We start from the raw sequence: 144179 nt of genomic DNA, 5'->3' as shown, positions 1-144179 counted from the left end.
CTTTTCAAAGAAGGAGACAAAGTCGTCAGGTGTGAGTGATGTGGGAGGTGTTGCAATGATAACACTAACCGTTATCATTGCAATACCTCAGTCAGCTCTTCTGACCGGCTCTTGATTGGCTGAGAGGATCTATGACCACATACATTGTTTGATGCAGCACTTGCTGGGTGGATTATGATGTCACACAGAGAGAGAGACAAATGCCAATAGAATTAGTAGGGGTATGATACATCAATTGATCAGTTATCCATGACCTAATTATAAATTAATTTTTCTTTTGTTGTGTTTTTAGTTCATGTGTCCATAATAAAGGATTTTAGAATTTCTTAAACATCATGAATACATTCTTCAGCATACATTAACATATAAAAACATGCATTAACTGTTTTAACAGGAGTGCTTGTATCATCCAGCTGCTTCCATCTGTTTGTAGAACTGCATCAAATGTTGTTTTGTGGAAAGCAATAGGGCTATTACATACAACCTGGACACTACAACTACAACCACCAGAGTGAAATGTACAATACAACAGGCAGTTGGCTGTTTGTTGGAACACTGGGAACGGGGATGAACACTGTATTTTACGTCTTTCGAACTGAAATACGTCAGGCAACAGTTGTATTTGCAGTTTGGAAAATTTGGAACAGATGTAATTGTTAAAATACTACTACTACTACTACTACTACTACTACTACTACTAATAATAATAATAATAATAATAATAATAACAATAAACTTTATTTATATAGCACCTTTCATACATGAAATGTAGCTCAAAGTGTTTTACATTAAACCAATTACAAAGAATTACAGAGACAACACAAACCGATAATAATATAACACATAAAAAACAAACAAGACACACACTTTGGGGCCTTTCCCATGTGCATCCCTCAAGTGAGACGACACTGATTGTGTGAATATATACTGTCATTCCACACAACAGCCAACCAAAAAAGACATTCATTTGACTCTAAAGACCACCGAAAGTTCTAAAGACAATACAATAAGACCAGCAAACTTTCTTAACTAAGTCCCACTTTAAAACAAATAATTTAGCTATTATGTATTATCTGTTTCAAGAGGTGACCAAAAAGACTTTGGGTCCTTTCCCCTGTGCCACCCTCGAGTGGGACAACAGTGATTGTGGGAATATGCCATTCTAACAACCAACAAATAACAGAACATTGTATACAAAATAAAAATGAAGAAAATAATAAAAAACAGTGCTAAAAACAGTGCTGCTAGACAAAGCAAAAAGTTAAGAGCAAGAAATAAAAATAAGCTGCTAGATAAATCGAAAATAAAATAATAAGAATAAAAATATAATAAAAATAAGGAGAGAATAATAAAAGCAGTGCTGCTCGATAAAAGCTAGATTAAAAAGTTTAAAAATGTCCACTGAGCTTGCTGTTCTGATATTAATTGGCAGGGTGTTCCATAATTTAGGGGCGTAATGATTAAAAGCAGCATCACCAATTTCCTTTTGTGAACTACAGGGAACAATTAATAAACCAGCTGCAGATGACCTGAGGGCTCATGAAGGGACATGAAACAACAATGAATCTGAAATGTAAGGAGGAGCTAAACCATTAAGAACTTTGTAGTACATCCCCCCCCCAGTCCTTGGATATCTGACACCCTCCGTACCTCCAGGACCAGCCTCCGCGCAGCGGAGAGGAAGTGGGGGAAATCCAGAGACGCTTCAGACCTCACGACTTACCAGTCTCTCCTGGCGGCATTCTCTTCCGCTGTCACTGCTGCCAAAGCGAAATACTATCAAACACAAATTCAGAACTCCGGTTCAAACCCCCAGAAACTTTTCTCTATTTTCTCCTCAACGCACCGCCTCCTCCTCCTCAGTCCTCCTTCGCTGCTGATGACTTTGCTGATTTCTTTGATGAGAAGGTCACAGTCATCCGCAGATCCTTTACAACCACTGCCCCCCTCACTGTGCCCTTCCCCCCCTCTAGGCCCATCCCCTCCTTTTCCACTTTCTCCCCCCTTACAGACTCTGATGTTTCTCAACTCCTGCTCTGCCACCGCCCTACAACCTGTGCCCTTGACCATATCCCCTCTTCTCTTCTCCAAACTATCACACCTGACATTCTCCCATTTGTCACCTCCCTTGTCAACTCCTCCCTGTCTTCCGGCTGTTTTCCGGCATCCTCCAAGAGGGCCCACATCACTCTGCTGCTAAAAAAGCCTACTCTGGATCCCTCCATCATCCAGAACGAGCCGCTTCTACTCAACTTTCTTCTTTCTTTTCTAACAACAACCTGCTAGACCCCCATCAGTCTGGCTTCAGATCGGGCCACTCGACAGAGACTGCGCTCCTCTCCGTCAGTGAGTCGCTCCATGCCGCACGAGCAGCCTCCCTCTCCTCTGTCCTCATTCTTCTAGATCTCTCTGCTGCCTGCGACACTGTGGATCACTCCATCCCCCTGTCTGCCCTGTCAGCAAGGGGCATCTGTGGCACAGCCCTCGACTGGATTGAGTCCTACCTCTCTGGTCGCTCCTTCCAGGTTGCCTAGGCTGGTTCGGTATCGACACCTCGGCCCCTCGCCACAGGAGTTCCCCAGGGCTCAGTCCTTGGCCCGCTTCTTTTTTCTCTTTACACTCGCTCCCTTGGCCCTGTGATCACTGCACATGGGCTATCCTACCACTGCTACGCGGACAATACCTAACTCTTTGTCTCGTTCCCGCCGTCTGATACGCAGGTCTCAGCCCGTATCTCTGCTTGCCTGAGGGACATCCAGAGCTGGATGGACAACCACCATCTAAAGCTCAACCCAGGCAAGACTGAAATGATATTCATCCCTGCTAATACCTCTCCCCATCTGGATCTCTCCATTTCCCTCGGGGATACCACACTCACGCCGTCACCCAGTGCAAGGAACCTCGGCATGGTGATGGACAGCAGACTGTCCCTTTCCGAGAACATTGCGGTGGTGACCCGGTCTTGCAGGTTCTTCCTATACAACATACGGAGAATCCGCCCCTTTCTCACCCCCTACTCGACCCAGCTCCTGGTCCAAGCGATGGTTCTGTCCCGCCTGGACTACTGCAATTCCCTCTTGGCTGGCCTCCCAGCGTCCACCATCAGACCCCTCCAACTCATCCAGAATGCAGCAGCTCGTCTGGTCTTCAACCTTCCCAAATACTCACACGTCACCCCCCTGCTTACTTCTCTCCACTGCTGCCTGTCATGGCTCGCATCAAATTCAAAACATTGGTGCTAGCCTTCCAAGCAGTTAAGGGGTCTTCCCCAGCTTATCTACAAAAAATCATCAGACCCTACACCCCTGCCAGACCTCTTCGTTCAGCCTCCACAGGCCGCTTGGCACCTCCCCCTCTCCGAACCTCCACCTCACGCTCACGACTACTGTCTGTTCTGGCTCCACGGTGGTGGAACGAACTCCCCGTTGAGGTCAGAACTGTAGAATCTCTCCCCACCTTCAAGTGCAAGCTGAAGACACACCTCTTCAAGCAGCACCTCTCCCCATCCCTCCCTACCTCCCTGTGAACCTTAATTGTTGTCTCTGTGACTTGCTTTGTGTATCGGTATTTTTAGTTCGCTAGGTAAGCAGTGTTTGGATAGTTAACTTTGGTCATTTTTGCTGTGTTTGTTTCTTTCTTTGTTCAAAAAAAAAAAGAAATTGGCCTTCGTCCTTAACTTTGTTGTACAGGTAGCAGTTGAAATTGTACTTCCCTCTAGGGTCTTTCAGCGAACTTATCCCTGGTTATGGGTATGCACTTTGTTGTACGTCGCTCTGGATAAGAGCGTCTGCCAAATGCCAATAATGTAATGTAATGTAATGTTTCTCAGGTGGAAGAAAGCAGTCTTGGTCACCTTGTTAATGTGTGGTTTTAAACTTAGGCTTGTTACTTCTGATTTAACCTGGGGAGTAAAATTGCTAACCTGTTATAAAGTGCATCCCTTTTGGCTTTGGGGCCAACTAGAAGTATTTCTGTCTTCATTTAACTTCATTTAACTTTAAACAATTTTTGTTCATCCATTGATTCATTCCAGACAGACAGGTAGTCAGGGAAGATAATGCATTTGGATCATTTGGCTCAAATGATCTCTGATGACATGACCTAAGGGAAGCATCTACAATGAAAAAAGAAGGGGATCAAGGCAGCTCCCTTGTGCAATACCAGAAGATGTGTCATGTTTTCCAAGATTCATGTAAAATGGTCTCCCTGTTATATATATTAGGAACCAGTTAAGAGTGCATCCAGAAAGACCAACCCAGTATTCAAGGTGATTGATTAGAATATTGTGGTCAATTGTGTCAAAAGCTGCACTCAAATCTAAACAAATTTGAAATGAAATGAGACGGGTGCATGGGGGTTAGACCCAAAATGCACGACTCAGAAACAATAGTAAAATAAAGACCCGTCAGGGCTTTATTCGGGACGAATCCCAGGAGCGTAGTCAAAACAAGCAAAGTCCATACACGTAGATCCAGCCAATAAAACAATAAATAATCAGAAAACACGGAGCCCAGGGAAGAGGCAAACTCGTAGTCGGTAGACGTGCAGGGAGGTCTGGTAGCAGGAGAGCTGTCAGCGGGGCAGAAGTACAGGCGGGCGGCAGGCAGGGTCGTAGTCGAGGGCGATGCAGAAGTCGAAACCATAAAACAAACAGCGAGGCAAAGGTACAAAAGCAGTAGGCGAGGACGTGGTCAAAAACAAACGATGGTCAACGAAACAGAAATCAATAACAGTGGTCGAAAAAACAGGCTTGGATCGTAACATGAAATCAATGGTAATAATGCTCAAGAGTTGCTTTGACGGACAAGAGGCAGACAATTTTGTAACAAACTGAAGTGCAACTGGGCTATAAATGCAGGTGTAGACAGGTGTAGACAATTAGTTAGAGAGCAGCAAGGGAATGGAAAACAGGTGCGATGGATGACAAGTTTAACAAGGTAATTAGTAATCGTTAGTAATAAACCTATCCTGCCCTAGCATTAGTAAATTAGTAAATGACATGCACGAGAAACGTAAGGTAACATCAACACATGATTAGTCTGTTAGTATCACCCAATCGTGATCGAGCATTAGTAGTTTTAGTAACTACACAAAATAGAAACAATTAGGACAGAAAGTGAGTGACAGAAAGGGAGAGAGAGAAAGCCGGAATGCAAGGTTTGCGGAAAAGACATGTAAAAGAGTATGTTTAAACAACGACCAGTAAGCGTAACAATAAACATAAATCAAAACATAACACTAAACGAACTAAGACGATAACAACTCAACATAACAAGGTAAAATAATCGTAACGAAAACATAACTAGACATGACAAGAAAATTTTTCGTAACAAGAAATAAACTAAACAACATGATGAACCTAGACAAACATAATACATGATATGACAATACGTGACTAAGACAAAATGAATAAACATAAAATATGGCAGGACAGACCTGAAACGTGACATGAAACCTTGTTAGCATCAGCACCGAGTATAAGATCATTAACTATCTTAGTTAGAGCAGTCTCTGTACTGTGATTAGATATAAAAACTGCCTGTTGTACTGTTTTCATTCAGAAAGTTGGTAAGTTGATTAAAAACGACCTTTTCAAGTATCTTGCCCATGAACGGTAAGTTGAATATAGGTCTGTGCTTGGTAAAAACTCCAGAGATGTGTTGACTATCTTAAGATCAGTTGTGGAGATGGCCAAACCTCTAGCAAGACATTAATCTCCAGAAGTTTTGACTTGAGGTTGTCAGCCAGCTGACGGACAGGAGAGATGGGGTGGGTCTGGGTGCGTGGGGTCCGTGGGGCAGACAGGGAGGTATCTCCAGGCTTGTGGTCAGGCCTAGGACGGGATTGGATGAGCGGGAGGTGGGCGATGGGGAGAGGTGAGACTGGGGGGCCGAGGAGTCTGGAGGTTTTTGTTGATCCCACTCTGGGCATGGTTGCTGGAGAGAGGAAAACACGGGTGGTGGATGCTGCAAGATATGTTGGCCAAGCAGTCGTGCTCCAACTCTATTTGGGTGAAGGCCATCTGGTCTGAAATAGTCTCTGTGCTCTCAGAAACAAAGTTCAGCTTGTGACCAGCACATGCAGAGGAGAGCCAGGTGTCTGCTGAAACGACCTATCCCCTGACCTAGTGAGAGGATCAGCCCCGATATGTGCACCTGAATATGTGCTTTGCTGAGAGAACTGAGTAGGCGGCTAAAGTCTCATTTTAACAGAGACATTGTTTCAAATTATTGTTAAGGAATGTCATTAGCCCCTACATGTACAATGACTGTGTTGATGGTTTGGTGTTTTGATAAAACTCCAGGACTTTTTTTATATTATACCATTAACTGTGGCGCCTGGGAAATAGTGAGTAATTGTTCTCTTACCTCTTACATCCCTGATTATAGGGTCTCCCAAAAGTAGAGTTTTTGGCTGAGCTGACTGTTGGACCGCGGGCCAGCTCCATGACAAACCCGCCTGTCGGTGTGTAGACGGCGAGGTGTTGTTGAAAGTTGGGGAGGCTGCAGCACGGCAGTGTTATCTGACTCCACTCGTGCTTCAAATTTATTATTCAGCTGGAGAGGCTGTGCTGGTGGGCTTCTGGGAGGAGGCGGATGCTGATTCTTCCCATTTTTCCCCAGGACAGCAGTCCATGGTTCCATGTTGGAGGTCCTGGGAGTGGAGCAGACCATGGTCTTGGGTTTAGCTCCAGGTTTGAGCCATGGGTCTGCTGGAGCTGATGGAACAGTAGCATTGGCCAACTGTGTGGAGGAGGCTACCTCAGTGTTTGTAACAAAGAGTCAATATGCTGTTCAAGTGTTGAGATCCTGCATTCCAGTTCTTCAATTCTCCGAGCCATGCAGAGGCAGTCAGTGCAGCCTGTAGAAGGTGTGTGGGGGGCATCTTGTTCTGATAAATATAAAAAAATCAACTAAAGTATTCTGCAATCCAAAGTGTGGCAACCCGAAAATGTGGCAGAAAAAGGGAGAAAACAGAAATAAAATAGAGAAACATAACATAATAAAAAGAACTGCAAAAGATGTTTTGCAAGCAAAAAATAGATAAAACTGCAAACTGCTTGTTTGACAAAAATACATAAAACTAACTAACCAAATAAATGAATAGAAAAAATAAACATTGTTTCTAGTTGATGTATTTTGACTAATGTCCAGGAGATGATGCTAAAATGAAACACATGAAATCTACTTCACACATGCACACCCACCCACACACACACACACACACACACACACACACACACACACACAGTTGTTTCACATCTATTCAGAATGCCCTTGTATATAACACATTTTGACAGGCACTTTGAATGGAATATAGTAAATGACCAAACAACACTTTAAGATATTAGAGATATTTGTGGCAGGAACCACTTATCCCGAGTTGCTGTATACTATAGTGCACCCTTCAATTACTGCCATATCAATTGCTTCTTGATTGATATTGTTTGATGCTGAACTACTACTACTTGTTTGATTGTTTGAACTGATTGATGCTGAACTACTTTTGAACTATGAAATAGCAGTTTATGAGTTGGATGCATTCAGGAACGTCATGCAACTAAAAAGAAACTAGTGAAATTTTGTTCTCATTGGCTAATTTAGTAGTTGTTTTCTGTTACAAACAAAAATTAATCTGTAGAATTATAAAACAATGCATTTAAAACATTATGAATCATGTTTTGTAAAAACTACATACATCCAAAAATCAATACTCGACATGTGAAGGTGCGTGAACTATGATTCTATATGGAAAATTGAGTGGGAAAATGAATGTTCTTTTTGTGTGAATATTTTCATTCCCAAGTGAAAATGGCCATGTTCACATGCGAAAAGGCCAATTTCACGTGATTTTATTTCGTAAGGGTCGGTAACAGGCCTGGGTCAATTACTTAATTGTTTTGGATTCAAATATTTTTCTTGAATGAATGATCTTGCCTGGTGTAATTGAGCCAACCATGTGGTCCAGAATGTGGGGATTCCCCTTTTTTGACAATATTTCATAGGTTCCAATACACCAGACAAGCTCAGTCGATGCTTGTCTTAATCCCAAATGATGACGCAGTGACGGTCTTTTTTCACACATTAAACATAGCTTTACCGTGCACAAAGCCTGCACAGGAAACAGCACTGGAAGTGGAGGTAAGAAATGCAACATTGGTCCTGGGATTTGGCGGCGTGTTGCCATGCCGATGTTTGCCTGGTATGGCATCGTCGCTCAAACGAAAGGAGCGTGCTCGGCCGCAAACGGGAGCTGTGAAATTCTATTTCGACGAAAGTCTGCTTTTGAAACGGGAGACGGAGGAGAGAGACAGCACGTCTTAATGAATCGTGCACATCTTCTTTACCTGACAGGCCTCAAGAAGACACCTCAGCTCTACCTGAATGAATGAGACCTGCTCACTCTAAGAAGGTCCTAACAGAAATGATAGCAATCAATTATGTGCACAATACGGCATTGGAGACCAGGTAGATATGTTAAATTCAATTCAGTTTTATTTGTATATCTTGTTTTACAGAAGACTGTCACAAAAACATTTTACAGAGTAGGGCGGCCTGAAGTGTTGTGTTTAAGGTACATGACTGGGACCAGCAAGGTTGGTGGTTGCCCTGGTGTAGCCACAATAAGGTTAGGTTACATGACTGGGACCAGCAAGGCTGGTGGTTCGATCCCCAGTGTAGCCACAATAAGGTCCGCACAGCCCTTGAACAAGGCCCTTAATCCTGCATTGCTCTAATCAACTGTAAGTCAGTTTGGATAAAAGTGTCAGCCAGTTGACAGTTACGTGTAATGTAATGTAATGAGTAGCAGAAGCAGAGTAACAGAAGAGCAAACAACTCTCTACCCCCACACCAGATACGTGTACATAACAGGAACACCTAAGCCTGCTATGACCATGCGAACAGAGCAACACCAGAGTAACACACACCCTGTAATACTGTGCAACCGAACAGCATATGCCTCAAAAGATTTCATTCTTAGTACTATATTCATAGAAGTGTAGTGCAACTGATTGCACTACACTACTGTTGAAAGAAAATGTATTCGTAAATTACAGCATAATATTTTAATAGTTTTATTAGCATAAAACGCATCATAATACATATAAAGCTGTTCTTGTTTCAAACAGTGCTTTTAATTAAATACAGTAATTATGCAAGTACTTATGAAAGTGTTCTGTTCCTGAAATCACGGTCCTCAAAGCCAAGGAATGCTGGCTTTCCACCCTCCCTTTACCTGGGAGTCAGTCTGACTAATTAGTGGCACAAACTGTTTCCGTATTTACCTGGGTGGAAAGCAAACCAGGACTGGATTTGGATTTGACTATCCATGTTATCGTGCATTCATCTGCCCATAGTCTGGTTCCTGAATCTGGACCAGGGATGGTCGACTCCAGTCCTGTGTATGCAGAATTTTGCTGCCACCAGTTAGAGCCCAGTGCCAGAGCTGGCCGTGGCGTGTAGCTCCACAGGGTGGCGCTAGAGCCAACCGTATGAACCCTCGTTGGTGTTTTGAGCCCTCAGCATTGACTTCCAGGCAGCTGCTGCCTGTGAGAGCCTAACTAAACTGTGGTGAGCATTCTGGCACAGAATGGCCCAGGTGGGTGCTGCACGTGGTGGTGGTTGAGGTGAGTTTCCCTCTCATCACTGTAAAGCGCTTTGGGTATGAGAAAAGCGCTATATAAATGCAACTATCTATCTGAAGAAAGAAATGGCTACTTTATGGGCTGGTTCGTAAAAATGTCGAGACCTGTCAAATACACATTCTAGCACAGCCAAGTGGACCACAGCTATGAATACATGTCCAAAGACATGCCGGTTAGGGACTACAGATGAAAATGAGCTCATTAACTCTAGCACATTGATGTGGAAAAAGAAAATGTTGATTTATGTGCAATGTCCCTCGTAAAACATATGGTATTTGCAATGCAGGTATAGCCTTGACATTGTTCCACAGCTACAATATATTGCGCACCATTCAGTGAAACACACAGGGAGGAATGTCTGACAGAATAACCTGCTGGACCCCACCAGTCCGGCTTCAGACCTGGCCACTCCATGGAGACCGCACTCCTCTCCGTCAATGAGTCCCTTCAGGCTGCACAAGCAACCTCCGTCTCCTCTGTCCTGATCCTTCTTGACCTCTCTGCGGCGTTGGACACGGTCAACCACTCCATCCTCTTAGCCTCCCTGGCATCTACAGGGATCTGTGGCACTGCCTTAGAGTGGAATCAATTTTATCTCTCTGGCCAGTCCTCCCAGGTGTCCTGGGCTGGAAGAGTGTCAACCCCTTGCCCCCTTTTTACAGGAGTCCCCCAGGGCTCAGTCCTCGGACCCCTCCTCTTCTCCATTTACACAAGATCCCTTGGCCCCGTTATCTCTGCTCATGGAATCTCATATCATTGTTATGCCGATGACACCCAACTCTTTCTCTCCTTTCCCCCATCAGACACACAGGTCTCTACCCGGATCTCTGCCTGCCTGAGAGACATCCAGAGCTGGATGGGCAACCACCATCTAAAGCTCAACCCAGGTAAGACGGAGGTAAACTTCATCCCTGCTCTAACCTCTCCCTTCTCCGATTTTTCCATCTCACTAGGGGATACCACAGTGACCTCATCCCCTAGTGCAAGAAGCCTTGGAGTGGTGATGGACAACAGGCTGTCCTTCTCTAAGAACATCACTACAGTAACCCGGGCGTGCAGGTTCTTCTTGTACAACATCCAGAGAATCCGACCCATTCTCACCACCTACTCCACTCAGCTCCTTGTCCAAGCAATGGTCCTGTCCCGCCTGGACTATTGCAATTCTGGCCTTCCAGCATCTGCCATCAGACCCCTACAACTGATCCAGAATGCTGCAGCCCATCTGGTATTCAATGTTCCCAGACATTCACATGTCACCCCCCTACTCAGCAACCTCCACTGGCTGCCTGTTATGGCTCGCATCAAATTTAAAACTTTGGTGCTCGCGTATGTAAGCCAGTCATAAGTAACATTTGGTCTCATGCGCTGGTCAGCTTGCTGACTTCCCCCTCCTGGAGCATACATTGTTAGACCCCACCGTTGGCACACATGCCTGTGGGGGAGAGCTAGAGAAGGATTCTTAGAAGCGCCTTCTTGGGCCCAGGGGGCCCCCCTTTTTCACACACTCCTGACAGGTTAGAGCACAGGAATATTGGAGATGGCATAAAGATGTTTCATGATAATCCCAGGTCAGAATATAGTAATGTTTGGTGTTATTCTGATTGGTTCAGTGCGACTGGTGTAATGGTCTAGTTTTTGTAACAGTCTACCTTTGATAGCATAACCACTCAGGAGCCGAGGGGAAACTGGGCAAAAGCTGTCTCTGTAGAAGCCATGTGTTTTAGCCCCCTGCCTGGTGGGCCTGGCTGTAAATTATAGATGGGTGACTCACTTTTAGGGTCAAGAACTAAGGCCTGGATTTTGGAGATAAGGAGAAGAAACCAAACAGTCTGGGGTGTCTCCTTTCCTTTCATTCACCCAAATCAGGTTTATTCAAAAGGTATATTACCATGAGAGGCACAAATACATATTTACAGCATAATGCAGTTATCATGAAAACTCCCAACTACAGCATTCATAGATATGATGGGGCAGCCTGTAGCGTAGTGGTTAAGGTCAGGAAGGGCTGCCATTTGTGAGGGGCCTGAGAGCTGGGGTTTCAATGTTGGTTAGACTACCTTAAGATGTATGAGTGGTCCAAGGGCAGTTGGGTCATGGGAAAAGAATCCTCCAGAACATTGGTGACCTCCCTGTGACCCCATACCTGGTCATTTCCAAGGGGGAAGACTCCGGACAATGTGGAATTATTTTAAAATGTCTTGACTCAGGCCTGAACTTGACCCAGACCTGAACTTCCTTCGAGCTATGAATCAAAAGTGCTTGCAACTGCACAAACGCTGCATGCAGGAAGTTTCAACCAGATGGTGTTAACCACAACCTTAAAAAATAGAGAACTGTTTGGGAGAACAGGAACACCCAGATCGCTCTTAACAGTCAAAAATAACTGTCTTGAAGTCACAAGAAAATACTGTGGCTTCTTGGAATTAAGGATAAGGATGCCTTCTGATTGGAGGAGAAGCAGGTGTTGTCAGTCCATCACAGACGCCGACCAATCAGCATAGGCTCATGAGGGAATAAAGAGTGGTTTGAAGTTGGAAGAAGGGTGTGCGCTCCTGGATGTCAGCTGAGCAAATTGGTTGAGAGTCTGCTCAGTTGTTTTCTGTATTCCTTGCTTACTAAGTTGTCTCATTAAATCGTTTATCATTGAATTTGGTCTCAAGTGTCCTGTCTTCCACCTAAACGAACACGCGGAAGAGGAAAAGAAATTCCCCAACAACAATGCCACAGTGCCCTCATTTTGGCACTGCTGCCATTACACCGGTGACTGTTCTCCTAGATTAAATATTCAAAACTGCTATTAAGATAGTAAATAGACCCGGTAACACCTTGAAAACATTGCCCATGTGATCCTTGTATTATTGCATTAAGTCTTATGTAACGGTAACAGGAATTGCATGTAAAATGGATAATCAGGAGGGAAGTTTCATGATAACTGCAACATAATAAAACATAAGGGTAATCTGTTTGGTACGGATGTGATCTGGTAAAATCAAGGAATCGGATGAGATACATTTCATACCGAATGGAGTTTAATAAACCATAGTTTCAGTAACACAAGGGAAAACCTACACGTCCTCTCTTGGTAATCATCTCATTTTCCCTACTTAACAACCCCCAAGGGTGGGGGTCTAAATTCCAGATTTGACCACCCCTCCAGGTTGATTCATGGCACTGCCGCCTGGTTTCAAACGTATGATTTGGCATAAAAGCAAGGGAGACAGACCAATCTGGGAAGAACGTATTCGACTTCCCACACAGCATGTTGTACGTGTATGTAAGTATCAGGAAGATCGTATTCAACTTCCCACACAACATGTCTTATGTATGTATGTATGTATGTGTAGCAGCGGAAGATCTTATTCGACTTTCCACACGGCATATTCTATACTCTGTGTTTGTGTGTAGTCCAAGCAGGCTAGGTATGATTATTTGCTCTATCTCGATTCTTAATTTGTGTATTTTGTAATTGATTGTGATATTCTAAAGCTAATTACCTACCTGTCTGCGAATAAACTATTTTGTCTGTGATCTCCATGACTCAAATTAATCTTGTACCTTTTCAGCCTAAATTACAACTGAATACTCAGGAGGAAATGGTGGCTAAAAGACCGACCGATCGGCGATTTGGTGCATCCGTGGTAGTTCTAAGCTGTGAGGCCAGCAAGTTTCTGCCAATTAAAGGGTCGGTGACGCACGGCTCTTGTGAGGGAAACCTTGGGCGTTACGGCGCTGGTTCCTACCAAATTAGCTCTAAGGAGCCCAGTTAATGCTACGCCGACCTGGGCTCGCAACTATCATGGCAGGTTTGCATGTATTGTGTTGACTGGACCCTCAGCCTCTGAGTTCTCCACCGAACTGAGATTTCAGCAGTAATGCTAATCCCGGGAGCATATATTGAGTAATGGTGGCGCAGGTACAAGTCGAATGTAATCACTCCAGAGTTCCGCGTAAGTTGCAAACCCATCCATCCATCCATCCATTATCTGAACCCGCTTATTCTGAACAGGGTCGCAGGGGGGCCAGAGCCTATCCCAGCATACATTGGGCAAAAGGCAGGAATACACCCTGGACAGGTCGCCAGTCCATCGCAGGGCACACACACCATTCACTCACACTCTCACACACTCATACACTCATACACTCATACCTACGGGCAATTTAGACTCTCCAATCAGCCTAACCTGCATGTCTTTGGACTGTGGGAGGAAACCCACGCAGACACAGGGAGAACATGCAAACTCCACACAGAGAGGCCCCGGCCGACGGGGATTCGAACCCAGGACCTCCTTGCTGTGAGGCGGCAGTGCTACCCACTGCACCATCCGTGCCACCAAGTTGCAAACCCAAATTTCTAAATTATATTTTAAATGGAGTCAAATAAACAAGTAAAACTAACCACTAAGTGTACAATACGGCCCCGTTTGAGAACGGAGAATATTAAGAATTGTACTGATCTGTTTCTGGCCAGCTGTAAGCGGGATATGGGGCAGGTCAATCCAAATCTGACCCATGGCAACGGACCCAGTATATTCTTAAACATAATTGTGCTCTGTTCTTGTACGGAGGATAATAATTAACCCTACTAATGTTCTCCCAGCAACGCCAGAAGGACAAGCACGCAAAACCCCCTTCGGCCCCCGCTAAATTCCATCATTGGGTTAGCGTGGGGTTTTACACGTACTAGGCAGTTAAGGGATCAGCCCCTGTATATATTCAATCACTTATCAAGACCTATACACCAACAAGACCCCTCCGTTCAGCCACTTCGTGCAGTCTGGCGCCTCCCCCTCGCCACACCTGCAGTTCTCGCTCATGACTGCTGTCTGTCCTGGTCCCACGGTGGTGGAATGACCTCCGGTGGATGTCAGAACGGCAGAGTCTCTGACCTCTTTCAAGCGCAGACTAAAGACTCATCTCTTCAGGCTACACCTTTCCCTCCCTAACTCACCACCATGATTAGCCTTATATATGGCATAGACTGTAATTGCACTTATATAGTTGTATAGATATTGTTGTTTTTTGTATTAGCTATTGTATTGTTGTACTCAGGGTATTCTAGCTGCCAAGTGTGGTATGCTAGTTTGGAAGTTGATGTATTCTTCAAGGGTTCCGATTATATCTGTTTGTTTACACTAGGACTCGGAACTGTACTGTCCTCTCAGGTCCTCTTCGCACTTGCGCTTGTGTTTGATCTGCACTTCTAAGAAGACCATAACAGAAATGATCCCAAAAACACACACATAAATCACAATCGATGACATGCACCACTGGAGACTAGGTACATATATTTAATCAAATTCTGTTTTATTTGTATAGCTCTTTTTACGGAAGACTGGCACAAAGACACACACACACCCTAGAGACTCGTACATATTAGGTAACTTCGAAGACCTGTTATGCTTGTTATGACCATGCTAACAGAGGAAGGACAATAACTGTTATCCAATAATCACTGTCTAATGACTCACACCCTGTAATGCTGGGCAACTGACCAGAATCTCCCTCTAAGGATTTCATTCTTAGTACTATATTCATAAAAGTGTAGTCCAATCAAATCAATAGAACGATGGAATTCGGTTTTTTTTGTCTTCCTAAATTACGGCTGTTTTATGAGCATAATACGAGGAAGCAAAGCATTTCTTGTTTCTAACATTGCTTTTAATAGAATACAGTAGTTATGCTAGCACTTGTTTGAGTTGCTGAAATGTTCGAGTGCTCTGCTCCTCAAATCACGGTCCTTGAACAGTCCTGGAGGGCTGGTGTCTGCGCAGAATTTTGCTGCCACCAGTTACAAAGGCTCAATCAGCTAATTAGCCATATGCACCATGAGCGATTAATTCGTAAATTATAAATAAAAAGAAAAGAAATCCGACAAGGTAAGAACATTTATCAGCTTCTGTTATACAACGGAATATGGCTAAAAATTACAGATAACGTAAATGATTTGGCTAATTAAATAATTTAGTGGCCTGAAATCCAGAATCCAGATACTGCCCTCCTTGCCCATCCCTGATCTGGCAGCTGTGCCAGAGCTAGCCGTGGCGTGTAGCTCCACAGGGTGGTGCTAGAGCCAACCGCGTGAACCCTCGTGGGTGTTTTGAGCCCTCAGCATTGACTTCCAGGCAGCTGCTGCCTGTGAGAGCCTAACTAAACTGTGGTGAGCATTCTGGCACAGAATGGTCTAGGTGGGTGCTGCACATGGTGGTGGTTGAGGTGAGTTTCCCTCTCATCACTGTAAAGTGCTTTGGGTATGAGAAAAGAGCTATATAAATGCAACTATCTATCTGAAGAAAGAAATAGCTACTTCATGGGCTGTAGCACTGGTTCGTAAAAATGTCGAGACCTGTCATATACACATTCTAGCACGGCCAAGTGGACCACGGCTATGAAGACAAGTCCAAAGACATGCAGGGTAGGGACTACAGATGAAAATGGGCTCATTAACTCTGTATTGATGTGGAAACTGAAAATGTTGATTAATGTGCACTGTCCCTCGTAAAACGTATGGTATTTGCAATACAGGTCCTCTATAGCCTTGACATTGTTCCACAGCTACAATATAATGCACACCATTCAGTGAAACAGACAGGGAGGAATGTCTCAAGATGAAGATGGTGATGATTACATTATTTTTATTTTCACCAGTGTTATCTGTCTGCCTTCAGACCCAGATGCCTGTCCACAAGCCACTACTGCATAAAACCTGTCTGTTGTCAGTGAAAGATTTTCAGGAGTGCTTAATGACTGAAAACAGCTTTATCTCTTGGTATTGGTGATACACGTCACACAACCTCAAGCCTCTTTAGTACAGGGAAAAATACCTGCAATATGCAGGATGCAGGATGGATGATGCAGGATGTAGGATGCAGGAACGAGGAAACCAGATAATCTGTAACCAAACATAAGGAAAGAGATATATACACTATATACACAATACATAGAGACTATATACACAATAAAGAAGAAAATCAGGATCAGGTGAGTGCAATGAAACATGAGGGAACACATATCAGGTACGGAAAATACATAAAACCAGGAAATCAGGAAATGACTAGGATGGGGCACGGGACGTGACAGGTTTAATCTGAGAAGCGGCAGTCAGATGAGAGCCACACAGAACTGCACTTGCACTGCTCCCACACAATTGGCTGATCAGATAATGGCATGAATAAGTATGAAAAAGTGAGTGTACATAGGTGGAAAGTACATACTGCATTTCCCTATGCATGCTTTTAATATTGTATCGACTTTTGTGTGCAAAAATATGTTTTCTTTGAAATCCATTCACTGACACTGGCTTTTTTGGTTAAAACAGAAGCGTGGAAAAATTCTTATGATGCACCACTAAATTTTCAGTATCCCACAGGACACTCAATTTCTGAGATTACCAGGTAAGAAATATCAACTGTTTATCTTACATCAATAGAATGTGCTCAAGTGATTTAAAACATGAAAAATTAGTAATACCCAGTCACGATTTATTGTTTGTGCATTATTTCTAGCCAACATCACAATCGTTATTGTAAGCCAGTCATAAGTAACATTTGGTCTCATGCGCTGGTCAGCTTGCTGACTTCCCTCTCCTGGAGCATACATTGTTAGCCCCCACCGTTGGCACACATGCCTGTGGGGGAGAGCTAGAGAAGGATTCTTAGAGGCACCTTCTTAGGCCCTGGGGGCCCCCCTTTTCTCACATTCCTACAGGATTTGAGTACAGGAGTACTGGAGAGGGTATAAAGATGTTTCATGATAATCCCAGGTCAGAATATAGTGATGTTTGGTGTTATTCTGATTGGTTCAGTGCGACTGGTGTAATGGTCTAGTTTTTGTAACAGTCTACCTTTGATATCACAACCATTCAGGAGCCGAGGGGAAACTGGGCAAAAGTTGTCTCTGTAGAAGCCATGTGTTTTAGCCCCCTGCCTGGTGGGCCTGGCTGTAAATTATAGATGGGTGACTCACTTTTACGGTCAAGAACTCTAAGGCCTGGATTTCGGAGATAAGGAGAAGAAACCAAACAGTCTGGAATGTCTCCTTTCCTTTCATTCACCCAAATCAGGTTTATCCATAATGCAGTTATCATGAAAACTCCCAACTACAGCATTCATAGATATGATGGGGCGGCCTGTAGCACAGTGGTTAAGGTCAGGAAGGGCTGCCATGTGTGAGGGGCCTGAGAGCTGGGGTTCCAATGTTGTTTAGACTACCTGTTGGGGAGTTAAGATGTATGAGTGGTCCAAGGCCAGTTGGGTCATGGGAAAAGAATCCTCCCGAACATTGGTGACCTCCCTGTGACCCCATACCTGGTCACTTCCAAGGGGGAAGACTCCGGACAATGCCACAGTGCCCTCATTTGGGCACTGCTGTCATTATACCGGTGACTGCTCTCTTAGATTAAATATTCAAAACTGCTATTAAGATAGTAAATAGACCCGGTAACACCTTGAAAACATTGCCCATGTGATCCTTGTATTATTGCATTAAGTCTTATGTAATGGTAACTGGAATTGCATGTAAAATGGATAATCAGGAGGGAAGTTTCATGATAACTGCAACATAAGAAAACATAAGGGTAATCTGTTTGGTATGGATGTGATCTGATAAAATCAAGGAATCGGATGAGATACATTTCATACCAAATGGAATTTAATAAACTATAGTTTCAGTATCCCAAGGGAAAACCTACACGTCCTCTCCTGGTAATCATCTCATTTTCCCTACTCAACAACCCCCAAGGGTGGGGGTCTAAATTCCAGATTTGACCACCCCTCCGGGTTGATTTATGGCACTGCCGCCTGGTTTCAAACGTATGATTTGGCATAAAAGCAAGGGAGACAGACCAATCTGGGAAGATCGTATTCGACTTCCCACACAACATGTCTTGTGTATGTATGTATGTATGTATGTATGTATGTATGTATGTATGTAAGTATCAGGAAGATCGTATTCGACTTTCCATACGGCATATTCTATACTCTGTGTTTGTGTGTAGTCCAAGCAGGCTAGGTATGATTATTTACTCTATCTCTATTCTTAATTTGTGTATTTTATACTTGATTGTGATATTCTAAAGCTAATAACCTACCTGTCTGCGAATAAACTATTTTGTTTGTAACTTGCGTGATCTCCATGACTCTAATTCATCTTGTACCTTTTCAGCCTAAATTACAACTGAAATACTCAGGGGGAAATGGTGGCCAAAAGACCGACCGATCGGCGGGGCGGTACACCTGTGATAGTTCTAAGTTGTGAGGCCAGCAATTTCTGTCCCTTAAAGGGTCGGGCGACGCAAGGCTCTTGTAATCTGGTGCGAAGGGAACCCATGGGCGTTACGGCTGGTTCCTGCCAAATTAGCTCTAAGGAGCCCAGACAATGCTACGCCGACCTGGGCTCGCAAATATCATGGCAGGTTTGCATGTATTGTGTTGATTGGACCCTCAGCCTCTGAGTTCTCCACCGAACTGAGATTTCAGCAGTAATGCTAATCCCGGGAGCATCTATTGAGTAATGGTGGCGCAGGTACAAGTCGAATGTAATCACTCCCGAGGTCCGCGTAAGTTGCAAACCCAAATTTCTAAATTATATTTTAAATGGAGTCAGATAAACGAGTAAAACTATAGTAACCACTAAGCGTACAATACGACCCCGTTTGAGAACGGAGAATATTAAGAATTGTACTGATCCGTTTCTGGCCAGCTATAAGCGGGATATGGGGCAGGTCAATCCATATCCGACCCATGGCAACGGACCCAGTATATTCTTAAATATAACTGTGCTCTGTTCTTGTACGGAGGATAATAATTAACCCAACTAATGTTCTCCCAGCAACGCCAGAAGGACAATCACGCAAAACCCCCCTTCGGCCCCCGCTAAATTCCGTCATTGGGTTAGCTGTGGGGTTTTACATTATGAAGATCGCCGCTGGGATTTAAGGTGCAAGAGAAGTCCTCCCTCCACTTCGTGTTTCTGGACTGGTTATGTCAATGGATTTGATCAAGCATTCCACTACAGCTGTCCAGATAATCACATTATTTCAGGAATGTCAAGCTATCATCAAAACCGGCAAGAAGATCGAAGGTTTATATTACAGTTTTCCAATTCTTTTTTATTGATTTTTTTAGCTCACGTTTTAAAACAAAGATACTTGCATATGGTCAGGGAAGTCCTAATGTATTTGAACCCAGTGAAAAACAAGATACAGATTTGTTTGAAGGGCAGCAGAGAAACTTTGATGGAAAAAACCCCAGCCAATGCAATTCATTGTATGTGATGGGTGAATACAATTGTCAATATGACAAATGCAATTTTAACACGGTGGACCTTTGTAGGTCACATGGTTTACGGTATAGGTAAAGCCACCTTTTTATTGCTGTTTTCCACCACAGATGGAAATTCTACTGCTGCAGAATAAACAACTACTGCAACCATTACTGCTACTGGACACCCTACGTGAACACCTTTGATGAGCGATTCACTTGGTATGTTCCTCACCATAACGACCTGGTTGGAGTTGGAAGCTACCATAACAATAGGGCTGAGTAAGTACTTTGTCACTTTTCTTTGTTTTTTCCAGCCAGTGTATCAATGCAAGGTGTAATGTTTCTGATTTTAGTCTGTTAGTTTATTTGTTCTTCTTGCTATTTATTCTTATTCATATCCGGTTATCTGTCATCCATTACAGTTCATTGCATTTGTCTTCCCCTTTTATGTCTGTGCCTGTATGTTTCTGAGCCCTAGTCATTCCCCTGTCTGCGTGTTGCACTATCCGGGCGGTTTCGGAATTTTCCAGGTTTCAACAATTCCTTCTCAGCCTCGCTTTTTCTTACTTCCTGCTTTTTTGCTAGTTCATGTTGTCGATAGCACTAATTTACTAATAACACCAAACATAGATATTACAGAGTACTAATTACATTAACACACTAACTGTCTGTCTTACTAATTAACTAACAGTGATTAGGTTTTGATAATTAGATTTAATCACAAAACTAACATACTAACGATATCTCCAGTTTCGATTCTGCTCTGTAACTCCTCTCTGTTCTATCCCTATTTACTTGCTTCGATTCAGCCAAGTGTTTCGTTGATTGTATTTCACTTGCTGATTCCTTGTAAAACTGATTCATTGAGATTCCTGAAGACACCCCTTTGCCTAAGTTTCGAGTTTGCCTTGCCCCTTTGATTTGTTTGGACATCTGATTATTTGTTTTTTGATATACATTTAAGACTTGACTATGTAAGTAAAAAGCAACAGTAGAACTTTTTCTCAATCACCATTCAAATACCATCTCTGCTTTCTAAGTACCTTCATAATTATGTTTAATTCTCCTTTTATTGTTTATAATTTGACTGCCTGTCTTGTTTGGTAACTTTGGGTCTCATGTCTGGCCCCTCTTGCAAAAGAGATTTCGATCTCAATGGGGTATTCCTGGTTAAATTAAAATATGTCTCAACTCAAAATTAAGAATGAAGGCCATTTTAATTGATGAAGATTGATGAGTGGAAAAGTGGAAAATATGAAATAGATTTTGGCCTTTTTGTGTAGAACCTCGAAAAGATGTGCAGCTGATCTGACCATACTATTGCGTGTAAATCTGAACATTGTTCTGTTCTTTTGCAGAGATCGTCGCTGGCGGTTTAGGTACTGTGCAAGAACTTGTTGAATCCTTTTGATTAAAGGGATCGAACGAAAAGAAGAAATTACACGAATCATAGAAAAATATATAGTTTCAATTGTACCATATATGGTCTTAATTCAAAAATAAATGAATAAACATAGAGTAGTATGCATTAAAATATGGTTCCGTGTCTTTTCTTAAAACAGACTTTGTGGTTTCATTAAAGCAGAATGTGGGCAGTCTTAAAAAACTAAAAATAACGGCATACAATTCCACTGAACATTCAGCAGAATGCATTATGGGATGTTTGTGTAAGAATGCAAATATATTGAAATGCATTAATAGCTAGCATTGGTTTACATTATTGGCATTTGGCAGACACTCTTATCCAGAGTGACATACAGTTGATTAGACTAAGCAGGAGACAATCCTCCCCTGGAGCAATGCAGGGTTAGGGGCCTTGCTCAAGGGCCCAACGGCTGTGTGGGTCTTATTGTGGCTACCCCGGGATTAGAGCCACCGACCTCACGTGTCCCAGTCATTTACCTTAACCACCACGCTACAGGCCGCCCGCCTAATAATACCGGACTGTGGATCTCAACCACACACTAAAACATACGTGTGTGTAGAACGGTATTTCAGGGTTTATAATGGACACTGAATTTAATAGAAATCCATTAGTGTAACATTTTACATTGACATTTTCTTTTTTGTCATTTAGCAGACACCTTTAATCCAAAGCGACTTACAAGTGCATAGGTTCTTCCACAAGTTAAAGCATCACATCCATAACTAGTAAAATACACATGAAGTGTTGTTCTATACATACAGTCATCATAAGTGCATTTTTTTTTTTTTTGGGGAGGTTAGACAAGAGGGATAGAGATATCAGAAAGAGGGGCGGGGGAAATCAGGAGGGAGGACTAAGGTACAATTTGAAAAGGTGTGTTTTTAGTCTGCGTCGAAATAGGGGGAGGGATTCTGCTGTCCTGACAGTGGTAGGCAAGTCATTCCACCACTGAGGAACCAGAGCAGAAAACAGGCGTGAACATGCAGCTCGACCGCCAGGTGCTCGTAGAGAGGGAACCAAAAGGCGACCAGAGCTGGCAGACCGGAGTGGTCTAGTTGGGAAGTAGGGAGTGATTAAGGATTGTATGTAAGGTGGGGCAGTCCCCTTAGCAGCCTGAAATGCCAACACTAGGGCCTTGAATCAGATGCATGCGGCAATAGGAAGCCAGTGGAGGCCAATGAGGAGCGGGGTGACATGACCTGGGCTGACTGGTGATCAGATGGGCTGCAGCATTCTGGACCAGCTGGAGGGGCTTGATGACACAAGCTGGGAGACCAGCTAGGAGGGAGTTGCAGTAATCCAGGCGGGAAATGACGAGCGCTTGGACTAGGAGCTGGATGGCTTTCTCCATCAGGAGATGACGGATACGGAGTATATTGTAGAGAAAGAACCTCCAGGTTCTGGCAGTGGAGGATACTTGTGGAGCCAGGATGAGGCAGTTATCAAGAGTCACACCAAGATTCTATGCCGTCCGGTAGGAGGAAAGTCAACAGTCAGTGAGAGGTCAATTGTCGGAGAGGACTTAGCAGGGATGTAGAGAAGCTCAGTTTTGGCAAGGTTAAGCTTCAGGTGGTGGGAAGCCATCCACGCAGAGATATCAGCCAAGCAGGCAGAGATCTGTGTGGTGACCTGGGTATCGGGGGGGAAGGAAATAAAGAGTTGGGTGTCATCGGCGTAAGAATGATAAGAAAAGCCACGAGAAGAGATAACAGAACCAAGAGACATGGTGTATAGCGTGAAGAGGAGAGGACCAAGAACTGAGCCCTGCGGGACTCCAGTTTGTAGGGGGTGAGGGTCAGAGACTGAGCCCCTCCAAGTCACCTGGTAGGAACGACCAGAGAGGTAGGAGGAAAACCAAGCAAGCGCAGATACTGTGACGCCCATCCCAGACAGCGATGAGAGCAGAATCTCATGGTTGACTGTATCGAAGGCGGCCGACAGGTCGATGAAGATGAGGACAGAGGAGAGGGATTTGTCTTTAGCAGAGTGGAGTGCCTCAGTGACCGCGAGCAGGGCGGTCTCAGTGGAGTGGCCACTCTTGAAGCCGGACTGGTTGGGATTGTGGAGATTGTTGTGAAGAAGATAAGTGGACAGTTGGGAGCAGACCGCCCGTTCCAGAGTTTTAGCGAGAAAGGGAAGAAGAGAGACAAGCCGGTAGTTGTTCAGAGCAGAGGGGTCAAGAGTAGGTTTTTTGAGCAGGGGAGTGACTCTTCAGGGAAGAGGGCATGGTGCCGGAAAAGAGGGAGGTGTTGATTAGAGAGGAGAGAAAAGGGAGAATGTCATTAGAGATTGATTGTAGAAGGGGAGAGGGGATGGGGTCAAGAGGACAGGTGGTCGGGCGGTGGGATGTAAGGAGTTTCAAAGTGTCGGAGTCAGAGAGGGGAGAAAAGGAGGCTAGGGAGTTGGGGAAGGTAGGAGGGTCAGCAGGGGGAGAGGGTTGGGAGAAGGAATTGCATATGGCATCAACCTTCTTTTCAAAGAAGGAGACAAAGTCGTCAGGTGTGAGTGATGAGGGAGGTGTTGCAATGATAACACTAACCGTTATCATTGCAATACCTCAGTCAGCTCTTCTGACCGGCTCTTGATTGGCTGAGAGGATCTATGACCACATACATTGTTTGATGCAGCAATGCTGGGTGGATTATGATGTCACACAGAGAGAGACAAATGTCAATAGAATGAGTAGGGGTATGATAAATCAATTGATCAGTTATCCATGACCTAATTATTAATTCATTTTTCTTTTGTTGTGGTCTATGTTTTTAGTTCATGTATCCATAATAAAAGATTTTCGAATCTCTTAAACATCATGAATACATTCTTCAGCATACACTAACATATAAAAACATGCATTAACTGTTTTATCAGGAGTGCTGGTATCATCCAGCTGCTTCCATCTGTTTGTAGAACTGCATCAAATGTTGTTTTGTGGAAAGCAATAGCTAAGGCTATTACATACAACCTGGACACTACAACTACAACCACCAGAGCGGAATGTACAATACAACAGGCAGTTGGCTGTTTGTTGGAACACTGTGAATGGAGATGAACACTGTATTTTATGTCTTTCTAACTGAAATACGTCAGGCAACAGTTGTATTTGCAGTTTGGAAAATTTTGAACAGATGTAATAACTGTTAAAATACTACTACTACTAGTACTACTACTACTACTACTACTACTACTACTACTAATAATAATAATAATAATAATAATAATAACAATAAACTTTATTTATATAGCACCTTTCATACATGAAATGTAGCTCAAAGTGTTTTACATTAAACCAATTACTGTCATGGTTTTCATTGTCATCTAGAGGGCTTGCCGGCTTAGCTCAGCAGGAGAGATTGCTTCCCACATGTGGAATGTGGTTGTAATCATGGCCGATTGCAGTCAGCTGCTTGGAGAACTATTGAAGTATCTTCCTGGCGAGTTTTGGTGTTTCAGTTTGACACATGCACAAAGCCGGTATTGAGGTCTAAAGGTAGACAGAGAGAGAGTGTTCCAAGACTTAGTTTAATTCAGTTAGAAATTAGAAATAGATAAGTTTAGGGTCCCATTTTTTGTTTTCCTTTGGGTTGGTAAGATCCTGAGAACCTTCCGGAGTTTTGTTTCTTGGTTCCGCCTCTGTTTTGAAGGCTGTTTTCTTGACCATTTTAGTTCTAGTCATATTTTCGGTTGGCAGATCGCCGGGGAGTTATTGTTGGTAACTTTGTGATCCCTTCCCGGTCACTCTTGGTCTCCCACCCCTGCTCCCTCACAATTACAAAGAATTACAGAGACAACACAAACTGATAATAATATAACATAGAAAAAAAAAACCAAGACGCACACCTTTCCCCTGTCCATCCCTCAAGTGAGACGACACTGATTGTGTGAATATATACCTTAATTCCACACAACAACCAACCAAAAAGACATTCATTTGACTCTAAAGACCACTGAAAGTAAAGATAAAATAAGACCAGCAAACTTTCTTATACTAAGTCCCACTTTAAAACAAATAATTTAGCTATTATGTATTATCTGTTTCAAGAGGTGACCAAAACGACTTTGGGTCCTTTCCCCTGTGCCTCCCTCGAGTGGGACAACACTGATTGTGGGAATATGCCATTTTAACAACCAACTGTAGCGTTGGAAGCTAAGCGGAGAGCCAGGGGCGACCAAAGGTAGAACCCTTTTTTAACCGACACGCGAACGTGTCAGTCACTAAATCCCAGGGAGAACCGAAATAGGGATACCCAGCTAGGAACAGGACTTCTCCCGGAACAATGGGAGGAAAGGAAACCCCGATGTGACTCCATGGGCGCTTCGGGATGGGTAACGGACGTAGCCACCCTGATGGTGGTCGATGGGAGCCCTTGCTGCGTGCGCAAACTGGACACGCGGCTACGAATTCCCGGACATCCTTTTCCATCCCGGGCCACCAGAACCGTCGAGACACCAAATCTTTGGTGCGGTGGACCCCGGGATGCCCCGCCAGCCGTGAGGCATGTCCCCATTGTAGTACTTGGGAACGGACCCCCGCAGGCACAAAAAGGCTACTAGGTGGACCCCCCCCTGGACCCGGATCTTGGCGCAGTGCTCTCCGCACTGCCGACTCCACCTTCCAAACCACAGGCGCCACAATTTGAGCCCCGGACAGAATGGGTTCAGGCTCGTGCTCCCTATCCGCCTTGTCAAAAACCCGTGAGAGGGCATCTGGCTTGGTGTTCTTGGATCCGGGGCGGTACGTCATAGTAAAAGAAAAACGCGCAAAAAACAGCGCCCAGCGGGCCTGGCGCGAGTTGCGAGTCTTAGCCGATTGAATATACTCCAAGTTTTTATGGTCCGTCCACACTATGAACGGATGCTCCGCCCCCTCCAGCCAATGCCGCCACTCCTCCAAAGCTAGTTTGACCGCTAGCAGCTCCCTGTCTCCCACATCGTAGTTTCTCTCGGGTTGGGACAGCGACCGCGAGAAAAACGCACAAGGGTGCACCTTTTGGTCTTGGGGGGACCGTTGAGACAAAATAGCCCCTACCCCCAGCTCAGAGGCGTCAACCTCTACAATGAATGGTAGGGAGGGATTCGGAGTTATTAAAATAGGTTCCGAACAGAACCTATTCTTTAACTCACTGAACGCAGCTTCCGCACGAGCTGTCCATTCTGCCGGCTCTCTCTCGCTCACGTTCCCGAACCCGGTTATCAATGCGAATCGCTGTCGATATTAGTGAGCCTAAATTCCCCGGTGGCTCCACTGTGGCCAGCGCGTCCCTGACCGAGTCTGACAGTGCACATGTAAAGAGTGTCATTAGCGGTTCGTCCGCCCACCCCGTCTCCCCTGCCAGAGCCTGGAACGCCACTGAAAACTCTGCCACACTCTGAGTTCCCTGCCTCATCCACGTTAATCGGGCCGCCGCCTCTTTACCCGTGACATTGTGGTCGAATACTCTTGTCATCTCCTGCATTAGGAGCTGGGAGCTGCTCATTAGGGGGGATTGTGCCCGAATCAGCGGATCTGCCCAGGCCAGAGCGGTCCCGGTCAACAGGGATAAAATAAACGCTACTTGGGAATCCTCGGTTGAGAATTGTGAGGGTTGGGTTTTAAAAAAAATTAAGCACTGGGAAAGAAACCCCCTACATCTACCCGCCTCTCCCCCGTACCGCAACGGCAACTGTAACTTAGGTTCCCGTATTAGTGGTGAACTGGGCTGGGATGCGGATCCCGTAGATGGGGAGGAAGTGAGTGGCTGAGGGTTGTAGGGATGTGGTGCCTGAGCCTGTGGGGAATGGAACTCGCTTGCCAGTAATCGTAAACTATCGGCAAGCTCCATCAACACATCTTGCTGCCTGCCCAGCCTAGACAGGATCTCGTCCTGCCTCTGAAAAACCATGGTCTGCTGCTCGGTGGTAGCTGTCTGCTGGGTGTGCAATTCCTGCAACGCCTGCCCCTGCCTAGCTAGCATAGCCTGCTGAGCGGCTACCACCGCTTCTAATGGGGAGTCTCCCATCTCCCTTCCAGTACTGGTCGCTGGTCTCTCCATGGTGGCTTTTGTGTTCTGTAGCGTTGGAAGCTAAGCGGAGAGCCCGGGGCGACCAAAGGTAGAACCCTTTTTTAACCGACACGCGAACGTGTCAGTCACTAAATCCCAGGGAGAACCGAAATAGGGATACCCAGCTAGGAACAGGACTTCTCCCGGAACAATGGGAGGAAAGGAAATTAAACAAACCAAACTTAGAAATCGTAAACAGAGAAGTAGCTCAAAAACGGCTAGAGAACGTAAAACAACCCTTAAATAACTAGGGCGAACCAATACTTTGGTACCGTGCCAAATAGCTGGGCACTGAGTGAAAACCAAAAGAAAATACAACCTAGCGAGAAAAGCTAGGCACGAAAATAAAAACCTCGAGGCGCAGCTCGGGACAAAAATGCAAAACGAAATACAACACTGGGGACAACGTCCCTCTACCATCGACTCACACAAGTCCAAAAGAAAAACAAAACCCTTGAGGAAGGCGCCAGCACCCACAACACTTCCAGCTGTACGCCTTCCTTACCTTTTAGATATTTCTCCTTTTTAGCAATGAGAGAATTATCCACCAGCACCGTACCTGACTCGTATAGGTTTAGAGTCTACCGGGCGCTTTACCGGCTTTGTGCCAAGGGCGAACGGTTGAACACAAAAGCACAGAAACTAGTCCATGCTGGTCTTTAATACTCTCCCGGGAGGTAATTCCCCTGGCGAAAACGAGGAACAGGTGGAAACAATTATCCTCGGCCAACTAGTGGCACCCGTGAGAATTACCTCCCACCATGACACCAACAAATAACAGAACATTTTATACAAAATAGAAATGAAGAAAGGAATAAAAAACTGTGCTAAAAACAGTGCTGCTAGACATAGCACAAAGTTAAGAGCAAGAAATAAAAATAAGCTGCTAAATAAATCTAAAATAAAATAAGAAGAATAAAAATATAATAAAAATAAGGAGAGAATAATAAAAGCAGTGCTGCTAGATAAAAGCTAGATAAAAAAGTTTAAAAATGTCCACTGAGCTTGCTGTTCTGATATTAATTGGCAGGGATGTTCCATAATTTAGGGGCGTAATGATTAAAAGCAGCATCACCAATTTTCTTTTGTGAACTACAGGGAACAATTAATAAACCAGCTGCAGATGACCTGAGGGCTCGTGAAGGGACATAAAACAACAATGAATCTGAAATGTAAGGAGGAGCTAAACCATTAAGAACTTTGCAGTAAAATAATCTTAGAGTAAATTCTAAAAGATACAGTGAGCCAATGCAGTGCAGCTAAAACAGGAGCAATATGTTCTCGCTTCCTTGTTTTTGATAAAAGTCTCACAGCAATTGTTTTAATTGTAGTCATTAATTGCAGTCTTTCTATTGATTTTTTAGGAAGACCAGTAAAAAGGGCATTGTGATACTTGAAATAAAAGCATGGACTAGGTTCGCAGAATCCTGACTTGATTAAAATGGCCGTACCTTGGCAATGTTTCTCAGGTGGAAGAAAGCAGTCTTGATCACCTTCTAATGTGTGGTTTTAAACGTAGATCAGAGTCTAAAATTAAAACCAGGCTTGTTACTTCTGATTTAACCTGGGGAGTAAAATTGCTAACCTGTTATAAAGTGCATCCCTTTTGGCTTTGGGGCCAACTAGACGTATTTCTGTCTTCATTTAACTTTATTTAACTTTAAACAATTTTTGTTCATCCATTGATTCATTGCAGGCAGACAGGTAGTCAGGGAAGATAATGCATTTGGAGCATTTGGCTCACATGATCTCTGATGACATGACCTAAGGGAAGCATCTACAATGAAAAAAGAAGGGGATCAAGGCAGCTCCGTTGTGCAACACAAGAAGATGTGTCATATTTTTCTGACATGTGATTTCCAAGATTCATGGTCTCCCTGTAATATATATTTGGAACCAGTTGAGAGTGCATCCAGAAAGACCAACCCAGTATTCAAGGTGATTGACTAGAGTATTGTGGTCAATTGTGTCCAAAGCTGCACTCAAATCTAAACAAATTTGAACTGAACCTTGTTAGCATCAGCACTGAGTATAAGATCATTAACTATCTTAGTTAGAGCAGTCTCTGTGCTGTGATTAGATCTAAAAACTGCCTGTTGTATTGTTTTCATTCAGAAAGTTGGTAAGTTGATTAAAAACGACCCTTTCAAGTATCTTGCCCATGAACGGTAAGTTGAATATAGGTCTGTGCTTGGTAAAAATTCCAGAGTTGACTATCTTAACAGCAGTTGCGGAGATGGCCAAACCTCTAGCAAGACATTAATCTCCAGAAGTTTTGACTTGAGGTTGTCAGCCAGCTGACGGACAGGAGAGATGGGGTGGGTCTGGGTGCGTGGGGCCCGCGGGGCAGACAGGGAGGTCTCTCCAGGCTTGAGGTCAGACCTAGGACAGGATCGGATGAGCGGGAGGTGGGCGATGGGGAGAGGGGAGACTGGGGGGGTCGAGGAGTCTGAAGGTTTTTGTTGATCCCACTCTGGGCATGGTTGCTGGAGAGGGGAAAAGACGGGTGGTGGATATGTTGGCCAAGCAGTGGGACCTAGTGAGAGGATCGGCCCTGATATGTGCACCTGAATATGTTCTTTGCTGAGAGAACCGAGTAGGTTTAGTAGTCTTGTTTTAACAGAGACATTATTTCAAATTATTGTTTAGGAATGTCATTAGCCCCTACATGTACAATGATTGTGTTGATGGTTTGGTGTTTTGATAAAACTCCAGGAATTGTTTTATATTATGCCATTAACTGTGGCGCCTGGTAAATAGTGAGTAATTGTTCTCTTACCTCTTACATCCCTGATTATAGGGTCTCCCAAAAGTAGAGTTTTTGGCTGGGCTGACTGTTGGACCGCGGGGCCAGCTCCATGACGAACCCGCCTGTCGGTGTATAGACGACGAGGTGTTGTTGAAAGTTGGGGAGGCTGCAGCACGACAGTGTTATCTGACTCCACTCGTGCTTCAAATTTATTATTCAGCTGGAGAGGCTGTGCTGGTGGGGTTCTGGGAGGAGGCGGATGCTGATTCTTCCCATTTTTCCCCAGGACAGCAGTCCATGGTTCCATGTTGGAGGTCCTGGGAGTGGAGCAGACCATGGTCTTGGGTTTAGCACCGAGTTTGAGCTATGGGTCTGCTGGAGCTGATGGAACAGTAGCATTGGCCAACTGTGTGGAGGAGGCTACCTCAGTGTTTGTAACAAAGAGTCAATATGCTGTTCAAGTGTTGAGATCCTGCATTCCAGTTCTTCAATTCTCCGAGCCATGCAGAGGCAGTCAGTGCAGCCTGTAGAAGGTGTGTGGGGGGCATCTTGTTCTGATATATATTTTTTTTAAATCAACTGAAGTGTTGTGCAATCCAAAGTGTGGCAATCCGAAAATGTGGCAGACCGTAAAAATTGAGAAAAATAGAAATAAAATAGAGAAACATAAAATAATAAAAAGAACTGCAAAAGATGTTTTGCAAGCAGAAAATAGATAAAACTGCAAACTGCTTGTTTGACAAAAATACATAAAGCTAACTAACCAAATAAATGAATAGAAAAAATAAACATTGTTTCTAGTTGATGTATTTTGACTAATGTCCAGGAGATGGTGCTAAAATTAAACACATGAAATCTACTTCACACATGCACACCCACACATCCCGAGTTGCTGTATACTATAGTGCACCCTTCAATTACTGCCATATCAATTGCTTCTTGATTGATATTGTTTCATGCTGAACTACTACTACTCGTTTGATTGTTTGAACTGATTGATGCTGAACTCCTTTTGAACTGTAAAATAGCAGTTTATGAGTTGGATGCATTCAGGAACGTCATGCAACTAAAAAGAAACTTGTGAAATTTTGTTCTCATTGGCTAATTTAGTAGTTATTTTCTGTTACAAACAAAAATTAATCTGTAGAATTATAAAACAATGCATTTAAAACATTATGAATCATGTTTTGTAAAAACCACATACATCCAAAAATCAACACTTGACATGTGAAGGTGCGTGAACTATGATTCTATATGGAAAATTGAGTGGGAAAATGAATGTTCTTTTTGTGTGAATATCTTCATTCCCAAGTGAAAATGGCCATGTTCACATGCGAAAAGGCAAATTTCACGTTATTTTATTTCGTAAGGGTCAGTAACAGGCCTGGGTCAATTACGTAATTGTTTTGGATTCAAATATTTTTCTTGAATGAATGATCTTGCCTGGTGTAATTGAGCCAACCATGTGGTCCAGAATGTGGGGATTCCCCTTTTTTGACAATATTTCATAGGTTCCAATACACCAGACAAGCTCAGTCGATGCTTGTCTTAATCCAAAATTATGACGCAATGACGGTCTTTTTTCACACATTAAACATAGCTTTACCTTGCATAAAGCCTGCACAGGAAACAGCACTGGAAGCGGAGGTAAGAAATGCAACATTGGTCCTGGGATTTGGCGGCGTGTTGCCACGCCGATGTGCGCCAGGTACGGCCACGCCGCTCAAATGAAAGGAGCGTGCTCGGCCGCAAACGGGAGCTGTGAAATTCTATTTTGGCGAAAGTCTGCTTTTGAAACGGGAGACGGAGGAGAGAGACAGCACGTCTTCATGAAGCGTGCACATCTTCTTTACCCGATAGGCCTCATGAAGTCACCTCAGCTCTACCTGAATGAATAAGACTTGCTCACTCTAAGAAGGCCATAACAGAAACGATAGCAATCAATTATGTGCACAATACGGCATTGGAGACCAGGTAGATATGTTCAATTCAATTCAGTTTTATTTGTATATCTTGTTTTACAGAAGACTGTCACAAAAACATTTTACAGAGTAGGGCGGCCTGAAGTGTTGTGTTTAAGGTACATGACTGGGACCAGCAAGGTTGGTGGTTGCCCTGGTGTAGCCACAGTAAGGTTAGGTTACATGACTGGGACCAGCAAGGCTGGTGGTTCGATCCCCAGTGTAGCCACAATAAGGTCCGCACAGCCCTTGAACAAGGCCCTTAATCCTGCATTGCTCTAATCAACTGTAAGTCAGTTTGGATAAAAGTGTCAGCCAGTTGACAGTTACGTGTAATGTAATGCAATGAGTAGCAGAAGCAGAGTAACAGGAGAGCAAACAACTCTCTAACCCCCACACCAGATACGTGTACATAACAGGAACACCTAAGCCTGCTATGACCCGAACAGAGCAACACCAGAGTAACACACACCCTGTAATACTGAGCAACTGAACAGCATATGGCTCTTTAAGTCTTATGTCTCTTTAAGTACAGCACTAAGATTTCATTCTTAGTACTATATTCATAGAAGTGTGCAACACCAGAGTAACGCACACCCTCTAATAATGTGCAACCGAACAGCATATGCCTCTAAAGATTTCATTCTTTGTACTATATTCATAGAAGTGTAGTGCAACAGATTTGATTGCACTACACTACTGTTCAAAGAAAATGTATTCATAAATTACAGTATAATATTTGAATAGTTTTATTAGCATAATACTCATCATAATACATATAAAGCTGTTCTTGTTTCAAACAGTGCTTTTAATTAAATACAGAAATTATGCAAGTACTTATGAAAGTGTTCCTGAAATCACGGTCCTCAAAGGCCAAGGAATGCTGGCTTTCCACCCTCCCTTTACCTGGGAGTCAGTCTGGCCAATTAGTGGCACAAACTGTTTCGGTATTTACCTGGGTGGAAAGCAAACCAGGACTGGATTTGGATTTGACTATCCCTGTTATCGTGCATTCATCGGCCCATAGTCTGGTTCCTGAATCTGGACCAGGGATGGACGACTCCAGTCCTGGAGGGCCGGTGTGTATGCAGAGTTTTGCTGCCACCAGTTAGAGCCCAGTGCCAGAGCTGGCCGTGGCGTGTAGCTCCACAGGGTGGCGCTAGAGCCAACCGTATGAACCCTCGTTGGTGTTTTGAGCCCTCAGCATTGACTTCCAGGCAGCTGCTGCCTGTGAGAGCCTAACTAAACTGTGGTGAGCATTCTGGCACAGAATGGCCCAGGTGGGTGCTGCACATGGTGGTGGTTGAGGTGAGTTTCCCTCTCATCACTGTAAAGCACTTTGGGTATGAGAAAAGTGTTATATAAATGCAAATATCTATCTGAAGAAAGAAATAGCTACTTTATGGGCTGTAGCACTGGTTCTTAAACTTTGTAATGATCAACTTGTACCAATACACAACTTGTGTCAAATACACATTCTAGCACAGCCAAGTGGACCACAGCTATGAAGACATGTCCAAAGACATGCAGGTTAGGCACTACAGATTAAAATGAGCTCATTAGCTAACTCTGGCACATTGATGTGGAAATTGAGAATGGAACAAAAATGAATAAAACTAAAGAAGCAAATAAATACAACTATACAATATAGGAAACATCGTTTCTAGATTTTTACTAATGTCCAGGAGATGGTGTTAAAAATGAAGCCCAGAAAAACTGCTTCACACACACACACACACACACACACACACACACTAATCAGAATGTCCTTGTATGTAATTAATTTGGACAGGCTCTTACAATATAGTAAACGACCAAACAAACACTTTTAAGAAATTAGAGATATTTGTAGCAGGAACCGCTTATGCCGAGTTGCTGTGTATGATAGTGCAGCCTTAAATTGCTGTCCATCCGTATCCAGTAAAGTGAGGAAAAGTATTTACATCCAGAAATATGACATATTTGACCCAGGTCTGGTTGGTATTTTTCACAAATTAAACATAGCTTTACCTTGCACAAAGCCTGCACATGAAACAGCGCTGGAAGCAGAGAAGTCTGCTTCTTTTGAAACGGGAGACGGAGGAGAGAGACAGCAGACTTAATGAAGCGTGCACATCTTCTTAACCTGACAGGCCTCATGAACACACCTCAGCTCTACCTGAATGAATAAGACCTGCTCACTCTAACAAGGCCATAACAGAAATGATCCCAAAAACACACACAGAAATCACAATCGATTGCATGCACAATACGCCACTAGAGACTAGGTACATATATTCAATCAAATTCTGTTTTATTTGTACAGCTCTTTTTACGGAAGACTGGCAGAAAGACACACACACACACACACACACACACCCTAGAGACTCGTACATACTAGGTAACTTGGAAGACCTGTTATGCTTGTTATGACCATGCTAACAGAGGAAGGACAATAACTGGTATCCAATAATAACTGTCTAATGACTCACACCCTGTGCTAGAGCCAACCGTATGAACCCTCGGTGGTGTTTTGAGCCCTCAGCATTGACTTCCAGGCAGCTGCTGCCTGTGAGAGCCTAACTAAACTGTGGTGAGCATTCTGGCACAGAATGGCCCAGGTGGGTGCTACACATGGTGGTGGTTGAGGTGAGTTTCCCTCTCATCACTGTAAAGTGCTTTGGGTATGAGAAAAGCGCTATATAAATGCAACTATCTATCTGAAGAAAGAAATAGCTACTTTATGGGCTGTAGCACTGGTTCGTAAAAATGTTGAGACCTGTCAAATACACATTCTAGCACAGCCAAGTGGACCACAGCTATGAAGACATGTCCAAAGACATGCAGGGTAGGGACTACAGATGAAAATGGGCTCATTAACTCTGCATTGATGTGGAAACTGAAAATGTTGATTAATGCGCACTGTCCCTCGTAAAACGTATGGTATTTGCAATGCAGGTCCTCTATAGCCTTGACATTGTTCCACAGCTACAATATATTGCACACCAATCAGTGAAACAGACAGGGAGGAATGTCTCAAGATGAAGATGGTGATGATTACATTATTTTTATTTTCACCAGTGTTATCTGTCTGCCTTCAGACCCAGATGCCTGTTCACTAGCCACTACTGCATAAAACCTGTCTGTTGTCAGTGAAAGATTTTCAGGAGTGCTTAATGACTGAAAACAGCTTCACCTCTTGGTATTGGTGATACACGTCACACAACCCCAAGCCTCTTTTGTACGGGGAAAAATACCTGCAATATGCAGGATGCAGGATGGATGATGCAGGATGTAGGATGCAGGAACGAGGAAACCAGATAATCTGTAACCAAACATAAGGAAAGAGATATATACACTATATACACAATACATAGAGACTATATACACAATAAAGAAGAAAATCAGGATCAGGTGAGTGCAATGAAACATGAGGGAACGCATACCAGGTACGGAAAATACATAAAACCAGGCAATCAGGAAATGACTAGGATGGGGCACGGGACGTGACAGGTTTAATCTGAGAAGCGGCAGTCAGATGAGAGCCACACAGAACTGCACTTGCACCGCTACCACACAATTGGCTGATCAGTTAATGGCATGAATAAGTATGAAAAAGTGAGTGTACATAGGTGGAAAGTACATACTGCATTTCCCTATGCATGCTTTTAATATTGTATCGACTTTTGTGTGCAAAAATATGTTTTCTTTGAAATCCATTCACTGACACTGGCTTTTTTGGTTAAAACAGAAGCGTGGAAAAATTCTTATGATGCACCACTAAATTTTCAGTATCCCACAGGACACTCAATTTCTGAGATTACCAGGTAAGAAATATCAACTGTTTATCTTACATCAATAGAATGTGTTCAAGTGATTTAAAACATGAAAAATTAGTAATACCCAGTCACGATTTATTGTTTGTGCATTATTTCTAGCCAACATCACAATCGTTATGAAGATCGCCGCTGGGATTTAAGGTGCAAGAGAAGTCCTGCCTCCACTTCGTGTTTCTGGACTGGTTATGTCAATGGATTTGATCAAGCATTCCACTACAGCTGTCCAGATAATCACATTATTTCAGGAATGTCAAGCTATCATCAAAACCGGCAAGAAGATCGAAGGTTTATATTACAGTTTTCCAATTCTTTTTTATTGATTTTTTTAGCTCACGTTTTAAAACAAAGATACTTGCATATGGTCAGGGAAGTCCTAATGTATTTGAACCCAGTGAAAAAACAAGATACAGATTTGTTTGAAGGGCAGCAGAGAAACTTTGATGGAAAAAACCCCAGCCAATGCAATTCATTGTATGTGATGGGTGAATACAATTGTCAATATGACAAATGCAATTTTAACACGGTGGACCTTTGTAGGTCACATGGTTTGCGGTATAGGTAAAGCCACCTTCTTATTGCAATTCCACAGATGGAAATTCTACTGCTGCAGAATAAACAACTACTGCAACCATTACTGCTACTGGACACCCTACGTGAACACCTTTGATGAGCGATTCACTTGGTATGTTCCACACCATAACGACCTGGTTGGAGTTGGAAGCTACCATAACAATAGGGCTGAGTAAGTACTTTGTCACTTTTCTTTGTTTTTTCCAGCCAGTGTATCAATGCAAGGTGTAATGTTCCTGATTTTAGTTTATTTGTTCTTCTTGCTATTTATTCTTATTCATATCCGGTTATCTGTCATCCATTACAGTTCATTGCATTTGTCTTCCCCTGTTATGTCTGTGCCTGTATGTTTCTGAGCCCTAGTCATTCCCCTGTCTGCGTGTTGCACTATTTTCCAGGTTTCAACAATTCCTTCTCAGCCTCGCTTATTCTTACGTCCTGCTTTTTTACTAGTTCATGTTGTCGATAGCACTAATTTACTAATAACACCAAACATAGATATTACACAGTACTAATTACATTAACACACTAACTGTCTGTCTTACTAATTAACTAACAGTGATTAGGTTTTGATAAATTAGATTTAATCACAAAACTAACATACTAACGATATCTCCAGTTTCGATTCTGCTCTGTAACTCCTCCTCTCTGTTCTATCCCTATTTACTTGCTTTGATTCAGCCAAGTGTTTCGTTGATTGTATTTCACTTGCTGATTCCTTGTAAAACTGATTCATTGAGATTCCTGAAGACACCCCTTTGCCTAAGTTTCGAGTTTGCCTTGCCCCTTTGATTTGTTTGGACATCTGATTATTTGTTTTTTGATATTCATTTAAGACTTGACTATGTTAGTAAAAAGCAACAGTAGAACTTTTTCTCAATCACCATTCAAATACCTTCTCTGCTTTCTAAGTACCTTCATAATTATGTTTAATTCTCCTTTTATTGTTTATAATTTGACTGCCTGTCTTGTTTGGTAACTTTGGGTCTCATGTCTGGCCCCTCTTGCAAAAGAGATTTCGATCTCAATGGGGTATTCCTGGTTAAATTAAAATATGTCTCAACTCAAAATTAAGAATGAAGGCCATTTTAATTGATGAAGATTGATGAGTGGAAAAGTGGAAAATATGAAATAGATTTTGGCCTTTTTGTGTAGAACCTCGAAAAGATGTGCAGCTGATCTGACCATACTATTGCGTGTAAATCTGAACATTGTTCTGTTCTTTTGCAGAGATCGTCGCTGGCGGTTTAGGTACTGTGCAAGAACTTGTTGAATCCTTTTGATTAAAGGGATCGAACCAAAAGAAGAAATTACACGAATCATAGAAAAATATATAGTTTCAATTGTACCATATATGGTCTTAATTCAAAAATAAATGAATAAACATAGAGTAGTATGCATTAAAATATGGTTCCGTGTCTTTTCTTAAAACAGACTTTGTGGTTTCATTAAAGCAGAATGTGGGCAGTCTTAAAAAACTAAAAATAACGGCATACAATTCCACTGAACATTCAGCAGAATGCATTATGGGATGTTTGTGTTAGAATGCAAATATATTGAAATGCATTAATAGCTAGCATTGGTTTACATTATTGGCATTTGGCAGACACTCTTATCCAGAGTGACATACAGTTGATTAGACTAAGCAGGAGACAATCCTCCCCTGGAGCAATGCAGGGTTAGGGGCCTTGCTCAAGGGCCCAACGGCTGTGTGGGTCTTATTGTGGCTACCCCGGGATTAGAGCCACCGACCTCACGTGTCCCAGTCATTTACCTTAACCACCACGCTACAGGCCGCCCGCCTAATAATACCGGACTGTGGATCTCAACCACACACTAAAACATACGTGTGTGTAGAACGGTATTTCAGGGTTTATAATGGACACTGAATTTAATAGAAATCCATTAGTGTAACATTTTACATTGACATTTTCTTTTTTGTAATTTAGCAGACACCTTTAATCCAAAGCGACTTACAAGTGCATAGGTTCTTCCACAAGTTAAAGCATCACATCCATAACTAGTAAAATACACATGAAGTGTTGTTCTATACATACAGTCATCATAAGTGCATTTTTTTTTTTTTTTTGGGGAGGTTAGACAAGAGGGATAGAGATATCAGAAAGAGGGGCGGGGGAAATCAGGAGGGAGGACTAAGGTACAATTTGAAAAGGTGTGTTTTTAGTCTGCGTCGAAATAGGGGGAGGGATTCTGCTGTCCTGACAGTGGTAGGCAAGTCATTCCACCACTGAGGAACCAGAGCAGAAAACAGGCGTGAACATGCAGCTCGACCGCCAGGTGCTCGTAGAGAGGGAACCAAAAGGCGACCAGAGCTGGCAGACCGGAGTGGTCTAGTTGGGAAGTAGGGAGTGATTAAGGATTGTATGTAAGGTGGGGCAGTCCCCTTAGCAGCCTGAAATGCCAACACTAGGGCCTTGAATCAGATGCATGCGGCAATAGGAAGCCAGTGGAGGCCAATGAGGAGCGGGGTGACATGACCTGGGCTGACTGGTGATCAGATGGGCTACAGCATTCTGGACCAGCTGGAGGGGCTTGATGACACAAGCTGGGAGACGAGCTAGGAGGGAGTTGCAGTAATCCAGGCGGGAAATGACGAGCGCCTGGACTAGGAGCTGGATGGCTTTCTCCATCAGGAGATGACGGATACGGCGTATATTGTAGAGAAAGAACCTCCAGGTTCTGGCAGTGGAGGATACTTGTGGAGCCAGGGTGAGGCAGTTATCAAGAGTCACCCCAAGATTCTTTGCCGTACGGTAGGAGGAAACTACAAAGTCCTCAACAGTCAGTAAGAGGTCAATTGTCGGAGAGGACTTAGCAGGGATGTAGAGAAGCTCAGTTTTGGCAAGGTTAAGCTTCAGGTGGTGGGAAGTCATCCACACAGAGATATCAGCCATGCAGGCAGAGATCTGTGTGGTGACCTGGGTATCGGGGGGGAAGGAAATAAAGAGTTGGGTGTCATCGGCGTAAGAATGATAAGAAAAGCCATGAGAAGAGATAACAGAACCAAGAGACATGGTGTATAGCGAGAAGAGGAGAGGACCAAGAACTGAGCCCTGCGGGACTCCAGTTTGTAGGGGGTGAGGGTCAGAGACTGAGCCCCTCCAAGTCACCTGGTAGGAACGACCAGAGAGGTAGGAGGAAAACCAAGCAAGCGCAGATACTGTGACGCCCATCCCAGACAGCGATGAGAGCAGAATCTCATGGTTGACTGTATCGAAGGCGGCCGACAGGTCGATGAAGATGAGGACAGAGGAGAGGGATTTGTCTTTAGCAGAGTGGAGTGCCTCAGTGACCGCGAGCAGGGCGGTCTCAGTGGAGTGGCCACTCTTGAAGCCGGACTGGTTGGGATTGTGGAGATTGTTGTGAAGAAGATAAGTGGACAGTTGGGAGCAGACCGCCCGTTCCAGAGTTTTAGCGAGAAAGGGAAGAAGAGAGACAAGCCGGTAGTTGTTCAGAGCAGAGGGGTCAAGAGTAGGTTTTTTGAGCAGGGGAGTGACTCTTCAGGGAAGAGGGCATGGTGCCGGAAAAGAGGGAGGTGTTGATTAGAGAGGAGAGAAAAGGGAGAATGTCATTAGAGATAGATTGTAGAAGGGGAGAGGGGATGGGGTCAAGACGACAGGTGGTCTGGGACAGGATCCTAGGGTGGCCGAGGACAGGATCGGATGAGCGGGAGGTGGGCAATGGGGAGAGGGGATGTAAGGAGTTTCAAAGTGTCGGAGTCAGAGAGGGGAGAAAAGGAGGCTAGGGAGTTGGGGAAGGTAGGAGGGTCAGCAGGGGGAGAGGGTTGGGAGAAGGAATTGCATATGGCATCAACCTTCTTTTCAAAGAAGGAGACAAAGTCGTCAGGTGTGACTGATGAGGGAGGTGTTGCAATGATAACACTAACCGTTGTCATTGCAATACCTCAGTCAGCTCTTCTGACCGGCTCTTGATTGGCTGAGAGGATCTATGACCACATACATTGTTTGATGCAGCAATGCTGGGTGGATTATGATGTCACACAGAGAGAGACAAATGTCAATAGAATGAGTAGGGGTATGATAAATCAATTGATCAGTTATCCATGACCTAATTATTAATTCATTTTTCTTTTGTTGTGGTCTATGTTTTTAGTTCATGTATCCATAATAAAAGTTAAAAAAAAAAAAAAACATCATGAATACATTCTAGAGGGCTTGCCGGCTTAGCTCCGCAGGAGAGATTGCTTCCCACATGTGGAATGTGGTTGTAATCATGGCCGATTGCAGTCAGCTGCTTGGAGAACTATTGAAGTATCTTCCTGGCGAGTTTTGGTGTTTCAGTTTGACACATGCACAAAGCCGGTATTGAGGTCTAAAGACAGACAGACAGACAGTGTTCTAAGACTGAATTTAATTCAGTTAGAAATTAGAAATAGATAAGTTTAAGGTCCTATTTTTTGTTTTCCTTTGGGTTGGTTAGATTCTGAGAACCTTCCGGAGTTTTGTTTCTTGGTTCCGCCTCTGTTTTGAAGGCTGTTTTCTTGACCATTTTAGTTCTAGTCATATTTTCGGTTGGCAGATCGCCGGGGAGTTTTGTTCCCTTTTTCTTTTATTTTCCTCATCTATTTTAGTGGTTATCCAACTTATTGTTGGTAACTTTGTGATCCCTTCCCGGTCGCTCTTGGTCTCCCGCCCCTGCTCCCTCACAATTACAAAGAATTACAGAGACAACACAAACTGATAATAATATAACACATAACAAAAAACCAAGACGCACACTTTGGGGCCTTTCCCCTGTCCATCCCTCAAGTGAGACGACACTGATTGTGTGAATATATACTGTAATTCCACACAACAACCAACCAAAAAGACATTCATTTGACTCTAAAGACCACTGAAAGTAAAAATAAAATAAGACCAGCAAACTTTCTTTTACTAAGTCCCACTTTAAAACAAATAATTTAGCTATTATCTGTTTCAAGAGGTGACCACTTTGGATCCTTTCCCCTGTGCCTCCCTCGAGTGGGACAACACTGATTGTGGGAATATGCTATTTTAACAACCAACAAATAACAGAACATTTTATACAAAATAGAAATGAAGAAAGGAATAAAAAACAGTGCTAAAAACAGTGCTGCTAGACATAGCACAAAGTTAAGAGCAAGAAATAAAAATAAGCTGCTAGATAAATCTAAAATAAAATAAGAAGAATAAAAATAGAATAAAAATAAGGAGAGAATAATAAAAGCAGTGCTGCTAGATAAAAAAGTTTAAAAATGTCCACTGAGCTTGCTGTTCTGATATTAATTGGCAGGGATGTTCCATAATTTAGGGGCGTAATGATTAAAAGCAGCATCACCAATTTTCTTTTGTGAACTACAGGGAACAATTAATAAACCAGCTGCAGATGACCTGAGGGCTCGTGAAGGGACATAAAACAACAATGAATCTGAAATGTAAGGAGGAGCTAAACCATTAAGAACTTTGCAGTAAAACAATCTTAGAGTAAATTCTAAAAGATACAGTGAGCCAATGCAGTGCAGCTAAAACAGGAGCAATATGTTCTCGCTTCCTTGTTTTTGATAAAAGTCTCACAGCAATTGTTTTAATTGTAGTCATTAATTGCAGTCTTTCTATTGACCAGTAAAAAGGGCATTGCAATACTTGAAATAAAAGCATGGACTCGGTTCGCAGAATCCTGACTTGATTAAAATGGCCGTACCTTGGCAATGTTTCTCAGGTGGAAGAAAGCAGTCTTGGTCACCTTGTTAATGTGTGGTTTTCAGAGTCTAAAATTAAACCCAGGCTTGTTACTTCTGATTTAACCTGGGGAGTAAAATTGCTAACCTGCTATAAAGTGCATCCCTTTTGGCTTTGGGGCCAACTAGACGTATTTCTGTCTTCATTTAACTTTATTTAACTTTAAACAATTTTTGTTCATCCATTGATTCATTGCAGGCAGACAGATAGTCAGGGAATACACAATACTCTAGTCAATCACCTTGAATACTGGGTTGGTCTTTCTGGATGCACTCTCAACTGGTTCCAAATATATATTACAGGGAGACCATGAATCTTGGAAATCACATGTGCGTGGGGTCCGCGGGGCAGACAGGGAGGTCTCTCCAGGCTTGAGGTCAGGCCTAGGACAGGATCGGATGAGCGGGAGGTGGGCGATGGGGAGAGGGGAGACTGGGGGGGCTGAGGAGTCTGAAGGTTTTTGTTGATCCCACTCTGGGCATGGTTGCTGGAGAGGGGAAAAGACGGGTGGTGGATACTGTAAGATATGTTGGCCAAGCAGTGGGACCTAGTGAGAGGATCGGCCCTGATATGTGCACCTGAATATGTTCTTTGCTGAGAGAACCGAGTAGGCGGCTAAAGTCTTGTTTTAACAGAGACATTATTTCAAATTATTGTTTAGGAATATCATTAGCCCCTACATGTACAATGATTGTGTTGATGGTTTGGTGTTTTGATAAAACTCCAGGAATTGTTTTATATTATGCCATTAACTGTGGCGCCTGGTAAATAGTGAGTAATTGTTCTCTTACCTCTTACATCCCTGATTATAGGGTCTCCCAAAAGTAGAGTTTTTGGCTGGACTGTTGGACCGCGGGCCAGCTCCATGACAAACCCGCCTGTCGGTGTATAGACGACGAGGTGTTGTTGAAAGTTGGGGAGGCTGCAGCACGGCAGTGTTATCTGACTCCACTCGTGCTTCAAATTTATTATTCAGCTGGAGAGGCTGTGCTGGTGGGGTTCTAGGAGGAGGCGGATGCTGATTCTTCCCATTTTTCCCCAGGACAGCAGTCCATGGTTCCATGTTGGAGGTCCTGGGAGTGGAGCAGACCATGGTCTTGGGTTTAGCACCGAGTTTGAGCCATGGGTCTGCTGGAGCTGATGGAACAGTAGCATTGGCCAACTGTGTGGAGGAGGCTACCTCAGTGTTTGTAACAAAGAGTGAATATGCTGTTCAAGTGTTGAGATCCTGCATTCCAGTTCTTCAATTCTCCGAGCCATGCAGAGGCAGTCAGTGCAGCCTGTAGAAGGTGTGTGGGGGGCATCTTGTTCTGATATATTTTTTTTAAAAATCAACTGAAGTGTTGTGCAATCCAAAGTGTGGCAATCCAAAAATGTGGCAGACCGTAAAAATTGAGAAAAATAGAAATAAAATAGAGAAACATAAAATAATAAACTGCAAAAGATGTTTTGCAAGCAAAAAATAGATAAAACTGCAAACTGCTTGTTTGACAAAATACATAAAACTAACTAACCAAATAAATGAATAGAAAAAATAAACATTGTTTCTAGTTGATGTATTTTGACTAATGTCCAGGAGATGGTGCTAAAATTAAACACATGAAATCTACTTCACACATGCACACCCACACATCCCGAGTTGCTGTATACTATAGTGCACCCTTCAATTACTGCCATATCAATTGCTTCTTGATTGATATTGTTTCATGCTGAACTACTACTACTCGTTTGATTGTTTGAACTGATTGATGTTGAACTATAAAATAGCAGTTTATGAGTTGGATGCATTCAGGAACGTCATGCAACTAAAAAGAAACTAGTGAAATTTTGTTCTCATTGGCTAATTTAGTAGTTATTTTCTGTTACAAACAAAAATTAATCTGTAGAATTATAAAACAATGCATTTAAAACATTATGAATCATGTTTTGTAAAAACCACATACATCCAAAAATCAACACTCGACATGTGACATGCGTGAACTATGATTCTATATGGAAAATTGAGTGGGAAAATGAATGTTCTTTTTGTGTGAATATCTTCATTCCCAAGTGAAAATGGCCATGTTCACATGAGAAAATTTCACGTTATTTTATTTCGTAAGGGTCGGTAACAGGCCCTGGTCAATTACGTAATTGTTTTGGATTCAAATATAACAGAAACGATAGCAATCAATTATGTGCACAATACGGCATTGGAGACCAGGTAGATATGTTCAATTCAATTCAGTTTTATTTGTATATCTTGTTTTACAGAAGACTGTCACATTTTACAGAGTAGGGCGGCCTGAAGTGTAGTGTTTAAGGTACATGACTGGGACCAGCAAAGTCGGTGGTTGCCCTGGTGTAGCCACAATAAGGTTAAGTTACATGACTGGGACCAGCAAGGCTGGTGGTTCGATCCCCGGTGTAGCCACAATAAGGTCCGCACAGCCCTTGAACAAGGCCCTTAATCCTGCATTGCTCTAATCAACTGTAAGTCAGTTTGGATAAAAGTGTCAGCCAGTTGACAGTTACGTGTAATGTAATGTAATGAGTAGCAGAAGCAGAGTAACAGAAGAGCAAACAACTCTCTAACCCCCACACCAGATACGTGTACATAACAGGAACACCTAAGCCTGCTATGACCATGCGAACAGAGCAACACCAGAGTAACACACACCCTGTAATACTGAGCAACTGAACAGCATATGCCTCTAAGTCTTATGTCTCTTTAAGTACAGCACTAAGATTTCATTCTTAGTACTATATTCATAGAAGTGTGCAACACCAGAGTAACACACACCCTCTAATACTGTGCAACCGAACAGCATATGCCTCTAAAGATTTCATTCTTAGTACTATATTCATAGAAGTGTAGTGCAACAGATTTGATTGCACTACACTACTGTTCAAAGAAAATGTATTCATAAATTACAGTATAATATTTTAATAGTTTTATTAGCATAATACTCGTCATAATACATATAAAGCTGTTCTTGTTTCAAACAGTGCTTTTAATAAAATACAGAAATTATGCAAGTACTTATGAAAGTGTTCTGTTCCTGAAATCACGGTCCTCAAAGGCCAAGGAATGTTGGCTTTCCACCCTCCCTTTACCTGGGAGTCAGTCTGGCCAATTAGTGGCACAAACTGTTTCGGTATTTACCTGGGTGGAAAGCAAACCAGGACTGGATTTGGATTTGACTATCCCTGTTATCGTGCATTCATCGGCCCATAGTCTGGTTCCTGAATCTGGACCAGGGATGGACGACTCCAGTCCTGGAGGGCCGGTGTGTATGCAGAGTTTTGCTGCCACCAGTTAGAGCCCAGTGCCAGAGCTGGGCGTGGCGTGTAGCTCCACAGGGTGGCGCTAGAGCCAACCGTATGAACCCTCGTTGGTGTTTTGAGCCCTCAGCATTGACTTCCAGGCAGCTGCTGCCTGTGAGAGCCTAACTAAACTGTGGTGAGCATTCTGGCACAGAATGGCCCAGGTGGGTGCTGCACATGGTGGTGGTTGAGGTGAGTTTCCCTCTCATCACTGTAAAGTGCTTTGGGTATGAGAAAAGCGCTATATAAATGCAAATATCTATCTGAAGAAAGAAATAGCTACTTTATGGGCTGTAGCACTGGTTCTTAAACTTTGTAATGATCAACTTGTACCAATACACAACTTGTGTCAAATACACATTCTAGCACAGCTATGAAGACATGTCCAAAGACATGCAGGTTAGGGACTACAGATGAAAATGAGCTCATTAGCTAACTCTGGCACATTGATGTGGAAATTGAGAATGTAACAAAAATGAATAAAACTAAGGAAGTAAATAAATACAACTATAAAATATAGGAAACATCGTTTCTAGATTTTTACTAATGTCCAGGAGATGGTGTTAAAAATGAAGCCCAGAAAAACTGCTTCACACACACACACACACACACACACACACACACACACACACACACACACACTAATCAGAATGTCCTTGTATGTAATTAATTTGGACAGGCTCTTACAATATAGTAAACGACCAAACAAACACTTTTAAGAAATTAGAGATATTTGTAGCAGGAACCGCTTATGCCGAGTTGCTGTGTACGGTAGTGCAGCCTTAAATTGCTGTCCATCCGTATCCAGTAAAGTGAGGAAAAGTATTTACATCCAGAAATATGACATATTTGACCCAGGTCTGGTTGGTATTTTTCACACATTAAACATAGCTTTACCTTGCACAAAGCCTGCACATGAAACAGCGCTGGAAGCGGAGAAGTCTGCTTGTCTTGAAACAGGAGACGGAGGAGAGAGACAGCAGACTTAATGAAGCATGCACATCTTCTTTACCTGACAGGCCTCATGAACACACCTCAGCTCTACCTGAATGAATAAGACCTGCTCACTCTAACAAGGCCATAACAGAAATGATCCCAAAAACACACACAGAAATCACAATCGATTACATGCACAATACGCCACTGGAGACTAGGTACATATATTCAATCAAATTCTGTTTTATTTGTATAGCTCTTTTTACGGAAGACTGGCACAAAGACACAGACACACACCCTAGAGACTCGTACATATTAGGTAACTTGGAAGACCTGTTATGACCATGCTAACAGAGGAAGGACAATAACTGTTATTCAATAATAACTGTCTAATGACTCACACCCTGTAATGCTGGGCAACTGACCAGAATCTCCCTCTAAGGATTTCATTCTTAGTACTATATTCATAAAAGTGTAGTCCAATCAAATCAATACAACGATGGAATTCGTTTTTTTTTTCATGTCTTCCTAAATTACAGCTGTTTTATGAGCATAATACGAGTAAGCAAAGCATTTCTTGTTTGTAACATTGCTTTTAATAAAATACAATAGTTATGCTAGCACTTGTTTGAGTTGCTGAAATGTTCGAGTGTTCTGCTCCTCAAATCACGGTCCTTGAACAGTCCTGGAGGGCTGGTGTCTGCGCAGAATTTTGCTGCCACCAGTTACCCAGGCTCAATCAGCTAATTAGCCATATGCACCATGAGCGATTAATTCGTAAATTATAAATAACAAGAAAAAAAATCCGACAAGGTAAGAACATTTATCAGCTTCTGTTATAGGATGGAATATGGCTAAAAATTACGGATGATGTAAATGATTCGGCTAATTAAATAATTTAGTGGCCTGAAATCCAGAATCCAGATACCGCCCTCCTTGCCCATCCCTGATCTGGCAGCCGTGCCAGAGCTGGCCGTGGCGTGTAGCTCCACAGGGTGGTGCTAGAGCCAACCTTATGAACCCTCGTTGGTGTTTTGAGCCCTCAACATTGACTTCCAGGCAGCTGCTGCCTGTGAGAGCCTAACTAAACTGTGGTGAGCATTCTGGCACAGAATGGCCCAGGTGGGTGCTACACATGGTGGTGGTTGAGGTGAGTTTCCCTCTCATCACTGTAAAGTGCTTTGGGTATGAGAAAAGCGCTATATAAATGCAACTATCTATCTGAATAAAGAAATAGCTACTTTATGGGCTGTAGCACTGGTTTGTAAAAATGTTGAGACCTGTCAAATACACATTCTAGCACGGCCAAGTGGACCACAGCTATGAAGACATGTCCAAAGACGTGCAGGGTAGGGACTACAGATGAAAATGAGCTCATTAACTCTGCATTGATGTGGAAACTGAAAATGTTGATTAATGCGCACTGTCCCTCGTAAAACGTGTGGTATTTGCAATGCAGGTCCTCTATAGCCTTGACATTGTTCCACAGCTACAATATATTGCACACCATTCAGTGAAACAGACAGGGAGGAATGTCTCAAGATGAAGATGGTGATGATTACATTATTTTTATTTTCACCTGTGTTATCTGTCTGCCTTTAGACCCAGATGCCTGTCCACAAGTCACTACTGCATAAAACCTGTCTGTTGTCAGTGAAAGATTTTCAGGAGTGCTTAATGACTGAAAACAGCTTCACCTCTTGGTATTTGCATATACCTCACACAACCCCAAGCCTCTTTTGTACGGGGAAAAATACCTGCAATATGCAGGATGCAGGATGGATGATGCAGGATGTAGGATGCAGGAACGAGGAAACCAGATAATCTGTAACCAAACATAAGGAAAAAGATATATACACTATATACACAATACATAGAGACTATATACACAATAAAGAAGAAAATCAGGATCAGGTGAGTGCAATGAAACATGAGGGAACGCATACCAGGTACGGAAAATCCATAAAACCAGGAAATCAGGAAATGACTAGGATAGGGCACGGGACGTGACACGTTTCATCTGAGAAGCGGCAGTCAGATGAGAGCCACACAGAACTGCACTTGCACCGCTACCACACAATTGGCTGATCAGATAATTGCATGAATAAGTATGAAAAAGTGAGTGTACATAGGTGGAAAGTACACCATTTGTAAACAAATACGCCCAAACTATTGCATTGCATAAAAGGAGGTGATTTTATCATTGAGGCCACAGTGGCTCACCTTGACGCTCCAACCATGAATAACATATATTTTGTGGTTTTCCTGATTGCTGGCATCCAAGTCACAGGCAATGGTAAGCAGGATCATCTGAAATTCACAGATATTTCATACGACATACTGCATTTCCCTAGGCATGCTTTTAATATTGTATAGACTTTTGTGTGCAAAAATATGTTTTCTTTGAAATCCATTCACTGACACTGGCTTTTTTGGTTAAAACAGAAGCGTGGAAAAATTCTTATGATGCACCACTAAATTTTAAGTGTCCCACAGGACACTCAATTTCTGAGATTACCAGGTAAGAAGTATCAACTGTTTATCTTACATCAATAGAATGTGTTCAAGTGATTTAAAACATGAAAAATTAGTAATACCCAGTCACGATTTATTGTTTGTGCATTATTTCTAGCCAACATCACAATGGTTATGAAGATCGCCGCTGGGATTTAAGGTGCAAGAGAAGTCCTCCCTCCACTTCGTGTTTCTGGACTGGTTATGTCAATGGATTTGATCATCCATTCCACTACAGCTGTCCAGATAATTACATTATTTCAGGAATGTCAAGCTATCATCAAAACCGGCAAGAAGATCGAAGGTTTATATTACAGTTTTCCAATTCTTTTTTATTGATTTTTTTAGCTCACGTTTTAAAACAAAGATACTTGCATATGGTCAGGGAAGTCCTAATGTATTTGAACCCAGTGAAAAAACAAGATACAGATTTGTTTGAAGGGCAGCAGAGAAACTTTGATGGAAAAAACCCCAACCAATGCAATTCATTGTATGTGATGGGTGAATACAATTGTCAATATGACAAATGCAATTTTAACACGGTGGACCTTTGTAGGTCACATGGTTTGCGGTATAGGTAAAGCCACCTTCTTATTGCTGTTTTCCACCACAGATGGAAATTCTACTGCTGCAGAGTAAACAACTACTGCAGCCATTACTGCTACTGGACACCCTACGTGAACACCTTTGATGAGCGATTCACTTGGCATGTTCCACACAATCACAACCTGGTTGGAGTTGGAAGCTACCATAACAATAGGGCTGAGTAAGTACTTTGTCACTTTTCTTTGTTTTTTCCAGCCAGTGTATCAATGCAAGGTGTAATGTTTCTGATTTTAGTTTATTTGTTCTTCTTGCTATTTATTCTTATTCATATCCGGTTATCTGTCATCCATTACAGTTCATTGCATTTGTCTTCCCCTGTTATGTCTGTGCCTGTATGTTTCTGAGCCCTAGTCATTCCCCTGTCTGCGTGTTGCACTATTCGGGCGGTTTCGGAATTTTCCAGGTTTCAACAATTCCTTCTCAGCCTCGCTTATTCTTACATCCTGCTTTTTTACTAGTTCATGTTGTCGATAGCACTAATTTACTAATAACACCAAACATAGATATTACACAGTACTAATTACATTAACACACTAACTGTCTGTCTTACTAATTAACTAACAGTGATTAGGTTTTGATAAATTAGATTTAATCACAAAACTAACATACTAACGATATCTCCAGTTTCGATTCTGCTCTGTAACTCCTCCTCTCTGTTCTATCCCTATTTACTTGCTTTGATTCAGCCAAGTGTTTCGTTGATTGTATTTCACTTGCTGATTCCTTGTAAAACTGATTCATTGAGATTCCTGAAGACACCCCTTTGCCTAAGTTTCGAGTTTGCCTTGCCCCTTTGATTTGTTTGGACATTGGATTATTTGTTTTTTGATATTCATTTAAGACTTGACTATGTTAGTAAAAAGCAACAGTAGAACTTTTTCTCAATCACCATTCAAATACCTTCTCTGCTTTCTAAGTACCTTCATAATTATGTTTAATTCTCCTTTTATTGTTTATAATTTGACTGCCTGTCTTGTTTGGTAACTTTGGGTCTCATGTCTGGCCCCTCTTGCAAAAGAGATTTCAATCTCAATGGGGTATTCCTGGTTAAATTAAAATATGTCTCAACTCAAAATTAAGAATGAAGGCCATTTTAATTGATGAAGATTGATGAGTGGAAAAGTGGAAAATATGAAATAGATTTTGGCCTTTTTGTGTAGAACCTCGAAAAGATGTGCAGCTGATCTGACCATACTATTGCGTGTAAATCTGAACATTGTTCTGTTCTTTTGCAGAGATCGTCGCTGGCGGTTTAGGTACTGTGCAAGAACTTGTTGAATCCTTTTGATTAAAGGGATCGAACCAAAAGAAGAAATTACACGAATCATAGAAAAATATATAGTTTCAATTGTACCATATATGGTCTTAATTCAAAAATAAATGAATAAACATAGAGTAGTATGCATTAAAATATGGTTCCGTGTCTTTTCTTAAAACAGACTTTGTGGTTTCATTAAAGCAGAATGTGGGCAGTCTTAAAAAACTAAAAATAACGGCATACAATTCCACTGAACATTCAGCAGAATGCATTATGGGATGTTTGTGTTAGAATGCAAATATATTGAAATGCATTAATAGCTAGCATTGGTTTACATTATTGGCATTTGGCAGACACTCTTATCCAGAGTGACGTACAGTTGATTAGACTAAGTAGGAGACAATCCTCCCCTGGAGCAATGCAGGGTTAGGGGCCTTGCTCAAGGGCCCAACGGCTGTGTGGGTCTTATTGTGGCTACCCCGGGATTAGAGCCACCGACCTCGCGTGTCCCAGTCATTTACCTTAACCACTACGCTACAGGCCGCCCGCCTAATAATACCGGACTGTGGATCTCAAGCACACACTAAAACATACGTGTGTAGAACGGTATTCCCGGGTTTATAATGGACACTGAATTTAATAGAAATCCATTAGTGTAACATTTTACATTGACATTTTCTTTTTTGTCATTTAGCAGACACTTTTAATCCAAAGCGACTTACAAGTGCATAGGTTCTTCCACAAGTTAAAGCATCACATCCATAACTAGTAAAATACACATGAAGTGTTGTTCTATACATACAGTCATCATAAGTGCATTTTTTTTTTGGGGGGGGGGGGGTTAGTATCATGGCCCCCCTCATTGGGCCATGACAAATAAAGGGGAGATGCACAACCAAGTCACTTTTGACTTATTTATTATAACAAAAGCAAACAGAACCTAATCAACATAATAAAACAATGGGGTGTGGAGATCAGCAAATCAGTAATGTGAGTGAGTGCATGAGTGGAAAGTATAGGAGTGGAATGTTGTAAGGTGTACAACATAACAAAAGGCACAAACCTCACGGGTGTCTCTGTGGGGGAAGAGCTCACCAACTACCTGAGCTCTCCTGAATTCTTTTATCCAATACTGAAACAATTAGCTTCACTGGTCACAGGTGTCACCAGTGAAGCCAATTTCCCTCCCTGCCACGCCCCCCTCCAGCCCCTGCCAGAACACAGACACACACAATGTCATACCTACAGGCAGGGGCGAGAGACAAACAGGCAGGGAGGCAGGGGGTCGTAACAGTTAGACAAGAGGGATAGAGATATCAGAAAGAGGGGCGGGGGAAATCAGGAGGGAGGACTAAGGTACAATTTGAAAAGGTGTGTTTTTAGTCTGCATCGAAATAGGGGGAGGGATTCTGCTGTCCTGACAGTGGTAGGCAAGTCATTCCACCACTGAGGAACCAGAGCAGAAAACAGGCGTGAACATGCAGCTCGACCGCCAGGTGCTCGTAGAGAGGAAACCATAAGGCGACCAGAGCTGGCAGACCGGAATGGTCTAGTGGGGAAGTAGGGAGTGATTTAGGATTGTATGTAAGGTGGGGCAGTCCCCTTAGCATTGAATCGGATGCATGCGGCAATAGGAAGCCAGTGGAGGCCAATGAGGAGCGGGGTGACATGACCTGGGCTGACTGGTGATCAGATGGGCTGCAGCATTCTGGACCAGCTGGAGGGGCTTGATGACACAAGCTGGGAGACGAGCTAGGAGGGAGTTGCAGTAATCCAGGCGGGAAATGACGAGCGCCTGGACTAGGAGCTGGATGGCTTTCTCCATCAGGAGATGACGGATACGGCGTATATTGTAGAGAAAGAACCTCCAGGTTCTGGCAGTGGAGGATACTTGTGGAGCCAGGGTGAGGCAGTTATCAAGAGTCACCCCAAGATTCTTTGCCGTACGGTAGGAGGAAACTACAAAGTCCTTAACAGTCAGTAAGAGGTCAATTGTCGGAGAGGACTTAGCAGGGATGTAGAGAAGCTCAGTTTTGGCAAGGTTAAGCTTCAGGTGGTGGGAAGTCATCCACGCAGAGATATCAGCCATGCAGGCAGAGATCTGTGTGGTGACCTGGGTATCGGGGGGGAAGGAAATAAAGAGTTGGGTGTCATCGGCGTAAGAATGATAAGAAAAGCCATGAGAAGAGATAACAGAACCAAGAGACATGGTGTATAGCGAGAAGAGGAGAGGACCAAGAACTGAGCCCTGCGGGACTCCAGTTTGTAGGGGGTGAGGGTCAGAGACTGAGCCCCTCCAAGTCACCTGGTAGGAACGACCAGAGAGGTAGGAGGAAAACCAAGCAAGCGCAGATACTGTGACGCCCATCCCAGACAGCGATGAGAGCAGAATCTCATGGTTGACTGTATCGAAGGCGGCCGACAGGTCGATGAAGATGAGGACAGAGGAGAGGGATTTGTCTTTAGCAGAGTGGAGTGCCTCAGTGACCGCGAGCAGGGCGGTCTCAGTGGAGTGGCCACTCTTGAAGCCGGACTGGTTGGGATTGTGGAGATTGTTGTGAAGAAGATAAGTGGACAGTTGGGAGCAGACCGCCCGTTCCAGAGTTTTAGCGAGAAAGGGAAGAAGAGAGACAAGCCGGTAGTTGTTCAGAGCAGAGGGGTCAAGAGTAGGTTTTTTGAGCAGGGGAGTGACTCTTCAGGGAAGAGGGCATGGTGCCGGAAAAGAGGGAGGTGTTGATTAGAGAGGAGAGAAAAGGGAGAATGTCATTAGAGATAGATTGTAGAAGGGGAGAGGGGATGGGGTCAAGACGACAGGTGGTCTGGGACAGGATCCTAGGGTGGCCGAGGACAGGATCGGATGAGCGGGAGGTGGGCAATGGGGAGAGGGGATGTAAGGAGTTTCAAAGTGTCGGAGTCAGAGAGGGGAGAAAAGGAGGCTAGGGAGTTGGGGAAGGTAGGAGGGTCAGCAGGGGGAGAGGGTTGGGAGAAGGAATTGCATATGGCATCAACCTTCTTTTCAAAGAAGGAGACAAAGTCGTCAGGTGTGACTGATGAGGGAGGTGTTGCAATGATAACACTAACCGTTGTCATTGCAATACCTCAGTCAGCTCTTCTGACCGGCTCTTGATTGGCTGAGAGGATCTATGACCACATACATTGTTTGATGCAGCAATGCTGGGTGGATTATGATGTCACACAGAGAGAGACAAATGTCAATAGAATGAGTAGGGGTATGATAAATCAATTGATCAGTTATCCATGACCTAATTATTAATTCATTTTTCTTTTGTTGTGGTCTATGTTTTTAGTTCATGTATCCATAATAAAAGTTAAAAAAAAAAAAAAACATCATGAATACATTCTAGAGGGCTTGCCGGCTTAGCTCCGCAGGAGAGATTGCTTCCCACATGTGGAATGTGGTTGTAATCATGGCCGATTGCAGTCAGCTGCTTGGAGAACTATTGAAGTATCTTCCTGGCGAGTTTTGGTGTTTCAGTTTGACACATGCACAAAGCCGGTATTGAGGTCTAAAGACAGACAGACAGACAGTGTTCTAAGACTGAATTTAATTCAGTTAGAAATTAGAAATAGATAAGTTTAAGGTCCTATTTTTTGTTTTCCTTTGGGTTGGTTAGATTCTGAGAACCTTCCGGAGTTTTGTTTCTTGGTTCCGCCTCTGTTTTGAAGGCTGTTTTCTTGACCATTTTAGTTCTAGTCATATTTTCGGTTGGCAGATCGCCGGGGAGTTTTGTTCCCTTTTTCTTTTATTTTCCTCATCTATTTTAGTGGTTATCCAACTTATTGTTGGTAACTTTGTGATCCCTTCCCGGTCGCTCTTGGTCTCCCGCCCCTGCTCCCTCACAATTACAAAGAATTACAGAGACAACACAAACTGATAATAATATAACACATAACAAAAAACCAAGACGCACACTTTGGGGCCTTTCCCCTGTCCATCCCTCAAGTGAGACGACACTGATTGTGTGAATATATACTGTAATTCCACACAACAACCAACCAAAAAGACATTCATTTGACTCTAAAGACCACTGAAAGTAAAAATAAAATAAGACCAGCAAACTTTCTTTTACTAAGTCCCACTTTAAAACAAATAATTTAGCTATTATCTGTTTCAAGAGGTGACCACTTTGGATCCTTTCCCCTGTGCCTCCCTCGAGTGGGACAACACTGATTGTGGGAATATGCTATTTTAACAACCAACAAATAACAGAACATTTTATACAAAATAGAAATGAAGAAAGGAATAAAAAACAGTGCTAAAAACAGTGCTGCTAGACATAGCACAAAGTTAAGAGCAAGAAATAAAAATAAGCTGCTAGATAAATCTAAAATAAAATAAGAAGAATAAAAATAGAATAAAAATAAGGAGAGAATAATAAAAGCAGTGCTGCTAGATAAAAAAGTTTAAAAATGTCCACTGAGCTTGCTGTTCTGATATTAATTGGCAGGGATGTTCCATAATTTAGGGGCGTAATGATTAAAAGCAGCATCACCAATTTTCTTTTGTGAACTACAGGGAACAATTAATAAACCAGCTGCAGATGACCTGAGGGCTCGTGAAGGGACATAAAACAACAATGAATCTGAAATGTAAGGAGGAGCTAAACCATTAAGAACTTTGCAGTAAAACAATCTTAGAGTAAATTCTAAAAGATACAGTGAGCCAATGCAGTGCAGCTAAAACAGGAGCAATATGTTCTCGCTTCCTTGTTTTTGATAAAAGTCTCACAGCAATTGTTTTAATTGTAGTCATTAATTGCAGTCTTTCTATTGACCAGTAAAAAGGGCATTGCAATACTTGAAATAAAAGCATGGACTCGGTTCGCAGAATCCTGACTTGATTAAAATGGCCGTACCTTGGCAATGTTTCTCAGGTGGAAGAAAGCAGTCTTGGTCACCTTGTTAATGTGTGGTTTTCAGAGTCTAAAATTAAACCCAGGCTTGTTACTTCTGATTTAACCTGGGGAGTAAAATTGCTAACCTGCTATAAAGTGCATCCCTTTTGGCTTTGGGGCCAACTAGACGTATTTCTGTCTTCATTTAACTTTATTTAACTTTAAACAATTTTTGTTCATCCATTGATTCATTGCAGGCAGACAGATAGTCAGGGAATACACAATACTCTAGTCAATCACCTTGAATACTGGGTTGGTCTTTCTGGATGCACTCTCAACTGGTTCCAAATATATATTACAGGGAGACCATGAATCTTGGAAATCACATGTGCGTGGGGTCCGCGGGGCAGACAGGGAGGTCTCTCCAGGCTTGAGGTCAGGCCTAGGACAGGATCGGATGAGCGGGAGGTGGGCGATGGGGAGAGGGGAGACTGGGGGGGCTGAGGAGTCTGAAGGTTTTTGTTGATCCCACTCTGGGCATGGTTGCTGGAGAGGGGAAAAGACGGGTGGTGGATACTGTAAGATATGTTGGCCAAGCAGTGGGACCTAGTGAGAGGATCGGCCCTGATATGTGCACCTGAATATGTTCTTTGCTGAGAGAACCGAGTAGGCGGCTAAAGTCTTGTTTTAACAGAGACATTATTTCAAATTATTGTTTAGGAATGTCATTAGCCCCTACATGTACAATGATTGTGTTGATGGTTTGGTGTTTTGATAAAACTCCAGGAATTGTTTTATATTATGCCATTAACTGTGGCGCCTGGTAAATAGTGAGTAATTGTTCTCTTACCTCTTACATCCCTGATTATAGGGTCTCCCAAAAGTAGAGTTTTTGGCTGGACTGTTGGACCGCGGGCCAGCTCCATGACAAACCCGCCTGTCGGTGTATAGACGACGAGGTGTTGTTGAAAGTTGGGGAGGCTGCAGCACGGCAGTGTTATCTGACTCCACTCGTGCTTCAAATTTATTATTCAGCTGGAGAGGCTGTGCTGGTGGGGTTCTAGGAGGAGGCGGATGCTGATTCTTCCCATTTTTCCCCAGGACAGCAGTCCATGGTTCCATGTTGGAGGTCCTGGGAGTGGAGCAGACCATGGTCTTGGGTTTAGCACCGAGTTTGAGCCATGGGTCTGCTGGAGCTGATGGAACAGTAGCATTGGCCAACTGTGTGGAGGAGGCTACCTCAGTGTTTGTAACAAAGAGTGAATATGCTGTTCAAGTGTTGAGATCCTGCATTCCAGTTCTTCAATTCTCCGAGCCATGCAGAGGCAGTCAGTGCAGCCTGTAGAAGGTGTGTGGGGGGCATCTTGTTCTGATATATTTTTTTTAAAAATCAACTGAAGTGTTGTGCAATCCAAAGTGTGGCAATCCAAAAATGTGGCAGACCGTAAAAATTGAGAAAAATAGAAATAAAATAGAGAAACATAAAATAATAAACTGCAAAAGATGTTTTGCAAGCAAAAAATAGATAAAACTGCAAACTGCTTGTTTGACAAAATACATAAAACTAACTAACCAAATAAATGAATAGAAAAAATAAACATTGTTTCTAGTTGATGTATTTTGACTAATGTCCAGGAGATGGTGCTAAAATTAAACACATGAAATCTACTTCACACATGCACACCCACACATCCCGAGTTGCTGTATACTATAGTGCACCCTTCAATTACTGCCATATCAATTGCTTCTTGATTGATATTGTTTCATGCTGAACTACTACTACTCGTTTGATTGTTTGAACTGATTGATGCTGAACTCCTTTTGAACTATAAAATAGCAGTTTATGAGTTGGATGCATTCAGGAACGTCATGCAACTAAAAAGAAACTAGTGAAATTTTGTTCTCATTGGCTAATTTAGTAGTTATTTTCTGTTACAAACAAAAATTAATCTGTAGAATTATAAAACAATGCATTTAAAACATTATGAATCATGTTTTGTAAAAACCACATACATCCAAAAATCAACACTCGACATGTGACATGCGTGAACTATGATTCTATATGGAAAATTGAGTGGGAAAATGAATGTTCTTTTTGTGTGAATATCTTCATTCCCAAGTGAAAATGGCCATGTTCACATGAGAAAATTTCACGTTATTTTATTTCGTAAGGGTCGGTAACAGGCCCTGGTCAATTACGTAATTGTTTTGGATTCAAATATAACAGAAACGATAGCAATCAATTATGTGCACAATACGGCATTGGAGACCAGGTAGATATGTTCAATTCAATTCAGTTTTATTTGTATATCTTGTTTTACAGAAGACTGTCACAAAAACATTTTACAGAGTAGGGCGGCCTGAAGTGTAGTGTTTAAGGTACATGACTGGGACCAGCAAAGTCGGTGGTTGCCCTGGTGTAGCCACAATAAGGTTAAGTTACATGACTGGGACCAGCAAGGCTGGTGGTTCGATCCCCGGTGTAGCCACAATTAGGTCCGCACAGCCCTTGAACAAGGCCCTTAATCCTGCATTGCTCTAATCAACTGTAAGTCAGTTTGGATAAAAGTGTCAGCCAGTTGACAGTTACGTGTAATGTAATGTAATGAGTAGCAGAAGCAGAGTAACAGAAGAGCAAACAACTCTCTAACCCCCACACCAGATACGTGTACATAACAGGAACACCTAAGCCTGCTATGACCATGCGAACAGAGCAACACCAGAGTAACACACACCCTGTAATACTGAGCAACTGAACAGCATATGCCTCTAAGTCTTATGTCTCTTTAAGTACAGCACTAAGATTTCATTCTTAGTACTATATTCATAGAAGTGTGCAACACCAGAGTAACACACACCCTCTAATACTGTGCAACCGAACAGCATATGCCTCTAAAGATTTCATTCTTAGTACTATATTCATAGAAGTGTAGTGCAACAGATTTGATTGCACTACACTACTGTTCAAAGAAAATGTATTCATAAATTACAGTATAATATTTTAATAGTTTTATTAGCATAATACTCGTCATAATACATATAAAGCTGTTCTTGTTTCAAACAGTGCTTTTAATAAAATACAGAAATTATGCAAGTACTTATGAAAGTGTTCTGTTCCTGAAATCACGGTCCTCAAAGGCCAAGGAATGTTGGCTTTCCACCCTCCCTTTACCTGGGAGTCAGTCTGGCCAATTAGTGGCACAAACTGTTTCGGTATTTACCTGGGTGGAAAGCAAACCAGGACTGGATTTGGATTTGACTATCCCTGTTATCGTGCATTCATCGGCCCATAGTCTGGTTCCTGAATCTGGACCAGGGATGGACGACTCCAGTCCTGGAGGGCCGGTGTGTATGCAGAGTTTTGCTGCCACCAGTTAGAGCCCAGTGCCAGAGCTGGGCGTGGCGTGTAGCTCCACAGGGTGGCGCTAGAGCCAACCGTATGAACCCTCGTTGGTGTTTTGAGCCCTCAGCATTGACTTCCAGGCAGCTGCTGCCTGTGAGAGCCTAACTAAACTGTGGTGAGCATTCTGGCACAGAATGGCCCAGGTGGGTGCTGCACATGGTGGTGGTTGAGGTGAGTTTCCCTCTCATCACTGTAAAGTGCTTTGGGTATGAGAAAAGCGCTATATAAATGCAAATATCTATCTGAAGAAAGAAATAGCTACTTTATGGGCTGTAGCACTGGTTCTTAAACTTTGTAATGATCAACTTGTACCAATACACAACTTGTGTCAAATACACATTCTAGCACAGCTATGAAGACATGTCCAAAGACATGCAGGTTAGGGACTACAGATGAAAATGAGCTCATTAGCTAACTCTGGCACATTGATGTGGAAATTGAGAATGTAACAAAAATGAATAAAACTAAGGAAGTAAATAAATACAACTATAAAATATAGGAAACATCGTTTCTAGATTTTTACTAATGTCCAGGAGATGGTGTTAAAAATGAAGCCCAGAAAAACTGCTTCACACACACACACACACACACACACACACACACACACACACACACACACACACACACTAATCAGAATGTCCTTGTATGTAATTAATTTGGACAGGCTCTTACAATATAGTAAACGACCAAACAAACACTTTTAAGAAATTAGAGATATTTGTAGCAGGAACCGCTTATGCCGAGTTGCTGTGTACGGTAGTGCAGCCTTAAATTGCTGTCCATCCGTATCCAGTAAAGTGAGGAAAAGTATTTACATCCAGAAATATGACATATTTGACCCAGGTCTGGTTGGTATTTTTCACACATTAAACATAGCTTTACCTTGCACAAAGCCTGCACATGAAACAGCGCTGGAAGCGGAGAAGTCTGCTTGTCTTGAAACAGGAGACGGAGGAGAGAGACAGCAGACTTAATGAAGCATGCACATCTTCTTTACCTGACAGGCCTCATGAACACACCTCAGCTCTACCTGAATGAATAAGACCTGCTCACTCTAACAAGGCCATAACAGAAATGATCCCAAAAACACACACAGAAATCACAATCGATTACATGCACAATACGCCACTGGAGACTAGGTACATATATTCAATCAAATTCTGTTTTATTTGTATAGCTCTTTTTACGGAAGACTGGCACAAAGACACAGACACACACCCTAGAGACTCGTACATATTAGGTAACTTGGAAGACCTGTTATGACCATGCTAACAGAGGAAGGACAATAACTGTTATTCAATAATAACTGTCTAATGACTCACACCCTGTAATGCTGGGCAACTGACCAGAATCTCCCTCTAAGGATTTCATTCTTAGTACTATATTCATAAAAGTGTAGTCCAATCAAATCAATACAACGATGGAATTCGTTTTTTTTTTCATGTCTTCCTAAATTACAGCTGTTTTATGAGCATAATACGAGTAAGCAAAGCATTTCTTGTTTGTAACATTGCTTTTAATAAAATACAATAGTTATGCTAGCACTTGTTTGAGTTGCTGAAATGTTCGAGTGTTCTGCTCCTCAAATCACGGTCCTTGAACAGTCCTGGAGGGCTGGTGTCTGCGCAGAATTTTGCTGCCACCAGTTACCCAGGCTCAATCAGCTAATTAGCCATATGCACCATGAGCGATTAATTCGTAAATTATAAATAACAAGAAAAAAAATCCGACAAGGTAAGAACATTTATCAGCTTCTGTTATAGGATGGAATATGGCTAAAAATTACGGATGATGTAAATGATTCGGCTAATTAAATAATTTAGTGGCCTGAAATCCAGAATCCAGATACCGCCCTCCTTGCCCATCCCTGATCTGGCAGCCGTGCCAGAGCTGGCCGTGGCGTGTAGCTCCACAGGGTGGTGCTAGAGCCAACCTTATGAACCCTCGTTGGTGTTTTGAGCCCTCAACATTGACTTCCAGGCAGCTGCTGCCTGTGAGAGCCTAACTAAACTGTGGTGAGCATTCTGGCACAGAATGGCCCAGGTGGGTGCTACACATGGTGGTGGTTGAGGTGAGTTTCCCTCTCATCACTGTAAAGTGCTTTGGGTATGAGAAAAGCGCTATATAAATGCAACTATCTATCTGAATAAAGAAATAGCTACTTTATGGGCTGTAGCACTGGTTTGTAAAAATGTTGAGACCTGTCAAATACACATTCTAGCACGGCCAAGTGGACCACAGCTATGAAGACATGTCCAAAGACGTGCAGGGTAGGGACTACAGATGAAAATGAGCTCATTAACTCTGCATTGATGTGGAAACTGAAAATGTTGATTAATGCGCACTGTCCCTCGTAAAACGTGTGGTATTTGCAATGCAGGTCCTCTATAGCCTTGACATTGTTCCACAGCTACAATATATTGCACACCATTCAGTGAAACAGACAGGGAGGAATGTCTCAAGATGAAGATGGTGATGATTACATTATTTTTATTTTCACCTGTGTTATCTGTCTGCCTTTAGACCCAGATGCCTGTCCACAAGTCACTACTGCATAAAACCTGTCTGTTGTCAGTGAAAGATTTTCAGGAGTGCTTAATGACTGAAAACAGCTTCACCTCTTGGTATTTGCATATACCTCACACAACCCCAAGCCTCTTTTGTACGGGGAAAAATACCTGCAATATGCAGGATGCAGGATGGATGATGCAGGATGTAGGATGCAGGAACGAGGAAACCAGATAATCTGTAACCAAACATAAGGAAAAAGATATATACACTATATACACAATACATAGAGACTATATACACAATAAAGAAGAAAATCAGGATCAGGTGAGTGCAATGAAACATGAGGGAACGCATACCAGGTACGGAAAATCCATAAAACCAGGAAATCAGGAAATGACTAGGATAGGGCACGGGACGTGACACGTTTCATCTGAGAAGCGGCAGTCAGATGAGAGCCACACAGAACTGCACTTGCACCGCTACCACACAATTGGCTGATCAGATAATTGCATGAATAAGTATGAAAAAGTGAGTGTACATAGGTGGAAAGTACACCATTTGTAAACAAATACGCCCAAACTATTGCATTGCATAAAAGGAGGTGATTTTATCATTGAGGCCACAGTGGCTCACCTTGACGCTCCAACCATGAATAACATATATTTTGTGGTTTTCCTGATTGCTGGCATCCAAGTCACAGGCAATGGTAAGCAGGATCATCTGAAATTCACAGATATTTCATACGACATACTGCATTTCCCTAGGCATGCTTTTAATATTGTATAGACTTTTGTGTGCAAAAATATGTTTTCTTTGAAATCCATTCACTGACACTGGCTTTTTTGGTTAAAACAGAAGCGTGGAAAAATTCTTATGATGCACCACTAAATTTTAAGTGTCCCACAGGACACTCAATTTCTGAGATTACCAGGTAAGAAGTATCAACTGTTTATCTTACATCAATAGAATGTGTTCAAGTGATTTAAAACATGAAAAATTAGTAATACCCAGTCACGATTTATTGTTTGTGCATTATTTCTAGCCAACATCACAATGGTTATGAAGATCGCCGCTGGGATTTAAGGTGCAAGAGAAGTCCTCCCTCCACTTCGTGTTTCTGGACTGGTTATGTCAATGGATTTGATCATCCATTCCACTACAGCTGTCCAGATAATTACATTATTTCAGGAATGTCAAGCTATCATCAAAACCGGCAAGAAGATCGAAGGTTTATATTACAGTTTTCCAATTCTTTTTTATTGATTTTTTTAGCTCACGTTTTAAAACAAAGATACTTGCATATGGTCAGGGAAGTCCTAATGTATTTGAACCCAGTGAAAAAACAAGATACAGATTTGTTTGAAGGGCAGCAGAGAAACTTTGATGGAAAAAACCCCAACCAATGCAATTCATTGTATGTGATGGGTGAATACAATTGTCAATATGACAAATGCAATTTTAACACGGTGGACCTTTGTAGGTCACATGGTTTGCGGTATAGGTAAAGCCACCTTCTTATTGCTGTTTTCCACCACAGATGGAAATTCTACTGCTGCAGAGTAAACAACTACTGCAGCCATTACTGCTACTGGACACCCTACGTGAACACCTTTGATGAGCGATTCACTTGGCATGTTCCACACAATCACAACCTGGTTGGAGTTGGAAGCTACCATAACAATAGGGCTGAGTAAGTACTTTGTCACTTTTCTTTGTTTTTTCCAGCCAGTGTATCAATGCAAGGTGTAATGTTTCTGATTTTAGTTTATTTGTTCTTCTTGCTATTTATTCTTATTCATATCCGGTTATCTGTCATCCATTACAGTTCATTGCATTTGTCTTCCCCTGTTATGTCTGTGCCTGTATGTTTCTGAGCCCTAGTCATTCCCCTGTCTGCGTGTTGCACTATTCGGGCGGTTTCGGAATTTTCCAGGTTTCAACAATTCCTTCTCAGCCTCGCTTATTCTTACATCCTGCTTTTTTACTAGTTCATGTTGTCGATAGCACTAATTTACTAATAACACCAAACATAGATATTACACAGTACTAATTACATTAACACACTAACTGTCTGTCTTACTAATTAACTAACAGTGATTAGGTTTTGATAAATTAGATTTAATCACAAAACTAACATACTAACGATATCTCCAGTTTCGATTCTGCTCTGTAACTCCTCCTCTCTGTTCTATCCCTATTTACTTGCTTTGATTCAGCCAAGTGTTTCGTTGATTGTATTTCACTTGCTGATTCCTTGTAAAACTGATTCATTGAGATTCCTGAAGACACCCCTTTGCCTAAGTTTCGAGTTTGCCTTGCCCCTTTGATTTGTTTGGACATTGGATTATTTGTTTTTTGATATTCATTTAAGACTTGACTATGTTAGTAAAAAGCAACAGTAGAACTTTTTCTCAATCACCATTCAAATACCTTCTCTGCTTTCTAAGTACCTTCATAATTATGTTTAATTCTCCTTTTATTGTTTATAATTTGACTGCCTGTCTTGTTTGGTAACTTTGGGTCTCATGTCTGGCCCCTCTTGCAAAAGAGATTTCAATCTCAATGGGGTATTCCTGGTTAAATTAAAATATGTCTCAACTCAAAATTAAGAATGAAGGCCATTTTAATTGATGAAGATTGATGAGTGGAAAAGTGGAAAATATGAAATAGATTTTGGCCTTTTTGTGTAGAACCTCGAAAAGATGTGCAGCTGATCTGACCATACTATTGCGTGTAAATCTGAACATTGTTCTGTTCTTTTGCAGAGATCGTCGCTGGCGGTTTAGGTACTGTGCAAGAACTTGTTGAATCCTTTTGATTAAAGGGATCGAACCAAAAGAAGAAATTACACGAATCATAGAAAAATATATAGTTTCAATTGTACCATATATGGTCTTAATTCAAAAATAAATGAATAAACATAGAGTAGTATGCATTAAAATATGGTTCCGTGTCTTTTCTTAAAACAGACTTTGTGGTTTCATTAAAGCAGAATGTGGGCAGTCTTAAAAAACTAAAAATAACGGCATACAATTCCACTGAACATTCAGCAGAATGCATTATGGGATGTTTGTGTTAGAATGCAAATATATTGAAATGCATTAATAGCTAGCATTGGTTTACATTATTGGCATTTGGCAGACACTCTTATCCAGAGTGACGTACAGTTGATTAGACTAAGCAGGAGACAATCCTCCCCTGGAGCAATGCAGGGTTAGGGGCCTTGCTCAAGGGCCCAACGGCTGTGTGGGTCTTATTGTGGCTACCCCGGGATTAGAGCCACCGACCTCGCGTGTCCCAGTCATTTACCTTAACCACTACGCTACAGGCCGCCCGCCTAATAATACCGGACTGTGGATCTCAAGCACACACTAAAACATACGTGTGTAGAACGGTATTCCCGGGTTTATAATGGACACTGAATTTAATAGAAATCCATTAGTGTAACATTTTACATTGACATTTTCTTTTTTGTCATTTAGCAGACACTTTTAATCCAAAGCGACTTACAAGTGCATAGGTTCTTCCACAAGTTAAAGCATCACATCCATAACTAGTAAAATACACATGAAGTGTTGTTCTATACATACAGTCATCATAAGTGCATTTTTTTTTTGGGGGGGGGGGGGGTTAGTATCATGGCCCCCCTCATTGGGCCATGACAAATAAAGGGGAGATGCACAACCAAGTCACTTTTGACTTATTTATTATAACAAAAGCAAACAGAACCTAATCAACATAATAAAACAATGGGGTGTGGAGATCAGCAAATCAGTAATGTGAGTGAGTGCATGAGTGGAAAGTATAGGAGTGGAATGTTGTAAGGTGTACAACATAACAAAAGGCACAAACCTCACGGGTGTCTCTGTGGGGGAAGAGCTCACCAACTACCTGAGCTCTCCTGAATTCTTTTATCCAATACTGAAACAATTAGCTTCACTGGTCACAGGTGTCACCAGTGAAGCCAATTTCCCTCCCTGCCACGCCCCCCTCCAGCCCCTGCCAGAACACAGACACACACAATGTCATACCTACAGGCAGGGGCGAGAGACAAACAGGCAGGGAGGCAGGGGGTCGTAACAGTTAGACAAGAGGGATAGAGATATCAGAAAGAGGGGCGGGGGAAATCAGGAGGGAGGACTAAGGTACAATTTGAAAAGGTGTGTTTTTAGTCTGCATCGAAATAGGGGGAGGGATTCTGCTGTCCTGACAGTGGTAGGCAAGTCATTCCACCACTGAGGAACCAGAGCAGAAAACAGGCGTGAACATGCAGCTCGACCGCCAGGTGCTCGTAGAGAGGAAACCATAAGGCGACCAGAGCTGGCAGACCGGAATGGTCTAGTGGGGAAGTAGGGAGTGATTTAGGATTGTATGTAAGGTGGGGCAGTCCCCTTAGCATTGAATCGGATGCATGCGGCAATAGGAAGCCAGTGGAGGCCAATGAGGAGCGGGGTGACATGACCTGGGCTGACTGGTGATCAGATGGGCTGCAGCATTCTGGACCAGCTGGAGGGGCTTGATGACACAAGCTGGGAGACGAGCTAGGAGGGAGTTGCAGTAATCCAGGCGGGAAATGACGAGCGCCTGGACTAGGAGCTGGATGGCTTTCTCCATCAGGAGATGACGGATACGGCGTATATTGTAGAGAAAGAACCTCCAGGTTCTGGCAGTGGAGGATACTTGTGGAGCCAGGGTGAGGCAGTTATCAAGAGTCACCCCAAGATTCTTTGCCGTACGGTAGGAGGAAACTACAAAGTCCTCAACAGTCAGTAAGAGGTCAATTGTCGGAGAGGACTTAGCAGGGATGTAGAGAAGCTCAGTTTTGGCAAGGTTAAGCTTCAGGTGGTGGGAAGTCATCCACGCAGAGATATCAGCCATGCAGGCAGAGATCTGTGTGGTGACCTGGGTATCGGGGGGGAAGGAAATAAAGAGTTGGGTGTCATCGGCGTAAGAATGATAAGAAAAGCCATGAGAAGAGATAACAGAACCAAGAGACATGGTGTATAGCGAGAAGAGGAGAGGACCAAGAACTGAGCCCTGCGGGACTCCAGTTTGTAGGGGGTGAGGGTCAGAGACTGAGCCCCTCCAAGTCACCTGGTAGGAACGACCAGAGAGGTAGGAGGAAAACCAAGCAAGCGCAGATACTGTGACGCCCATCCCAGACAGCGATGAGAGCAGAATCTCATGGTTGACTGTATCGAAGGCGGCCGACAGGTCGAGGAAGATGAGGACAGAGGAGAGGGATTTGTCTTTAGCAGAGTGGAGTGCCTCAGTGACCGCGAACAGGGCGGTCTCAGTGGAGTGGCCACTCTTGAAGCCGGACTGGTTGGGATTGTGGAGATTGTTGTGAAGAAGATAAGTGGACAGTTGGGAGCATACCGCCCGTTCCAGAGTTTTAGCGAGAAAGGGAAGAAGAGAGACAAGCCGGTAGTTGTTCAGAGCAGAGGGGTCAAGAGTAGGTTTTTTGAGCAGGGGAGTGACTCTTCAGGGAAGAGGGCATGGTGCCGGAAAAGAGGGAGGTGTTGATTAGAGAGGAGAGAAAAGGGAGAATGTCATTAGAGATAGATTGTAGAAGGGGAGAGGGGATGGGGTCAAGACGACAGGTGGTCGGGCGGTGGGATGTAAGGAGTTTCAAAGTGTCGGAGTCAGAGAGGGGAGAAAAGGAGGCTAGGGAGTTGGGGAAGGTAGGAGGGTCAGCAGGGGGAGAGGGTTGGGAGAAGGAATTGCATATGGCATCAACCTTCTTTTCAAAGAAGGAGACAAAGTCGTCAGGTGTGACTGATGAGGGAGGTGTTGCAATGATAACACTAACCGTTGTCATTGCAATACCTCAGTCAGCTCTTCTGACCGGCTCTTGATTGGCTGAGAGGATCTATGACCACATACATTGTTTGATGCAGCAATGCTGGGTGGATTATGATGTCACACAGAGAGAGACAAATGTCAATAGAATGAGTAGGGGTATGATAAATCAATTGATCAGTTATCCATGACCTAATTATTAATTCATTTTTCTTTTGTTGTGGTCTATGTTTTTAGTTCATGTATCCATAATAAAAGTTAAAAAAAAATAAAACATCATGAATACATTCTTCAGCATAAAAACTTGCATTAACTGTTTTAACAGGAGTGCTGGTATCATCCAGCTGCTTCCATCTGTTTGTTGAACTGCATCAAATGTTGTTTTGTGGAAAGCAATAGCTAAGGCTATTACATACAACCTGGACACTACAACTACAACCACCAGAGCGGAATGTACAATACAACAGGCAGTTGGCTGTTTGTTGGAACACTGTGAACGGAGATGAACACTGTATTTTATGTCTTTCTAACTGAAATAAGTCAGGCAACAGTTGTAACAGATGTAATAACTGTTAAAATACTACTACTACTACTACTACTACTACTACTACTACTACTACTACTAATAATAATAATAATTATTATAATTATATAGCACCTTTCATACATGAAATGTAGCTCAAAGTGTTTTACCTTAAACCAATTACTGTCATGGTTTTCATTGTCATCTAGAGGGCTTGCCGGCTTAGCTCAGCAGGAGAGATTGCTTCCCACATGTGGAATGTGGTTGTAATCATGGCCGATTTCAGTCAGCTGCTTGGAGAACTATTTAAGTATCTTCCTGGCACTGCTCTGAGTTTTGGTGTTTCAGTTTGACACATGCACAAAGCTGGTATTGAGGTCTAAAGGGAGAGGGAGAGGGAGAGAGAGAGGGAGAGAGAGAGGGAGAGGGAGAGGGAGAGGGAGAGGGAGAGAGAGAGAGAGAGAGAGAGAGAGAGAGAGAGAAAGAGAGAGAGAGAGAGAGAGTTTTCCTTTGGGTTGGTTAGATTCTGAGAACCTTCCGGAGTTTTGTTTCTTGGTTCCGCCTCTGTTTTGAAGGCTATTTTCTTGACCATTTTAGTTCTAGTCATATTTTCGGTTGGCAGATCGCCGGGGAGTTTTGTTCCCTTTTTCTGTTATTTTCCTCATCTATTTTAGTGGTTATCCAACTTATTGTTGGTAACTTTGTGATCCCTTCCCGGTCGCTCTTGGTCTCCCGCCCCTGCTCCCTCACAATTACAAAGAATTACAGAGGCAACACAAACTGATAATAATATAACACATAACAAAAAAACAAGACACACACTTTGGGGCCTTTCCCCTGTCCATCCCTCAAGTGAGACGACACTGATTGTGTGAATATATACGGTAATTCCACACAACAACCAACCAAAAAGACATTCATTTGACTCTAAAGACCACTGAAAGTAAAAATAAAATAAGACCAGCAAACTTTCTTATACTAAGTCCCACTTTAAAACAAATAATTGAGCTATTATGTATTATCTGTTTCAAGAGGTGACCAAAAAGACTTTGGGTCCTTTCCCCTGTGCCTCCCTCGAGTGGCACAACACTGATTGTGGGAATATGCTATTTTAACAACCAACAAATAACAGAACATTTTATACAAAATAGAAATGAAGAAAGGAATAAAAAACAGTGCTAAAAACAGTGCTGCTAGCACAAAGTTAAGAGCAAGAAATAAAAATAAGCTGCTAGATAAATCTAAAATAAAATAAGAAGAATAAAAATAGAATAAAAATAAGGAGAGAATAATAAAAGCAGTGCTGCTAGATAAAAGCTAGATAAAAAAGTCCACTGAGCTTGCTGTTCTGATATTAATTGGCAGGGATGTTCCATAATTTAGGGGCGTAATGATTAAAAGCAGCATCACCAATTTTCTTTTGTGAACTACAGGGAACAATTAATAAACCAGCTGCAGATGACCTGAGGGCTCGTGAAGGGACATAAAACAACAATGAATCTGAAATGTAAGGAGGAGCTAAACCATTAAGAACTTTGCAGTAAAACAATCTTAGAGTAAATTCTAAAAGATACAGTGAGCCAATGCAGTGCAGCTAAAACAGGAGCAATATGTTCTCGCTTCCTTGTTCTTGATAAAAGTCTCACAGCAATTGTTTTAATTGCAATCATTAATTGCAGTCTTTCTATTGATTTTTTTGGAAGACCAGTAAAAAGGGCATTGCGATACTTGAAATAAAAGTATGGACTCGGTTCACAGAATCCTGACTTGATTAAAATGGCCATACCTTGGCAATGTTTCTCAGGTGGAAGAAAGCAGTCTTGGTCACCTTGTTAATGTGTGGTTTTAAACGTAGATCAGAGTCCAAAATTAAACCCAGGCTTGTTACTTCTGATTTAACCTGGGGAGTAAAATTGCTAACCTGTTATAAAGTGCATCCCTAGACGTATTTCTGTCTTCATTTAACTTTATTTAACTTTCATTTGGCTCAAATGATCTCTGATGACATGACCTAAGGGAAGCATCTACAATGAAAAAAGAAGGGGATCAAGGCAGCTCCCTTGTGCAACACCAGAAGATTGTCATATTTTTCTGACGTGATTTCCAAGATTCATGGTCTCCCTGTAATATATATTTGGAACCAGTTGAGAGTGCATCCAGAAAGACCAACCCAGTATTCAAGGTGATTGACTAGAGTATTGTGGTCAATTGTGTCCAAAGCTGCACTCAAATCTAAACAAATTTGAACTGAAACCTTGTTAGCATCAGCACTGAGTATAAGATCATTAACTATCTTAGTTAGAGCAGTCTCTGTACTGTGATTAGATCTAAAAACTGCCTGTTGTATTGTTTTCATTCTGAAAGTTGGTAAGTTGATTAAAAACGACCCTTTCAAGTATCTTGCCCATGGTAAGTAGAATATAGGTCTGTGCTTGGTAAAAATTCCAGAGTTGATTATCTTAACAGCAGTTGTGGAGATGGCCAAACCTCTAGCAAGACATTAATCTCCAGAAGTTTTGACTTGAGGTTGTCAGCCAGCTGACGGACAGGAGAGATGGGGTGGGTCTGGGTGCGTGGGGCCCGCGGGGCAGACAGGGAGGTCTCTCCAGGCTTGAGGTCAGGCCTAGGACAGGATCAGATGAGCGGGAGGTGGGCGATGGGGAGAGGGGAGACTGGGGGGCCGAGGAGTCTGAAGGTTTCTGTTGATCCCACTCTGGGCATGGTTGCTGGAGAGGGGAAAAGACGGGTGGTGGATACTGTAAGATATGTTGGCCAAGCAGTGAGACCTAGTGAGAGGATCGGCCCTGATATGTGCACCTGAATATGTTCTTTGCTGAGAGAACTGAGTAGGCGGCTAAAGTCTTGTTTTAACAGAGACATTATTTCAAATTTTTGTTTAGGCATGTCATTAGCCCCTACATGTACAATGATTGTGTTGATGGTTTGGTGTTTTGATAAAACTCCAGGAATTGTTTTATATTATGCCATTAACTGTGGCGCCTGGTAAATAGTGAGTAATTGTTCTCTTACCTCTTACATCCCTGATTATAGGGTCTCCCAAAAGTAGAGTTTTTGGCTGGGCTGACTGTTGGACCGCAGGGCCAGCTCCATGACGAACCCACCTGTCGGTGTATAGACGACGAGGTGTTGTTGAAAGTTGGGGAGGCTGCAGCACGGCAGTGTTATCTGACTCCACTCGTGCTTCAAATTTATTATTCAGCTGGCTGGGCTGTGCTGGTGGGGTTCTGGGAGGAGGCGGATGCTGATTCTTCCCATTTTTCCCCAGGACAGCAGTCCATGGTTCCATGTTGGAGGTCCTGGGAGTGGAGCAGACCATGGTCTTGGGTTTAGCACCGAGTTTGAGCTATGGGTCTGCTGGAGCTGATGGAACAGTAGCATTGGCCAACTGTGTGGAGGAGGCTACCTCAGTGTTTGTAACAAAGAGTCAATATGCTGTTCAAGTGTTGAGATCCTGCATTCCAGTTCTTCAATTCTCCGAGCCATGCAGAGGCAGTCAGTGCAGCCTGTAGAAGGTGTGTGGGGGGCATCTTGTTCTGATATATATATTTTTTTAAATCAACTGAAGTGTTGTGCAATCCAAAGTGTGGCAATCCGAAAATGTGGCAGACCGTAAAAATTGAGAAAAATAGAAATAAAATAGAGAAACATAAAATAATAAAAAGAACTGCAAAAGATGTTTTGCAAGCAGAAAATAGATAAAACTGCAAACTGCTTGTTTGACAAAAATACATAAAACTAACTAACCAAATAAATGAATAGAAAAAATAAACATTGTTTCTAGTTGATGTATTTTGACTAATGTCCAGGAGATGGTGCTAAAATTAAACACATGAAATCTACTTCACACATGCACACCCACACATCCCGAGTTGCTGTATACTATAGTGCACCCTTCAATTACTGCCATATCAATTGCTTCTTGATTGATATTGTTTCATGCTGAACTACTACTACTCGTTTGATTGTTTGAACTGATTGATGTTGAACTCCTTTTGAACTGTAAAATAGCAGTTTATGAGTTGGATGCATTCAGTAAAAAGAAACTTGTGAAATTTTGTTGGCTAATTTAGTAGTTATTTTCTGTTACAAACAAAAATTAATCTGTAGAATTATAAAACAATGCTTTTAAAACATTATGAATCATGTTTTGTAAAAACCACATACATCCAAAAATCAACACTTGACATGTGACATGCGTGAACTATGATTCTATATGGAAAATTGAGTGGGAAAATGAATGTTCTTTTTGTGTGAATATCTTCATTCCCAAGTGAAAATGGCCATGTTCACATGCGAAAAGGCAAATTTCACGTTATTTTATTTCGTAAGGGTCGGTAACAGGCCTTTGTCAATTACGTAATTGTTTTGGATTCAAATATTTTTCTTGAATGAATGATCTTGCCTGGTGTAATTGAGCCAACCATGTGGTTCAGAATGTGGGGATTCCCCTTTTTTGACAATATTTCATAGGTTCCAATACACCAGACAAGCTCAGTCGATGCTTGTCTTAATCCAAAATTATGATGCAATGACGGTCTTTTTTCACACATTAAACATAGCTTTACCTTGCATAAAGCCTGCACAGGAAACAGCACTTGAAGCGGAGGTAAGAAATGCAACATTGGTCCTGGGATTTGGCGGCGTGTTGCCACGCCGATGTGCGCCAGGTACGGCCACGCCGCTCAAATGAAAGGAGCGTGCTCGGCCGCAAACGGGAGCTGTGAAATTCTATTTTGGCGAAAGTCTGCTTTTGAAATGGGAGACGGAGGAGAGAGACAGCACGTCTTCATGAAGCGTGCACATCTTCTTTACCCGACAGGCCTCATGAAGTCACCTCAGCTCTACCTGAATGAATAAGACTTGCTCACTCTAAGAAGGCCATAACAGAAATGATAGCAATCAATTATGTGCACAATACGGCATTGGAGACCAGGTAGATATGTTCAATTCAATTCAGTTTTATTTGTATATCTTGTTTTACAGAAGACTGTCACAAAAACATTTACAGAGTAGGGCGGCCTGAAGTGTAGTGTTTAAGGTACATGACTGGGACCAGCAAGGTCGGTGGTTGCCCTGGTGTAGCCACAATAAGGTTAAGTTACATGACTGGGACCAGCAAGGCTGGTGGTTCGATCCCCGGTGTAGCCACAATAAGGTCCGCACAGCCCTTGAACAAGGCCCTTAATCCTGCATTGCTCTAATCAACTGTAAGTCAGTTTGGATAAAAGTGTCAGCCAGTTGACAGTTACGTGTAATGTAATGTCATGAGTAGCAGAAGCAGAGTAACAGAAGAGCAAACAACTCTCTAACCTCCACACCAGATACGTGTACATAACAGGAACACCTAAGCCTGCTATGACCATGCGAACAGAACAACACCAGAATAACACACACCCTGTAATACTGAGCAACTGAACAGCATATGCCTCTTTAAGTCTTATGTCTCTTTAAGTACAGCACTAAGATTTCATTCTTAGTACTATATTCATAGAAGTGTGCAACACCAGAGTAACGCACACCCTCTAATACTGTGCAACCGAACAGCATATGCCTCTAAAGATTTCATTCTTAGTACTATATTCATAGAAGTGTAGTGCAACAGATTTGATTGCACTACACTACTATTCAAAGAAAATGTATTCATAAATTACAGTATAATATTTTAATAGTTTTATTAGCATAATACTCGTCATAATACATATAAAGCTGTTCTTGTTTCAAACAGTGCTTTTAATTAAATACAGAAATTATGCAAGTACTTATGAAAGTGTTCTGTTCCTGAAATCACGGTCCTCAAAGGCCAAGGAGTGCTGGCTTTCCACCCTCCCTTTACCTGGGAGTCAGTCTGGCCAATTAGTGGCACAAACTGTTTCGGTATTTACCTGGGTGGAAAGCAAACCAGGACTGGATTTGGATTTGACTATCCCTGTTATCGTGCATTCATCGGCCCATAGTCTGGTTCCTGAATCTGGACCAGGGATGGACGACTCCAGTCCTGGAGGGCCGGTGTGTATGCAGAATTTTGCTGCCACCAGTTAGAGCCCAGTGCCAGAGCTGGCCGTGGCGTGTAGCTCCACAGGGTGGCGCTAGAGCCAACCGTATGAACCCTCATTGGTGTTTTGAGCCCTCAGCATTGACTTCCAGGCAGCTGCTGCCTGTGAGAGCCTAACTAAACTGTGGTGAGCATTCTGGCACAGAATGGCCCAGGTGGGTGCTGCACATGGTGGTGGTTGAGGTGAGTTTCCCTCTCATCACTGTAAAGTGCTTTGGGTATGAGATAAGCGCTATATAAATGCAACTATCTATCTGAAGAAAGAAATAGCTACTTTATGGGTTGTAGCACTGGTTCTTAAACTTTATTATGTTGAGACCTGTCAAATACACATTCTAGCACGGCCAAGTGGACCACAGATTCATTTCTGGACAATGAAATTCATAGGACCATCAAATACACATACTAGCATAGCCTAGCATACCAGCCTAGCCAAGTGGACTACAGGCTCATTTCAGGGACAGTGGTTCGTTTCCAGAGTCTGCCAACATGACCTGTAATCATTCCACAATCCACATCAGTCACATGAAGCGAACAAGCTTTGCATTTATCACAAATAATAGCTGTAATAGCTGCCAGAGCAGGTTCTGCCCAAAAGTACAAGACAATTTGCCTGTAAAAATCATGAAAAGCATACGTCATTCTCCAGCTAGAGTACACATTCAGCTGCTGATTATTTAAGGCAGGCTTGCCAAATCGGCATTGAAGTGAAAACCTGAAGGGCGGGAGATCTCCAGGAACAGGGTTGGGCAGCCCAGCTCTGGCTGTTGAATCAGGTGTGCTTTGTTAGGGTTGGAGTTAACGCCTACAGGACGATAGATCTCCAGGAACAGGGGTGGGCAGCCCTGCTCTAAACCCTCTCTGTCTGACATTGCAGTGGTAGAAATAGAAATAAATGAGTGGCGTTACTCTGAGCAAAACATGGAGGTCCCAGTAGGCTATGGCGTACCGGTCTGTTTTTTTACTTCAAGCACTGGTTACATTGGTTACTACCGACAACAGTCTTTTAGTGGGGAGAGAATAAGTTGGACGAAGAGAGAATCGAGTGCCTGGAGTTTAAAATAAGTGCCGTTATTTAACAAAAAGTGACGGTGCTCCAAAGTGCAAGTGCCTGTGAGCACTGCCCCACATCAAGCACTGATTTTAGTCCCATAGCATGGCCACCAAAATTCCATGCCTTGATAACAAGCTACAGTACCTGCCTAGACCATAACTGTGTCTCTTTACTGTGGCTGGGCCATTGAGGGATCTTAAGGGCCGAGAGCCCAGTCACCCGACAGGTGCGGTGGAAAATCACCAGGCGCAGACATGCGCTAGCTTGCCCAACACTCGCAGCTGTGGCAGCACAGCTAATTACCAGAGCACCACCCTGCAGGTTCCCTCTGAGCACAACACCAAACATGTGAGACTATGGCAAATCCCTTGTTTCCTCTATGATACAAAAATGTAAAGCTGATATTAAGTACTGTCTAGACCAGTGGTCCTCACTCCTGGTACCGGAGAGCCACAGGGTGTACTTGTGTTACTCAGCACTTAATTACACAGTTAACTCACCTCACCTGGTTTCTTGGGTTTTAATTGGTTGCTGATATGAAGGTAAAAACAGAAACCAGCGCACCTTGCGGCTCTCCAGTACCAGGAGTGAGGACCCCAGCACACCTTGTGGCTCTCCAGGACCAGGAATGAGGACCCCAGCACACCTTGCGGCTCTCCAGGACCAGGAGTGAGGACCCCACCTTGTGGCTCTCCAGTACCAGGAGTGAGGACCCCAGCACAACTTGCGGCTCTCCAGGACCAGGAGTGAGGACCCCAGCACACCTTGCGGCTCTCCAGAACCAGAAGTGAGGACCCCAGCACACCTTGCGGCTCTCCAGGACCAGGAGTGAGGACCCCAGCACACCTTGCGGCTCTCCAGTACCAGGAGTGAGGACCCCAGCACACCTTGCGGCTCTCCAGGACCAGGAGTGAGGACCCCAGCACACCCTGTGGCTCCCTAGGACCAGGAGAGAGAAACACTGCTCTGGACTCATTGTAAGTACTTATAATAGTACTTACATACTACCACATAAGCAAAACTATGAGAACATTGGTTGTGAAACATGAAGAACACATTTATCCCCAAGACAGATACAAGCCATGAAATGCACCGAGATCCAAAAACAAAATGGATGAACACTTCACACTGCAGTTCGTTCTTCTGCAGATATTACATGGGAGGCATTATGGTCTTATGTATGGTCTCATGAGTGCACTGCATATCTACCTTTTTCGTTTGAAAAGGCATCTTGGGAAATGTAAAGACAAGCACAGTGTCCTCAAAAAAAAAAAAAAAAAAAATTCTGTATTAAGCTCTTGCTTCACTTTAGTTGAATTGTGACTGTAAAACTATAAGTTGCTCCTGGATTTCATAAAGAATGGTCTATACACAGCAAATGTGCTAAATCACCTCAGAATATTTTATTTTGCTCATATTCATAATCATTTTGGACCAATATAACCTCCACATTTCTGTAAATATCTATAATAAACATTTTTTTAAAAACATATTCTCAAAATTAATTGTCAAACAGATCACTTCACCAAGTGGCAGAACTTGCAACAGAAACTGCAACTGTGAAGCGATATCTTAAGTAGACATAACTGAACGTAAAATAAAATTAAAACTACAAGCATCTGACAAGAATCAAAGAACAATCATACCTTTAGATATGCATAAATTGAACTTCTCGTAACGGAGTGTTTGATTAAGTGCTATATTTCTCAACTTTTTCCTCCGGCACTGTTTGTGTGCACATTGTAGACACACATGGAGGATTCTTTCTGCTTTGATGAAATCATTAACCATATACCACAACAAATATAAATGTAGAGGAACCTACTTTGGTAACGGCAGAACAGCCTCTTAAAGCATATAAGCTTGATTAAAGTAGCCGAGAGAGTATGCTACTTACGTTTGTAATACAACGCAAGAATAAACAACCTAGGAAAAACCCTATAACTGGGGCAATCGCTTTATTTGCCTCATTACAGTGGAGTGAGCTTCGGGACAAAAACGGATCCTATTCTGTTATTATTGGTTATGACTACGATCCACAACAAATATAGCCTATTGTTATTTATGCTGCGTCCTCCACGAAGTTTTCCTGTTTTCACGTGACACAAATATACAAGCGCTGGTCCTGAAGGACAGGTCCCACCGGGCAGAGTGGTAACGCGCACAACTGAAAACTATTTATACGTTTTTAATTAAATAGCAATTCCTTCAGATAACGCGGAAACCGCTATTCGATCTGACGTATATTTAAAATATTATGTTTCCAGGACACTGACAATACACATATTCTTGATAAACATATCTGCAGTTGCCAGACCTGTTGAGAGTACTGGCGCGTGTAAGTGCAAACACACGGACACCTCGGTGCCATCGAGCTGTCAACAGTTGTGATACCACGATAGAGGCACTGAATTAAAATACCATTAACAGCCGATTACAAAACAACATCTGCGACCTTGAGGAGTTAAATGGCGTTGACAGAAAGACGCTCTCTCATTTCACCGAGCGTCTGAAGAACCAACGCATGCCAGTGAGCAAGGAGAGAGAGAATGAAGGGTGTGCCCTTGACGCTTTTTCTGGGAAATAATAAGCACATTTCGAGAAACAGAATGAATCAGATTAGTTTTATATTCAAAGGCTGGTGATGTTGAAAGCCCAAGGGTACGAAGTCGAAAGTGTTTGAACAGAGATGTCATTCCATTCGCGTTCACCTGCCTGGATGGTCAGTGCTGAAGCAAACGGACTCATGAATGAAACCAGCGCTGCACGTTGACAAGGAGCATAACACTGGGATCACCGGCTGTAGGTGAAATAAGACGAAGCACGACAATCGGCAAGCTTTTGTTAGTATAATTTTTTATAACCTTCAGCGATGCATTGGCCAAGCAATAGCAACACGCCGAGAGAACGAGGCTTCCCGTTTCAAGTGATCCTCCCTTCTCGGTTTCTAAAGGCTTTTTTGGATTGGTAGGCTAACCTTGCCGAGCTGAGTGGGCATCGCGCTTGTCCTTAATTTTAAAATATAAAATAATCTCTTTTTTTAGCGAGTCATGTCTTACCCAGAGCGATGGGCAAGATCGATGACAATGAGAGGATAATCCTCAACGTTGGAGGAACCAGGCACGAGACGTACCGGACCACACTGAAGACCTTGCCGGGCACACGGTTAGCTCTCCTGGCCTCCGAGGCTGACACGGAGTCCGTGCTGGATCAACTGCAACAAGTCCCTGGCTTTCTCGAATACAACCCTAAGAACAACGAATACTTTTTCGACCGCCACCCCGGTGTTTTCGCTTATGTTCTCAACTACTACCGGACCGGGAAACTTCACTGCCCGGCAGATGTCTGTGGTCCGCTCTTCGAAGAAGAGTTGTCGTTCTGGGGCATCGATGAGACGGACGTGGAGCCCTGCTGCTGGATGACCTACCGGCAGCACCGGGACGCGGAAGAAGCGCTCGATGTGTTCGAATTGAATGTGGACAATGGAGACGAAGAAGAGGAGATAAATAAAAGGTTGGGCATTGAGGACGTGGTGTCAGCCAACGGCAATGTCAGCCGCTGGAAAAAGTGGCAACCGGTGATTTGGAATCTGTTTGAGGATCCCTATTCATCCAGAGCCGCAAGGGTAAGACGAGCTGGTGTAGTTTAAACACGTCAGAAATATATTTATCTTTTGGTTTCGGCACTAAAAAGTTCACAAATAGAAATGATAGCTACACTTCAGTATTTATTCAATATTTGCAGGACTTAGGCGTGGATGTCCCAATGTATCGGAAATTATGTGATGGTGTCATGGACGCGCCTATCAAGGGGTTAGACTTATTTTCGGTAATAAAACATTTATTTGGGAAAAGACATACTCGTGAATCTTTCTATAGAATTAATTGACGATTCTTCTCACTAAATGTAGTCCGAAGCAATGCCTATACATAGTTCGTTATATAAACTATAAATAAATAGTTTAGACATTCAAACCGAGGTTGTTATGGAAACCTGCGTTAGAGATAGCGGAAGAGGTTGGGTTCTTTGAATGAGATGTAGGTGGTACCTATTTCAAAATAAACCAAGCGAAGAAAAAAAAGGTAAATATTAATTCAGAATTTTGAGTATGCAATTATCTCTGGATCTGTTGATGCGGAAGTTTTTACGCCTTATGTCGAGATCTGCTGCTTAGTTGGGCTATACCTTTTGTTTATTGTTGTTATCCTATCAGAATGTCACAGATTAAAGCCTACCTGTTTATTTATTTATTTATTTATTTATTTATTTATTTATTTATCTATCAAGAGTTAACATTCATACAGTGCTGTAATTTCGACTTGGTGAAACCGGTAAATAAAAGCAGAGAATCTGATTAACCAATTGTTTGATTACAAATCTAAAATTAGAAGGGCTAGTGTCATGGCTTAGTCATGTATAGCTGCTCCTGGAACAGACTTACTCATCTTTTTTGATGATTGAACAGAGGATGACCGCAATTGGATTCCTTCAACAATGACCCCAAACACACTGCAACTAGAACATTAATTATGGATTCGAAATAAAAGAATGAATATATTAAAGTGCAGACTGTCAGCTTTACTTTAAGGGTATTTACATCCGTATCGGGGTAACCTATGTAGGAATTACAGCACTTTTTATCTATAGACCCCCATTCTAGGGGAGGTGAAATATACAGTATGGATAAAAGTGAAAGACGCCCATCTCAAACATTCATATACCCGAAGACCAATGAAGGTATAAAATGACATGGCTTATTTACATAGTGCCCTGACCTCCCACTGTACACAGAGAAACAAAGCATCTCTGCCCCTGCATGCGTCTCAATAATAGGCCCAGAATAGCATGTCTTTCACTGCTCTGATCTGCACAGCTTCAATTTCCAGTATCCACCTTTCTCTCTGCCACAAAACCAAAGCTGCTCTGCTAATTGGTCTTCCATTAACCCTTTCAGCCCCAAGCCCAATATGAAGTGGCTCCACCCACATCCCAAAGGGGCTTTGATTTTGGTTTGTTGATTTACTACGGCAGGGGTGTCAAACTCCAGTCCTGGATGGCCGCGCTGTCTGCTGGTTTTTGGTGTGGTTCAGCACAAAAGTCTTTCATTGGCTAAAGAGTCCACACACCTTGTTCTCAAGCCTTAATTGGCTGCTGATTGAAAGGAAACCACAAATACCAGCAGACATTGCGGCCCTCCAGGACTAGAGTTTGACACCCCTGTACTACGGTTTTCATAGGACTGGTTAAAAAGGTATACAGATTTTGAAGTAGTTACACTTCAGTGCCATATGAAAGGGTTAAGAACAGCCTATAGTGGCTACGGAGCTTGCCTGGGACCTTGAATGTTGATGGTTGATGGTTCAAGCCCCAAGCAGCAGTTGGGCCCTAGAGCAAGGCCCTTGACCCCACATTCCTCCAGTTGCTTTGGATAAAAAGTGTCAGCTAAATAACTGTAATGTAAATGTAATGCATTGAAAATCAAGTGAAGGGAGCTGCTCCGGGTTATTTTGCACGCATCCGATCTGTCCTTCAGACTGCAAAGTCAGCTTACTCCAACCTCTCCATTTCTACACTCAGTTATTTATACACACTCTATATAAACCTCATTCTCCAGGGCAGGGACCGTAACGATTTCTTCTGGGTGCATTGCCTGTTTAGATCTGAGCCCAGAACTGATGAGTCCCTCCCTGGCTGGCTGTAGAGATCTGCCTAAAGAAAATCTCTGCTACCTTTGCTGTGGAGCAGTACTGTCAGACCCGGGACCTGAGGGCTTCAGAGATACTGTTCAGTTATTATTACTGACACCGGGACTGACTGGGGATTCTGTTTCACATCTAATTAGTGGCTCCATTGATGTAATTAAGACATTGGGTGGAAGTGATGACATAAGACTACAGGATACCAACCGAAAATCACTGGAATATAATTACCACCTCCCGCCCCCCACTGGCCCTTGCATACATTTGGTGGCTTTTTCAAATATTAAATACTTACCGTCAATAGGCGGTCTCTGACACTGAGAAATTGTCCCTTGTAAGATTTCTAACTGGTTCCTCGTGAGAAATTTCAATGTGATGTCACGTCTTTGCCACGTTGTCTCAGTTTGCAGATTGACTGGGAATGGAAGATCCATCCTCTAAGAAATGTAACCTATAAGAGCATAGTCTCACGGGCCATTGGGGTGTGTTCGGGAAGGAAACACAAATGTCCTCCCACGCAATCTGATTGGCTCGCTGCATGCCTATATGTCAATGCTGGTGCCATACATTTTTTTGTGTGTGGGGGATTCAAAGAGAAATTAAGCAGTGTAGCGGTTGTCCTTCACCTGAATGATGCCTTTGTATCTTCATGGGATGCTTGGCTTGCTGTGACTCCTCAGCCAGGCATGGCGATCCAGGTGAGGGTTGTGTGCTGACCAGTGTGCTCAATCGTAAGCCCTCTCAGGATATTTTTGGCTGCACCTTTGAGTGGTTGAGTGCCTCCCCAGACAGCACTATGCTCCTGTATCCTCACCTGCAGCCAATCCAAAACCCTGTGCTCCTGTATCCCCACCTGCAGCCAATCCAAAACCCTGTGCTCCTGCATCCCCACCTGCCAGCCTGTCCAAAACCCTGTGCTCCTCTACCCCCACCTGCAGCCAATCCAAAAGCCTGTGCTCCTGTATCCCCTACCTGACAGCAGTTTAATGTGGCATTATTCATAGTTAAGACATGTCAATTTTACTGTATTTGTTTTGCACTTTGTGGAGGAAACCGTTGCAAAGACACTGTACAGGGCAACTGAAGGGCAAAAAAGGGAAAAAACCAGGCCTGAAACCCCCAATAGCATGCACTTAGGCATACTAAGTTTCCCCTTCTTGATAACTGGCACAAGGGGGGTGGGGTGGAGGGGGGGAACCAATCAGAACCAATCACAGACTGAGGGATGTAGTAATTGGCAGGCTTTAATCAGAGTAGGCAGAAAATGGTCAAAGCACGGCAGGCAGGGCAACACAGGTAGGTAGTATTGTAGTCGGTAACAGGCAACTTCAGGATATGTGTGTGTTCATTCACATCTACAGCTCTCGGTTTGTGTGTTTCTCACAACCGGCACCATTATGTCTGGACAGAAAAAAAGAGGCGGTCGCTTATTTCCAGAATGAGCTGGCACCCATTTTGAGAAGCCAACCAATGACCTTGTTAGCAGTGGCTGAAATGTGCACCGGCTCAGTCTGTGTAATAGCGGTACTGAAACCGGGACAGCGTTGCTGCATTGTAGATTTAGCTCTGGAACCCAGGGAGAAAACTCTTTGAACAAAATTAAGCCTTTGGAGCAGGTAAATGAACATGAAAACACGAACATAAAAATATTCATTATTCTAAAGCCAAATGCAACATCACAGCCATAACACCTCCCTAAATATACCCCCTCAATAAACAGAGAACTGTGAATATTTAGAGTTCTCTTTTGTCCATTAAAACGTGCTTGTAAATACCAGTCATAAAAACATGTTGTAAAAACGAACTACACTGCACTGCATTATCACATATTGCATAGTTTAGTCTTCAGCTGTTAATGGACAATGGACGAGGACCAGGGTAGGATTACCTGGAGTTAGCTGGATAACTGCACTGAGCAAAACCCACAGAGGAGGATTACTGAGTTAGCTGGATAACTGCACTGAGCAAAGCCCACAGAGGAGGATTACTGAGTTAGCTGGATAACTGCACTGAGCAAAAGCCACAGAGGAGGATTATTGAGTTAGCTGGATAACTGCACTGAGCAAAGCCCACAGAGGAGGATTACTGAGTTAGCTGGATAACTGCACTGAGCAAAACCCACAGATGAGGATTACTGAGTTAGCTGGATAACTGCACTGAGAAAAACCCACAGAGGAGGATTACTGAGTTAGCTGGATTACTGCACTGAGCAAAACCCACAAAACACGATTACTGAGTTAGCTGGATATCAGTGCAGTTATCCAGCTAACTCAGTAATCGTGTTTTGTGGGTTTTGCTCAGTGCAGTTATCCAGCTAACTCAATAATCCTGCTTTGTGAAATACCCCCCTGCTCTCTCTTGCTCTCTCCTGATCTCAGGCAATGTTATTCTATCATCTGTCACATGGTTGTTTGCATGCTAAGGATTTCGTTGGCATGATGACATTGTTCCCCTGCAAAAATAAATGTGATCATTTAAGTTAAGTGATTGTGACATCATTGTTGCTTGTAAACCAATTACCTATGTAATTATTTTTACTTTTATATTTTACTATTCTCTTATTTTGGTGTTATGCATGGTCAATACATGGAGCAATATCTTCTAATATGCCTTATATTGTGGGGGGGGGGGGGGGGGGTATGATATGGGAAGGAAATAATTATCACTGACGTTATAATGATAAAGCAGTTACTTGAACGTCTGCAGACAAATGGCACATTTGCTGACTCTCTCCAAAACCATTTCTGATTCTAAAGAAGCTGTTCAATCATACTACTCATTACTACATGGCATAGCAGCCAAACATTTTAGGAGCTTGGCTCTCTAACAGGGTTGAACACACGTGATAGGTTCAAAATTAATGTAGATCTGCAAGGTGGCCTTCAGGAGGCAAATTTCTTGCCTTGACCTAAAGCCCCAGCCTGCAATAGGACTGTTCTGGGAAAGACGTAAGATGTTACAGTGAGTGGGTTTTATTCAGAATCTTGCCTAACTATGCATCAGGGGATCCTACATTGATGTATGCGCTGCCTTTCTACAATGCCAAATTCCATGCACGTCCACTGATGCAAACGTACACCTCCCATCTGTCCGACGTCCAAGTCACTGTGAGTCGCTGTGGTTGGGCCAAAATGATACACCTGCGATGCTGATGCATCCTTTATTTTCCCAGCCTGTTATTTATTTTCATTTTCACAGGGAACGGAGCCTGCCGTCTCCACTTAAGAGGTTAAACCGGTCTCTGGCTGTCTGGGCGCCTCGATGCGCGTTCAGTGCTACCTCGTCAGGCTATGCTTGTTGCCGTGGCAACGCCTTTGGCTCGTGACTTCCTTGTCTTGCTGGAGCTGCACGGTTGATGAAACCCACCGCTCTCGGGAACTTAATTCGGCCGTGGACTTCGCTTCACGCACACTTGGACTTAGAGTCTTTTACATGGACACCATTAGGTTTAAATGCTCTCCATCTGGTCAGACATTTCCATTTTAGCGCGAATGTTTCCGTTTTCGCTGGAACATCACTGGCGCGGCTCGGCCATTGATTTCAGTTCTCTCTGTTCGTAATTAACATCTGGACGTATGACTTGTGCATAGAAACAAGTAACGTAGTCGCTATTTAGAAAAAAAGACGAGTGAAAATGTCACTGAATTAACAGTATTAAAGAAAATGAAAAACAAAAATGCTGAGTGGTATGGCTTTGCCCAGTCATCCACCACTGGACTCCTGCAACCATTGCCAGTCATTTGCATGCACTGCCAATCAATCAATGCTTACTTTACCATCAGCAAAGTTATAATTACCAAGGCATTTAATAAGCATTTGCATTTCAATTTTGCAAACAGCTGTTCAGTGCCTTAGTGTACAGATTCAGGTGTGGTGAAAATGCGTTTGGAGTATTTAACTTGAGAGAATCTGGTTGTGTAAAGCTGCTTAATAAAGCACATGTAGCAAGCAACATTTGCTACAGTAACTCCACTGCTTAATCAGAAATCATGCCGTATCGAGTCAATTTCACCATCTTTATGTTGACAGGTTTCTCATTGTCTATATAGGGGGAGAGATTTAGGTGCATATCTATTTTATTCTATATTATTCTATATATATATATCTATTCTATATTTCTCAGTGCCATGTTGACATACTGTACCTACTTAGCATTTCCTAAAGGAAATGTTACAGAGCTGTTAAGGATGTTTTGTCCACTGATCGTTATTTTTCAAGAACATTGCAATGTAAGCTATTGTAAATACTTCAATTCAAAGGCTTTGCAAAACTATACATTTTGATTCATGTCAAACACCAGAATCATGGATGTCCTGCCCACTCCATGGGTTAAATAATGCACTCAATCACATTCAAAGATTGTTGGTGAAGATGAGCACAATTCGCAGAAGCAAATCCCGCTCTTTTTTGAAAGAGCTGTAGGTGTGTGTACATGGGGCTGTAGATTTTACCGCTGGTGTGTGTACACGGAGTTGTAGATTTCACCGCTGGTGTGTGTACACGGAGTTGTAGATTTCACCGCTGGTGTGTGTACACGGAGCTGTAGATTTCACCGCTGGTGTGTGTACATGGAGCTGTAGATTTCACCGCTGGTGTGTGCACATGGAGCTGTAGATTTTACCGCTGGTGTGTGTACACGGAGTTGTAGATTTCACCGCTGGTGTGTGTACATGGAGTTGTAGATTTCACCGCTGGTGTGTGTACATGGAGCTGTAGATTTTACCGCTGGTGTGTGTACACGGAGTTGTAGATTTCACCGCTGGTGTGTGTACATGGAGCTGTAGATTTCACCGCTGGTGTGTGTACATGGAGCTGTAGATTTTACCGCTGGTGTGTGTACACGGAGTTGTAGATTTCACCGCTGGTGTGTGTACACGGAGCTGTAGATTTCACCGCTGGTGTGTACATGTAGCTGTAGATTTCACTAACCTTGCTGGACTGAAGCTGGAGCAGTGTAATGAACACAGAAGCCATTCTGGTGAAGGATAGAGATCTGATAGATTAAACTGTGCCACACCACGGCTCCAGACACAAGGTGTCCTTGAGAAAGTCAGACTCTGGGAAGTATAAATTGTCTCGGTGGTTTCGCAGCATGCGTAATGGTCCCTAAGCACCGAAATTAAGGGGCAAAGCCTTCAGCCGTGTCTGACAGAGGAACCTTATCTTCATTCAAGGACATTTCCTGTTAATAATCAGGAGAATCTAATAATTATTGACAAAACAATCATTTAATTGTGTTCATTTCGTTACTTTTAGGCCAGTCAATTGCATTAAAAATGAGATTCAGATACAAAAATGTAACTCTGAATTCAAGATAAGTAGAGAAAGTATTGGTCAGTCAAAAAAAAAAAAACAAATACAAGTGGTACTTCCAGTAACATACCCTGTTCAGTTGAAGGTGTGTAACTCTGTATCTTTGATGTTCCATTAAAAAGGACTCGCTGGTTTCGCATTAATACAGATGATATTGAATTTTAAAGCCGATCACTATCATAGGAAGATGTGTATTAATGTGATACTTTTATGATATAACTTGATTCTGCTTTCATGTGGACGGTGTTCTTTGATGACCAGTTGGATTGTGGGATGAATGTGAAGGTCACCACACCCTTTCTGTTTGTCACTGTGCGTAGCCGTAAAAATCTGCAGTACACGGGGATTACATCTGGGGCTGTGTAGCTGTTGACACCATGTGATGGCAGCAGTATTTGCTTATCTAAAAACTCCATTCGTGACCTCTATCAGATCGGGGGAAGCCAAACAACTGAGAAAAGTCCATAGCAAAGATGTATGGGTTTTCCTATTAGATCAGTGCAAAATGATGTAGGTGGACACCTTCTGTATTAGTCCTGGAGTGATATATTATCCCATACATTGCTATGGGTGGTGGTACATGTGAAGGACATGCACCCAGAACTTGCTCACAGTAAAAAGTAACGCCATAGGACTACCAAGCAGGCACTCGTACGCACAGGATGCATTAGCATTAATGGTAATGCCATTTGTCTCAAAGGAGAACTACATTATTGATGCCGCACCGATCACTCTGAAAGATGGGGCACTTCCCAAGGACAAAGGGCTTATTAAAAATGCCATATTTCAACTTGAGGATTATTCAACTGCCACACTACAATACAACTTGGATAACACCAGATATTGTAAATGAATGTTCATTCTTAAACTTTAATCAGATGGAGATGAATATTGGAGAAGGTATAATTTATCTCACTGCTTCTCTTTCCTATTTAACTGGAGGGGTTTTGTTGAATTTTTTTGTTGCCATTGAAATATCTCATAAAGAGATACTTAGTTGAGAGCTGTAATCATCTTTAAAAACCTCAGAATATAAATTATTAATCCTTGATTTCACCTCTTTCAATTCAAATATGATTGGGCTCTGGTAAAAAAAAAAAAAAAATTATATTAGATTATTCATTTCATTTTGTTCATTTATTCACAATTTTACTCATTTATTATGAAAATTCAGTGTATTTGTTTATAAACATATCTCTGTGTAGGTTTTGTGATATCTAGAAGATAATGGGGCATAGAGTGTACTGTTCTTTTAAACAAATTCATCATCTTACCACAGGATAGCAGTTTGGTTGTAGTTTCATTCATTCATTCATTCATTATCCTAACCCGCTTATCCTGAACAGGGTCGCAGGGGGCTGGAGCCTATCCCAGCATACATTGGGCGAAAGGCAGAAATACAGACCCGGACAGGTCGCCAGTCCATCGCAGGGCACACACACCACTCACTCACACACTCTTACCTATGGGCAATTTAGACTCTCCAATCAGCCTAACCTGCATGTCTTTGGACTGTGGGAGGAAACCGGAGTACCCACGCAGAACATGCAAACTCCGCACAGAGAGGCCCCAGCCGACGGGGATTCTAACCCAGGACCTCCTTGCTGTGAGGCGGCTTGTAGTTTCAGGTAACTTAAAATAACTCAAGAAAATAAACAAATTTTAAAAAATCCTTTTTTATTCAATAGTAAATCAAGTTTATGTATCTGACACCTACCAAGCTACCAAAATTACACATTTAACTTGTGACTTATCTTATAGTATCTTAATCTTTCTCAGAATCATGGTTAAAAAGTTTCTTCCCACATACGGCAAACCCATAGGACTAACAGGCAAATGTCTTGATATAAAGAATTTTCATTGCCTCCAGTGAGTGGAATAAGCTTGGACTGTAAGTGTCCTTTGAATTCCCTTTTCTCTGGTTTCCTATATTGGTGTCAAGTGTCCATCATCCGCCTATTAACATCCAATAGTAGCTCAGTTTTGGCATCCAGAATATAATCAATCAGATGAACTCAAAAGGCTTGTTCCATGGGTCAATATCTCCTGCTTTTTGAGAAATGCTGCAAATGTAGCATTTGGGCAAGAGGTTCAAGAAAAAGAGATAGTCTACTTCAGTCTCAGATAACTCAGATTATGCTACTATACCTGTCTTAGAAATTTTAAGTTTCAGTCCAGTCGACAAATTGCACTCATTACTGGGTCATTCGTGCCAAATGTGATTAACTTGAATGCATCTTGACTGCATCTCTGTCTCAACTGAACGACAGCTTCAACTACAACTCATGTTGGCATCTCTCACCCTAGACATTGTTATTCACTGTCTAGTAAATAATTGGATTTACTAACAAATTATTGTTGCATGCAATATTGTTAAGTAAATGTGACTTCAGCTAATTAAGTACTTGGTACTCAGCACTTAATCAGTTGAAGTCCCACATATTAATAATATCACTGTCCATAATGTCATTAAGTAATCATTTTTTTGGAGTGAGGACTGGTGACTTTCGGTGGTGTGCCATCAGAAGGTGTGAGGAGATACATATTGTACTGGAGAATGTGCAAGGTTCCCTGTTTTGAAAATGTGTAATGCTGCTATGTGTTCTCAACAGGGGTTTCTTCAGCTCTCCCATTTTTTGAGAGGCAAACTAATATCCCTTCCTAACATCCGGTGATTTCAGAATAAAGAATTCAGAATCCATTCTAAGGAAAAGAGCACAATTAGTTATGCTTTAGTGCTTCGAGGAGCTTGACCTATGTGGTGTCTGTTCATGGTAAATGGTCTGCATTTATGTAGCGCCTTTATCCAAAGCATTTTATAATTGATGCCTCTCATTCGCACACTCACAGGCCAATGGTACAGTGCAAGGTTCTAGTCAGCTCGTCAGGAGCTATTGGGGGTTGGGTGTCTTCTCAAGGGCACTCAGGGTGGGGGATCAAACCGACAACCCTCCTTTCCTGAGCTAATGTCACCCGCCCCAACTGGCCCAACCACAGGGTTCTCTTCTAGAATACCCCAGTCTGGCCAATCAAAGATTTAGAAAAAGGCCCTTGGCCATGGGGATGTGTGAATTACATATGTAAATGTTTTGGATTCAAATACGTTTCTACACTTTATTGAGCTTGAAATAAGAAAAGTATTTTAATCCAAAACAGAAAAGAAATGGAATGCAAAACAGTTACGTATTTGACACTGCTCTGACCCAAAGGCAAATGAAGATAAAGTCTCAGGTGAAGCCAGGCACACAGTCATGGAGAGAGCAGGAACTGGACACTCATGCATTAGGTGTTCAAACCCAATACAGGGGTCCAGGGCAGGCAGGCCTTTCATGGCTGCCAGGCCTGGCTGGAGCATTAACCCACCGCGGAAGGTCTGTTTTTATTTTCCAAATGGAAATATGTACTGTGGACATAGTGTGGGCACTTTCTTTTTCTAAATTCACCCTTTGAATGTTTTTTTATCAAACTTCTTACTCAATATTCCAGAACTCCATTGCTTTCAGTTGCCAGCAGTGATTGTTTTACAACAGCTTTCCAATGTTCAGTTAAACACATTTGAATCACGCATTTGTGATCTGACACCCCTAAAGATCAGCCACTCACAGTCCTCGAGGGCCAAGAACTACTGGTTTTCCCACCCTCCCTTTACCTGGGAGTCAGGTGTGAAGAAGATCTGGCCAATAAGTAGTACTAATTACCCGGGTGAAAAGAAAACCAGGGCTGGATTTGGATTTGAGGGCCGGAGTTGGAATGGCCAGTCATGTTTATTGGTGCGCACGGCTGCCACCTCCTCTGCCGATTTGTGAGAGAGCACAAACACCATGTCGGCTGCAGCTTCTTATCACGCCGCGGTCTGTAAGCCACGCTCACACAAACATGAGTAATCCTGTGTGTGCTGGGCACGGGCGTGGGTGTGTGCTTGGGTCGAAGTCTGCATCTCAGAAGAGCAAGGTGACATTATTTCTGTAAATTGCAGACAACAGCGATTCTGCCACTGAGTATGGCGACCGTGTAAGTGTGAGATTCCACACCCCCGAGTCATAAATAGTTGTCTGAATGTTTCAGCAGACAATTCTGTTATTATCCCATTATTATTGTTATTACTATTAACAGCCTTCCAATACCAACCCTGACCAGGCTCTGCCAGCAAGCATAGCAAGCAAGAGAAAGCATATCCATTAAGTCGTCATGGTAATGAAAACTCATCAAAGCACAGTAAATTCCAAATTATTCTTACAGTAGCTACAATTCATATATCTGTATACTCAATTATTTTTTAAATAATCTGCTTATCTGAAAATGTCTTTGCCAAGTTACTGTAGGCATAAATGTGTGCTCACGTCGAATGACTACTTTGGTTACACCAAATGACAGCCAATCTCTGTTGGGTCATAATATTGAATTAGAATGTGTACAATAAACAACAGTACAGTAAATTATTTTAAACTGTTACATCAGCACTGCTTTTACACTGAAGGTTACACTGAATGACATTTAATTTGATTATGTCATGGTTTCACCAGGAGTAGAGTTATGTAATATAATATGTTTATTATTTTTGGGGAATATTGCATTGACACAAAATTAACGTCTCGTTATTGACCTGTAGATTGTAGGCACAGCATATTCTTTAAATCCTGTACCAGTATCAGTAAGTGATCATTGTTTATAAAGTAGTCATATTTGTACCTTCTAAGACTTTCATCAACTGAAGGTGTTTACGTAGCAGAAAAGCTATTCTTATTTCTGCAACCACAGACAACATATTTGCAGATTGTGGTCATGAACCACAACCCATGTGGGTAGCTACTTTCCGTGTGAATGTAGGCACATCTCACCATTGAGGATATCGCTTGACCCACTCGATAACAATACAAGCTGCTACTGAAAGAAAAATAAACAGTCTTTATTTCTTTAAAGGGGGGTGGCTTAAGATTGCAGACTGGGTGGAGTGGGCATGAATATACAAACTACCGGTAACTTGTCTTCAATCAGTTACTGAGACCAAATATGTCTAACGGGGACCACAAACTGCACCTGTACAAATAGCTTGGAAAAAAGGTGACATTCTAGTCGAGAAACGGACACAGGGTTAACGACAGAGCGCTCCAGCAGTCAGGCTCCGTCGTCCTTTCCTCCGCGGTCGTGTCCTCGTTTACTTGGCGGACGCGGATGCGTGCGAAGCGTCTCCGGGGAAACGGGCCGACGGGGCGAAGAGGAGCCACCAGGGGTTCGCGTCTGGCAGTCGCATCTGTCGTTTTCCGCTTCGTTGGGAGCTGATCTGTTTCATCGCGGGGAAAGGGACAGTTCCAGAGATTCCCTTTGGCTTGATGTGAGGGCAGCTGCTCAACTTTTCTGTCTTTTAAACTCCTTGCCCAAGGCTGAAAATGGAGTTAAATTTCTTTGTGTGGACTTTTTAGATGTACTACCCAACAACAGAGGTAGAAGTCCAGGGATCGGAAAGTAAAGGTTTCTTGTACCCATGAACTCCAGCTGATTTCACTAATTAGGTCTACCTCTTGGCTGAAGTGCTTATTAGCAAATCCAGGTGGTTGGAACAAAACACTGTGTCTGACTTTTACTTTCTGAACCTGGATTTTACACATTTTTCCCAACAAGCCTTTATCTTTCCTCACACATGCACTAGCATTTATTACTGTACTCTTTAATAACCATCAATCGTGTGCATTTACTCATGTACAATACAGTTGCTAAAACTTGCACTAGCATTTATTACTGTACTCTTTAATAACCATCAATCGTGTGCATTTACTCATGTACAATACAGTTGCTAAAACTTGCACTAGCATTTATTACTGTACTCTTGAATAACCATCAATCATGTGTATTTACTCACTACAGTTGATAAAACTTATTAAACATTCACAACTGCCTTGTCTTGAAGTCTTGTAAAAACTGACATGGCACGAACAAAACGTCATGAAAGTTTTCCCCACCAAAGGAAGACTTCTTTCTGAATGAAATACCTTTTTTTAGCAGGCAGCTGAATCTCCGATCCAGATTTGTTTTAGAGGAGCACCCTCGTGAGGCTGGTGCCCAGTGAAGAACTGTACTGCTGTTGACTGGCAGGATAGGACATGATTTTCTCCTCCGAAGCATACAGTGCCGCCAGCTGCTTCTCTTCACACTACAGACTACAGCTAAGCTTGCACAGAGTGGAGTCAGAGGAAGACCTTTCACTTTGGCTCCTTTGGAGCTTAACCCTCCCATTCCCTGGGTGACACACTTGCCAACTGACCATCGTCCTATCGAACCTTATCGAACCTTAAGCTGTGGTTCCCTAGAATCATAACCACCTGTGACCCCATTATTGATGGCCCTGTATAGAGCTTCTGGCCACAGTTGTTATAAGCACGGTTTGGGTTTGATCTGACCATCGACGCACCACTGTGTCCCTTAACCAGATGAGCCATCCGGCAGCCTATTTCTCGTCTTTTAATCCCCTGTTTCATTGCGTTCAGTATGCCAGTCACATTCTATTCAGCAGGTAGAGACTAATGGAATTGCATTTCCCAAAGCTAGTTAGGCAGGGCAAATTAGATTTCTCAAATCACCGCTTACATGAATAATAACACAGGGGATGTTCAATCTTCGTCCAAGCACCATTAATCAGCCAGGACCCAAACTCTTTGTAGCAGGAGATCTTCTGTCTGACTTTTTGTTGGAAGAGCTGTCCCATTGCCTAGAGCAGTTAAATGGTTTCAGAAGTCAATCTGTTCACCATTAGGCAACTGCTTAAAAACACAAAGATATCCGGAGAGCTTGGCAAAGTCCAATCTTTATTACTCTATTACACAATAGAGGGATCTCCAGTGAAGAAATTTTTTTAAGCAACAGTAAGAGATTTTTTCCAATGTGCGTATTAGACAGCAGGCATTTCATTCTAGAGCATGGACATTTAGGGAGGGCGTGGTTCATAACTGCAAAAAGAAAGTTCTGCGTGTTCAGGCCCACTTGATGTAGAAAGGCACAGTATATATACGTATGAAGTAAAACATAATGTTTCTTCCTTATCTCCATAAAGAATTGGGAAAGTCTTATTCTTTTTCCTACACTCTAAATGGATCCATTACATTAATGGCATTTGGCAGACTCTCTTATCCAGAGCGATGTAAAGTTGATTAGACTAAGAAGGAGACAATCCTCCCCTGGAGCAATGCAGGGTTAGGGGCCTTGCTCAAGGGCCCAACAGCTGTGCGGATCTTATTGTGGCTACACCGGGATTAGAACCACCGACCATGCGTGTCCCAGTCATTTACCTTAACCACTACATTACAGGCCGCCCTGTAGGAAGCCCAAGATTCCATTGAAGAACCCTATCCAGTGAAAGGGTTCTTTGTCGGCCCAAAATAGTTACTTGTAAGCGAGTTCACACTTCACACCTACAGTATAAAGAACTAAAAAGGGTTCCTCTATGGACTGAAGCTGAAGAACCCTTTCAGAACCCTGAGTGTTGTCCACAAATTCTGCTGTGATGCGACTGGTTATTTTTTATACGTGCTATGATGGGACTGGTTAGGCCAATCAGGGATGGGTGCTTGCTCGGTTGGAAAAGCGAAACATGAAAAGACACCCTTCTCTGTGCTGAGTGGCCAGGAGTGGCCCCCAAATACATCACACTGCATTGTAGGCTTCTGCCCTCCTGGTCCTGTCCCTGTGTTCTCAAAGGTTAGATAGGCTTCACTGCTGGCACGTTCTTTGGAGGCCATTTTGTGTCCCAGCATGGATTGACCTTTCAGCTTAGACCTCTGGATGAGACTGTGGAGTTAATGTTAATGAAGTCAGGTTGTGGGATGGCACGGTGGCCCACGTAGGCAGCACCCGTTGCCTCACAGCAAGAAGGTCCTGGGTTAGAGTCCTGGCCGGGGCATTTCTGCGTGCCTGATTCTGATTGACTTCTGGCCTTTCCCGTTCATCCCGTGTCCATGTGGGTTTCCTCCAGGTACTTCAAAGATATGCAGGTTAGGTTAATTGGAGTGTAAATTGCCCCTGTGTGTGAGTGAATGGCGTGTGTTTGTGTGCCCTGCGATGGATTGGTGGCCTATCCAGGGTGTGTTTCTGCCTCTTGCCCAATGCATGCTGGGATATGGTCCAGCAACCCCCCCCCCCCCCCCCCCCCCCCGACCCTGACCAGGAATAAGCGGGTTGGTTGAATGGATGGATGAAGACCAGTTGAGAACAATAAAGGAAACGATAATACATAAGAATATTAAATCTTGGGCTGAGCATTATTATTCAAAAAGCAATATTTAATATGGTGTTTCATTTCCAGATATAATTGGATTATTTTATGATTGGCAGACCCACCCACTGCTGGGCAGTCACGCCTTGTGTATTACTGTAAAGTGCATTAAGAAATACAGCCGTTTGTTGTGGGAAACGACAGAAAAAAAAGGTTTGGAGCATTATTTTGTTGCCAGTGTAATGACGATAGCGCTGGACTAATGTGTTCTTACTTCTTATGAGTGCCTGCATTCTGTACCAGTCCAGTGTAAGACAAGGCAGATAGCGGGGTGACTGTACTCTAGCCTTGAAATGACAAAAGGCATGCGTCTCTGCCTCATCCATCCAAGGATAATACGTACGGAACATTCTGCAAGAGAAAGAGAGTCAATCTGGAGATATTTTTAATTTGGGCATGAAAGGTGAGACCAAGATCACTGGTTACACAAAGGTCTTTCACAAATCCATTTGGTACAACTAAGCAATTATCAAGGTTTAAAGAAGGTTAGATCAATTATCTTGGTTGTTTGGGACCTAAAACGAAATTTACCTTTATTTAGACATATTACCTTCATTCAGGAGCAGAACGTTAGGGGCCACATGGCTCAGGCAGTAAGAGCAGTCGTCTGGCAGTCGGAGGGTTGCCGGTTCGATCCCCTGCCCGGGCTGTGTCGAAGTGTCACTGAGCAAGACACCTAACCCCCAAATGCTCCTGACGAGCTGGTCGGCGCCTTGCATGGCAGCCAATCGCCGTTGGTGTGTGAGTGTGTGTATGAATGGGTGAATGAGAAGCATCAATTGTACAGCGCTTTGGATAAAGGCGCTATATAAATGCCAACCATTTACCATTTACCAAGTGCTTTTGTCTTAATATCCTTCCTCCAACCTGAGACAGTATCTTCTAGGTTCATTGTGATGTGTGTCACCAGGCCAGCAATGAAACTCTGCATTATGTTTCTAAATGATATTAACAAAGCGCAGCATGTATAATGAAAGTAAAATTGGTCCTAGCACTGAAGTATTCAGGTTGTAAACTACTGCCAAACATACTTGACAATTTGTGTGAAGGAGACCTACGGATTTCTGAGAGACAACTTGGACCTCTCAAAGCTCAATGCTGTCCTGCTGTTTGAAATACTGTGATGCCCTGCTAAAAAATAAAACAGCTCAAGCTAGGTTTTGAAACTGCTGGCAGCTGGTTGGCCAGTTCAGACCAGCTCCATGCTCAACATTGACCAGCTCATGCTATGTTTTGAAATAGCTTGTAGTTGGTCATTTCAAGCTGGTCATAGCTGGCTTTTACACCAGGGCATACATACGAGTGAAAAAACTGTTGTTCATTTTAGCATGGAGTCACTTTACAGGAATTTATTTCTTTTTTCACTGTTCACATATTCTGCATGTCTGGTAGGACTTCCATATTTAACTTTGCGTTTAAGGACTATTGTGGCTGAGTCACTGTCTGGCAGTTGTGCCTGATGGTCTACTATTGCCAAAAAATGACTTAGACTTGATTCTAACAGAGATTGTGCAAACATTCTCCGTAGGCAGCAGTCAACATATTTGTTCAGTTCAGAAGCTATATTCGATATGTCCAGAAATACTATGGAAATGTTGGTGTAATGTTCACAATATCTGTTGCATTCCCCATAGCCCTCTCAGACTAAAGTAATCAATCACACATTACCAGGAAGAGAGACAGATTCATTTTTAGATGATCTTCAGGAACTGGGCAAACTATCAACAGGATTAAATTCAACCGAACATCCCAAAAATATCTCCTGCCTCTTGCACCGGTAACATTATAAGCCCTGAAAGATCACTTTTTTTTGCCAGAAGAAAACCGCAAAGTCATGATCTGACCCTGACTTGTGTTGTTGGAGTGACCAAAGATATCATGTAATGCTGATGCAGAGTCAGGCAGAAGCAGATTGGGGTTGAGGTCTCCCCTTCAGGGGAGTGAGAGAAGGGCTGAAGTGGAACATACATACAGCCTTCATTTCATAGTCAAACATTGTCCTACAAAATAACACCTTGATTTTTTGCATTTGAAAGACCACAAGGAAGCTTGAGTAATCATTTCACAAAGATAAGGAACACAGGGCAGATGGCATGTGCTGTACAGTGCAGTCTGGATGTATTTGGACAGTGGTATAATTTTGGTTCTTTTGGCTCTGTACTCCAGCACATTTGAAATGTAATTATCCATATACGGTTAAAATGCAGACGGTCACCTTTGATTTGGGAGGATTTTCATCCATCTCAAGTGATCGGCATAGGAATGACATCCCTTTTCATACATACCCCCCCATTTTATGGGACCAAAAGTAATCGGACAGTTGGCTTCTCAGCTATTTTTGATGAGTCATCCGTAGTGCAGGTATAAGAAAGCTTTCAGTATCTAGTTCTGATTCTAGGCATTTGATTCCGTTTGGCGGCTGTTATTAGTATTCGTCAACGTGAGGACCAGAGTTATGCCAATGACAGTCAAGGAAGCCATATAACATGTGCTGTACAACTTGTGGAACCACATAATTAGTCATTTGGAAACGACAGTCAACGCAGGGCCGCAACTTTCTCATAAGATGTCACTTGAGCTTGATGGTTGTCGAGGACCACAGTCGGTAGATTTGTGCTGAAGTGTTAATGAATGGCTGTCGAGATGTGAGAGCGGACCTGGGGCCAGGAGATACGCCGGTGCCTTTGTGTAGCGCACCACGTCTGCGTGGCCACACATTAATCAAGATACTGTCTTAGTTGTGACTATAATAAAATGAAAAAAAAAAAAAAAACGACACTATGATACACAGACCTGTTGGCTTGGAGCTTGTTAAAGGCATATTATGCATGATTTTTACCTTCAAAATATTATACAATAACCAGGTCACACTTCACAATAAGGTCCATAAATTGGCATTAACTAATGTACTTGTTAACATGAATTAATGAGGTACAAATACATTCAAGCAATGTATGTATTCAAGCACATTCAAACAAAATCAAGCATGAAATTTGCTTTTCATTAGTTAGTGCATTTGTTAACAACTAACATATTTGTTACATATTTACATATGTGTAACATGATACATTACATTAGCATATGACCTAATTAGTTAACCTATAACAAATACAAAAACGGACCTTTTCATTCCAATATGAATTGACAATAACTAATATAGTTGTTAACATTAATTAATGGTGTACAAATACAGTAACAGAGCTGTACAGATTAACTTCTCAGTAGTAGTTAGTTAACAACTACATTAGTTAATACCAATTGCATGCTCAGTCATATCTATGATGCACTGGTGATCCCAATCTGCAGATTTGCAGAATCCGTGCTCCTCTACCTATATTTCTGTTTGAAATGTGTTAGGGTCATTTCTGTGCGTGATGCTCTTTTCTGAGTGTGGAAGACTCTGGTCATGGCGAGGCCCAGCAGAAGCCCTGTACGGACACCATCTGTGCCCCTGCCTGGCACCCAGGCCACGGATCACATGAGGCAGATCTGTGCCAATGTGCCACCCCGCCCTCCCGAGACCAGGGAAAACTGGAGCTCTGGCCAGGGTTGCCAGGTTTGCACTTCTCATGCCAAATTGGGATACTTTTTTAGACTTCATTGCGGGTAGAAAATTGCGTGCCACAGAGGTGGGTCGCAGATTTTTAGGCAATTATTTCGCAAATGTACGGTCATGTAGAAGGTACAGTAAGCTCTATTTGACTGACAGCCTGAGAGCTTGGTTAAGAGGGGCATGCAATAGGTTATGCTATTGCACCATCAACATGTTCATCCCCATAGTTTTTACTGAATTGTTCCAGGCACGTTTAATAATAGAAGAAATGGTCATGCTTGTTACTATAAACTCACCATAAACATCTCCATGGGTTGCTTGCTTCTATATAGTACAGTATACAAGCTACTGTATGTGGGAATGCATGCAAGATGTCTCTACATTGCTAAACTGCGAATTTTCCAATTAGCTGTAACTGTTGTCTTTCCGTTCTGGTGATTAGCCAAGAGGGCTGCTGTCTATTACTCAAGAGAAACCATTTGTGCTGTGTCGAGTGGTGTCGGCGCTTTGCAATGCTAACGTGAGAGAATAGCTCTTGAACCCCAGTATCCTACCTGATTAACCATGTCTACAGAAGTATGACTGCACACGGTTTTCCTGCATAGCCACAAACCACTCTGGTGTGATGCTGTCTACTCCCACTAAAGGATGAGCATCTCCATTTCAATAAATGCCACTCAACACCTCTCAAATCTACTGACTTGACAACATGATTACATTTTTTCGCAATTTAGGGCACAGCTGCCCAACTGTATTCCTGGAGATCTATCGGTAGGTTCACACACCAACCCTAACAAAGCCAGGGTTCGGCAGCCCTGCTCTAGCTGTTGAATGAGGTGTGCTTTGTTAGGGCTAGGCTAGCAAGGCTAGCATGACAACACAGAATTGTCGATAAAGCAAAGCCTGGAACACTCAACTTGAATGACAGGCTGGCCATAAAACTGAATTCCTCACCTCCCTGCCCCCACATGTAAAAAATAAAAACTTATTTATTGGATATTTTTGGCAGAAGGTTGAAATAAGAGCCCTAAAACTCTTCCCCAGGGCTTAAGCTAGAGCAAGTGCCTGAACAGAAATGTCCGATTCCACCTTCCTCATTTGGGACTTAATATCTATAACAGGAAGGTCAGGATTCATTTATGAAGGCGTTTTATTTTTGCGAGAAAGAGATGCAGGCTGATTGTCCCTAGGAAGTGTATTTGGGGGAGGGGGGGAGGGTAGCAGACACACTCCCGCAGGAGCGATGCTGCTACTGCTCACTGAGGCTCAGGGAGTTTTGGGTTTCAGCGCAGACACATTACCTGTCAGATGGGAAATGGGAAAGCGCTTGCCCAGGGTTGCCAGGTCTGGAAAAAGAGTCAGTATCCCTACAGGCACTGAAAACCAGCAGAAAAAGGGGACACAGGCAGCCCAAAGCCGGTGGCAGACCGGGAGGGTGCGTGGGTGGGGATGTGTTGAGAGTGTGATGGTGGGGGGCAATTGTGCAAGTACCATTACCGATGGCATACAACTGTGCTGTCTGGCTGACAGTCCAAGTGAGCTCACCTTTTCTGTGATTTAGCAAATTTGCTAAACAATAGACCAAGAAATACCTACCCGCAGCAAGTCATTTTCTCCCCACAACCGAGTCTTAAAAGTATCCCAATTTGGCATGATAATGGCAAACCTGGCAACTCTGGCCAAGCTGTGTGGGGCTTGATAGTGCTCTCTGAAGATGCCATTGATTGCCTAATCCTTTGACCCCTCCAAACAGCGGTGGTAACCGGCCCAAGACGCCCATGACACTGTGCCGTATTCTGCTGCTGAAACCAATGATAATTCTATTCCAGTGAGGCAGTATGGTGGTAGTCTTCACCCCAATTAAATATGCTGTTAGGTTATTATGTGCAGCATTTACCAGTTGCTTATATAATATGTTCAGCCAGTAGTTGTGAATAATTAGCATTTTGTTATGTTTTTAATGCCTCGATATACGACATGATGATGGGGTGACATGGCTCAGTTAGGGCAGTCGTCTGGCAGTTGGAGGTTTGCCGGTTCGATCCCCCGCCCGGGCTGTGTCGAAGTGTCCCTGAGCAAGACACCTAGGTCCCCAAATGCTCCTGACGAGCTGGTCGGCGCTTTGAATGGCAGCCATTCGCCGTTGGTGTGTGAGTGTATGTATGAATGGGTGAATGAGAAGCATCGATTGTACAGCGCTTTGGATAAAGGCACTATATAAATGCCAACCATTTACCATCCATTTATATACAGTTAAAAGCTTTAAATCAGGGTTTTGATCTTCTCTGATCTTCTCTGATCCAAGGACCCCACCAACCAGGCTCAAAGGTATTCAGGGCACACATCATAAGTTTAATGAAAAAAAAGAAAAAAAAAGTTTATATTTTTAAATATTTCCCCAAATCTACACATAGTCATTGCCTATCAAGTCTGGCCGGGGACTCCCTGTAGTACCTTCAAGAACCCCCAGGGGTCCTGGAACCCCGATGAAAACACATCAAGCTTTTCAGCAGGGATGGGCGAGTATCTGTTTCTGGATATCAGACCAACTTCTCCTCTTAGTTATTTAATTAGCCCAATCATATGCATGATCTCTCATTTATGGCCACATTCCGTGAAAAAAACAGCGGCTGATAAATGTTCTTGTCTTGTAGCCTTTTATTTATTTTATTGTGGTCTAATTTGCGAGTGAATCGGTGATGGTTCATATGGCTAATTAGCTGATTGAGCCAGGGCAACTGGCCCTCCAGAACTGGAGTTGCCCATCCCTGCTTTAGATGGTCTGATGGCCAAAATACTGCACAGCCAGGCGATCCTAGCCTTACTTTCAAACAAATATTATTTATCTGCATGCAATAATGCCGAGAGCCCGGGAAGAGCGCCTGAAACATTCTCACAATGTTGCTGCAATGTCGTGGGAAGGTTATAACATTGACAGAACGTTCCAGCAGCATTGCGGGAATGTTTAGTGCTTCGCTGGCAGGCATGCAGCGGTTTCACATTCATGCATTTAGGACTCACACTCGGAGCGAGATGCTAGCATGCAGATGGACCCGGCCGTGTTTTCCCTGCTCTCTCACACACCCACGGGGAAATGAGCCTTGGACTGTCCCTGTCACCTTACCCGTGACGTGAATTAAGCGCCGTCTCCGAGAGACACTTATTACTCGTGATATTATGCTGCGGCCTTACCTTTCGCCAGTAAAATTAACACTTTCACTGCAGGTGTGAGATCTAAAATATGTGATTGGTTCTCAACTGAACAATCGAATGCTGACGTAACAGCCAATCACTACTGGTGGTAATTGGAGGCAATGAATGTTGATGTTGTCAAACAAATAGAAGGAACATGCTTTCATGAGTCTTTGTTAAGAATGAAGTTTATTAGATTGTCATTAGATTGCAGTTAAGTTGTGGACAGTCAGACGTAAACATAATATTTATGGACTTAAAACCAGACCTTAAAATAGTACATTTCTGTAGATGAGTTATCAAAATAAAAACACGCTTGCAACCAAATGCTAGTTTTTCTTTCCACAGAAAACCCCCTACATGTAGTTGTTGAATAGAGATCCCCACCATTCCCACCTGTCACATATTAAAGACGACCAGGTCAGCAAACAGCTTTGCTTTCAGGTTACCACAGAGACTCCTCTCGGTCTGCTTCATTCGCACCTGTCACACGCGTCCTTAGACCAGGGATGTATGGGAAGCACCCTGGAATCTCCTGGGATCACACTAAATGTTTCACTTTCGCCATTCACAAATAGCCAACCGCTTCCCAGAAATACATCTTTCTAGACTTGTGGTTCCCAGCCCTGTTCCTGAAGATCTGCAGTCGTGTGGGTTTTCTCCCCGACCGTAACAAAGCACATCTCATTAAACAGGGCTCATTCAGCAGGGTTGCCCAACCCTGTTTCTTGAGATCTGCTGTCCTGTAGGTTTTCTCTCCTACCCTAACAAAGCACACCTCAGTCAACAGCTAGAGCAGGGCTGCCCAAAACTGTTCTGTCAGATGTCTAGAGGTGGCAGAATGGAGAGGGTTGGTAGGTGTGTTGAGGTCTTTTGAAGATAACAGAGCTTTGCTTGGGGCTTGCACCATTGTTTTGAATTTGATGTGAGCTGATCAGGCAGCCAGAGGAGGGACAGTAGATGGAAATGAAGTGAGGCTGTATATCAGCCAAGCAGCACTGTTCTGTATGAGAGACAGAGGTCCTAACAGATGATGAGGGCAACACTGGAGCCAACCAGGGTCACTGATCGGTCCATAAAAGGGGGGGCGGGGCGCTGTAGAAGCAGTTTTGAGGAGTATATCAAATATCCTGTTAAGTGTCCTGATTTTCAGCCACAAGCCAAAGCAGTATATTTTTGTTTGGCATAATGCCAACTTTTGGTGCAGTGGGTAGCATTGCCGCCTCTCTGTGTGGAGTTTGCATGTTCTCCCCGTGTCTGCGTGGGTTTCCTCCGGGTACTCTGGTTTCCTCCCACAGTCCAAAGACATGCAGGTTAGGCTGATTGGAGAGTCTAAATTGCCCATAGGTATGAGTGTGTGAGTGAATGGTGTGTGTGCCCTGTGATGGACTGGCGACCTGTCCAGGGTGTATTCCTGCCATTCGCCCATTGTATGCTGGGATTGGCTCCAGCCCCCTGCGACCCTGTTCAGATAATGGATGGATAATGCCAACTTTTCCACACTGTAATAATTTTGCAGTTTTGATGACATATCAGGGCACAACAATAAGGAGTACCTTCTGGGACACGGCTACTATGAGATTAGCTCAGGTGTGAGTTTGTGAATAGCATTCTGCTATAGCAAAATATGTTAAGTTATAGCAAATCAACTCTAAATTCATTTATGAATTGCTTTCTATATTGGTGAAATGGACTGTGAATTTGTAAATCTTGCTTTACCTTTGTAAGCTATATTCTACATTAAGAAAACGTATTTGAAAAATGTTTTCCTCATTTGTAAATTGGATTGTGTGTTTGTTAATTGTGTACTACTTATTTACGAAGCATTGACAGTGATTCCCCTCCGCTCTGTGTGCACACCAGCATTTGTGCACGGGCACTCATGCATTTGGGTGTATGTGACTGTCCATGGAAGTATCAGGAGAGGCAGGAAGTATGGCATAGCTCATATTACCAGAAACGCAGTGGAGACTTTAGGCGATGGATCCAGCCTGCTGTGTGCCCTTGTGTTTATCTGTAACCCAATCAGATGTGACCGTCTCTGTGAAATCCCCAATGAGTGCTGAACGCTTCCCCTGAATAAACAGGGGAAATGAATCTGCTAAAACGCTTCATCAATGGCAGCCCCCCTAGACTGGTGATTCCTCCTGTCCTTCCCGCTCAAGGTCACAGTCGAGAGAGAGAGTGTGTGTGAGAGAGTACGTGTGTGTGAGAGAGTGTGTGTGAGAGAGAGTGTTTGTGTGTGTGAGAGAGTGAGAGTATGTGTGTGTGACAGAGAGAGAGAAAGAGAGCGAACATTTCCATTCAGAAAAAAATGGATGGTGAAATTTTTGTATATTACTCATTTAAAAATAAGAAAATAGTGAAGTGAGTGAGTTAATTTGATTTAGTCATGGTCTGTCGACTAAAATAAAACACAAAATGTACTCAATCATTGTGAATATAGCCAGTGAAAAAACCCCACAATGGATCATGGAATTTCTATTTGAACATTATAGAGATATCTTAAATTATGTATTATCTAGCCATATGCGTGCCATTAAGTTAATCGACAGAGACACCCAATACAATTTCCTTTCTCATGAAGATACACAGCATCCATGGGGATCTTGGTTTCAGTAGATATCCTTTCTTACATTAGGACATTAAAGACCGTTTTACTGAGAGGCTCTGCTGTCTGCTGCCTTCTGAAGGTCCTGTGCTTATATCCGTATAGTTTGCCATTTATACAGTCTTAGGAAAAGGACCTTGAAATCTATACCCCTTAACACCAAATACCTGATAGTCAGGAAGTACAGTCAATCAGAAGTTCAGTGTAAGTAGGACATAAGAGCACCTTTCCTCATCTGGAACTAAATGGTAAATGGTTGGCATTTATATAGCGCCTTTATCCAAAGCGCTGTACGATTGATGCTTCTCATTCACTCATTCATACACACACCGACCGTGATTGGCTGCCATGCAAGGCACCAGCCAGCTTGTCAGGAGCATTTAGGGGTTAGGTGTCTTGCTCAGGGACACTTTGATACACCCTGGGCGGGGAATTAAACCAGCAACCCTCCGACTGCCAGACGACCGCTCTTACCTCCTGTCACTTAAGGTAGTTTAGCTCAGAAACCAATTTTTATTATTTTTTACACTTAGAAAACATGGCAGGGTAAATTCATCAGTGTGATCTCATTCATTTATTATTATATCCATTCCTAACAGTGCCCCTACTCCCTTGAGCATTAGCATATTAAAATTGCTTATGTAAATTAATAATGAGCTGGTGGAACGAGTGCACATGGGTTGTTGTGGTCCAGCTGAAAATGGTCTGTTTTCATCAGTGTGGAAGTCTGGTTTGGGAAGGAAAGGGTAGAGGCTTAGGCCTGTACTCTTCTCTGTGCTGTCTGTCAACGGCATTCCCTGCACATCTGTGGAAAGAAATCTCCAGTCCAGATCCTCCAGAAATTCTACTTTGCTGACAAACGTTGCAAAGGTCAGTCAGGTGTTGCTAAGGTTATTCAGGGGCTACTCAAAAGGAAACTCGTTCCATTCATAGACTGTGCATGCTTGTTTTTATATCCAGGGCCTTACAGCCCAAACAATAATGATGTCCTTAAATGTTGTGTCTATATTTGTTTTATATTTGGACTGTGAATTCCACACATTGGCCAGAATAATACTCGAACGAGAGGCTTCATGCGTTTGCCAGGATAGCTTTAACGTGGGCTGAGTGCAAATCCCCATCTAATACACTATTGTGTTAATGTAAGTATTTCGGTCCGTGTGAAATGAGTGTGATTTGCTTTGGTGTACTTAATCACGTTCAGCCTGTGCCTGCTATGGGGAAGTTGTGTGATTCTCGTGTTCACCCATCACTTTACATGGTAGTGTGGGAGCCCAATCACTGCGAGCAGACTGACCACAGTCGACACAACTACTGTCCCAAGCAGACTACTAACAGAGCCTGTGTCCCAGTAGGATAAGTGTTCTGCCCTCCAAAACTTCACACAAAAGAATGTCCTTTTAATCGTCTTTACTTTGTATTACATTAAAAGCTCCTGTGAACTGCAGCTAGGGAACACATGATTTTAGTAAATTAACTTATCATTAACTTCAATCAGATGATTAATGATATTAACATTAACCCTCATCATAGAGAAATTATTAGAAATGAGAGCCTTTTAAAAGTAAGATTAATGAAAGTAACCATTCAAACTTTAAGCTATAAAAATTCAAAAAGGGCGTGCAGAATAGAGTGGCTAAAGGATGGGTCTGCTGCAGACACGTGCACATAAACACACACACAGACACACACACACACACACACACACACACAGACACACACAAACATAAACACACACACATACACACACACACACAAACATAAACACACACCCAGACACACACACACACACAGAAAGACACACACACACACAAACATAAACACACACACAGACACACACACACAAACATAAACACACACACACACAGACACACATACACACACAGACACAAACACACACACACAGACACACACACACACACGCACACACACAAACATACACATACACACACACACAGACACACACACACATACACGCACACACAAACATACACATACACACACACACACACACACACACAGACACACACACACATAAACACACACACAAACATACACACACACAGACACACAGACACACACACATACACACACACACACAAACATACACATACACACACACACAAACACACACACACACATGCAAACATACACACACACACACACACGCACACACTTACGCACAGTCAGAGGGATAGAGATACGTAAGACTGCCAGCCAAGTTACCCTGATACCTGCATGTATTTTAATTGCTAACGATAATAAGCAATTAACAGCCTACAGCTTGAAGCATATCTACATCTAGCATAAAAATAATTGGGAAATGCACAGATAAAGCCTTGAATAACTAGATAGTTCCCCCAAATGAAGATGATATTAGTGGAAAAGATGAACAAGTCAAACAGCAGGTATTTGTTGTGCAGAACAGAACACCCTTGTCAGTGCATTTCTCAACACCCTGACAGGTGCATTCATATAACTGCGCTAGACAGACAAATATTCCCTTCCTCCATGCCAGCAGGGACTGAACTAACCAGAGTATTCTGTATGCTAGCAATGGACTGGCCCATGAAATGTGCATGACACAAAGCACAAATGCACTTATTTTGGCTGCTGCCTGACCAACAAGATGTCACTGAAAAAGATTTTCATTGACAAAAACCCCTTACTTCTGGCATCGAATTGAGAATCAAAATGCATTTGTTTGAATCCTTTTTTAGCCTTTATTTTGGTGAGTTTTCACATCTCTGTTAATGAATGCATTCTTTTTGCATAGCAGAATGTTTCATTTGCTAATAGATGAAGTCAGAATTGGGTTAATTGCATTTACAATCTCCTTCTATCACCACTGAAGTTAGAGAAATGCTATATATTTGTGAGTAGTAATTAAAAACACAATAAATGCCCGTTTTTGGAGTTTATCTTATCTTCCATATTCATTGCGCGAATTTTACTCATTTGAGAAAATAGAATAAATGATTAAAGCACACATTAAATACAGACAAAGTCAAAACGGGCGAGATATTTCACACTTGCAGTGTTAATGCTTTGATTTAATTTGAACAAAGCCTGAGATTCTGGCGTCTTAAAAACAGACAGAAATACACGGATGGGTGTCCTCAGTCTGGCTTCAGTTTCTGTTTTTAAATCCAGGACAATAACAGATGATTTATTTACTGCGGGAAGTCCCAAGCAACTTTCTCACCAAAGGCAAATGACAAAACCTGGGGTGACTCATAGACTGTCACATGTACTAAGCCATAATTTTTTATGACCTATTTTTTTAAGAAATCCCTCCTGCTGCACTTGCGCATCTCAGATGAAAACGATGACATTTTATGCATGGCTGAGACATGGAATCCTGCAGTTTACAGTCTCCTCAGTCATATGTCCCCACCGGCCTACAGATACAGTCAAATGTCCCCACCTGCCTACAGCTACAGTCAAATGCCAAATAATTCAGATGGGGACTGTTTTTGTTGTAGTTTTAGCTCTGTACTGCAATGCTTTGGTTTAGAAAATGACTGAATATGAGGTTAAAGTGCCCTCACTCTCAGCTTTATTTTGGGGGTATTTACATCCATATCAGGTTATCCCTGGAGGAGTGACAGCCTCTGTGTCGATAGGCTTTCTGCAAGGGCTTCCAGACCGAAGCCTCAGTCGAGGGCGATCGATATCACGCGTCTGGAGTTTACTAAATGGTACTGGAACTTTGATTGGAATTTGGATGGGAAGTTTTGTGGTCAGGCCTTCTGGGCACTCTCAGCTGCGGTGTAGTTTGGCATGGGAAGAAGGGTACTTACGAAACTTACGGTCTGTTGCAATATCTATCGCCATGTCTACAGTGAAGTATGGGGGTCGATCTCTGATCAGTTTTTAAGGTGAATGGAGTCTCTAGCAAATACCAAGATATTTTGCCCAAAATATGGCATCCCCCAACCTCCATCCATCAACCTGGAAGCTGAAACTTTGCCACAAATACATCTAAAATAATTTGATGTTTAGCTGACACTTTTATCCTAACTAATTTACGGTTTATTAAACTAAGCAGTGTTTGAGTGTTACATCTCTCAGTCGGACAAAGATTCTGATCTCGCTTGAAAATCACCTGCCCACAAACTGACAATGTTTTAAAATGGTCGTCTTGGTCTGCATACTTGTGAAGTTTTATAGTGAAAGGGGAAGGGATGCAGCTAATTAAAAGTACATTTATGCAATTTATCATCTGGTTGGGAGGTATTTAGGGGATTTATTATGAAGAATTGGATAATACCCAAATTTAATGAACATTATTATAAAGTGTAAGATGAAGAACAGTTCTAAAGTTATAAAGCATGATGATCATTCATAATTCATCTTGTAGATGATAAAGGCATTAGCAACTCATCGCAAATACCCGCTAACTGCCTGCTATGAGAATTTGTTCCAATTTAAAGACTTCCAAATCAGAGTTGAACAACTTTAAATGTTCATGACTAGGCCTAACATGGGTGCTATGCTTGCACAGGTGCAAAATATACCAGTTGTATACCATTAGTGAGTTACCTGGAGGCAACTTGTGAAATACCTTCCTCCCTGAAACGCTTTTCATCCATTTCTGTAGAGCATGAACATGTTCATGAATTTCATAATATTCTGCACCTTACTTACTGCTATACATTGGAAGTTCAATTCGCCCAATGCTGCATGAAAAGTTGACCAAGTTGCTGCATCAAGTAACCAAAACCAGTTTTATATGCAATTAAAATGCTGAGGATTAATACACCCTCATGTTTCCTTCCTAACAAACATAAACCATATTCCGGTTTCCCAGACATGCAGAAGATTAAGCCTATGAATGGCGTCCCAGACATCGATTAAGCCTAGTCCTAGCCTAAAAGAAAAAAAAAATTCAGTGATCGCCATTGCAAAATGCTTTTAGTTTAGGACAAGGCTTAAACTATGGGAAACCAGCCTTAAGAGATACGAGCCAACAATGTGAATGACAGGGCTCTTCCAGCTGATTTTTCCAACCCTTTTCATTTGTAATTGCTACAATATACGTATGCTAATAAATCTTTACTGCAGCATGTCTATGACTTGTGCCTGTTCCATATACTGTGATTGCCATTCTAGTTTGTAATGCAAAAAACAACATTGTTCTTTTGGTGATAGTGTAAGCAATGTAGTTCTACAATTAATCACAAAATATCTGGGCATCTACTGTACTGCCACTGGTTCTCTTTATCTTAGAGTGTTTAGGTCATTGTGCTATGATTGACATAGTCTTGAAAAAGTTTGAAACTCGATATTGACAAATGCTTGTTAGCAATCGTAAAAAACTGTAATGTGGTTGAGTACTGTATCCCATGGGAAAAATACCTTGTTTTCATTGCACTACCAGGGAAATAAGTAGTTTGTGTTTTGCTTACCTGTCCCATCAATCAGGAGAACCTTTAGTGCTTGGATCCAACAGGGACTGCGTATCTCTGAGGTCACATGCCCGACAGTAAAGGACGATCAATCAAGCTCTGCTGGGAACTGTAGACATGCTTACATGTGTAATGTATGTGTGTGTGTGTGTGTGTGTGTGAGTATGTGTGTGTGTGTGTGAGTTTGTGTGTGTGTGTGTGTGTGAGTGTGTGAGTGTGTGTGTGAGAGAGTGTAATGTATGCATCTGTGTTTGTGTGTATATCTGTGCATGTGTGTATGTGTGTAATGTATGAATCAGTGTGTGTGTGTAATCTATGAATCAGTTTGTGTTGTATGTGCGTGTATATGTGTGCGTAATGTATGAATGTGTGTGTGTGTGTATATATATGTATGTGTGCCTGTACATGTATAAATCAGTGTGTGGGTTTATGTGTTCCATGTGTGTGTCTGAAGCAGGTTGAGTGTGTATGTGTATGAATCAGTGAGTGTGTGTGCATGTGCGTGTGTGTGGGTTTGAGTGAAGAGGAAGAAAACATATTTCCAGCCATATTTTTTCCACCTATCTTCCGAGCCTCAGAAGCCGGGTTTATTTTAAGTTTAATTGAGGCGTTATGATATGGCAAATGAACTGCTCCCCAGTCTGAAAGCTCTGGGATATCAATCTGCCTCTGTCCTGGAGTTTAAACCTCAGCGGAGAGTATGCTGCAATGTCATTAGCGCTGAATTAGACGGCACGCTCTGTGAGGAATTACAGCACCGCCCCTCTGCTTGTTTTTATGGCTGTGTGTTGCGTTACAATTTCAGCACCCAGTCCATGTTCTTTTTTTTAAAGTTTTTTTTTAGATATATATTTCATTTTTTTATTGAGTTCAGCAAAGGATATTCAATACATTTTACTAGAGTGTAAACTGTACTTAATTGTAGTTGTAAGGATTATTTTTGCAGTATTATATATTTGTAATTGCAGTATTACTGCAATTATAATGCAGTTCCACTTCTTCATGTAGTAGAATAGAAGTAGTGGAATTTTGTAATCTATTTCATTGCGCATAGAAAACTGTCTGGACCAATTTAAAACCTGCATTAAACTGAAATAGTATCAAAAGAACCACATAAACACTATGCAAATCATCCCAGTAGGACCCAGTGGGTAAAATGTACAATCTGGCTATTAATAATAAACAGACATAATAGACAGCGTTCTTTTATTTTCACATGCATAATTCCAACGTGAAATTGCATAATGGTTTAGAAGTGTGGCTACAGAAAAGGGAGGGGACTGAAATTTAAGGTGTGACATAAGTAAGTGATTAGAAATTGTTCTAGAACATTGACATAGTGTAGAATTTAGAAAACGCATTGCAGAACACTGACTCTTCAAAGGGGTTAACGCCTATTGTACCTGCTCATACACGGATGCTGCTGCTTGGAAATCATTGCTTGAGTGAGCAGCCAGGCCCTGTAGACAAACCCTCCCCCCAAGGGCCCTGTGAACAAATGCTCCCCAAGGAACACTGTGAACAAACGTTCCCCCCAAAGGACTCACGGTCGACAGACCATAGGGACGGCCTGTAGCGTAGTGGTTAAGGTAAATGACTGGGACACGCAAGGTCAGTGGCTCTAATCCCATTGTAGCCACAATAAGATCCCTAACTCACCACCATGATTAGCCTTAGACTGTAATGGCACCTATGTATAGATTGTATCGATATTGTTACTTGTATAGATATTGTTGTTTTTTTATTGGCTGTTGTATTGTTGTACTCAGGGTATTCTATCTACCAAATGTGGCATGCTAGTTTGGAAGTTGATTGTACTCTTCAAGGGTTCTGATTATCTGTATGTTTACACTAGGACTCAGAACTGTACTGTCCTCTCAGGTCGTCTTTGCACCTATACTTGTGTTTGATTTGCACTTCATTTTACGTTGCTCTGCTAAATGCCATGTAATGTAATGTAATGTAAAAAAGATCCGCACAGCCGTTGGGCCCTTGAGCAAGGCCCTTAACCCTGCATTGCTCCAGGGGAGGATTGTCTCCTGCTTAGTCTAATCAACTGTACGTCGCTCTGGATAAGAGCGTCTGCCAAATGCAAATAATGTAATGTAATGTAATGTAATGCTTACTTACAAACCAAAAATCACTGGGCTCATCTTTTGGTAGTTTTAGAGAAAACTGATGTATGCCAGTGTTATTTATGTAGCTATAGCTATTTCTGTTCCTCTGTGGTGACAGATGTAGATGATTGACTCCCCCAGCCCCCACAGTCTGCTGTCTCTGATATTCATTGAAAAAAATCCATACTTTTTAATAAGAACCGAGAGAATATGGAGTATTGCTACTCATACGTTTGTTGACAGATTCATATCGCACACATTCATATTTTTATCCAACTCTCTGCTACATCCAGTCCCAACAGAACGGAAGTGAAGACCACAGAACTGGGGTTATATTTCAGGGGAAAAACAAAATTAAACATGATTTGAGATTTGAGACACGCGTCATCAGGTTTACATTGCTTTCTGAAGTGAACTGGTGGAGGAAAAAGCAGGTTTTCATTCGTTCATTCCCTTTAAAATTAATTTTAGTGTAGTAAAGGTGACACAACTCTTGTGACTCTTATGTGCCTACTGAAGGAGTGCTCTTGATGCAGTGTCAGTACAGTGCATCAGACAGCACACGTGAACGTACAATAATAGGTTACATTAGAGTCATAATCTAACAGTGAGACTAGGACCTGATTATATCCCACACTTAGCCTGCACTACCCCTTTTAATCCTTGTGTAGTCGTAACATTCTGTATACTCCCCTTGTCCTATAGGTAAAAAATTACCTGCCTTCACTAATCCACTAAAATGAAGCAGCTTAATTGAATTTTAAACCCCAAATCGTTTTGCATGAAGAAACAACCTGAAACTTTGTCATCTAATTTCAAGTTGAAAAAAATCTTTTTTTTCTTTTTTTTTCTGCTGTTAAACATAGTGGCGGGTCATCGTTGACCCTTAACACAAGGGTTAAAACTCCAAAATGAACTCACAAGAACTCACAAGCACCTAACAGAGGCACCAATCTCAGGGGCCTTGTCAGGGGTTGGCTCTCGTTGCTGACAACGAGGGTTGGATTTTTTGGTTTTAATTGCTACTGTATACATGTTGTTATTTACATTACATTTACATTATTGGCGTTTGGCAGATGCTCTTATCCAGAGTGATGTACAGTTGATTAGACTAAGCAGGAGACAATCCTCCCCTAGAGCAATGCAGGGTTAAGGGCCTTGCTCAAGGGCCCAATGGCTGTGTGGATCTTATTGTGGCTTAGAACCACTGACCTTGTGTGACCCAGTCATGTACCTTAACCACTATGCTACAGGCCACCCCTGTTTTGCATATGCTGTACTGATATACGCGAAATGTCAAAATGACCGAAGCTTAGTAATGAGCTTATGCATACATTCCACCATTTAGAAGTCGTATTCATTCAGACCCACATCAGAGTCAATCCCATGCTCCCACCAGCGATCCTGCCCCTGGAACTATGAAATACTCATTACACACCTTGGCTTACGTATCAGGCCTGTCTGTGACAGAGGCTCCCTTCCGGGCGGCCGAGTGGTTCTCATTAGATCACTCTCATTTGGTGGAGTGGGCAATCGACTGCCAGCTGAACGGCGGAAGCACTCTACCTTCTGAAGGACTGCTGGCGTCTCACCTTGGGCTGTGATAGTTAATCAGAGACATTCTTTTATCAGTTATAATTCTTGATATGACTTGGCTGATCCGCCAAGGAAAACGATCCCAGCTTGATTAATGTAAATCCAATATCAATCCAGATGCTTCTAATGCTTTTTTGTTGTTGTTTTACCCGCCTGACATACTTGCTTAGGTTTTTCTACGACATTTACATTTTTGTGAATGGTGACAAAGTTTTGGATAATTATTTATAAGACTAAAGACCTGAAACAGTTTATTTGCTGCTTTCATGCCCTTTGCAGTGTGCACCATAACAACAAGAGAGCACATTGGCCCACATGCTCCCTCCTACAGGACCAGCATCGTGTTCACCTTTAGTTCCAGGAGAATGGGGAACCGTACTGACCTTGCTGGTCTAGCTGGGTTAACTTGGTTCACCAGCCTATATGGTCAGCTAGTCCACCAGTTTGCCCACTAGCTTACTCAACCAGCTTAATCAGCTTTAACCAGCCACAGGCCAGGTAAGGCCCGCTGCAGAACAGCTATGACCAGGTCGAAGTGTCAAAAGCATGAAGCAGCAGGTCTTAGCATTTGCTGACTGTATCTAAAAGGCACAGAAGGCTGCCCTGCTGTAAAATCCAGCTATGACCAGCTTAAAATGACCAGCTACCAGCTGTTTCAAAACCTAGCTTGAGTTGTTTCTTTAAGCAGGGTGCGCCTTTAAAATAGGCCTGATGCAGGTAACCGCTGCTCCAGATTTTAAGCCATAGGCAGCCTGTTGCAGGACCCATGGCCCAGAGCAGCCATCTTGCAATAGTGGATGACAATTTGTTATCTAAATCATGGCCGACTAGATAATTACAGTTGACCTAGTTTCAAACACTTAGGGGCTTTTCCAAAACTTCAAATAATAGAAAATATTAATATTTCCTTTAATCCCTCGAAGACAAATGGTTCCATGTCATTATTTCCTTTAATTCTGAAAAAAAAATGAAATGAAATGAAAAAAAAAATGAAAAAGCTTTTGAACAGGAGCCCAACAAAACTGCCACAGCTAATGCTTCATTATTGTCCACTGGACTTTCATTGAACCCGCTGGACTGTTAGGATGAAGCTATGTCCACGTCTGCAAGTTTATGCCTGTCCTAATGAGTCCTGATTTTCAAAGGACAATGCACAGCACACATTAAGATGAAGACTTCTCTGATTTCCTTTAAATCGCACGAACAGCGCTTCCACAAAAATAGCAGCGTCCTCTCTGATCTGTTTGCATGTGATGGTGGGTGTAGCCCGTGGCTAAAAGCGAACATTGGTCGCAGTGGGGGAGAGCAGCAGTGAGGATGAAGAACAGGGAAAATGGAGGCAGCACGTCCGCAGTTTTTCAAAGCCTTTCTCCAACGTTTGAAGCTCATTGCAAAGACAAGATATTGGCTGAGCACCAACCTCGCCACGAGCCAATCAAAGCCTTGGATGCATCTTTGTACTGCGAAGACAAAAGACCTGGCGGGGAAGCTCATGGCGTTACAATAATTCATACAATTATCCCCAACTCGTTTGATATGATTCCTGCCAAGATGTAGCTACTTCCACACCATATTCTCTGGGAACATTATTGCCATGCATCCTTTGAAATAAAATACATATGAAATTTTAATCGCTACAGTATTTTTTTTTAAATAGTAGTTTAGTTTAGATAAAGGAGTTTTGTTAATATTAAATATGTTTGCATCTTGCCCTACAGGAGGTAGTCATGGAAATAATAATTTCATGAAATCATTTAAAATGTGTTCTGATGGGCAATACGTTAGACAAATATGGCTCATTCATTCAACTTTTAGACTAAATTGCATGGATTTGTATGTATTCAATGCATTTAAACGTGTTTGCTATTGCATTGTACAGTATGTAGCAAATACTGTAGACCCACTGTACTGTAGGCAAAATGATCAGCTGTTGATATTAATAATGATGATCAGACCTGGGTAAAATACGTAATTGTTTTTGTTCTCTGAGAGTATTTCATAGGTTCCAGTGTACCAGACAAGCTCACGGAAGTGTAGAAAACGTATTAGAATCCCAAACGGTTACGCATTTGACCCAGGCCTGATGATGGCATACAGTGTCTGCTGTGAGTGATGTCATGGTACTGTTAAAGGCTGTGAGAGGTGGCAGCCTCAAAGCCTGGAGGTTAACCCTTGCGTTAACAGCAGAGAAAACCCCCAAAATCTTTTTTCAACTTTAAATTTGTGATGAGTGATAGAGTGAAGAGTTTCTTCATGCAAAACAAATTTGGGGTTGAAAATTCAATTGAGATGCTTTATTTTATGGGTTAAGTGAAGGCCGGTCACTTTTGACCCTGAGGACGAGGGGAGTATACACAATGTTAAGACTACACAAGGGTTGATACAGGTGGACTGGCACTGGGTTCGAATGCTGCCCTCAGCTGAGGGGCCCAGTGGCGTATTTTCCAGTGACGCAGTCGGAGTCCTTTGGCATCACTTTGGGGGAATGATGCCAAGGGCTTCTTCTGACCTCTGCAGGGACTCCTTGAGCTTCCTGAAGCGATACCGAGGGAGTCCTTCTGCGTCGTACAGTGATGCTGAGGGCTTCTGCTCAAACCCCAAAACACCAGGAGTTAGCTGCTTTTGCACATCCGCTGCATGTGAAACACAATTCCAGGTCCTGACTGTACTCTTGGTTGTGTCCATGGTTCTGTCATAGACTTTCTTGGTCTAAGCCAGGGTAAATGCTAAATGAATGTAATGGACTTTCATCCAACCCTAACAAAGCACACCTCATTCAACAGCTAGAGCAGGGCTCCCCAACCCTGTTCCTGGAGATCTACTGCCCTGTAGGTTTTAATTTCAACTCTAATTTGTCACAATAGGTTCTACCCATTAGCAGCTCAATGAGATCACTACCTGCTGAATGAGGCATGCATTTTTAGGGTATGGAGCGAAAACCTACAGGATGGTACTTTGGATCTCCAGGAACATGGTTGGGCAGCCCTGCTCTAGCTGTTGAATGAGGTGTGCTTTGTTAGAGTTGGAGTGAAAAGATACAGGACTGTAGATCTCCAGGAACATGGTTGGGCAGCCCTTGTCTAAACTGTCACCCAGAGGGCTGCTTGTAAGAATGGGGGTGGGGGTGTGGGGGCATAGGGGTGGGGTTCCCAGGGTGACTGGGGCGTGTCATTTTTGTTTGTGTTTAATTCCCACCCACTCATGCCTTACCCTTGAGGGGAATTCCAGCTGTCCATCAAGACGAAGTGGTCGGACACAGTGAGCGGAGCTGCTATTTTTAGACTGAGCGGTGTCAGAGGGATGTCATGCTTGTCAGTGAGGCTTCCTCTGCCCTGGCTCCTAAAGGACGTACAATATCATGCCTGGCAAGGATTCAGACATCTTCCGTTTTCCCCTCTTCTTTATGAGAGGAGGAATTATGCAAATGAGTAAGCCTGGATATTTTGATATGCTATTTTTACATCTGAAGTCTGGTTGGTTGCCAAAAGCTGTATATTTAAAAGGGTTTCCCAGGCGAGTCTGTTCAAAGAATATGAGCGGGAGAGAGAGAGGTAGATTGTGAGGGAAAGAGAGAGAGAAATAGAAAGAGAGAGCAAGAGCTTTTTTAAATAAGGTGGTTGTGCTGGGGTTGAATGTATTAGGATGGATCACAGAGTAATAAACACCCACCATGGCAGGCATTTTACTCTAAATGCAAATTTTTTCAAAATGTTCTCCAGAGAGCACTGCTCACATGGAATATACATAAGGTCAACTCACTGACCCTCCAAAAACTCCAAAATATCGCATGCAAGACATTACTTATGAAACACATTTTTATGCTTCCATATTTCCCATGAAAATATTTATTCAAAACGAGACAGCAATACATAAATAATTAGATTTTCATAATGCCCACATAAGTCATTATAGTAGTTTATTTATTTAACTGGAGACATGCGCAATATAACTATTGGGCCAGAGTTAGCTATATTGCTAATTATCTTGATTGACAGTTATACCCAAAGCCTGGTAAAACATGCAATAATTATGACTGAAAAACAAGGGCTATGATTGACATCCATAGAGCCACAAAACCTTTGGTCAATATTGCACAGTACCCCCAACACCACACAACAAAACTAAAAGAAAGAAACCTGACACCATTTCATGCAAGCATATTCAGCTTTTGCTAAATTGTTCATGAGTTGATCTTCTTTAATTTAATCTCTAACGGAAGATGCTTTGTGAGTCATTTGAATGCTTTGACCCCGTAATGGCTGCTTGCAGTATTTTTCATTTGTTTTAATTTATGGTTATTAAAAGCCTTTTTGAATCTTTATTACAAGTCTTGAATACACACGGTGTCACCTGGCCTACACGGCCATGGTTGCTCCTGCAAGCGACTCTAAATTTAGGACCGTAATGACCTGGGAAGGCTCCGGGCCTGGCTCCTCTCGCTGAGCGGTGACGTTGCTGGACCAGGGCAGGCACAGTGCTGGATGAGTGTCAGGGGCCTGGGCCAACAGCTCAGGGGAGTCCGTATTGTGTGGATTGGGTACTCTCGGTGAAGAGAGGCCCGGAGATCATTTCATTTAAAATAAAGGTGTTGAACAGATGGTCGGTGTGAAGGGGAGGGGTGGATAAAGAGGTGCTGATTGGTTGGACGAGAGGCAGCATTGTTTTATGTAGTGGAGTAGTAAGTGACTGTGAGAGAACTTGTTTAGAGCAGAGCCACGTGCCATGCTTTAGCCTAGATTTAATAAACGCAGATAGATTTATGTTAAATAAATTAATTTAGATTTATGCCTGCAGCCTTACTTGATTTAATGGAAGGCCATGCTTTGCATACATGTAGAAAATGTAACTGGGTCGGTGACTGCCAGATGATCAAAAACCTATTTAGCATGTCATAACTACCAGGCTGAGACATATTTTCACAATGAACATGACAACATGTCTTGAATAAAATTATTAACTCAAATAACAATGCTGTTTTACAAAACTGTAGACAAGAAATTTCCCATGTAATAAGAACTATAGGTTTGACACAGGTGTGTGTTCAGAGATGCTCTTCTGCATACCACTGTTGAAATGTGTGCTTATTTGTGTTCCTGTCACCTTTCTGTCAGCTTCGACCAGTCTGGCCATCGTCCTCTGACCTCTCTCATTAACAAGGTATTCCTGCCCACAGAACTGCTGCTCACTGGATTTTTTGCACCATTCCCAACAATTACATTATTTCTAGTACTGAAAGTGGTATACATTTCGTTTCTAAGTGATGATTAAACATTTTGGTGTGAGTTTAAACTGAACTGAAACAAACAAATATTAATACATACATTTAAAATATTTTTTAGAACATCAATAATTTTTTTATTATTATTTTTTTTAGCAATTTGCTCCTTGGAAAACACAAACCTGTCAAAGACCCATCGAGATTAAACTGTTGTGTCCTTTTTGCACATATGAATTTTCCTCTCCTCATGACATTTAAACTGGGAGTCTGCTCTGAACCAGATGATATTGCACTGACAGGCCTCTGACTGAACCCAGTTCTCATGCAGCCTCCTGGCTGATTTATGCATCCTGTGAACATTCGTCTGAGGAGAATACCAATTGGGAAATGCAGCATCGCCCTTGGTCAGGAGATGATCAAGGACTTTTCTGGCAGCACCATGCATATCCAGATTCCCTACGTGCGCCATTTCACATGCACAGCCTGGTATATTCAAACCACTATCTGGCCTCTCTTCCCTTTGCATTTTAATACTTGCTGTATGTTACTTCCTATTTTAGGCCTATGCTAGGGCACAATTAAGCACTGTGAGGTGTAAGGTGTGACAAGAACGTGATTAGAATGTTCTCTTTTGATATCCCAAGGAACGCCAGTTTGTTTGTGTTGGCATATCGCTGAAACCGCAGGGAAAATAAACTGCTCAGGTCCTTCAGATTGGGCTGAGCTAGTACTGATGGATGAGTAATGATGATAGCAATGGGCTGAGCTTTTAATGATTTTTGTCATATACATTTCTTGCTAACCTGCCTATAATGGTAGTCAGTGGTAAATGGCTGGCATTTATATAGCGCCTTTATCCAAAGCTGTACAATTGATGCTTTTCATTCACCCATTCATTCGAACCGGCAACCCTCCAACTGCCAAACAACTGCTCTTACCGTCTGAGCCACATGCCACCCACATGGCCCCTACAAGACTGATCAACATCGAGTCATGATACCACCACCTTTCTACCTACAGTATATAGTATATCAGTGTTTTGTAGTCAAATTACCAAGGTAAAAAAAAACAACATAATGTTGTCCTCCATCACCAACGATTAGAGATCTAACCGACATCTCCATGTTTGGTGGGTATTGGCTTCAGAACCTCCCGTACACATTGGCTTTTGCTGTGATGTCCGGTGCTCTGTTCGAGCCCTGATCAAAGTGCTACCGCTCTGACTTCTTGCTGTCACTGTGGGCCTGGGGCAGTTGGATCAGCGGGTCTGGCGTTCGCCAGCTCTGGGCACTTTGTGTTGGCTCCAAGCCACGTTGGCTCCACCTGCATCCCTCCAGGCATTCCTGTGCTCTCTGCTGCAGTTTCAACCTGGCTTGGTGGACAGTGAAGCCCCAAGCGTTCTGCTGCTAGCCTTTTAAATTGTGTAAGCATTAACACTCATAAATGTGCTTGTTGACTTTTAACTTGTGCTGTTAACTTCTCCGGGGTTCTCGCTGGCCACCGGTTCCTCCGGCGCAATATCTCATTTCAAATTCATAGATTCATCTAATTATATGTGATTATACAATGATACATGCTGTGTTAAATGGTAAATGGTTGGAATTTATATAGCGCCTGTACAATTGATGCTTCTTATTCACCCATTCATACACACACTCACACACCAATGGTGATTGGCTGCCATGCAAGGCACCAACCCGCTCGTCAGGAGCATTTAGGGGTTAGGTGTCTTGCTCAGGGACACTTCGACACAGCCCAGGTGGGGGATCAAACCGGCAACCCTCCGACTGCCAGGCGACTGCTCTTACTGCCTGAGCCATGTCGCCCCATGTCGTGTTGAAATGGTTTGTCCAATCAATAGTGTTTGCAGGTTTTCACCTGTGCGAGCTAGCTGTTTGCTGGAACAATTGCTCATTTTAAGAAAAAGTAGATGGCTGCATTTATGATACAAAGGCACCTTCTTACAGCACTGTGTGATCACATGCATACCCATTGGGGTAAGATGACCTATATTGCTCCAATGCATTCTGCAGCCACACCACAGACAGGGAGACATGGCTTCTGGAGCTCAAGTCCTTATCATGGTGGCAAAGTGGGTTAGCACTGTTTTGTTATAAGAAGGACGTTCTGGGTTAGAGTCCTGGCCTGCTGGATCCTCTCTGCTTGGAGTTAGCATGTTCTGCCGGTGTTTGCATGGGTTTGCTCCAGCTACTTAGGTTTCCATCAGAAGACATGCATGTCAGATTAGGTGTACTCCTGCTTTTGCTCTTGACCAAGACACTGGCTTCAGAACTGGAGTTGGTCCTCTGACACTGCACTGTGACTGCCTAGGATGGGTCAAATTAAAATAACCCTACAGTGATCAATAAATCATAACTTATCAAGGACAGCCATCTTCAGGAGGAGCAACACAGATAGCTTTGATTAAAAATACACCTACACACCTCCATGCTTCTTATAAAGTATATAATAAAGAATGCATGGATTTTTATTGTATTTTATAGTAGTAGTAAAATGTTGATGCAATTTAAATAAGTTGAATGGTTGGTTAGGAGGGGCAATGGCAGGGGATTGTCACTGGTGGCCTGCCCACCTCTGGTTCTGGAGCTATCCATTCTGCCTTAAAAAATTATAAAATTAGAAATAATTTGCTATTTATCTGATGCTTTTATCCTAAGCAACTTACAGTTGATTGACTAAGCAGGGGACCATCCCCCCCAGAGCAATGCAGGGTTAAGGGCCTTGCTCAAGGTTCCAACAGCTGTGCAGATCTTATCGGGGCTGCCCCTGGGTCCTAGTCATGTACCTTAGCCACTAGGCTACAGATTGCCTCCTAAAACACAGGGCTCTTACGACCATCTCTGTATATAAATGTCACTGAAGCCCATTCATTGTCACCTAGAAGTACATTCAGTATTTTTTTCTAGAGCAGTGTTGTAAACATGGCTTGGCCTTCACACAAAAAGCGTTTTCGCACTGCTGTGCCAAATAACAGCCACACATCTGTGTCATAGTCCTGTAAGCAGAAAAGACTCAGAACAGGACGACACTGAATCTTTACTGTGAGGCCCAGAATAGACCATCTGAAACATCTTTTTAGCTCCAGATTTGCACTTGTGAGCTTGTGAAGAGAAAGCCAGCATTCAAGAATATGGCTTTTTCCTGACATCTGTCTGCAGCTGCAGTTCTATCCCCCAACACAGCACCATGGCAATACAGATCTTTCTGAAACAGCGTAAGCAATCCCCACACTGTAGTACCTTCTCCACATCATACATAAAGTAGTTAAAGATATAATACCTGTACCATTTTGTCATAGGATGTGAAAGAGTTTGATTGCCAAGGATTGTGGTTTGTAGGAAATGACTACAAATGTCAGAATGGTAAATAATAGCCGGAATATGGTGAATTTGGTGATGGTCTGTTGTCTGTACCAAGCTACCGCACCAGCTGGACATGGTCTTTCCAGCATGGTTGCTGTCTCAACCATCTTGTTGCCAGCTTGACCATCTCCAGAGCAGCTTCAGACCAGCTGGACAAGCTTTCAGCCAGGATGGAACCATGCTGGAATTTCCTCCAGATTTTTCTCCAACATTTTAGCATGTCAGCATTGCCCTCTCTCGCATCTTCTGCTCCCTCTTGCACTTGCACGGACATGATTTAACATGATTTAACATGATTTAATCTCTAGGTATTATATGAACAATTACATGAAAAATATTTCAGTATATGCTTCTGATATTCTTTAGATATTGAATAATTTCAGACGGATACAAGGCTACAAAATGAACTGGGGTAACTTTTTTCCCCCCTGAGTAGAACACCAAACGCTTTTCTAATACAGTATCTCCAGTATATCTGTGCAGTATTTAAGACATAATGTGTCTAGTACGACAAATGGTCAGTTGTGGTCTTAAGACCATTCTTAGATAGGTGGAGACCAAATCGCCCAGCTCCTTTCAAATGAGGATTTGGTTCTGTCATTGCACAATTGTTCTCCGTTTGATTGTCAGATGGAAGCCTCACCAGAATCACAGTTAGACGGCAACATCAGTCCATAAACCCACTATTTCGTTCCTGTTTCACAAATGCATTCCCATTCAATTTGTTCTTCTCAATGGTGTGACAGAAGGGTGAGTACCCTGCAATATCTAATCCAAAAGGGAACAATAGAGCCTGGATGTACATAATTCTGTATTGTCATCATGTTATTATCCATCAGCATAATATCAGTGTAAAATATGCAAAAGCTTCAACTGTACCATAATCTTCAACCAGTTTATGATGACACATGTCATGTTGAGAGGTGCCTAGAACCAGGGTACATGTAATCTTCAGCACATTTTGACTTCTTGCCAAGGTAAATACACATTAACGTCATCCACTGAAGAGAACTATGAAGACACATCTGCGCTGAGGATAATTGGTTTCTCATTAATTACATTGCGATTAACAACAATACTATTAGGAAATAAGGATTTATGCAGACAGTTAAGTATGGAATCTGTCTTAATCTGGTGGACACTGAAGGGGACATTTTGTTTGGTTGACAGTGAATAGTCATAGCCTCTGATGTCCACAGGAAGCCAGAGGAACTGTCATTGTACCATTCCTGATCAAAGTTTACACTGATGGATGAGCAGATGTCTACAGGCTCATCATTGTCTACAGGCTGAGGATGCTTTCTCCACAAAAAGTGTGTGTGTGTGTGTGTGTGTGTGTGAGAGAAAGTGAAAAATTGTGTGAGTGAGAGAAAGACAGAGCGAAGTATGACTGTGTGTGTGCTTCAGAGACCTACCCATGACTTGTATATGAAATAAGAGAACCCTCAAAAAGTGTTCGATTAGATAAAGCAAGCAATGTACTGTATGGGTGCTCCACACTATCTGTCTATCTAAACAGCTGACCATGCCCATATCTCCTCCTGCAGTTTGTGGCCTTTGCCTCCCTGTTCTTCATCCTCGTCTCCATCACCACCTTCTGTCTGGAGACCCATGAGGCCTTCAACACCATCATCAACAAGACCGACACCACCCACAACGGCAGCCTGGGCCAGCAGGTCGCAGTAGACCCCAGTCTCCAGTACGAGATCGAGACGGACCCGGCGCTGACCTACGTGGAGGGCGTCTGCGTCTTCTGGTTCACCATCGAGTTCCTGGTGCGGGTGACCTTCAGCCCGGACAAGCTGGAGTTCGTGAAGAGTGTGCTTAACATCATCGACTTTGTGGCCATCCTGCCCTTCTACCTGGAGGTGGGGCTGAGCGGCCTCTCCTCCAAGGCCGCCAAGGACGTGCTGGGCTTCCTGCGCGTGGTCCGCTTCGTGCGGATCCTGCGCATCTTCAAGCTCACCCGCCATTTTGTAGGGCTCCGCGTCCTGGGCCACACGCTCCGCGCCAGCATCAACGAGTTCCTCCTCCTCATCATCTTCCTCGCCCTGGGCGTTCTCATCTTCGCCACCATGATCTACTACGCCGAGCGCGTGGGCGCCAGCCCCACCGACCCCACCGCCAGCAAACACACCGACTTCAAGAACATCCCCATCGGTTTCTGGTGGGCGGTGGTCACCATGACCACCCTGGGCTACGGCGACATGTTCCCGAAGACCTGGACGGGCATGTTGGTGGGCGCCCTGTGCGCCCTGGCCGGGGTCCTGACCATCGCCATGCCGGTGCCCGTCATCGTCAACAACTTCGGGATGTACTACTCGCTGGCCATGGCCAAGCAGAAGCTGCCCAAGAAGAGGAAGAAGCACATCCCTCAGGGAGCGCAGGCCGGCTCGCCCATCTACAGCCACGCCAAGCTCAACCTCACCTGCAACAGCACCCAGGCGGACCCCTGCCATGGCAACCGGGCCAGCAGGGTGCTGGAGCGCAAACGATCCGGTGAGCGGCCGCGATGGCGTGGCGGGCAGAGCGCTGGGTTATATTATAGCGCTGGGTTATGTTATAGCGCTGGGTTATATTATAGCGCTGGGTTATATTATAGCGCTGGGTTATATTATAGAGCGCTGGGTTATATAATAGTGCTGGGTTATATTATAGGGTGCTGGGTTATATTATAGCGCTGGGTTATGTTATAGCGCTGGGTTATATTATAGAGCGCTGGGTTATATAATAGTGCTGGGTTATATTATAGCGCTGGGTTGTATAATAGTGCTGGGTTATATTATAGTGCTGGGTTATATTATAGAGCGCTGGGTTATGTTATAGCGCAGGGTTGTATTATAGGGTGCTGGGTTATATTATAGAGCGCTGAATTATGCTATAGCGCTGGGTTATATTATAGATCGCTGGGTTATATTATAGCGCAAGGTTATATTATAGGGCGCTGGGTTATATTATAGAGCAATGAATTATGCTATAGCGCTGGGTTACATTATAGATCGCTGGGTTATATTATAGCGCTGGGTTATATTATACAGCACTGGGTTATATTATAGCACTGGGTCATATTATAGCACTGTGTTATATTATAGAGCGCTGGGTTATATTATAGATCGCTGGGTTATATTATAGCACTGGGTCATATTATAGCGCTGGGTTATATTATAGAGCACTGGGTTATATTATAGCGCTGGGTCATATTATAGAGCACTGGGTTATATTATAGCGCTGAGTAATATTATAGCGCTGTGTTATATTATAGAGCGCTGGGTTGTATTATAGTGCTGGGTTATATTATGGCGCTGGGTGCTTTCTTTAATGGCAGGGTTTCCCCTTTTGTCGTAGCCTGAATAGATCTGAGTACAACCAGCAGCATGTAGTAATTATGCAGATACCGCTCCCGGTACTTTGCGATGAATGTGGGTGTGCTTACGTGTGAGGGAGGGAGAGAGGCAGTGTGCGTGTGTGTGTGTGTGCGTGTGTATGTGTGTGCGTGAGAGATAGATGGTAACAGAGAACAATTGTACAGTAGATTTCAATACAGTTACTGCAAAAAGGCAGTATGGGGTAGATTTCTAAATTTATGTGTGTGTGTGTTTGTTTGTTTGGTTGTTTGTGTCTATATGTGTCTATCTTTGAGAGCATCACTCAAGTCAGATATTATTTTCATATATTCGTTCCAGATTTACCTGGAGTAATTTAAACTGCACAGCACATATATATTTTTGGTAAACAGCTAAGGAACTGCACTCCCGGGTTCAATAGCAGCGGCCTATCTGGGGTGCCGAACAAACACTCATCACGATTCATACCTTGACCCCAGACAATGTCTATTTTAAGTCCCTAAGCGACCTTTAGCCCCCATTCGCCCTTCTGTGTTTCTGTACGCCCTATGGCTGTAGTGGTATAGCGCACGCTTGATGTGGGTGTTTGATGTGCTGACTTCCTGGAGCAGTGCTCTCGGGCGACTGCAGCGGAGGAAGTGACCTCACCCTCTCCCCGGAGGAGAGCCGGCCGATGCGGCGGTCCAGCACGCGGGATGGGAGCCGGCAGGGGGGCGGGGGGGGCACCTGCTTCCTGCTGGCGGCCAGCGACTACACCTGCTCCACCGACGGAGGCGTCCGGAAGACAGGTGCGTCTTTCAGACGTTTTCTGATTCCTGCTTAACTAGTTAACCCATGGGCACGGTTGCCAGATTTTAAAATTGTATTCTCCTAAACCTGGGATAGACTGTGGTGTGGTGGGATTTCAGTGTTTACCAACGAATGGGTAGCGTTGCCAGATTTAGTGATTGTCAAACCCAGGCCAGCATGCACAGCTGGAAGAGTAATCGGGAATGAGATCGGAACCGACCATCGTGGCCAGAAGGCTGTTCTGTCGGACCGGAGAGTAATTCACACGCCAACTCATTACAAACTAACGCAGAATTTCTGCCAAAAATTACTGGCAAGGAAGTTACAGTAAATATAACTAAAACCTATAAAGATATTTCTGAAGCCAGAACAGATTTATTTTTGGTGCTTTATTTAGAGTACTTGCCCGACACCAAGCACAAAGACAGATTTATATTAGCATGCATTTACCATACACAAAGAAGTTCTCATATTGAAAGTAATATTATGAGATTATAACTTGTGTATATCACTCTTTCAGTCAATCAGTTGCTACCTTATGGAAAATGTGAATAAGCTTGGGGAGGCTACTTTAACAGAATGGAATGCTTAGATAGTATTAATCCAAAGGGACCTTATGAATTATAATTTAAGCATGATTAACTGTAACCCATTGACAGAATGTTTAATACACAGTAGCATCTTTTAAACCTGTCCAATGTTAGTTACAGCTATAGTCAAAGATGATGCTGACCTTGAAGGGTAAGGGTTGACCTTGAAGGATTACAGCTGCATGTGGATGCCTCTTGTTGGCGGTTCTGGATATTCTTGCGATAAAAACTTCATTTTAGTTAAGATAAGAATGCATATCACGTGGCAGTTGGAGTTTATCTTAATTATCATAGTAATGAATGTACACTGTAATATGGGATTCCATTAAGCTACAGCTAATTGCTTACAGTGAGAACCTAATATCCTTTCCAGCCTGTGATCTGAATCTAATGCTCTCACTGGCCGAGAGTAAGGCAGTCAAACGCAATAAACCTCCAATGAATTGTGAAGGACACTGGCTTTCCCTGGCAAAATAAAAGTCAAGTGAAATTATGCTTCAATTATATTTAAGAGAAATGCAATGTAGCCAGTACCGTTCACAAATTCGACTTCAGAGCCCAAATTCATAATTGTGTAAAGGGGACAGAAATAAGTGCAGCATGATTAGCAGTACAATTTGACCTGTTGAAGAATGATTTAAGATATAAACTGGTTGCCATTTATTTCACAGAGCTGGGGCTTTTCATCCTTGTGATAACAAGGCCAGTGCTTCAACTTCTATACCGCACATCATTTCACTGGGTAGAACAAGTCTATTGTGTAAAATAATCGCCTGCACAGTGTCTCGCACCAAAGGGACAAATGTTAAAGACCCCATGCAGCGGAGATGTTGCTGTTTTTCGTGATGTTATATACGTCTATATTTCCATGTAGGTCTGTGTGGCTATGGGAATTTGACGAGAATTGGATGGACACTTGGATGGGAATTTGAGTGTTTCAGGCGTATCACTTATAGAAGATGGAAGACTTCATATTATTGACAGATAAAATGCCAAATTATTGGTGATACCTTTACTAGTGTTACTTTATCTAACACCAAGGTCCCTCAGTACAACAAGAAGTCGTCTATTCACCTGCCCTCAGTAACCTTAGCTGTTATGGTCAAATTTAATGTGTTCTTATTCTTAATAATAATGTATATTTGAAGCTTTATGAAAAAGCTTTTTTCATGTTACCAACATCACTTTTCAGTGGCTTCTCTCTCTGTGGGGTCTTTAAGAAGAGCATGCCTTTGTTGCGATAAAGACGATGATAATGACTTTTGCGATATGAGATGCTTTTGAGATGCGCAAATAGTTTATTGCTGCTCTCTGAAATGCTCGGGAAGAACGTGAACAGCATGACTTGCTGCTCAAGCGCTTATTTAATCATTATTATTATTCATGTATTTGTAGTGCTCTCTGTACTGGGTTGCTGTGCATATCAACCAGATAGGTCTTCCTCAGCCAAAAAAGAACAGGACATAGAGGTGGCCTTTAAGTACAGTAAGCTCTCGTTCTGTAAGGATGGTTAGAAATGAGCGAGCGGAGATGGAAAATACAGGATCGGAAAGTAAAATGTATGTTGTGCCTGTCTGCTGGTTCTTTTTTACAATTAGCACAATTCAGGACTCAATAGAAGTAATTAGTGAAATCAGCTGAGTCGACGGTTGGAAGAAACAAACGGCAGGACTTTTACTTTCCGACCACCGGACTTTCCACCTCTGCCGATGACTTTCAGCAGGCAGGACCTCGTCCGAATCAGCTCACTTGCACACTCCTGAGTACACAACTTGTATGCGACTTGTATACTCAATAGCAGGGAAGTGCGCTGATTTGGACCATGTGATCTGAACTAAACCCCAGGCGGCTTCAGGAGAGAGGCGTTCCAGGTGCTCGGTCTCTGCTCATTCTATGGTCCTTTGCAGGTGAAGTGGACATAAGTAATGCCACCTTTGTTTCTCCGTTGAGAAGGGCCGCAGGCAATATGGACTATTAACACGCCCTTCAGGTAGAGCACACCATAGACTTTAGCACCACAGTTCTCTAGCTGTGCTGTTAAATGTGGTATTATTCTTCATGAATTCTTTTAAAGGAGAAATATGTTTGAACAAACCAGCAGATTTAAACTCTATAAAGCTGCAGTGCTTTGTTTAAATGCTCATGTTTTTCAAAATGATGATAGAAATGTAGTAAATAGAGAATGATGTGGTCAGATAATTGTTTACTATTTGCAACACCTGTTTTTAATTGAATGAAAATGCAATGCTTGTGCAGCAATAAACACGGCAGGTTTCTAAATGCCTGAACCATCAGTATATTTCAGAAAGAGAAGCGTAAGGTGCATTCATACAGTCATTTCTGAGATAGCTTCAAACCACACAAGAAAACTGTATCTCGATACTGTTCTCTGTATATCCAAAATTTGTAAAAGTAAAAGCTAACGCCATTCCTCCACCTTTGTATTCATCTGACACTAAAATACATCAGCAGAAAATACCAGAAGATATTTTATATTTCATACTCAAGCAGTGCCCATCTCTTGAGTATTAAAGTGAGTAACATTAATATAGTTATTGACATCCAAGCTAGTACCCAGATATATTTAAATGAATTGGGAATATATTATGGGTGGCTGACCAGCACAGAATTTAATTCAGTCATTAGATTGAGTACTATATCATTATGAAATGAATGCAAAAATAATTCATTTTATGCAAAGCATGAGTTGAAGATTTTCATACTTACCTGCATGAAGAGGTTTTTCATTATTAAGAAAATAAAGGGAAATTCTAATTCCTTTTATAGATTTTTAACAATGACAGAAAAATATAATCCAGCAGACTTTTTCTTGTGTCATGTTTATTTGTAACTCTTTAAAAATGCTTTTAATTGCAGTGAATCATAAACAATTCTGCATTTTCATGAATGGACACTTGCCTGTTAAGCACTGTTTGAACACAGCTGTGCATGACCTCTGTTACTGTACCTTCACGCCATGTGTCTCTGTCCTTGTCCTGTTCTGACCTGTGATTGGCTGACTGGCCCACTTACCTGTTTTGTCCTGTGCACTCTCCGCGTTGAAGGGCATGAGAAGTCCCGGAGCTTAAACAGCATAGCGGGGCTGAGGCTGTCTCCCGTGACCTCGCCGTACTGCTCCCCCAGCCCTCTGCGACGCTCACGCTCCCCCATCCCATCCGTCCTGTGAGGCCCCCGGGCCCCCTCATCCACCCGAGGGCCGCTAGCCGCACGACGGAAGCCCCGCAGCCGGCCTGGCAGAATCGCACCTCGCAAGCTCGAGATGAATTGCATATGGTGTTAAAACTGTAGCAAAATGGCTTTTTTTTCAACGGACAAAAAAAAACCCCGCTCATCTTTGCCTAGCGATGAGAGTAGTGCTTCCTCTTTTTGTTAACGTATGTCCATTGTGATGGTAGCTTTTTTATAGCAATAAAGTAGGACTGTCAGTGGCTTTGCACATGGCCATAAATAACAGTGTTTTAAATCAGGGAGATTATTAAACACAGCCCTATTTAGATAAGATTATGTGCTTCCAAACCATGTAATCACCCCATTGGACCTCACGTCAATGACTGTTATTCATTTTTCCTGCCCCGGAGATGTCTGGAGCCTTGATTCACTCGCCCCCCCCCACCCCCCTCACACAAGCCTCTGGGCCTCGATCACGTCTTTGCATGGATCATCCTGTTTCATCGTCTTAAAGCAATGTTATGGAAAAAAAAAAAGAACTCTTGTATGGACATGGAATGTATACTGGACCTGTCTGTTTGTGTGTGTGTATGTATGTGTGCGCGTGTGTGTGTGAGTATGTGCGTGCACACACACGCTTGCGCGTGCTGTCTGGCGCAGAGACTGAAGGAGGCCAATTTTAAAACGGCCCGGTGCATGTGGCTGTGCTGCTGGTGCTGTCTCTCTGCTGGTCTCTGTCTCCGCGCGGCCGTCCGAATCTCAGGTGTCTCCGGTTGTTTAGGTGCAGAGAACTGCAAAGAGGTTGTCTTTACTGGTTGCACACAAGCAGAGAGCAGCGCTCTTTCTTAATGGACGGCGAGACCTCACCAGCAGGCACAAGGTAATGTCATCTCTATGGCTTGCACTGAGACACCACAGAGGATTACTGAGTCAGTAAGTCATTTCGTAGTGTTTGCTTTTGTATGTGCAGGGGGGGGGGTTTCGTTTCAAAAGCGGGTTTCAGTACATGAAGAGTTGACAGAATGCATCCATGTGTAATTTAAAGTGAGATTTGTGTGTTTTATGTAAGGTTAAAGATTGGTTTGGAGGTAATGCATGCAATGCCATGCACACACACAATCACACACACAGGAACAAACATGCATGCTTGCACTGAATCCTGTACAGTTTCATACCATAATGCAGTTCTGTACCGTTATCCTTTGGGATCTACTGGGTTACGGGTTGTTTGTAACACTCAGCAGAGAACCTACTGGGAAACAAGAGCGGCCATTTTATTGATATTGACAGACACCTGTAAATTGCAAATGTGCAGATTCTAACAGGTGGGGCACACCAGAGATTCATCTCGCCCATTACCTATGGCAACAGTAACATGGTTGCTAAGCAACTGGCACACATTGAGGTGTGACTGTACAATTGAGTGCAACATGTACACATACACAAGCACACACATGCAAACTTACAATGTAAATATTGTTTAGAAGTGTGTTGAGGCCGACAGTATACACCAAATACATAAAAATGAGGTGAGAGATTAGTACCGTTAAGAATTGATATTGAAAAAATATGATTGATGTTGATTGATAATAATGAAAAAGTTTTGAAAATTAAATTTTAGTTTTTATTTTCTTTAAACAAAATACATATTGTTTGAAAAAAGTAGCCATATTTAAAAATAATTCTGTGTTCATTGTAGAATTTTTATTGATTGAAAGTCAAATGTTCGCCTTTTGGCTTTTTTCCTTGTTTTTGTTTTCATTTTTTTTCTTTCTGACTTTGGTGCTCTTTGCATAAGGGGCGGGGCCTGGGAAAGTCTTCCTTGAGTGACGGCTGGCCTAGAGCAAAAAGGAGAATTCAGCTCATTACAACTTACCTAATAACTATACCAGCAACATGTTGCTGATATTACTGACTATCTGACAATTTCTGGAACATTTAGCCTACTATTTTCCAGCACAATGCTAGCTAGTGACCGAACATCATTCTACTCAAGTTTCTTGACTAAGTGCAATACCACTGGAACTTCCCTGGTAGATACAGGTTAGGTAAAGGTTAATGCATCGAATCTCACAATGGAATGCATCCCACAACACCTGGGTAATTCAGGAGACATCAGGCTGCATGCATGCGTACATTTTTGTATGTTTATTGCTATGTCAAACATGCATTACACACAATTAAAATAGCTCACACAGCTGCCTAGAACCACTACAAAACTGCAAAACAATGTTATGCTCAGAGTACTTTCCAGAAGTGTGTGTATGCAATCAGAGTGTTAGACAATTCATCCATAAAAAATGATTTAAAATGCTATTACATTTTACACAATATTTAAAGAAAATAAAAATCTATTTAAATTCATTATTCATTATTGGCAATCAAATCAATATGTTTTCCGATATTCTTGATGGCACTAATCCAACACCATAATTTTTTTTTTTAAATCAATTTATTGAATCACCCCCAGGGTAATGTTAAAGCTAACCTTTATACAAAGCATATGTATATACAGAAAAGGAAATCTAAAAATATATATGTTACCTTTGTATTAATCAATGCCTGTAGATACATGTAATCATGTGCTGTAGCATGAATCTGCATGACCGTCTGTGTACTATACAACTGTTCCCACAGAAGCATTTCTGATATTTAGAATTTTTTTTCAACGTGTTCACAGATATTTTGTTTGGGAGAGATATTGTTGCGGATGGAACTAATTGGGAAAACTGATGCCACTCTGACTGGCCACAGCACAGAACAGCGTTACAAACAGACTGTGCCCTGGACATTGGTCAACCACAGCTGTTGCCTGGACAACTGTCAGAGGAGGATTCTGAGTTCTGGGAATTCTGGGATCACTGGGCCGGGGATTCATGGCTCATAGCCCCCGGAAAGACTACTGTTGCTACTAACGTGAAATCGTGGCTACGATGGACACACCCCGAACACAAGGATTAAATATATATTTGTATATATCAGCTCAAAATACAGGGGCAAACAAACCCTTCTCATGCAGTCTTCTAATGGAAAGAGTCAAGTCTTTGTGGACTCTTTGCCATCCATGGAATCTCTGCAGTACGTGTATTAAAACATTTAAAGCCAAGATAGATCTGGATCAATGGTTTATCTATAAATCTATAGATCCCATAGACAGGGAAACATATGTGCTAAGATTAATAAATGTGACAAATAGTCAATACTTTTATTTTCTTTAGTATTCTGGTGGATTCATTGCTGTGTCTTTTTGTTTTCAATTATGCAATAGCCACGACAGTACACTATAGACAAAGATGAATATGGTGTTGAATATGGTGTTGGTTGACAGATTTAATCTTAGCCTTGGGAAGATAATCATGTTCTTGGCTAACTGTTAGAACAGAATGTCACACGCAGACACACTTTAAAAAAAGGATTCCCAGTGTGTCATTTGGACTGCATTAATATTTTGTTTGTTCATGTCCTATACTTCATTTTCACACTGTGAGAATGTCTTCACCTTGCTACATCAGGCAACCTGTGCCATTAGTATCCCTGATCTATCATCCTTTCATAGATAAACATAGTCTGTGTGCAATCTGCACTCAGTGAGCACTTTATTAAGTATTTTTTTAGACTTATCTTTTAGACTTATTGGACTTCTGCTGCTGTAGCCTGTCCACTTAGAAGTGTTGTGTGTTCAGAGATGCTCTTCCGTATACCACCGTTGTAATGTGTGGTTATTTGCGTTACTGTCACCTTCCTGTCAGCTTTGACCAGTCTGGTCCTTCTCCTCTGACCTCTCTCATTAACAAGGCGTTTTTGCCCACAGAACTGCTGCTCACTGGATGTTTTTTGTTCGCACCATTCTCTACAAACTCTAGAGACTGAAATTCCAGGAGATCAGCAGATAAGATGCTCAAACCACCCTGTCTGGCACCAACAATCAAGTAACTTAGATTCCCATTCTGACACTTGGTCTGATCAACAGCTGAACCTCTTGACAACGTCTACATGCTTTTATGTATCTTGTTGCGCCCACATGATTGGCTGATTAAATATTTGCATTAACAAGTTGGTGTACAGGTCTACCTAATAAATGGCTCACTGAGTGTATATAATGTCTTTTATGGTTCCATTGATGAAATGGATGAAATACGGATGAGGCCTACGAGGTGGAAAGAAATGTCCTTAAGCTTTTTGTTCTGTGCCATTCACGTGTCTTTGATGGAATTTCATGAACAGCATTGAATCTGTCTGTTGGTAAAAAATAATGAAGATATGCAAAAAGTTGGAATATTTTGGAACCTTTTAAACTGTCAATAGAGTTATAGTTTACACAATAAAAATATGCAAAAAATGTAGGGTAGAACGCACTCATACAGGTTGGACCAATTCTCTGTTCTACTCGTTGAGCCCTATCTTGATTACAGAAAAATGCAAATGAAGTTTGTTACTGGTGTTCTGGAGTGACCCAAACCTACACACAGGCATAAATGACGAGTTTGCTGAGGTTGGTATTTTCATTCCTGTTTTTCAACCGTTGTGTTGGGAGGTTTAAATGAGGTCTGAGTCAGTAGTTTGGGGGTGTAAAATCCTGCAGAGACACCCACATACAGATATTACAATATCAATAACAGTTTAGTCTGCATTTGGCCAACATCTGTTTTTCTGTTGTGTTTGCAAACAAACAGAACACCCAAACATGGAATGACTAATAATGAAACATACATTATGTGAGATAATTCACATCAGTAATTCTGTTGTGTCAGTGCCCTGCATTCATGATACCTTCATAGAGAGGTTATGTAGAGTTCAAGTTAAACTCTAAAGCTCCTTTCACACATTGCTGTGTTCGATTGTCCATGTTGGGCAGTTGTTTTCCCCAGTCACACATACAGTAGGTCTCCTACACAGAAAGTGTGTTCATTTAAGACATACAAGACATGACCATTCTGGACAGATTAGGCTAGGCAGGATGTCTACCTGCCCATCCAATGTAACTGACGTAATGAAAGTTAGTTTGTCTTTAAAACAGCTGGGTATTTTGCTGAGTAATAGTTTTGCCACCGATGTATATCCTACCAACACAACACAGTGTCCAAATAGCTGACATTAGATTAATATAGGGAAGCATGGTTTATGAGTTACATGCAGAGTTGTTTTTGGTAAAATGAAATTAAACTTCTGTTAGCCATGCTAATAGCTAGCCATTGGCATGAGGCCTACAAGCGCTAGGCAATTTGATACAATGAGTAAATAAACAACATAAAGCTTGTGTGGATTTAACTTAATGTGATTTTTATGTCAAAGCAAGGACAGTGACCCTTCATTCCATTCCATTCCCTCAAGTTCCCCCCTGCCGTAAAATCCAGCTATGTCAGCTTGACCAACTTGAAAATTGAGCTGGTCCAGCTGGTGATAAGCTGGTCAACCAGCATGTTAGTGCTAGAACTGTAGCTTGTCTTGTTTCAAAACATTGCTTGATCTGGTCAAACCATGTCAAGCTGGGAGCTGGTCTGAACTGGTCAACCAGCTACCAGCCGATTCAAAACCTAGTTTGAGCTGTTTATTTCAACAGGGCCCTCACAAAATCAAACAATCAAGCTCCAATATTTTACATGTAAGTCTTATTCATGCAAGAATTGTTGAGAGGGCAGATTTTTTCATTTTTTTTTAACTAGACCGATATTTCCGTAAATCCTTTGAGATACTGACCTAGAAAACTTGAGGAAAGCCCAACACAGAAAACCCACTCCTGCTCCTCTTCACACACAATGCCGACCAGGAAAATTGCTGGAATATTTATGGATTAAGATGAGTGTGTCTAAAAGGGGTTTAAGATGCATTATGTATATGGTCCACTCTAACATCCTTTCACAGATGACCATGAGTACTACAGATTGTCTAACCCATTAAACATGTGTTTCTATTGTATTCTCATGTATTGTGTGTTATAGTATTTGTCAAATGAAGAGAGAGAAGCAGAGAGAGAATCTGTTTTATGAGCACAGGTTTGAAAAACAACCTTCCACCTAATCATCCCCTGATTAAACTAGCTAAATAATCACTCTCTCTTTCCACCTTTGCTGATGTGTAGTGAGTGTCAGGCTCAAAATGGCTGCTGTTGCATCACCCAGGTAGGTGCTGCACATTGGAGGTGGTGTGGCAGTTTTCCCTCATCCCTGAAACAATGGAAAAATACTATATAAATGCAGGGAATTATTAAATTATTAAATTAAATTATTATTATTTAGCTCACACTTTACAATAAGGTTCATGAGTTGGCATTAACTAATGTAGTTGTTAACATGAATTAATGATGGACTGGTACATTAAGCATGAAATTCACTTTTAATTAGTTAATACATTTGTTAACAACCAACATATTTGTACATGAATACTTATGCATTAGCAAACCATAGGATGAACTTAATTAATTAACCATTAACAAATCCATGAACTGACTTTTTAATTCCAATATCAAATGGCAAAAGCTCCTGTAGTTATTAACATGAATTAATGATGTACAAATATAGTAACAGAGCTGTACAGATTAACCTCTCAGTAGTTAGTTTGCTAACTACATTATTTAATGCCAATTCGTGGAACCTTATTGTAAAGTGTAAGCATCATTTCCATGGAATGTCCTGATTAGTCTACTCACGGCCAAAAATCAACCTTAACATCAACTCATCTCATATAACCCATTACACACAACCCACACTAAGAAACACTGTGTACCATGTGTGCTGATCACATTTATTCCTCTTTTTATCAGTGTAAGTATCTGCCAACTGCTTTACTTCTTACAAATGAGGCCCATTAAGTGCTATGGGCAGCCTCCATTTTGATTTCAGCTGTTCTAGTAAAGGCACCCCTCACTATAAAAAGTAGAAAACAGGACTAGCTTCAGTGTTGTCAATGCTAGTATAACTGCTTTAAATCACCACCTTTTAATAAAATTGCTGTTTATGAAATGGCCCCTTGGAAACACATTCAAGAACATCATTACATACTGTTTAACAGTTACATTTTTGTGATACAACTGATAGGTGTATACCTTGTTTCATTGAAAATAATGTGCAGTAATGCAAATGTACCAATTTGCACTGTGATTTTAACCTATATATACAATGGATTTCTGAGTCATTCCTGTATCCCTTTCAACAGGAGGCTATAGGATTTTTTTTACTATCCCATGGGGAATTAGGATTTTCCACATCACCAAACAAAAGATTACCAACTCCATATTCGAGTGATTTGCACAGTGAACGTGTATTCTGGCAAATGGATTCACGCATTATCCAGCATGTCCGTTGGCAAATAATCGCCTGTGATATTGAAGTTTGCACAGTATATCTGGTCACTTGCTGCTTACATCTTTAGAATGACCAGGACATCCTACAAAATATGTTGTACAGAGGGGAAAAAAGAGATGTGTCTTTCGTGTGTGTTGTTGAGGAAGTAGCATTGTTATGTGTCTCTTTCAAGTCTTTGTGTTCTAATTCTGTGTTTCACAGTGATGCCCACAGTTGTCAAGGTTACTGCAAAGGATGTGTGTTTTATATGATTAGTCAATGTGGGGATGGTGCAAGCCTTTGGGCTGTCATGGGGGGCATTGAGTGCATATGTACAATGCAGGACACGGGGTAAAATTCAAACAACGTGTGTAATTTAAACAAATACAGCATGAGAAACTCATGTATTACGCATCTTTATCACTGATTACATATTTATCTATGAAAAAACAGAGGAACCACTGTTTGCCTGTTTGTTTATTGATTTACTTACAAACTCACACTTTACAATAATGTAGTTGTTAGCATTAATTAATGATTAATATAGTAAGCACAGTGACAATTACATTAAGCATGAAATGAACTTGTCATTAGTTAATGCATTTACCACTAACATATTTGTTACATTACATTTATACATTAGCAAACCATATAATTAGTTAAACATTAACAAATACTGTACATGAATTAATGATGTACAAATACATTAACAGAGCTGTACAGATTAACATCTCAGTAGTACATTAGTTCATGCTGATTCATGGAACCTTCTTGTAAAGTGTTACCCTAACAAAGATTTATTGACCATTTATATCAAAATGTTTTATTTGAACATCTGGGCTGAATTTCAGTTGTTGTCTTCCGAGTTCAGCATTGTATTTTGTGTCTGCACAGACATGTGACTGATTGCATAATTAGGGACACTTAGTGAATAATTATTAGGTGCTCATCAGTGTGATGCAGTACAGTGATGCTGTTACAGATGTGGAGGTAGAGGAACAGGGGTACACAGCCAATGTCCAGACAAAGTACAAAGAAGAGGTCCTTCTGCTGCAATGCGCACTGACGACTTTAAATTAATTTTTATTTCACACATTTGACCAGAGGATGAAGATTAGAATAGTTTGGCACTTAAATGGTAGTTCAATCCCTGGTGCAGCCACACTAAGATCAGTGCAGCTGTTGGGCCCTTGAACAAAGCCCTTAACCCTACATTGCTCCAGGAGGGATTGGCCCCTGCTTAGTCTAATCAACTATAAGTCGCTTTGGATAAAAGCATCATCTGAATAACTAATCCAATCTATTGTAAGAAGTCAGGCTGGCACAGTGGCTGGTCAGAGACAAGGTGACTGCTCAATGACGGCAGTAGGAGTGTTTCTGCTCTATTAGTCTGTGTAATTGCTGACTCACGAGGTCAGAGCTGTTCGCCGTTTCTCTGCTTAATGTCCCAGCACATATACACATACAGAGGCACACACACACACACACACACACACGCTGGACAGGATGTCAGCCTGGCACGGGACCATTACCCCCAGCCCATCTTTTTAATGTGCTGCACCCAAGCTGGGTACTCTGTCCTTGGGCCTGGGTAGGACTGGGGGTATAATCCGGAACCAGTTAGAGGACAGGCACTCCAACTACAAAGCCACAGCACAGGCATAAATCTTCAGTATACAGGGACAGGGCTAGCCTGGCATAACTGTGGAAGCAAAGCATTTGTTTTTTTATGCAAATATTACATGACATCATTCATTAAATAATGTTTTTCATGAATTGGGCCTACAGTAAGTTAGTGTCTTTGCTTGGGTACCCTGAAGGCCCACCATGATTGCTAATATGGCTGTGCCGCACCCAGGACACCCCTGCTAATTCCGAATCTGACTGCATGTATGATCTTGGGAATTACATAATGATGCAAAGCATGTCTCATTTCTTCAGCATATCTTTAAACCCATCAAAGGCATATTTTTGGGGGCAAAGCTAATTGTCTTGTGCTTATTTTATGTAAACTCATCTTTCATCATAACGAAACTAATTGCTCAGAAGGTGATTGCTTTTCATTTATTATTATTATTTTATGTGCAGCACATCAGCTCAGTGCCATAGAGCCAGTGTTTGGAGCGTCACAGAAACACAACTGTCGTTTTATTTACGCACTTTGCTGTGCTAAAATTAGCCACATGATACAGGAGATTCCAGTCGTCACTGTCTTGACCGTTACCACTTCTCTTTTTCCTCCACCCCATTCCCCTGATTTCATGCCTTCAAATAATGTCCTTCCAAATTTATTCTAACCACCCCCCCCGCCTGCCCGTCACAGAAAACAGTCTTAAGTCCCGTCGCCATGGTAACGGTCCCCAAGTGGAGCGGATGTAAACAGCTGTGGAGGGACGACACATCCACAGGCATCCTGGGACAAAAGAACGGAAGAAGAAGAAGAAAAAAAAACTATGCCAAAGGCAGAATGTTAAAAATACCAACATCGTGACCAGGGATGTGGGGGTGAATTTTTGCCATATGGAGGCAGGCTTAGCAGCCATGTTCTTATTTGGGTCTGCTGCTGCTGTAGTTGTGAGCAGAGTCATGCACATATGTGGCAGATAATCTGCTGTGTACAGATGTTTTGGGGGCCAGTAGTGACCCTGATGTGGGCTGAAGGCCCTACACAATTCCTACTTAATGTGGGCCCATCTGGCACACCTCCCAGCTGTAAAATCCAGCTATGCCAGTTTGACCAGCTTGAAAACTAAGATGGTCATAAGGTGGTCTAGCTGGGTATGAGCTGGTCAACCAGCTACCAGCTGCTTCAAAACCTACGTACCTTGAGCTGGACCTTTTCTGCAGAGCTGGAATGGTAAACCATATGACGGGAATGGCAGGGCGTTCTGTGGTTTCTACCAGAAAGGGGAGACTCGCTGAAGTGGGCTCTCATTACCATTCAGCAGAGAGAGGGAGAGTGGCAGAGTGGAGGAGGAGATTCACTGCATGATCTCAGTAATAACCCGTCCACTTAAAACAGGTCAAAGCACTGCAAGGGGAGGACAGCGAGATCCCCACTCATTTTACAGCTGGTGATACACTCAGCGAGCACTTTATTAGCTATTTATCATACTTACTTTTTAGAGTCATTAAGCCTTCTGCTGCTGTAGCCTATCCACTTAGAGGTTTGACACGTTGTGTGTTCAGAGATGCGACCAGTCTGGCCCTTTCCTCAGATCTCTCTCATTTACAAGGCATTTTTGCCCACAGTTTTTGCTGCTCGTTGTTTAGAACACAACGACTTGTTGTTGTTTTTCTATTGTTTTTTTTTTGTTGATAATTCTAGAGACTGTTGTATGTGAAAATCCCAGGAGATTCAAACCACCCTGTCTGGCACTAACAATCATTCAGCAGTCAAAGTCAAGTAGTAGTTCACATTTCTTCGCTATTCTGACATTTGGTCTGAAAAACAGCTGAACCTCTTGACCATGTATGCATGCTTTCATGCCTTTAATTGCTGCCACATGATTGGCTGATTAAATATTTGCATTAACAAGCTGGTGCATCGGTCTACCTAATAAAGTACTCAGTGAGTGTATATACCATATACCCAACTGATGAGCTCAAGAAAGTGGTCCTCTTATCATAAACCCAGGGATGAGACGAGAACATAAAAATCTACTACAATGATTACATCTAATCAAAATGAAGCCTTTTAGGCTAAGTAGGTTTGCTCAGTGTTCTAGAACTCCTATACTTTCAATCACCAGTAGTGACTGTGACATCAGCATTAGAATGTCCAGTAACGAATCACATCTTAAAAAGTATTGGATTTTTTCCCTTACATACAGTATTGTTTGATATTTACACCTGCCCCAGTTTTCATATAATACACCTCTGTTTGAAAAAGTTAATTTATTATTTCTTTTTTTTAACAATGTACAGCAGGTTGCACATTAATTGTTTTCCCCCACCTGCTCAAAAAAAACATTTTAATGTGTTCTTGATTTTATTGTTTTGTAGCATTGTATACTTTTGCATGTGGGCATTTTCACTCACATGGGAAATAAAGCCAATCGCATATGAAAATGTCCAATTCACATGCAAATTTCACATGCGTTTCTTTCATTAGGAAAAGCACACATTTCCCTCACTAATGCAGAGCACACACAGGAGCAGGGACAGAAACCTCACAGTCTGCCTTTCTGATGAAACATGCTGAGACAGGTCCAGCCTAACCTCAGCAGCTAACTCAATTCCAGCACACATAACGCGCTTTGGATTAAATAAATTGAGAGCAGAGAATTGATCGATGGCAATTTGGAACCCGTTCTGTTGATGTTAATTAGCAAGGGGGGGGATTACCACTGCTCATTTTCTGAGATATGAATCCCAATAAAGTTCATTATCATCAGAAGTTATGTACACCATGGAGACAACATTCAACTGTAGGATTCTTCTTACCCTCCTTTTCCATGTGATGAATAATTAAAATGGCTGCTATTTTACTGTTGATAAGACCTGGAACAGCACAGCTCTATATTCTCAATTGCATCCCCACAGTAGGCATAGGTTACAATGTGGAAAATATTATAAGTCAGTCTTACTAACAAGAATCTTAGTCTTATATTTAGACTTAGAATCTTATTACTTTTTGCTAAATGAGACAAAAAGAAAACTGCCAATGAGGTGAGAGTTTGACTCATTTCAAGCCTTGCCAATGTCGTGAGAAAATTTCACTTGTCAAGTAAACAGTAATAAAACAAGCTAATATTTTTTACTTGAGAGGAAAAAGTGCTTGTTAAGACAGCCATTTATTGCAGTGTATAACATATTTGCAGTTATTATTATATAAAATGACATAATGGTCACCACGGTTAAGGCTTTGGACCCAATGCAGGGCCCAGCCAGGACCCAGGTTCACACCTGCCTGCCTGAGGTTAATTTTCTTGTGCCCGGATCCATAAACAGTTTATTTCGGCATTTGCATACTGTCAGTGCATGCTGTGATTAAATACTTACATATGCATTACATACAGCAATTACAATATTAATCACACTAATTAAATGCAGTTATTTTCCCCTACTGTTGCCCAAAAAAACCCCTAAAAAAACAAACAAAAAAAAACAGCTGGTCACCTTACAATACAATTGGAGATTACAATAAAACTGGTGTTGTCTTAAGGTTAAAATTAATTCAATTGCATATTCACCTCCCTCTGCAAGTTAGAATCCAAGTTAGATAGACAGAGTAGATCAATGCAGGTGTATAAATGCTAGCACACCTTTGCATTGGACTCAGTTTTGTTTCTTTGAAGACTAGGCGACTTCCAAATGGAACTGGGTCAGACAGAACCACGATTATGGGGGCAGGCCAGACTCTCGGCAGTGATGCTTGGCCCGGTTTCAGGCAGGGTACACTCTCCTAGTGCCCATCCACCTTCCAAAATACAGACTTGGCAACCCCCCTACCCCATATTCCACCTTTCCTATTTCGCTGGCCAGCTGGCACCGGGTCAAACTGGCAGGCCCGTGCTCCACATCTCCTGGCTGCCAGGACGATAGGGCTGTCCGACCACATCTGTGCCAAACTCAATATGGACAAAGAAAACGGGAGGAAGATAGAGATAGAGCGAGGGAAAAGTGATCATTACTTTATTATTATATGTCATTTGGCTGAAGCTTTTATCCAAAGCAACTTACAGTTGATTAGACTAAGCAGGAGATCCTCCCCTGGAGCAATGCAGGGTTAAGGGCCTTGCTCAAGGGCCCAACAGCTGTGTGGATCTTATGGGAGCTATACCGGGGATCAAACCACCGACCTTGCGGGTCCAAGTCATGTACCTTAATCACTACGCTCAACGCACCATCAAAATGGAGAAAAAACCTAGAGGCTAGCTTCAACTACAACTGTTACCGGAAACATGTTGTATTATGCTATGCTGTTATTGTCCTCATCGCTAGCTCACTTGCTTGATTGAGGCATAGTGAGTCAATGTTTTTGTAATCACATGGACAGCAAAAAGCATAAAATGACTGTGGCCATTCTGCTGATACTTTTGGCTGCCTGTCAGGTTTGCAAGTGTGAAAGAGATTGGGTCCCCCTTGATGATCCTAAAAACCTACTACCTAACATGAAAAGATGGTTACTTAAAACATGGCTACCTATTTCAGTGTTCGGTATTATTTCACCAGTCAGCAGTGTGAGCCAGAACTCACACAATGGCTAGGGCTGCCTATTTGAAGTTGAAATACTCAAGAGACTGATTCAGTGATTTCCCCCAATTGACATGTCTCCAGTGAAGTCCTTCAACATCTACCCTTTATGCCAAGAGCAATTCCTATTTCCGGGACAAATTACTGATACTGTAAGAGTAGGGCTCTATCTAGATACATGACTTGCTCCATAATAAACATAAAATTAATTAAAATACCATTAATACATCATGCACAGGTATAGAGCCATTTTGAACCAGGAGCCAAATGCCAAATGTAACATTGTAAATGGTTGGCAGTTATATAGTGCCTTTATCCAAAGCACTGTACAATTGATGCTTCTCATTCATGTATTCATACACACAGATATATATATACACACCCACACACACACACACACACGACTGCCAGACAACTGCTCTTACCGCCTGAGCCAATGTCGCCCCATAAATATATATTCTAAATATATCTTTCTCTGCAATATTTCCCCCAGCAAGGGTTCCCTTTAAGAAACATTTATTTTGAGATGTGTTAATTGTTCAGGGTGAGCAATGCAATACTGTTGTCAAGGGATGACCCTGACAACTAACATTTTGATTCATATTAAGTGAACAAGCTAACATAATAAAGGCTGGGTAAAGAAACTGGAGTTTTTGAACAATGTTTCACATATAAGCGCATGGCCTGAACATAAACAGCTCTCATATTGAGAAAGTAGGGAAGTTCGGGGTCTGTTGTGACACGGGGTCCATTGTTACCAGAAACAAACTAGCCTGCTGTTCACCCCGACTCAGATCCTTTTTCACTGCTGATTTCAATGGACCAGCTTCATGTCAATTTTGTGCTCAGAAAGCATTGTGTAACAATCAAACCCGTGTCACAATGGACCCTGATCTCCCTTACGCTTCAGCTAACATTGGAGGCCACTGGAGTCCTATTCCTGTTTGTCTCATGTTCAAAGCAATATATTCACCCCTAAATATGTCTTCAGTAAAATTAATGAGAACAATTCATCATGTTCTGACAGCTTGAGAGTAGCACGTTGTGGGGTTTTATCCACAGTGAAATGAAGTGTGGCTTCTGAAGGTTGTTTCACTAGCATTTCTGCAGTCAACCCTTAATGAATTGTGTCACAAAGTGAGCACATTTAACACACGTCATTTCTTTAACATGTAATTGCTTGAAAACCACCTAAGACTCAGTGATTGGAAAAACATCAGTCTTTAGGTTCTCTAAACCTTTCCATTGTGGGAAATCATGCATACAGAACTTAAATGTACTCATTTTTTGCTTAATTATGGCAGTCCCACTGTACACGTCATGTGTGGCACAATTTTACATGAAACGTTAACAATGTTAATTTTTACATTTTATTTTACATTA

At 42.4% G+C, this 144179-nt stretch overlaps 2 protein-coding genes and 1 long non-coding RNA gene across 4 annotated transcripts; all 3 read left to right on the top strand.

Annotated features, from left to right (window-relative positions):
* Nucleotides 1–16640: 16640 nt before the first annotated feature.
* Nucleotides 16641–21306, top strand: LOC133134457 (hemagglutinin/amebocyte aggregation factor-like). Its single transcript, XM_061250654.1, has 5 exons — nucleotides 16641–16659; nucleotides 16962–17037; nucleotides 19580–19723; nucleotides 20032–20184; nucleotides 21264–21306. The coding sequence occupies exons 1-5, from the start codon at nucleotides 16641–16643 to the stop codon at nucleotides 21304–21306; spliced, it is 435 nt and encodes a 144-aa protein (XP_061106638.1).
* Nucleotides 21307–48491: 27185 nt separating this feature from the next.
* LOC133135865 (uncharacterized) lies at nucleotides 48492–50981 on the top strand. The gene is made up of 5 exons (XR_009709452.1): nucleotides 48492–48746; nucleotides 48896–48971; nucleotides 49083–49268; nucleotides 49578–49730; nucleotides 50806–50981. It is a non-coding gene; the product is annotated as an uncharacterized LOC133135865 (long non-coding RNA).
* A 26592-nt stretch (nucleotides 50982–77573) lies between these two features.
* kcnc2 (potassium voltage-gated channel, Shaw-related subfamily, member 2) lies at nucleotides 77574–135234 on the top strand. Of its 2 annotated transcripts, none has more exons than XR_009709450.1 (5): nucleotides 77574–78675; nucleotides 122954–123905; nucleotides 125362–125538; nucleotides 130100–130251; nucleotides 131999–135234. XR_009709450.1 is itself a non-coding variant. In XM_061253166.1 (5 exons), exons 1-4 carry the CDS (start codon nucleotides 78118–78120, stop codon nucleotides 130165–130167), a joined length of 1755 nt encoding a protein of 584 aa, XP_061109150.1. In that variant the 5' UTR covers nucleotides 77574–78117; the 3' UTR covers nucleotides 130168–130198; nucleotides 131999–135234. The 2 variants fall into 2 exon arrangements, 1 of the variants encoding a protein (XP_061109150.1); XM_061253166.1 differs by having other exon boundaries at nucleotides 130100–130198.
* Nucleotides 135235–144179: the final 8945 nt, after the last annotated feature.

This window comes from Conger conger, chromosome 8, assembly GCF_963514075.1.
Source record: "Conger conger chromosome 8, fConCon1.1, whole genome shotgun sequence".
NCBI classification, from domain to species: Eukaryota; Metazoa; Chordata; class Actinopteri; order Anguilliformes; family Congridae; genus Conger; species Conger conger.
This window is presented reverse-complemented; position numbering and strand designations above follow the sequence as displayed.

Excerpts from the sequence above, each read along its gene's own strand:
- LOC133134457 (XM_061250654.1), top strand. Across the intron at positions 17,038-19,579 it reads TCAATTTCTGAGATTACCAG|GTGCAAGAGAAGTCCTCCCT; the intron begins GTAAGAAATATC and ends CTGGGATTTAAG. Across the intron at positions 19,724-20,031 it reads AACCGGCAAGAAGATCGAAG|ATGGAAATTCTACTGCTGCA; the intron begins GTTTATATTACA and ends TTTCCACCACAG.
- kcnc2 (XM_061253166.1), top strand. The coding sequence starts at position 78,118 with ATGGGCAAGATCGATGACAATGAGAGGATAATCCTCAACGTTGGAGGA. Across the intron at positions 78,676-122,953 it reads ATTCATCCAGAGCCGCAAGG|TTTGTGGCCTTTGCCTCCCT; the intron begins GTAAGACGAGCT and ends CTCCTCCTGCAG. Across the intron at positions 123,906-125,361 it reads GCTGGAGCGCAAACGATCCG|TGCTCTCGGGCGACTGCAGC; the intron begins GTGAGCGGCCGC and ends TTCCTGGAGCAG.